At 45.6% G+C, this 137,474-nt stretch overlaps 1 protein-coding gene and 1 long non-coding RNA gene across 2 annotated transcripts; one reads left to right on the top strand and one right to left on the bottom strand.

The window, feature by feature from the left end:
* The first annotated feature begins 44,413 nt into the window (after positions 1 to 44,413).
* On the top strand, positions 44,414 to 137,235 carry LOC139280516 (myosin-16-like). Its single transcript, XM_070899997.1, has 43 exons — positions 44,414 to 44,617; positions 48,519 to 48,662; positions 50,843 to 50,999; positions 55,385 to 55,412; positions 57,492 to 57,588; positions 58,438 to 58,530; positions 60,322 to 60,385; positions 60,532 to 60,630; positions 70,894 to 70,997; positions 74,120 to 74,258; positions 75,361 to 75,479; positions 77,104 to 77,253; positions 79,395 to 79,565; positions 80,170 to 80,346; positions 81,585 to 81,711; positions 83,021 to 83,079; positions 83,373 to 83,460; positions 85,031 to 85,148; positions 86,217 to 86,337; positions 87,548 to 87,684; positions 89,369 to 89,450; positions 96,645 to 96,818; positions 98,435 to 98,662; positions 100,201 to 100,305; positions 101,828 to 101,914; positions 102,792 to 102,937; positions 104,848 to 104,938; positions 105,782 to 105,838; positions 108,434 to 108,520; positions 109,734 to 109,979; positions 111,611 to 111,728; positions 116,389 to 116,516; positions 116,990 to 117,186; positions 120,716 to 120,848; positions 122,130 to 122,346; positions 127,385 to 127,521; positions 129,144 to 129,247; positions 131,400 to 131,592; positions 132,458 to 132,661; positions 133,928 to 134,053; positions 134,516 to 134,686; positions 135,836 to 136,036; positions 137,044 to 137,235. The coding sequence occupies exons 1-43, from the start codon at positions 44,414 to 44,416 to the stop codon at positions 137,233 to 137,235; spliced, it is 5,820 nt and encodes a 1,939-aa protein (XP_070756098.1).
* On the bottom strand, positions 66,141 to 106,165 carry LOC139280518 (uncharacterized). The gene is made up of 3 exons (XR_011596715.1): positions 106,000 to 106,165; positions 74,359 to 74,483; positions 66,141 to 66,256 (listed from the first exon to the last, which is right to left on the bottom strand). It is a non-coding gene; the product is annotated as an uncharacterized lncRNA (long non-coding RNA).
* Positions 137,236 to 137,474: the final 239 nt, after the last annotated feature.

Here is a 137,474-nt window from a genome sequence, read left to right as displayed (position 1 = left end):
TTTGGTCTCCTTATTTAAGGAAGGATATACTTGCATTGGAGGCTGTTCAGAGAAGGTTCACTAATTCCTGAGATGAAGGGGTTGACTTATGAAGAAAGGTTGAGCAGGTTGGGCCTATACTCATTGAAGTTTTGAAGATTGAGAGGTAATATATTGAAACATATAAGATACTGAGGGGGCTTGACAAGGTAGATGCAGAGAGGATGTTTCCCCTTGTGGGGGAATTTAGAACTAGGGGTCATAGTTTCAGAATAAGAGGTCGCCCTTTTAGAACTGAGATGAGGAGGAATTTCTTCTCTGAGTGGGTCGTGAATCTGTGAAATTCTCTGCCCCAGACAGCTGTGGAGGTTGGGTCATTGAATATATTTAAGGTGGAGATAGACAGATGTTTGAGCCATAAGGGAGTGAAGGGTTATGGGCAGTGGGCAGGAAAGTGGAGCTGAGCCCAAGATCAGATCAGCCATGATCTTATTAAATGGCGGAGCAGGCTCGAGGGGCCAAATGGCCTACTCCTGCTCCTATTTCTTATGTTCTTGTGTCCTAGTGAAAGGACAGGTAACTGAGCTGATCTGGGAAAACCACTTTAATTAATTAAAACTAGGGAGCACAGTCTCAGGATAAGAGGTCGGCCTTTTAAGACTGAGCTGAGGAGGAATTTCTTCACTCAGAGTGTTGTGAACCTTTGGAATTCTCTACCCAAGAGGGCTGTGGATGTTGAGTCTTTGAGTATATTCAAGGTTGAGATAGATGGATTTTTGGACTCCAGGGGAATCAAGGGATATGGGGTTCAGGCGGGAAAGTGGAGTTGAGATTGAAGATCAGCCCTGATCTTATTGAATGGCGGAGCAGGCTCAAGGGACCATATGGCCTACTCCTGCTCCTAATTCTGATGTTTTTATGTTCTTATGTTTGTAATTGGTCTATGCAGGAATGGTACCATAGCTTGGATCGCTGTCTTGACACCAGTGGTGTTCAGCACAAAGGGAGCACGGTCTGTGTGAAACTTTATCTTTATTTGCTTCCTTATTCTCAGGTGGGTAGGATATTTGGTTATAGTCTTCTACAGAGCAGCAACCTCATGTGTATAGAATCCTCAGCTAACACCAACACGATCTGGCACCATGCTGACTTATATGAGATCTAATTAAAAATAGTTTCTGGGATAAGAAAGATGGTGAAGATCACATTTATTTTTTTAGGTCTCAATTTTATGAATTTAATTTCTGCCCTCTATTTTCTGTCAGCTGTGGCCCAGCGGGTAGCACCCTTGTGTCTGAGTCAGAAGGTTGTGGGTTCAAGTCCCACTCCAGGGACTTCAGCACAAAAAATCCAGGCTGACACTCCAGTGCAGTGCTGCGGGAACACTGCTCTGTAGGAGGTGCCGTTTTTTGGATGAGACGTTAAAACATCTGCTCCCTCAGGTGGACGTAAAAGATCTCGCGGCACTATTTCGAAGAAGAACAGGGGAGTTATCCCCGGTGTCCTTGGTCAATATTTATCCCTCAATCAACATAACAAAAAACAAATGATCTGGTCTGTCATGTATTCAACCAGCATTGTAACCCATGTATAAACTGACCTAAGTTGTACACCGTGAGAACACTGACCACTAGGTGGGAGACACTCCTAACCTGGACCTTCAGGTATAAAAGGGGAAGCTCCACCCACCTTCATCACTTGAGTGCTAAGGAATAAAGGACAGGTCACAGACTGACCTTCTCTCAAGCATGAGCCTCGTGTGCATTTATACTGTGTAGTATCAATGGCGACAAGAAACTGGGATTTAAACCACGCGAGCATGGCCACTAGCAGAACAGATGAGAGGTAATGTGTTAAGGAATTGTTGGGACAGAGATTCAACATTGTTAAAGCAGCACACAGTTCTCCAGGCAGACAAGGGCAGTCAGGCATGCCCCAACATATAGTCGAACCCAGAGGGGGAGTTCGACAGAGACAATGGCAAGCTGAACAGCAATTCACGCCATTGCAAGGGACAATGCGGCCAGTAATGGGGCCATCAACACCTGTTAATGGTGCACTCAAGGACAATAACAGGGGCAGTCAGGGACGATCAACTGGCAAGGGACCTTTTGTTTCAAACCGCAATTCATGCTGGAGGCGTGGAGGCATACATTTAGCCGGAGTTTGCAGAGATGAGCAAAATACCTGCAGAAATTGCAGAAATGGACACTGGGGGAAATCGTTGGAAGCTAAAAGTTCAGCGAGTTCATGTGGAGCACGTATACAGTTCATACACCAAGACGCCACCGATAATGATGAAAGTGCTCCTCAATGGCATCCCAGTATCAATGGAGTTAGACACGGGTGCCAGCCAGTCCCTGATGGGTATCAAACAGTTCGAAAAGTTGTGGGCATCCAAGGCCAGGAGGCCAAAATTATCGCCGATTGACGCACAGCTACGGACTTACACAAAGCAGATCATTCCGGTGCTAGGCAGCGCCACGGTAGTCGTGACCCACAAAGATTCGGAGAACAGGTTGCCACTCTGGATTGTCCCAGGGGACGGTCCCGCACTACTGGGGAGGAGTTGGCTTGCTGTCATGAACTGGAAATGGAGCGATGTCAATGCAATTTCCTCTGTGGAGCGAGTATCATGCTCACAGATCTTGGACAAATTTGACTCATTATTTCAACCCGGCATTGGCACTTTCATGGGGGCCAAGGTAGTAATTCACATAAACCCGGACGCCAGACCAGTACACCACAAGGCCAGAGTGGTGCCGTACGTGATGCGGGAAAAGATAGAAGGCGAATTGAACCGCCTGTTGAGGGAAGGCATCATCTCGCCAGTCGAATTCAGTGACTGGGCGAGCCCGATTGTGCCGGTGCTCAAGGCGGATGGGTCGGTCAGGATATGTGGCGATTACAAGGCCACTATCAATCGGGTGTCACTCCAAGACCAGTACCCGCTACCGAGAGCGGAGGACCTCTTTGCGACGCTATCCGGTGGCAAACTTTTTTCAAAATTGGACCTGACCTCAGCTTACATGACCCAGGAGCTAGTGAGTGAGTCGAAGAAGCTGACCACCATCACGACACACAAGGGGTTGTTTGAGTACAACAGATGTCCGTTCGGGATTCGCTCGGCCGCCGCGATCTTCCAACGAAATATGGAAAGCCTCCTCAAGTCGATTCCAGGGACGGTGGTTTTTCAGGACGACATCCTCATTACGGGTTACGATACTGAAGAACACCTCCACAACCTGGAGGAGGTGCTACGCAGACTGGACCGGGTAGGGCTGCGACTGAAAAAGGCGAAGTGCGTCTTCCTAGCTCCAGAGGTAGAATTCCTGGGGATGAGGGTAGCAGCAGACGGGATCAGCCCTACTGCATCCAAGACGGAAGCGATCCAGAGAGCACCCAGACCCCGTAACACGATGGAGCTGCGTTCGTTCCTGGGGCTCCTGAACTATTTTGGTAACTTTCTTCCCAAATTGAGCACGCTGCTAGAGCCGCTACACGTGCTCCTACGCAAAGATCGCAAATGGGTCTGGGGGGACAGCCAGGAAAGGGCTTTTAATAGAGCACGCAATTTGTTATGTTCCAACAATCTGTTAACGCTATATGACCCATGTAAGAAACTTGTGTTAATGTGCGATGCGTCGTCCTATGGTGTCGGGTGTGTGTTGCAGCATGTCAATGCCAAGGGTCAGTTACAGCCGGTAGCTTATGCCTCCAGGAGTATGTCCCAGGCAGAAAGGGGCTACGGGATGGTAGAAAAGGAGGCGCTCGCATGTGTATATGCGGTAAAGAAAATGCACCAGTACCTGTTTGGCAGGAAATTTGAGCTGGAGACAGATCACAAACCCCTAACGTCCCTTTTGGCCGACAACAAGGCCATAAATGCAAACGCATCGGCCCACATACAGAAGTGGGCACTCACGTTAGCTGCCTATGACTACACAATTCGGCACAGACCGGGCACCGAAAACTGTGCCGATGCACTCAGCAGGCTCCCACTAGCCACCACTGAGGGGGCTACCGAGCATGGTGCTGAGATGGTCATGGCTGTTGAAGCTTTCGGAAGCGAAGGCTTACCCGTGACAGCCCGTCAGATTAAAGTCTGGACAAATAGAGACCCGCTATTGTCTCTCGTCAAGAAATGTGTCCTGAATGGGGACTGGGCAGCCACGTACAGGGCATGCCCTGAGAAATTTAAACCATTTCACAGGCGCAAGGATGAACTCTCGATTCAGGCCAATTGCCTACTGTGGGGAAACCGCGTAATCATGCCCCAGATGGGCAGAGAGGTGTTCATCAGAGAACTCCAAAATGGGCACCCGGGCATTGTCACGATGAAGGCAATTGCCAGTTCACACGTTTGGGGGCCAGGGATAGACGCAGATCTGGAACTTTGTGTTCGCAGGTGCAACACGTGTGCCCAGCTGGGCCATGCGCCCAGGGAAGCCCCCCTTAGCCCCTGGCCATGGCCCGCCAAGCCTTGGTCACGCATCCATGTGGACTACGCAGGTCCTTTCATGGGGAAAATGTTTTTGGTTGTAGTAGACGCCTACTCCAAATGGATCGAGTGTGACATTTTAAATTCAAGCACATCCTCTGCCACGGTAGAAAGTCTGCGGGCAATGTTCGCTGCCCACGGTCTACCGGACATCTTGGTCAGCGACAATGGCCCGTGCTTCACAAGCACTGAATTCCAGGACTTCATGGCAGGCAATGGAATTAACCATGTTAGAACGGCACCGTTCAAGCCGGCCTCAAACGGCCAGGCAGAACGAGCAGTGCAGATAATCAAACAGGGGATACTCAGATTCCAAGGGGGTTCCCTACAAACCCACTTATCACGCCTCCTGTTAGCCTATAGATCCCGACCACACTCGCTCATAGGGGTTCCACCCGCAGAGCTACTAATGAAAAGGACGCTCAAAACCCGATTATCCCTTATACACCCCACCATGAAAGAAATTGTCGAGAGCAGGCGCCAGTCACAATATCACTACCATGACAGGAATGCGAGGGCGCGATGTATTGATGTAAATGATCCTGTTTTTGTCCTCAACTACGCTGCAGGGCCCAAATGGCTCGCAGGCACTGTGGTTGTCAAAGAGGGAAATAGGATTCTGGTAGTTAAACTTACCAATGGACAAATCTGCCGCAAACATGTGGATCAAACAAAAAGGAGGTTCAGCAATCCCATAGAAGAAGCAGAGGAAGAACACGATATAGAGTTCACTCCACCACAGGTGACCGAACAGCAGACACTCAGGCCAGCGCCCAACAACCGGAGCCCCAACTCAGGCGCTCTACAAGAGAGCGTAAACCACCAGAGAGACTCAACCTGTGATCCCAATAAGACTTTGCGGGGGGAGGTGATGTCATATATTCAACCAGCATTGTAACCCATGTATAAACTGACCTAAGTTGTACACCGTGAGAACACTGACCACTAGGTGGGAGACACTCCTAACCTGGACCTTCAGGTATAAAAGGGGAAGCTCCACCCACCTTCATCACTTGAGTGCTAAGGAATAAAGGACAGGTCACAGACTGACCTTCTCTCAAGCATGGGCCTCTTGTGCATTTATACTGTGTAGTAAGGACGTATCATGGTCATTATCACATTGCTGTTTGTGGGAGCTTGCTTGTGCGCAAATTGGTTGCCGTGTTTCCTACATTACAACAGTGACTACACTTTTTAAAAAAGTACTTAATTGGCTGTAAAGCGCTTTGAGACGTCCGGTGGTCGTGAAATGTGCTGTATAAATCCAAGTCTTTCTTTTACCACTAGGCTATCCTACCATTATTTCCTTCCTGTGAGATTGGGTTACTCACTGCATGGGAAATGGCAGATGCAGCCTTATCTTATCACTGTGTGGCACTGCATTGCAACACTAACATACTGTGGCACTGTGACTCCCTAGTTGCAGTTCTCACTTTACATTGGCAGCAAAGCCTCAGACGCCAACAGAAATATTCAGTTGTTATCTTTTAAGTGGTGCCTATTAAGGGCTGCGAAAGCAACTGCAAATTCTAAAGCTTCAGCATATTATGAATAACGTTAACTTATTTTGCTCTCTGTGTCAGTGTTTCCATTTAAAAGATTGCCACTTTGATGAAGAGTATCCTGGTAAGGGCAAAGGACTAGATTTATTTATACACATTAACATCATTAATTAGAACTGAAAGGATTCAAACACAAGTGGGTGATGTTTCTAAAAATACAGTTGAAATGCACTTTAGGAGCAGACTAATGGCCCTCCGAGGATTTGTCTGTTCCTCAAGAAGCTCTACTAGAGAAGTAAGTGGGAGTACTGCATCTGTTTGTGCACTGCAAGTGCTGAAAGATAGCTATGAACCAGACAGTAGGAAATGAACAATAATGGAGATCAAACCATGTTTCTTTACAATTTTTACAAATGCTATAATATTTTTATGAAGCTAGGGATAAGCTGACAAAACACAACGGCTTAATTGTGTTTGCACCAAGTCACCATCAAGCACTCCTCAGTTACGCACCATTTGTATAGAATGATACACTGGAGCTCAACTTACAGTTGAAATTGTTGCTAACTGCACCCTGTCAGCTGTCAAATTGCTGCCAAGTCATATCCAAAGAATATTTTGTTTCCATGATTGCCCACTGCGATATTATCAAGTTTGCAGAGAAAATTACAGATATTGCAAGTTCTGCACCATGTTCTACAAGACTATTAAGTAAAAGTGCATTTGAACACATGTCGGAATAGTGCCCAATGATAAGGTGATACTATTAGAACGTAAGAACATAAGAAATAGGAGAGGAGTAGGCCATTTGGCCCCTCGAGCCTGCTCCGCCATTTAATACGATCATGGTTGATCCGATCATGGACTTAGGTCCACTTCCCTGCCCGCTCCCCACTTGTAACTTAAGTTGCACTTTAACAAAAATTATAGATGATAAATACTGATAACTGAATATACTTGATCAGATATTTTTGGAATTAAAGGTTATTTATTTACATGGGGCTGAATATGTGTGTACATGGGGCTGAATATGACCTCCAGTTAATGTGTGTGATGGATGTTCAACATCCATCGCACACATTAACTGGAGGTCCACGTGGAGGAGATCCAGAGAAGGAGGGAAGTCCTGTACCCGCAGGGGTGAAGGGGGCCACAGAGGCAACTAATGCGGCCCATGTGGGAGGAGATCACCTGAGAGGTGACAGCCGGGAGCCTCGGCCCCAGGACATGGCTCCAGAAATTTTACGACTTGACACGACTTGTCAAGGTAAGATCTCATCTGACAAACACACCGCTCAATAACTGCACCACCCCCAGCATTACCACCTCAACACACGTCATCCACCATCTAACTATACACTGGCATTCATGCAGCCCACAGTATTGCATCCTTCACAGGCACAACTCACACCACAGACACATCTCACAACTCTTCCACCATATGAGACATCACACGCTCACACACAAACATACTTGTCAATAGATTCATTCAAAATAACTACTCATTCTCTTCCAGGACAAAGGTAGCACAAAACAGGTGGCAGCAGGACCTGATTGAGGGAGGGTAAGCACACCTGCATTAGATCATACCCCTTGAAGAGGCAAGGCTGACCGTGATCGGCAGGGGAGTAGCAGATGCCGTGGCCATAGGCAGAGCATGGGACATGTCATAAGAACATAAGAAATAGGAGCAGGAGTCGGCCATTTGGCCCCTCGAGCCTGCTCCGCCACCCAATAAGATCATGGCCGATTTGATCATGGACTCAGCTCCACTTCCCTGCCCGCTCCCCATAACCCTTTACTCCCTTATCACTCAAATATCTGTCTATCTCCGCCTTAAATATATTCAATGACCCAGCCTCCACATCTCTCTGGGGCAGAGAATTCCATAGATTTACAACCCTCTGAGAGAAGAAATTTCTCCTCATCTAAGTTTTAAATGGGCGGCCCCTTATTCTAAGACTATGGGCGAGAACCTCCACTTTTTTTGCATGCTTAACACCCACTAAACGCCCATGTTACCACTGAAATGACGTATAACGCCCATATATCGCCCATTTAGCCACAAAATGGAAACTGACGGGCATTTTTCAGAAACTTATTGCCGAGCATTACTTTCCCCATGTGCGTAACACCGGGAAAAAATAATACCGCCCGCTCACTTGTTTTGGGCGGAATCATCAGACTGGGTGAAATCAACGCCCATAATATCGCCCAGCGTTAATTTCCACACTGATTTAACGCCAAGATTCAATAATACTGCCCGCCCACCCACTTTTTCTTGTCGTAAAGAGCATATTTACCGAAACTAGCGGCCATGAGATCGCCCAGCATCACTTTCACCACCTCGCACACATATCGGCCACAATATCGCTTGCCCAAAAAACGCCCAGAAAAGTGGAACTAACCGGAACTAATCACAGCGTTATAGACGCCATGTTCTACATCACATGTCGCATCCTTTAAAAGGCTGCTGTGCTTCATTCTCGGGGCAGTTCGGATGTACTCTGGAGGTCATGGAGTTGATGTGAACATCTCAACAAACATCTTGACCATACTGTGACCGATTGGAATTGAATAGGTGTCTTCATCGGGACATTCATTGTTTGTGTCCAATTGGTGGAAAACAGAGAGCTACTGCAATGGGGCCTGTCCTTTCTCACCCTCTTTTGATGACCAATTCCATGCTGCAGACTCGAGATGGCCGAAGGTACGCTCCACAGCATTATGTGCCCAATGTAAGACATGGCAGACTGAAGAGGAGGACCAGACATTATACCTCCCGCAAGTAAAGGGAGAAGCATTCTTACCTCGACTTGCCCGACACCACCTGCCTTCGGAGACTGCACTTTCACAAAGAGGTTATCACTGAGGTATGCCAGCTGATAAGGGGAGCTCTGCAGCCTGCCAGCACCATCAGTACTGCACTCTCCGCCGAGGTCAAAGTAATCGCAGCACTATCGTTCTATGCCTCGAGTTCATTTCAGGCCACAGCTGGCGACATTTGCAGACTTTCTCAGCATGCCACACATTGCTGCATTACACAGGTCACTGAAGCCCTTTACGCATGCAGGAGGGACTTGATCAGCTTCCTTATGACCAGGGTGGCACAGAGTGAGAGGGCTCTAGGATTCTTCAGAATTGCAAACTTCCCTAAGGTGCAGGGAGCAATAGATTGTACGCACATCGCGATGCGGGCACCTTTTCAGGATGCAGAGGTTTTCAGGAACCGCAAGGGATTCCACTTCCTGAATGTCCAATTCATTGTCAACCATCAGCAAATTATACTGGCAGTGAATGCTCAATTTCCGGGCAGCATATATGATGCTCACATCCTGCGTGAGAGCACTGTATCTGACTCGTTAACAATCAGCCACAAGGTCAATGCTAGATGCTTGGGGACAAAGGATATGGCCTCGCCACCTGGCTGATAACCCCCCCCCCCCCGCCCGCGTGACATCCACACCGAAGCCGAGAGACGATACAACAAGAGCCACAATATCGTGGAGAAAACCATTGGAGTGCTTAAGCAGCGCTTCAGATTTTTTATTTTTTTATTTAATTTTTCGTAGCCAATCTTTCCAATTCTTTGTCAGATCACAAATGCCAGAGGTCACCTTGCACACATCAAGGATCACTCTGCGCCAATGCTCTTAGCCAAAAGGCCTAGAGCCACTGCACCGTTCCTGGAAGGTGGAGGGCAGAGAAAACCAAGGCAAAGAACAAAAAGGGCCACTGTACAGCAAAATTCTAAAAGGACAAAGGGTGTTAAAAAAACAAGCCTGAAGGCTTTGTGTCTTAATGCAAGGAGTATCCGCAATAAGGTGGATGAATTAATTGTGCAAATAGATGTTAACAAATATGATGTGATTGGGATTACGGAGACGTGGCTCCAGGATGATCAGGGCTGGGAACTCAACATCCAGGGGTATTCAACATTCAGGAAGGATAGAATAAAAGGAAAAGGAGGTGGGGTAGCATTGCTGGTTAAAGAGGAGATTAATGCAATAGTTAGGAAAGACATTAGCTTGGATGATGTGGAATCTATATGGGTAGAGCTGCAGAACACTAAAGGGCAAAAATCGTTAGTGGGAGTTGTGTACAGACCTCCAAACAGTAGTAGTGATGTTGGGGAGGGCATCAAACAGGAAATTAGGAGTGCATGCAATAAAGGTGCAGCAGTTATAATGGGTGACTTTAATATGCACATAGATTGGGCTAGCCAAACTGGAAGCAATACGGTGGAGGAGGATTTCCTGGAATGCATAAGGGATGGTTTTCTAGACCAATATGTCGAGGAACCAACTAGAGGGGAGGCCATCTTAGACTGGGTGTTGTGTAATGAGAGAGGATTAATTAGCAATCTCATTGTGCGAGGCCCCTTGGGGAAGAGTGACCATAATATGGTGGAATTCTGCATTAGGATGGAGAATGAAACAGTTAATTCAGAGACCATGGTCCAGAACTTAAAGAAGGGTAACTTTGAAGGTATGAGGCATGAATTGGCTAAGATAGATTGGCTAATGATACTTAAGGGGTTGACTGTGGATGGGCAATGGCAGACATTTAGAGAACGCATGGATGAATTACAACAATTGTACATTCCTGTCTGGCGTAAAAATAAAAAAGGGAAGGTGGCTCAACCGTGGCTATCTAGGGAAATCAGGGATAGTATTAAAGCCAAGGAAGTGGCATACAAATTGGCCAGAAATAGCAGCGAACCTGGGGACTGGGAGAAATTTAGAACTCAGCAGAGGAGGACAAAGGGTTTGATTAGGGTAGGGAAAATGGAGTACGAGAAGAAGCTTGCAGGGAACATTAAGGCGGATTGCAAAAGTTTCTATAGGTATGTAAAGAGAAAGAGGTTAGTAAAGACAAACGTAGGTCCCCTGCAGTCAGAATCAGGGGAAGTCATAACGGGGAACAAAGAAATGGCTGACCAATTGAACAAGTACTTTGGTTCAGTATTCACTAAGGAGGACACAAACAACCTTCCGGATATAAAAGTGGTCAGAGGGTCTATAAAGGAGGAGGAACTGAGGGAAATCTTTATTAGTCGGGAAATTGTGTTGGGGAAATTGATGGGATTGAAGGCCGATAAATCCCCAGGGCCTGATGGACTGCATCCCAGAGTACTTAAGGAGGTGGCCTTGGAAATAGCGGATGCATTGACAGTCATTTTCCAACATTCCATTGACTCTGGATCAGTTCCTATCGAGTGGAGGGTAGCCAATGTAACCCCACTTTTTAAAAAAGGAGGGAGAGAGAAAGCAGGGAATTATAGACCGGTCAGCCTGACCTCAGTAGTGGGTAAAATGATGGAATCAATTATTAAGGATGTCATAGCAGCGCATTTGGAAAATGGTGACATGATAGGTCCAAGTCAGCATGGATTTGTAAAAGGGAGATCATGCTTGACAAATCTTCTGGAATTTTTTGAGGATGTTTCCAATAAAGTGGACAAAGGAGTACCAGTTGATGTGGTATATTTGGACTTTCAGAAGGCTTTTGACAAGGTCCCACACAGGAGATTAATGTGCAAAGTTAAAGCACATGGGATTGGGGGTAGTGTGCTGACGTGGATTGAGAACTGGTTGTCAGACAGGAAGCAAAGAGTGGGAGTAAATGGGTACTTTTCGGAATGGCAGGCAGTGACTAGTGGGGTACCGCAGGGTTCTGTGCTGGGGCCCCAGCTGTTTACACTGTACATTAATGATTTAGATGAGGGGATTAAATGTAGTATCTCCAAATTTGCGGATGACACTAAGTTGGGTGGCAGTGTGAGCTGCGAGGAGGATGCTATGAGGCTACAGAGTGACTTGGATAGGTTAGGTGAGTGGGCAAATGCGTGGCAGATGAAGTATAATGTGGATAAATGTGAGGTTATCCACTTTGGTGGTAAAAACAGAGAGACAGACTATTATCTGAATGGTGACAGATTAGGAAAAGGGAAGGTGCAACGAGACCTGGGTGTCATGGTACATCAGTCATTGAAGGTTGGCATGCAGGTACAGCAGGCGGTTAAGAAAGCAAATGGCATGTTGGCCTTCATAGCGAGGGGATTTGAGTACAGGGGCAGGGAGGTGTTACTACAGTTGTACAGGGCCTTGGTGAGGCCACACCTGGAGTATTGTGTACAGTTTTGGTCTCCTAACTTGAGGAAGGACATACTTGCTGTTGAGGGAGTGCAGCGAAGATTCACCAGACTGATTCCCGGGATGGTGGGACTGACCTATCAAGAAAGACTGAATCAACTGGGCTTGTATTCACTGGAGTTCAGAAGAGTGAGAGGGGACCTCATAGAAACGTTTAAAATTCTGACGGGTTTGGACAGGTTGGATGCAGGAAGAATGTTCCCAATGTTGGGGAAGTCCAGAACCAGGGGTCACAGTCTAAGGATAAGGGGTAAGCCATTTAGGACCGAGATAAGGAGAAACTTCTTCACCCAGAGAGTGGTGAACCTGTGGAATTCTCTACCACGGGAAGTAGTTGAGGCCAATTCACTAAATATATTCAAAAGGGAGTTAGATGAAGTCCTTACTACTCGGGGGATCAAGGGGTATGGCGTGAAAGCAGGAAGTGGGTACTGAAGTTTCATGTTCAGCCATGAACTCGTTGAATGGCGGTGCAGGCTAGAAGGGCTGAATGGCCTGCTCCTGCACCTATTTTCTATGTTTCTATTTTCTATGGAAGTACTGCAATACCAGGTTCGTGCCATGGAGGTGGATGGGTCAGGTCCTCCACACACCTCCGTGGAGGTGGATGGGTCAAGCCACCCCACCCACCTCCTATTTCCAAAAAGCATAGGAGAACCACCTTCCTGATCCAGGGAGAACCACTTTGGGGTCATGGTTACTCCCCTGTCAGGTCAGTTACGCATGATCTTAGGCCGCGCTTCAGATGCCTGCACCACTCAGGAGGCGACCAATACCACCCTGAGCAGATAGCTCAATTCGTGGTGGTCTGCTCCATGCTGCACAATTTGGTTATCAGGAGGGGACAAGAATTGCCTGATGAGTCTGACAGTCCACCTCACCAGAGAGAGGAAGAGGAGGACGAGGAGGCGGACGCTGACATCGACCCAGACAATCAGGCTGACGCTGAAGCCATGCCCCCACCCCGCTGTAGACCGCATGAAATGGCCCATGGTGGCATGATAGTTGCAAGAGCCTTACGTCAGGAGCTTGAAAGAAAGTTGGTGGTATTTACAAGGCTGACACACTGCTGGGTATGCAGGTCATACATCAATGGTGACAGTTAAAGTTCAGGTTGATTGAAGTTAAGTGTGATTCTACCCTTTTGATGTGAAGGAATCACCAGCGTGTAATGGTGCAGCTATCTGAGCCAATGCGCAACAAGTTTTTGTTGAATAAAAAACATTTAAACCAAACATTTGTCTGAAATCATCTGTATTTCTGGAAAAACCAAGCCCCCCCCGCCTCTCCCCCCTCCCACCCCCTGCTTCTCCTCCCCACCTCTATCCCTTCCTCTTCCCCTCCTGACTCCAAGCAGCCTGACCGAGGAACTACTCAGGCGATGCTTCATTGTGGGGGGCGGGGGGGAGATGACGGCTAAAACGCTGCTTGGACAGATACGGGAGAGGACAATCCCGAGGTGGGAATGTGTTCCGAGCCAGAAGCAAGATGTTGCTGCTGGCTCTCATGTGTGGTTGGCAATGGGGGTGTGACACCTTGGGGTGCAGTGTCACGCTCCGGGACCAATGGGAGCCCTCTGCCACCAGTGTTCCTGGCTACCAGCTCCAGGGCCTCCACCATCCCTTCCATGTTATATCTTATTTGTTGGACAAAAACTCGGTGCCAACTATGTTCTTGGTGCTTAGTAGGCTTTTTGCTGCTGGTGAATCTCCCTCATGCCTCCCACAGCAGCCAAACAAGCACATACCACAGTCGCACATGCTCTTAGTCCCTCTCAGCTCCCTCTCTCTCTGTCTCCTCTTCTGCGCATGTCATGATGACCCTTGACCTCCTGAATCGCAGGAATCGAGTGTTGCCTTGCCATTGCTAAGGACGGCGACACTTTACGGCAGAAGGTCAGCGAGATTTAATGCTACTGCCCATTTCATATCGCTGGCAGTAACACCCATTTTAAAAAATGGAGACTTGGTGCTTTGAGAATGGCCGAGAAACCGACGATCTGAAAACCCATTTTTACCACCCATGCAGGAAATAACACCCATTTTTGTGCGATAAGCACAAAAGTGGAAAATCTAGCCGCTAGTCCTCTGGTTTTAGTTCCCCCTGTGAGTGGAAATATCCTCTCTGCATCCACGTTTTCGAGCCCCCTCATTATCTTATATTATCTTATATGTTTCAATAAGATCACCTTCCATTTTGCTGAACTCCAATGAGTATAGGCCCAACCTAGTCAAGCTATCTTCATAAGTCAACTCCCTCATCCTGGGAATCAACCTGGTGAACCTTCTGTGAACAACCTCCAATACAAGTATATCCTTTCGTAAATACATCGACCAAAACTGTGCGCAGTACTCCAGATGTGGCCTCACAAATACCCTATACAGTTGTAGCAGGACTTCTCTGCTTTTATACTCTATCCCCCTTGCAATAAAGGCCAACATTCCATTTGCCTTCTATTATTTCTGCAAAAGTGGATAAACTCACATTTTTCCACATTATACTCCATCTGCCAAATTTTTGCTCACTTACTTAGCCTGTCTATATCCCTTTGCGGATTTTTTGTGTCCTCTTCACAATTTGCTCTCACACCCATCCTTGTATCATCAGCAAACTTGACTACATTGCACTCGGTCCCTTCATCCAAGTCATTAATATAGATGTAAATAGTTGAGGACCCAGCACCGATCCCTGCGGCACCCCACTAGTCACTGTTTGCCAACCGGAAAATGACCCATTTATCCCGACTCACTGTTTTCTGTTAGTTAGCCAATTCTCTATCCATGCTGATATATTACCCCCAACCCCGCGAGCTTTTATCTTGTGCAGTAACCTCTTATGTGGCACCTCATCGAATGCCTTCTGGAAATCTAAATACACCACATCCACTGGTTCCCCCTTATCCACCCTGCTCGTTACATCCTCAAAAAACTCCAGAAAATTTGTCAAACATGATTTCCCTTTCATAAAACCATGCTGACTCTGCTTGATTGAATCATGCTTTTCCAAATGTCCTGCTACTGCTTCCTTAATAATGGACTCTGGCATTTTCCCAATGACAGATGTTAGACTAACTGGTCAATAGTTTCCTGCTTTTTGTCTGCCTCCTTTTTTAAATAGGGGCGTTACATTTGCAGTTTTCCAATCCGCTGGGACCGCTTCAGAATCCAGAGAATTTTGGTAGATTACAACCAATACATCCACTATCTGTGCAGCCACTTCTCTTAAGAACCTAGGATGTAAGCCATCAGGTCCAGGGGACGTGTCCGCCTTCAGTCCTATTATTTTACTTCATTAGTGTTATTCATACCGCCTTCATGATTGTATTAAATTCCACCCTCCCTATAGCCCCGATCCACTATTGATTATCCACTATTGGGATGTTTTTAGTATCTTCTACCGTGAAGACCGATACAAAATATTTGTTCAACTTCTCTGCCATTTTCCTGTTCTCCATTATTAATTCCCCAGTCTCATCCTTTTCAGAATGGCAGGCAGTGACTAGTGGGGTACCGCAAGGTTCTGTGCTGGGACTCCAGCTGTTTACACTGTACATTAATGATTTAGACGAGGGGATTAAATGTAGTATCTCCAAATTTGCGGATGACACTAAGTTGGGTGGCAGTGTGAGCTGCGAGGAGGATGCTATGAGGCTGCAGAGCGACTTGGATAGGTTAGGTGAGTGGGCAAATGCATGGCAGATGAAGTATAATGTGGATAAATGTGAGGTTATCCACTTTGGTGATAAAAACAGAGAGACAGACTATTATCTGAATGGTGACAGATTAGGAAAAGGGGAGGTGCAAAGAGACCTGGGTGTCATGGTACATCAGTCATTGAAGGTTGGCATGCAGGTACAGCAGGCGGTTAAGAAAGCAAATGGCAAGTTGGCCTTCATAGCGAGGGGATTTGAGTACAGGGGCAGGGAGGTGTTGCTACAGTTGTACAGGGCCTTGGTGAGGCCACACCTGGAGTATTGTGTACAGTTTTGGTCTCCTACCTGAGGAAGGACATTCTTGCTATTGAGGGAGTGCAGCGAAGGTTCACCAGACTGATTCCCGGGATGGCGGGACTGACCTATCAAGAAAGACTGGATCAACTGGGCTTGTATTCACTGGAGTTCAGAAGAATGAGAGGGGACCTCATAGAAACGTTTAAAATTCTGACGGGGTTAGACAGGTTAGATGCAGGAAGAATGTTCCCAATGTTGGGGAAGTCCAGAACCAGGGGACACAGTCTAAGGATAAGGGATAAGCCATTTAGGACCGAGATGAGGAGGAACTTCTTCACCCAGAGAGTGGTGAACCTGTGGAATTCTCTACCACAGAAAGTTGTTGAGGCCAATTCACTAAATATGTTCAAAAAGGAGTTAGATGAAGTCCTTACTACTAGGGGAATCAAGGGGTATGGTGAGAAAGCAGGAATGGGGTACTGAAGTTGCATGTTCAGCCATGAACTCATTGAATGGCGGTGCAGGCTAGAAGGGCCGAATGGCCTACACCTGCACCTATTTTCTATGTTTCTATGTTTCTATCCTCTAGGGGACCAACATTTATTTTAGCCACTCTTTTCCTTTTAATGTACCTGTAGAAACTCTTACTATCTGTTTTTATATTTCGTGCTAGTTTACTTTCCTCTCTTAATCATTTTTTAATCATTCTATGCTGGCTTTTACAAATTTCGCAATCCTCTGGCCTCCCACTGGTCTTGGCCACATTGTATGCTATTGGTTTCAATTTGATACCCTTCCTTATTTCCTTAGTTAGCCACAGATGGTTATCCCTTCTCTTACAGTCTTTCCTTCTCATTGGGATATATTTTTGTTGTGAGTTGTGAAATATCTCCTTAAGTGTCTGCCACTGCTCATCAACCGTCCCATACTTTAATCGATTTTCCCAGTCCACTTTAGCCAACTCAGCTCTCATACCTTTGTAGTCTCCTTTATTTAAGCTTGGGACCCTGATTTGAGAACCAACTTTCTCACCCTCCAACTCAATTTGAAATTCAACCATATTATGGTCACTCATTCCTAGAGGATCTTTTGCTATGAGATCATTTATTAATCATGCCTCATTACACAGCACTAGATCTAAGATAGCCTGCTCCCTGGTTGGTTCTACAATGTACTGTTCAAGGAAACTATCCCGGATACACTCTATGAACTCTTCCTCAAGGCTACCCTGACCAATTTGCTTTGTCCAATCAATATGAAGCTTAAAACCACCCATGATTATTGCCATTCCTTTATTACAAGCCTCCATTATTTCTTAATTTATACCCCATCCAGCCATGTAGTTACTGTTAGGGGGCCTATAGACTACACCCACCAGTGACTTTTTCTCTTTATTATTCCTTATCTCCACCCAAACTGATTCAACATCTTGATCCTCTGAGCCAATATTGTTTCTCACTAACACACTGATCTCATCCTTTATTAACAGTGCTACCCCACCTTTTTTTCCTTTCTGTCTGTCCTTCCGAATTGTCAAATACCCCTGAATATTTAGTTCCCAGTACTGGTCACCTTACAACCACGTCTCTGTAATGGCTATCAGATCATATCCATTTGTCTCTATTTGTGCCGTCAACTCATCTATTTTGTCACGAATGCTACGTGCATTTCGACAAAGAGCTTTTAAATTTGTGTTTTTATCCTTTTTTCCTGCTTGTTTCCTCTGTCCTTCAAACTCACTTTCTACATTTTTGGTTTCTAATTCCAGCTTTACTCCCCTCCCTACTAAATCTATTCTCAGGTTCCCATCCCCGTGCCAAGCAAAGTTAAACCCTCCCCAACAGCACCAGCAAACCCCCCCCCATGAGGATATTGGTCCCGGCTCTGTTGAGGTGCAACCTGTCTGGCTTGTACAGGTCCCACCTCCCCCAGAAGCGTCTCAAGATATGTGGCCACTCCAACTTCATTACAGATCCACAACTATTACTGATCCCTAATGCCCCCAAACCTATCCTCACTCCCAAGCTCTTTCTGGTCTTATCACACTGTAAGGGGATAAAAAATCGTCACTAAAAGGATACTGAAGATAGTGAATTGATCTGATACATGATCCAGATTGTAAGGCTTATCAGTATTAGGAGGTTCTGAGGAATCAGGAGTTCCTCTGTATTCCGGTAGGGATTGTGATTGACCGATTATATGTAAAACTCGCTTATGTATGTAAAGCTCGCTTATACACTCGCCTACATTGGATTAAGAAGAGGGAAGCAGCAATGCCTGATGGTTAATGAACCATCCATTGGATTAACCTTAGTACAGACTCATGGAAGCGAACATATTCAGCACAGAACAAGGACACAAATGTTTGGGAACATAGATTATAGCAGCATGGGAACAGGATGGTATTGACTGGTAGCTTTGACTAGAGTTCTTGGGAGAGGGATAAGGAGGCACCACCCTGGAAAACAAAGTTAATCAACACGTCATGAGGAATTGAGGCAAAGTTGACACCATGGGGGATGGACAGGTGGGGAAGAACCACTCAAGGCCAGTCTGAGCAGTAGGCCAATTGGTGGTTTTGTAGGAGGGTCGCACACCTTGAAAAACTGTATTATTGTAATTGTAAAACCTCTGATCGAAGAAGTGTTCATCGGAACATTTCCCCTGCATGCTTGAATAAAAACCGAAGTTTTCATCTGAGTGATTCTGTGGTCGCTATACAGAGGGCATATCAGGGTGTCTACCTTGAGGAAGAGAAGTCTTCTTTTTACCCCAACACACACATAACCTACGAAGTGGCCGCACGCGCTTCACCACTGTATGAGGTCATGAAATGACTTCCTGCACTGCGCCCACATCCTCGGGGCTACACTGCTGGCATTCACCACAGCAACTATCTGTTCCCATTAGAATTTGCCTGGGGGAAGAGGGGGCTCCTGGCCCCCTGTGGACACAAGACCTCGCTACTTGTGTTGGCCTCCTGCACCAAGGCCTCCAGTGCATCGGAGAAACTAGGTACACACTTTGTCCCTTGTTGTGACATAATTGTTGTTTTTTCCTCCTATTACTCTCTTCCCCAGCCAATTCAATGAGCTACTGGAGGCAGAATGCACCTCCCCGTTAAGAGGTGCAGACTGCCTTTAAGAAGTGTAGGCTAGCTTTAATTGGTGCTCGCCGAGAATGACCATTCAGCCACTCAGCAGTGCATTTAGCGCTGGACTGAATACCGCAATCATGCTAACCTTCAAGCAGCATGAAGTTTGCGTGCAGTCTGCGTTCCTTTGAATGGGCGCTGGGTGATCGCGCATCATGATCCCCGTGCCCGTTTTCGGGACCACAAAAATGTCATGGCCATATTGTGTAATAGCAGGGCATAGTGTGTAATAGCAAGACATAGTGCGATACCAGTTCCACCATTGTTGCTGAGTGGAGTTCCTGTGTGTGGGCCAAGAACTTTCCGTGCAAAAGTAATGAGGAAGTGGAGGTAAAGTTATCCCAAGGTGATCTTGTGCACCTTTAGGCAGCCAATGATACAGTGACATAGGCAGAGTCTTGGGAGCATATCTCCTGCCTGCAGTCCTGGCTAGGATTAGTGGGTGATACAAGAGGATCACAGGGGAGAGAATAATAAATACAATTGTACTAAAAATGTTTAAATTAAGTTTTTCTGATGGATGAACGAGTTAATCTATTAACTACTTGAGAGATACGGGATATGTCTTAGGCTGGATCCCCAGTCTGTACTGAAGTAGTGGATCTCGGAGCATAGGAGCAAGAGTATACCATTCAAACCCTCGAGCCTGTTCCACCATTAGATGAGATCATGGCTGATCTGTACCTTGACCCCATTTGGCCGTCTTTGCTTCATATACCTTGATCTGAGCCAGGGTAGGAGCGCTGCAATTGACTTCAACACCCTGGGTTAGGGAGGGAAAATGTGGCTGGGGTTCCCACTCCTGATTGCTCCTCTGCTATAAGAGCACGTCTGTTTGGGGATGGAATCGGGCTCCTCTATCCTACACAATCAAATAGCCTGTTGGCACTGTCAAAGTTCACAAGTACATAATGGCCAATCGGGCAAGGTACTGGATCCAACGCCAGCAAAGAGTTGGCCTCTTCAAATGAAGAGAGTAAAGAAAATTGGTGAGGAACACAAATTTAAAAGGCAGGGGAAAAAAAATGAACGTACTTCACTGTCTTAGTACAGTACACACCAGAATGTGTGAGAGTACAAAACTCCTTCGGGACTGCAAGACAGACTAATTATAGAAATCAGCCTGTTCTCTGCGGACATGATGGCAACTACAGCTTTCAAAATCTGCATTTTTCTCCACAAGATTGGTAAAGATTACATCCTCGAATTTTTTAAAGGATCGGCATATTTTAATTTTATGCTGATGGCATAATTAATCACATTGTGCTTCCACCACTAACCATCTGTCTTGTTTAACTAAACAGTATTATGTTTCCATGCAATTTTAAATCCACTACCCTTATGATGAAAAATGTAATGAAAAGAGGACTCTCTCAGGGATTACCATTTTCAGTAATGCAGGGCTGATGGAATTGCTGCTGTATATTTCTGCTTACCTGCAGCCTGACCTCATTTTCTCGGTAGTGCATAGTACGGGATATTCTGTGTGCTAAGCACACCAGCAGCAGTACGGACCCTTGCAATTTTGAAGAAATAAATACAAATCCATGATAGAAATCTGCTTCTACTTCATCACTACTTGAAGTCCGATCGAAACTTATTTAAAGTGCATGTGCGTCATTTTAGATTTTTAAATGTTTTATTTAAGCCTTATATTTAACCTTATGCCGATGAAAGCAGGCCCTATTCCTGCTATTACCAAACGTAAGTGGCTAAAGTGGACTGGGAAAATAGATTAAAGTATGGGACGGTTGATGAGCAGTGGCAGACATTTAAGGAGATATTTCATAACTCGCAACAAAAATATATCCCAATGAGAAGGAAAGACTGTAAGAGAAGGAAATAAGGAAATAAAGGAGGATATCAAATTGAAAACAAGGGCCTACAATGTGGCCTAGACTAGTGGGAGGCCAGCGGATTGGGAAATTTTTAAAAGCCAACAAAGAACGACTAAAAAAATGATAGAGAGTGAAGCTAGATTATGAAAGTAAACGAGCAAAAAATATAAAAACAGATCGTAAAAGTTTCTACAGGTACATAAAAAGGAAAAGAGTGGCTAAAGTAAATGTTGGTCCCCTGGAGGATGAGACTGTGAAATTAATAATGGAGAACAGCGAAATGGCAGAGATGTTGAACAAATATTTTGTATCGGTCTTCACGGCAGAAGGCACTATAAACATCTCAATAGTGGATCGTTTCCCATACCTCGGGAGCCTCTTATCAACAAGGGCAGACATTTGTGAGGAGATTCAACACCGCCTCCAGTAGAGCCTTCGGCTGCCAGAGGAAAAGAGTGTTCGAAGACCAGGCCCTCAAGTCTACCACCAAGCTCATGGTCTACAGGGCTGTAGTAATACCTTCCCTCCTGTATGGCTCAGAGGCATGGACCATGTACAGTAGACACCTCAAGTTGCTGGAGATGTATCACCAACAATGTCTCCACAAGATCCTACAAAACACCTGGGAGGACAAGCGCACCAACATCAGCTTCCAGGCTTCCAGGCTAATATCCCCAGCATTGAAGCACTGACCACACTCGATCAGCTCCGCTGGGCAGGCCGCATAGTTCGCATGCCAGACACGAGACTCCCAAAGCAAGTGCTCTATGCGGAGCTCCTTCACGGCAAACGAGCCAAAGGTGAGCAGCGGAAACGTTACAGGGACACCCTCAAAGCCTCCCTGATAAAGTGCAACATCCCCACTGACACCTGAGAGTCCCTGGCCAAAGACCGCCCTAAGTGGAGAAAGTGCATCCGGGAGGGTGTTGAGCACTTAGAGTCTCAATGTCGAGAGCATGCAGAAATCAAGCGCAGGCAATGGAAAAAGCGTGCGGCAAACCAGTCCCACCCACCCCTTCCCTCAATGACTATCTGTTCCACCTGTGACAGAGTCTATGGCTCTGCTATTGGACTGTACAGCCACCAAAGAACTCACTTCAGGAGTGGAAGCAAGTCTTCCTCGATTCCGAGGGACTGCCTATGATGATGAATCAAGGGGCCATACGGAGGGAGGAACTTAATATAATCACTATCACTAACGAAGTAGGACTAAGTAAAATAATGGGACTAAAGGCGGACAAGTCCCCTGGACCTGATGGCTTACATCCGAGGGTCTTAAAAGAAGTGGCTGCAGAGATAGTGGATGTATTGGTTGTAATCTACCAACATTTCCCGGGTTCTGGGGCAGTCCCAGCGGATAGGAAAACCGCAAATATAACGCCCCTATTTAAAAAAGGAGGCAGACAAAAAGCAGGAAACTATAGACCAGTTAGCCTAACATCTGTCGTTGGGAAAATGCTGGAGTCCATTATTAAGGAAGCAGTCGCGGGACATTCAATCAAGCAGAGTCAGCATGGTTTTATGAAATGGAAATCATGTTTGACAAATTTGCGGCAGTTCTTTGAGGATGTAACGAGCACGGTGGATAAGTGGGAACCAGTGGATGTGGTGTATTTGGATTTCCAGAAGGCATTCGATAAGGTGCCACATAAAAGGTTATTGCACAAGATAAAATTTCACGGGGTTGGGGGTAATATATTGGCATGGATAGAGGATTAGCTAACAGAAAACAGAGAGTCGGAATAAATGGATCATTTTCTGGTTGGCAAACAGTGCCGCAGGGATCGGTGCTGGGTCCTCAACTATTTACAATCTATATTAATGACTTGGATGAAGAGACCGAGTGTAATGTAGCCAAGTTTGCTGATGATACAAAGATGGGTGGGAAAGCAAATTGTGAGGAGGACACAAGAAATCTGCAAAGAGATATAGACAGGCTAAGTGAGTGGGCAAACATTTGGCAGATGGAGTATAATATGGGAAAATGTGAGGTTATCCTCTTTGGCAGAAAAAATAGAAAAGCAAATTACAATTTAAATGGAGAAAAATTGCAAAATGTTGCAATACAGAGGGACCTGGGGGTCCTTGTGCATGAAACACAAAACGTTAGTATGCAGGTACAGCAAGTAATCAGGAAGGCAAATGGAATGTTGGCTTTTATTGCAAGGGGTATAGAATATAAAACCAGATTAGTCCTGCTACAACTGTACAAGCTATTGGTGAGGCCACACCTAGAGTACTACAAACAGTTTTGGTCTCCGTATTTAAGGAAGGATATACTTGCATTGGAGACTTTTCAGAAAAGGTCCACGAGGTTGATTCCGGAGATGAGGGAATTGACTTATGAAGATAGGTTGAGTAGGTCGGGCCTATACACATTGAAGTTCAGAAGAATGAGAGGTGATCTTATTGAAACATATAAGATAATGAGGGGGCTTGACAAGGTGGATGCAGATAGGATAATTCTACTCATAGGGGAAACTAAAACTAGGGGACATAGTCTTAGAATAAGGGGCCGCCCATTTAAAACTCAGATGAGGAGGAATTTCTTCTCTCAGAGGTTTGTAAATCTATGGAATTCTCTGCTCCAGAAAGCTGTGGAGGCTGGGTCTTTGAATATATTTAAGGCAGAGATAGAGAGATTTTTGAGTGATAAGGGAGTAAAGGGTTATGGGGAGCGGGCAGGGAAGTGGAGTTGAGTCCGTGATCAGATCAGCCATGATCTTATTGAATGATGGAGCAGGCTCAAGAGGCCAAATGGCCTACTCCTGCTCCTATTTCTTATGTTCTTATGTTCTAAGAGTTGCATGGACAACTGCTTGACAAACAGCCCAACTCTGTGCCAGCAATACTCATTTTTCAAGCGATTTGGATGATCTGTCAAAGCATACCTTGACAGATCGCAACTTCCTGATTTCGCGCAAACACCTGCGGAAATTCCTCCTCATCTGAGTTTTAAATGGGCGGCCCCTTATTCTAAGACTATGTCCCCTAGTTTTAGTTTCCCCTATGAGTGGAAATATCCTAACTGCATCCACCTTGTCAAGCCCCCTCATTATCTTATATGTTTCGATAAAATCACCTCTCATTCTTCTGAACTCCAATGAATATAGGCCCAACTCGCTCAACCTATCTTCATAAGTCAACCCCCTCATCTTCGGAATTAACCGAGTGGACCTTTTCTGAACAGTCTCCAATGCAAGTATATCCTTCCTTAAATCCTGAAATCTGAGACCTTTGAAAAGGTTAGGGAGGGAAAATGTGGCGGGGGTTCCCACTTCTGTTTGCTCCTCTGCTATAAGAGTATGGGGGAGAAATTTGGCGAAAGGGTTTGCAGCCGCAAGCACCGGCATTAGCGTCGCTTGGCAACTTCAGTGTGCTGGTGTGGAGTATCGCCCGAGAACATAGCGCTGGTGTGTAACGCCCCCCGGTATCGATACGGAAGCAAAATTTGGTTTGCGATGTATGAGCAGCACCCTGTAGTGACCCTGCCAGTGAAAGCTGGCATGCAGAGCTGTCCTGGAGCGCTAAGGGAAGGAATGACTGCATGAGGTCAGTGCGATTGATATATATTTTTTTGCAATATAACTTTATTTGGGCTGAGTAATGTATAGGGAATATTTTTTTGTGTTTTTTGTTCCGATTTTTTTCCCAGAGCATCAGTTTTAAAATCTTTGGCCTCACATCAGGTCCCTCAATAGTTTCACCTCTTATCTGAGTGATCTTCCCTCCTAACTCTAACTTACTGTCACTCCCTCTGCTCCATCATCGTAGGCTGTTGTTCCTGTTAGCACCTCCCTGCGTAAACCACACACTGCATGCTCTAATGCAAAAGCAAAATGCTGCGGATGCTGGAATCTGGAATAAAAATCGGAAATTCTGCAAATCTCAGCAGGTCAGGCAGCATCTGTGGAGAGGAAGCAGAGTTAATGTTTCGGTTCAATGAAAAAGGATGCTAAGCAGTAGGTGAAAGGGATTAACCCCGCCCCAGAGCCTGTTGCTTTCTTTCTTTTTTTTCTCCTTGTCTCTAATCGCAGCTGGTCATTATCCCGCCATTCACACCCTATCTTGACTAATGCTTTTCTAACTCCTGGCATTATCATTTGAATTTGGACCATCATCCCTTTTGTCTCTCTAATCTCTCCTGTCTTTCACCCTATCACAGACCTTCCCTTTTGTTCTTTCTTCCTCCCTCCCTTTCAGTGCTTGTTAAGAATCCGTTCTTTTCAAACGCTCTCCAGTTCTGACAAAGGGTCATCGACCCGAAACGTTAACTCTGCTTCCTCTCCACAGATGCTGCCTGACCCGCTGAGATTTCCAGCATTTTCTGTTTTTATTACTGCATGCTCTCTCTGGCTCTTTCTTCAAAAGCAATGGTTGTGTATTTGATTCCCCGTTAATCCCTTTCACCCGCTTCTTAGCATCCTTTTCCTCCCCTTTGTAAAGGGCTCTGAAATGTTATCCTTTGCAAAAATACAAATTGTTGCTCCTGGCGGACTGCGAAATTGAGGTGTTCAATGAAGGAAGGTAGCATAAATTACCGACAACATTCGTGCGAGATATTGCACAGTGTCTGGCTTGGTTTTCCATGTCCATGTTTGGTTATGGTGTTCGTGGCAAGGTGTCTGGTCTCATTTATCCTGGGAGAGCATACTGATCCTTCCAGCAAGGCTGACAACAGCTGAGTAATATAAGCAGAGCAGCACAAACATTGCACCTACTCGCTGCTGTCTGTACATTATCAAATGATAATGTATCTGTTTTCCTTTCACGGGGTTGTCTCAGTTTCAGCTTACGGAAACGAGCACTTGGAACAGAATTTAGTGGCTGCTGTCTTTTCTTCCATGATCAATTTTTCATTCCTGCCGTGGATACAATTTTCCCCAACACCACTACCGCATGCAATAGCGAACATTTGTTCCAAACCCTGGTAGGTGTTCTCCATACACGTTGAACCTCCTTTATCCAGAACTCCCTTATCCAGAACCACCCCTCGTCTGGAACCATTCCCGGCCACCGGGTGGCGCATGTGCAGAACTCTGACATGAATAAACTGAACAAATTGAAGTCATTCCTTGCTGCCGACTCCCGCAATCGCTGACCTGACCCCGCAGTCCACCGCCCCCGCACCCCCACCCTCCCCCCCATGATCTCTCTGCCGCACTCCCAGCCCCAAGTCAGCCAGCCCCAATATCCCCTTGCTCAGTACCTGTACCATCCAATTTAATGTAACTACCCGTTGTCCAGAAAAATCCCTTATCCAGAACAGGCCAGGCCCTGAGGGTTCTGGATAAGGGAGGTTCAATCTGTATTGTCAAAATTGTATTGATTCTGCGATAAGGGGGCACCATATTTATGAAATTGCGTTTGCCAACTACAAAAATTATGTCAAAATGTATAATTGTACCAGCAAAACATCATTGTGCAACTTGTGCTTAATGGCATCCAGCCTTGGGCTGAGAGGTGGCATTTGCGCCATCGAAATACCAGATAATGACCATCTCAGACAAGAGAAATTCCAATTACCTCCCCTGCAGCACCAGCACTGCTGAATCCCTGAGCGCCAACAACTCATGGGTTGTCATTGACCAGAAACTGAACTGGACCAGTCATACCAGCACTGTGGCTACAAGAGTAGGGCAGTGGCTGTGTCTTCTGTACTGGCTGACTCAGAGACCTCTCCATCTACAAGGCGGAACTCAGGTGTCTGATGAAATGCTCACCACTTGCCTGGGTGGGTGCACACTTGTGAAGGTCTGCACTATCCAGGACGGAGCTGTTTGTTTGATTGGTACCCTTGCCAGTGGACTCAATATTCATCCCCTCCAGCACTGTCGCACTGCTGCTGTATGTACAGGATGCACTACAGCAGACCACCAAGGTTACTTTGACAGTATCTCACTCCCTTGTGACCTCTACACTGAGAGCAATAAGGGCAGTAATGTCATGGGAACTCCAACACCACCAAGTTTGCTTCCATAGCTCACCATCCTGGCTTGGACATATATCACGGTTCCTCCATTGTTACTGGGTCAATGTCCTGGAATTGCTTACCTAACACCATTGTGGATGTTGCATCACCATTGGTACTAAAATGATCCAAGGAGAAAGCTCACTGCTTTCTCAAGGAATCTAGGGATGTGGATAAATATAGCCTTACCAGTGCCACCCACCTACTGAGAACAATTTTTAAAATCCTCTTCGGGAAATTTTGCACCCTGGACCCTGATTCTGTGCCGCTCCTCAACTTCTCATTTAGTCTGAATTTCACATTGTGTAACCTCGGTGCTCTGTACTTCAAACCCCATGGGCCCGAATTTGGTGAAGGCCCCCGCCCACTCCAAGAGCCGCCCAAAGGACCGCCGATGGCCGCCGAGGTACCTGACGGTACTTTGGGCAGGGTTTTCATCAAAAAGGTCCTTCAAAGGGCGGCGGGCGGCAAATGAGGGACTTATGCCACCAATCTGGACAGCAGCCGGCAGGAGCTCCCAATCTCGGCGGCAAAGGCACTTGCCGCCCAAGTGCCGCCGAGGATGGAGTCGGGCCCACGGAGAAAAAGCATTAAAAAAAACATCGGAACACCTTTAGGGGACCCCATGTAAAGAAAAAAAATGGAAAAATGTTTATTCACCTTTTTTTTCAGCTCTTCATACCTACCGTCGGGGACAGAGCAGCCTCCTCGCAGCGGTCCACCCCCGTTCTGGCGCCGACTCCCGCCCGCACCAATCTGGCATCTCGGCGGGCGGGAGTCCACTTACGCCACTCGGCCGTCCACTGACGTCAGCGGGCGGTTCCCGGTGGCTCTCTCCTCCTGCGTGCTCCAGACCAGATCGGAAACTGGCACTGGGCGGAACTCGTGGAGGAATGTCGGCGGCAGTCGACGGCAGTGGGCGGTGAGTCCATCAATTTTGGGCCCCATATCTTATCTGTAATGTATGCACCTGTGAGTATGCTCACAGGTTGGTTGAGCTGTTGCATTGTGAGTGGCTTAGCCAGCCACGTGATGTTCACAAGACTCAATAAAACCCCAGCCAGTTGGGCTCAGGGGATCCACGATGAGGCAGGTGGCTGTGAGCCTGGTGGGTGAACTGGTAATGTGTAGTGTGATTGTTAAACCTTTGCTAATAAACCAACTAATTCTTAATAGCAACATGTAGCTATGAATTCTTAAGCAAAGAATCCATGAAGCAAATACATACCATTATCCATCATCAAGACTTCATATTTTTGCCCTGTAACTTTGCCAACTTCTGTCTTTACTTCATCCCCGCTGCTGCTGAAACCCCAAACCACGCCTTCGTCATCTCCAGGCTCAATGTCTCGGACAGTTTTGTTACTGACCTCCAAAGCTCCACCCCGCATAAACTTCAATTAATGCAAAACTTCGCCGTCTCCATCCTAGTCTGCACTAAGTACCACTTGCCGATCACTCATATCCTTGCCGATCTTTAATGACCCTCCATCCCAAACACAAAGTTGGTAAAATTGATCGTTGCCAGTAATACCACCACGCCTGATATTCTGTTGATTTGATTGGGCATTGTGTAACATGGGCTGCCGATTCGCTATGAGCACATTTTGCGTTCCTGGCAAAGATCAATTTTGCCCCCACTGACTTCAAAATCCTCATTTACAAATCCCTCTATGGGCTCGCGCAACCCTATTTTCACAACCACTTCCAGCTCTATGTCCAAGCTCACACCCTCTGCACTTACTGTGCATTCACCTTCCCTCAATTCCAGAGTCTTCAGTCTGCGCTCTCCCTAAATCTATCTGCCTTGTTGATCACTCCTCACTTCGAGAAGCCTCTTCAAACTCTACTATTCAAACCATGCCTTCATTTACTTTCCCTAGCTCTTCCGCTGCCAATCAGTGTTCAATCCTCTGTAAAGAAAACATATAACAACAACAACAACTTGCATTTATATAGCACCTTTAATGTAGTAAAATGTCCCAAAACCTTTCACAGGAGCTTTACCAAAATAAATTTGACACTAAGCCAGATGAGGAGAGGTTATGGCAGGTGACTGAAACGTCAGTCAAGAGGTAGGTTTTAAGCACCGTCTTAAAGGAGGAGAGAGAGGTAGAGAGGCGGAAAGGGTTAGGGAGAGAATTCCAGAGCTTAGGGCCGAGGCAGCTGAAGGCACGGCCACCAATGGTGGGGTGATGAAAATCGGGGATACGTAACTGGCTAGAATTGGGACATTTTCTACATCAAAAGCACAGTATAAGTGTGAACTTATGTTTGTTATATTGTCTGCTGTCTTTTGTCAACAAGAAATAAATCTTGGTGCCTGAAAAATGTAGCCATGGGAGGTGATGAGGGATGGAAGAAATAGGAAATTATTCAGGCTGGCTACCTTGCTCAGTGATATAAGTAAGCCATTACCGCAGGACTTTTCTCCCCGGAGAAAACCAGAAAAATACGACTGAAAAGTGAAGTATGAGCTTTTCCAATGGCTAAGCTGGTAGCAAACTCCCTATAATGGGCAGTGGGGACAAGATCTGGGGATTATATCAGAGGAATAGAAAAACAGAATATTTTTAAATGGTGAGAAACTTTTAAATGTTGGTGTTCAGAGAGATTTGGGTGTCCTTGTGCAAGAAACACAGAACGCTAGCACACAGGTACAGCAAGCAATAAGGAAGGCAAATGGCATATTGTCCTTTATTGCAAGGGGGTTGGAGTATAAGTGTAAGGAAGTCTTGCTACAATGGTACAGGGTATTGGTGAGACCACACTTGGAGGGCTGTGCACAGTTTTGGTCTCCTTATCGAACGAAGGATATACTTGCCTTAGAGGCAATGCAATAGAGATTCACTAGATTGATTCCTGGGATGAGAGGACTGTCTTATGATGAGAGATTGTGTAGAATGGGCCTATACTCTCTGGAGTTTAGGAATAAGGGGTGATCTCAGTGAAACATACAAGATTCTGAAGGGGATTGACAGGTTGGATGCTGAGAGGTTGTTTCCCCTGGCTGGAATGTCTAGAACTAGGGGGCACAGTCATAGGATAAGGGGTAGGCCATTTAAGACAGGGATGAGGAGGAATTTCTTCACTCAGAGGGTTGTAAATCTTTGGAATTCTCTGCCCCAGAGGACTGTGGATGCTGAGTCTCTGAGTATATTCAAGGCTGAGATAGATAGATTCTTGGAGTCGAGGGGAATCAAGGGATTTGGAGATCAAGCGGGAAAGTGGAGTTGAGGTCAATGATCAGCCATGATCTTACTGAATGGTGGAGCAGACTCGAGGGGCCATATGGCCAACTCCTGCACCTAATTCTTATGTTGTTATGTTGTTATGTTCTTATGAAGTAACATTTATGGATAGTTTCACATGCTTGCCAGAGATTGCAAACCAGTTGCCATAGTAACTAACTGGATTACAGCAAGGCCATATAGATTCATTCAAAAAGGAATCTCTGCCAATTTTTCTTAGAGAAGGAGGTGGGGGGGGAGTGGAAACAGTAGGAGTAACAGACAGAGACAGAGATGCCAATGATAGTGTGAGAGAACCATATAGAGAAAGAGAAAGAGGGAAAGCAAACAGAAAGATCAAGAGATGCAGGGAATAGGAGGCAAGCAGAGAGGTAGTCACTGGATAGAGCTTCTGGGAGATCTCATCTTATGACCTCCAACCACCTCACCCCCACGCTCCTATCACTGGTCTCCCGACATGTCCAATTGGAAAGTGAACAGGCTTTTTGCTAATGGATGATTTTTGACTGTCAATCAAACAGCATTTCCCTCCCTCCCCACCATCTGCAATATTTTTTGTAAAAAAGAAAGACTTGCATTTATATAGCACCTTTCACAACCACCGGACATCTCAAAGCGCTTTACAGCCAATGAAGTACTTTTTGAAGTGTAGTCGCTATTGTAATGTAGGAAACGCAGCAGCCAACTTGCGCAGAGCAAGCTCCCAGAAACTGCAATGTGATAACGTGATAATCTGTTTTTTTGTTTAGCTGATTGAGGGATAAATATTGGCCAGGACACCAGGGATAACTCCACTGCTTTTCTTCGAAATAGTGCCATGGGATCTCGTAGAGCAGACGTGGCCTCGGTTTAACATCACATCTGAAAGATGGCAGCCCCGACAGTGCAGCACTGCACTGGAGTGTCAGCCTAGATTTATGTGCTCGAGTCCCTCGAGTGGGACTTGCACCCACAACCTTCAAACTCAGAGGCGAATGTGCTACCCACTGAGCCACAGCTGACATAGCTGTAAATGATAAACTAAACCGTTTAAAGAAAATGAAAAAAAATACACAATCAATAATGCCCCCATGATTTTTCTCCCGGGTAGCTTGCAGGGATTTACCTGGAGATTAATCTTCAATAACTGGAAACTCCAGATCAATCCTGGAGGGCATGAGATAGGCACACATTAAAAACTTTTAGTCAGCAACAATTACATTAAATTTCATTAAATGGGCATGAGGGTTAACATTGTTGGTTCTGATGAAGTCCAAATTTAATCCACCCAAACTAAATCAATCCAAACAGCCCCTTCTGCCAAATAAATTGTGTTCACTTTCTGATCCCAGCCTACTATAAACAGAAAGAGTGTGGCGAACGAGGCTGTAATGAATATTACGTCGCACAGTTCAGAACATATTTGGAGCAATTGTCACCAGCCTGGGATTAATGCTGGACTTTTTCCTTGCAGCTTCTGACTTTTTACCTTTTTCAATTTTGCATCGTTGTGTCACCCTTTGCTCCCGCTTTTAATTCTTTCTTTGTCCAAAACCGTCTGCTTCTCCTGATTTTTCTGCTTGTCTCCACCGTTTGATTTCCTCAATATTTGTTGATTGCGTTCCAGATTACTAGACATGTTGAAAATCAGCTGAACCGGCTGAGGGGTTTACTGACTAATGTAGGAATGAGGCTCAGAAGACGTCCCTCCTCCCTCTCCCCACTGTACTTCTGTTAGCAAACGGGAGCTTTCTTATTCTCAGTCTACCCTCCTTTCCACAGTAGCAGCCTTCTGAAGGGGCTTGACACAGTAGATGCAGAGAGGATGTTTCCCCTCGTATCTAGAGCTAGGGGGCATAATTTCAAAATAAGGGGTCGCCCATTTAAAACGGAGATGAGGAGGAATTTCTTCTCTCAGAGGGTCGTGAATCTTTGGAATTCTCTACCCCAGAGAGCTGTGAAGGCTGGGTCATTGAATATATTCAAGGTGGAGATAGACAGATTTTTGAATGATAACGGAGTCAAGGTGATGGGGAGCGGGCAGGGAAGTGGAGTTGAGGCCAAGATCAGATCAGCCATGATCTTATTGAATGGCAGAGCAGGCTCGAGGGGCCAAATGGCCCTTCAAGTGTGGGTTTACTGGATTTTGACCTTATTTTCTTCAGTCTGCTGCATAGACAGAGTTTGTAGCATATGGTCCAATACAAATCCGTATAATTTATATTTACTCTGCGGTTTACTTAACAACTTCTTCTCTGCTCTCTCCCTGTGACACGCACAGCTTCCCAGCTATGAATGTGGGCAAGCAAGGTGCTGCCAATGTCTCGGAGGAATACAGGAACTTCATGGTTGAATGTTCCTGCAATATTTTCTTTCCCCTCTCCCAAAATAGGAAATTAATGATTAATAGGATCTTTAGACTGTATATGCCAAAGGATTATAATATGAATTGTAATGTTGGAGTGTGAAGTAACACTCTATTTACTGAAAAGCATTTATCTTTGTTATTGTTCAATACTCATTTATTGTCACTACATGTCACGGGTAACGTTACATGCACCAGTGACATGTAGTGCCAAATATATTAGTACTGAAAACCAGAATTTCCTCAGAGCCGCTCCACCTTGGCCTCCATAACTTTACCAGAAGTGTGACGGAAATGCCATTTACACGTGTAAACCCTCGTAGTTTTGAACACCTCTGTTAAATCTCTCCTTAACCTCTGCTCAAAGGAGAACAATCTCGAGTCTCTGCACAAAACTTGAATTGACCCATCCATTTGAGTAAATCTCCTCTGCACCCTCGGCAAGGCCATAGACATCCTTCCTATAGTGTAATGCTCAGAAATGTTCACAATACTCCAGCTGAGGCCTAACCAGCGATTTATAATGGTTTAGCCTAACTTCCTTGCTTTTGTACTCAGTGCCTCTATTTATAAAGCCAAATATAACATATGCTTTTTTAACTGCTGTAATGTACGCACCTGTGAGTATGCTCACAGGTTTGTCGAGCTGTTGAGTTAGGAGTGGCTTAGCCAGTCATGTGATGTTCACAAGACTCAATAAAACCCCAGTCAGTTGGGTTCGGGGATCCACGATGGGGCAGTGGTTGTGAGCCTGGTAGATGAACTGGTAATGTGTCGTGTGATTGTTAAAGCTTTGCTAATAAACCAACTAGTTCTTACTAGCAATGTGTTGCTCTGAATTCTTAAGCAAAGAACCCATGAAGCAAATATATTACAGCCGTCTTATCAACTTGTCGTCAAACAGGCAGACTCTTAGACTCAATTCACAAACATGTGACACACTATCAAGGCAACTTTGAATAGTTTTGTTGCAAATTTGACATTCATCCACTAACGCAGCAGAAGGTTCCTTTGAGACGCAGTCAGATTATGGAGCCACCACTGTGCTACAAATTGCTAGCATACTCTGGGAAAAAAAAAGCTTTAAACAAATGCAGAAACCTCGACCAAATTGTTCACCGAAGCCTCGCTACCCAACAGAGACTGAAACATGTGCTGCCGTGTGTAATCTCTTTTTATACATTACCTATTCTCATGGGCAAGCATTAACTGTTAAAAAAAGATGTGGTAAACAACTTCAGAAGTCATTAGCTCGATTCTGGGTTGTGTTCAAACCCTGTGGGGGGGTGTCAATTAACAGTGTGCTTCTTGGGAATTCTATGGTCTGGAATATGTCCTTGTAGGGGGTGGCAAACAGACCAATGAGTATGCTTGGCTAATGCTTAATACGATTTTAGTCTTGCAAAGTATCACGTGGGCTTTTTAATTGCAGTATGAAGTGGGTGTGTGTTTTGCAGTTGTTCCTTGAAGCCCTACAGTGTCTGCTTTTGCTGTGCATGTATTTAGCTGGAGGAAGAATCTGTGAAAAGTTTTAAAAATTGTTGCAAGTGAAAAGCCTTTTTTTAATAGTTACAGAAATAAATAGCATATCATGAGGGGTCTGGACAAAGTAGATCGAGAGAAACTGTTCCCATTGGCAGAAGGGTCGAGAACCAGAGGACACAGATTTAAGGTGATTGGCAAAAGAAACCAAAGGCGACATGAGGAAAAACCCTTTTACGCAGCGAGTGGTTAGGATCTGGAATGCACTGCCTGAGAGGGTGGTGGAGGCAGACTCAATCGTGGCTTTCAAAAGGGAGTTAGATTAGTACCTGAAAGAAAAAAAATTGCGGGGCCAAGGGTAAAAGGCGGGGGAGTGGGACTAGCTGAGGTGCTCTGCAGAGAGCGGGTACGGGCTCGACAGGCCGAATGGCCTCCTTCTGTGCTGTAACCGTTCTATGATTCTACGATATCAGTGCATAATGGTAAATTAAAATGTAATTTTTAATATTTACAAGTACTGTAAACTACAAACCCAATATTCTTATTGAAATTCTTTGGTTACATTACATTATTATATGTCACATTACTTCATTTATAGTGTGCAATAAACCAGGATGCCTTGTAGGTGGCAGCAAATGAGACTGATGGCAGTCTGAGGTTGTATTTCTACTCTGACCTATATATTTTTCTAATAATATCCAATTGCAAATTGGAACTTCTGTGTTTTTCAGGTTAATTGTCAGGTCATTCCATGTTGTAGACAATGGTCTATGATGGTTTGTAGACAGTCATTCATAGAAACAAGCAGAGTTATCTGAAAAGGACATGTCACGTATCTCATCGACCTTGGTCTTTGATTGACTTCTTCTTAAATTGAAAAGTTTGCCATCAGCTCAAATATGGCAGCTAAAAATATTGAATAGGGCTGGGACAAGAATACAACCATTTTCACTAATTTGATACAGGAAATAGTTCAGACATTTTTCTATCTGTAGCCACCCCGACCAGTATGCTGCCATGCAATTGATGGGCTTTACTTGGACAACCAGCTCTATCAGAGTCCGTCTCTGCGGACTGTATGATAGGTGATTTTCAAGTCAACAGAGACAATGTATAAATGCATGTTCTGCCCATGGAACTTCCCTTCTTTTTGTTGTGCTACAAATATCTTCTCAATGATGTTGCGACCAGGGTTAATTCCAATTGGGTTTCAAGCAGAATGTTGTGACCAATCACAATGACTGCTCCATTAGCCTTGACCTTTCAAAAGGAGATCAGATTATTAAAAAATAGTTCTGACAGAACACTATAAAGAGTTGACCTTGAATTGTTTCATTGTAAAAGCTTATTACTCTTTCGTACCTCCTTTTATGATCAAATACTGTTTCCTCTATTTCTAATTCATACTCTTGAGGGATGTGGCACAGATTGTAAATTCATAGAAATAAATTTACATTTCATTATATTACATTTTTATTTCATTAGCTTTTCAATCAGAGGCCTCACAATTGCATAGCCTTATCTTTAGATGTGTTGATGCACTATCCATAGGAAATCTCCTGAATTGAGACTCCTTCAAGGCTGATAGTGGTGAATGGGAGCATTGATTAATTCTCATGACCTTAAATGCTTTCACTGCTATAAACTCATATTTACATTTGGGGAAAATAGTTCCTTTTGGACAATATGGATTTGTTTCTTTCATTGCATTGGTTTGGGAGATTAATTATTAGAAAATTCAGCTTGAGTTTTCCAAAACCAGAAGATTATTGGCCAGCTTTAAACCTGATGACTTCAATATTCTCAGCAATGAATTCCTTTAAAAATGTTTTATATTTGGCTAAAGTTGTTCTTTCACTAAGTGATGTACCTCCTCCTCCCTCTGGGACTCCGACAAATCTATACTATGAACCTTTCCTTGGATGACCTCAATGCCACGTTCTGATTGGCTGAAGAGATGACTCGAGTTGCCCAACAACCTTCTCTGAAACGGCATCACATTTGGGCTTGTGCTTTCTCCAACAGTTTTAACATGGCTTAGTAGAACTGAACCAACTGAGGCAAAATGGAATAACACTGTGACACCGTGACACGAGCGACAAAACGTCAAGCATTTCCACTGTGTTTGTGAGCCATCCTTTTCAGGAAAGATTTTCCGATTTTAATATCTGATACTTGTATTGACAGAGTTTTACTTCTAGATCAGGATTGGATAATTATATAAAAAAGAAAAGACTAGCACTTATACAACGCTTTTTGCAACTGCCGGATGTCGCAAAGCTTTGCAGCCAATGAGGCACTTTTTGAAGTGTAGTCACTGTTGGAATGTCGGAAACACAGCAGCTAATTTACACACAGCAAGCTCCCACAAATGTGATAATGACCAGATAATCTGTTTTTGTTGTGTTGATTGAGGGATAAACATTGGCCAGGACACCGGGGATAATTCTTCTTCGAAATAGTGCCATGGGATCTTTCAACGTCCACCTGAGAGAGCAGACGGGGCCTTGGTTTAATGTCTCATCTGAAAGACAGTGCCTCCAACAGTGCAGCACTCCCTCAGCACTGCACTGGAAGGTCAGCCTTGATTTTTGTGCTCAAATCTCTGGAGCAGGACTTGAACCCATAACCTGCTGATTCAGAGATGAGGGTGCTACCCACTCAGCCAGTGGCTGACACTGACTAATTGATAATGCAATGGGTCTAACAGGCTGTAACATCGTGCAGATGCAACAGGTCACAGATTTGCCTTTAAAAGAGTCACACATGCGTAAATTAGGGTGATTGGAATTATCCTATCCTCTATACACAATCTCTACGTTTCAGATCACAACAATGGGGCACTACTGGAGTTATAGTGCTCGCTCTCTCTTGCACACATCAGTACAACCAATAACCTCATGTTTCGGCACTGCAGTAGTACGCTTAAGGAGACCTGGACACCGGGATAACTTGATGCAAGAAAGCAGAGTTGGGTGGTCAAGGCTGACTAATGACAGCAAGCTGCAACTATATTTATTATATTCCTTCCACTCGTTCTAGAAACAAGTCTGGTCTCTCTGTCCTCTCCTCCCCAGAGGTTCTAAACTGGAGTAAACCCCTAAAATTTCATTCTTGAAATATCTTACACTGCGACGCAAAAGGGAACACAGAAATTGTTGAACTAAGTTCCTCACATCCTTAATTCAAGAATCTATTACTTTTGCTGGCACATTATCATTTCCTTTCCTTTTAGCATCAGTGAGAATAAAGGATGTGCGACATACAGAACTCAACCTGGATTCTGGTCAAACTAAACAAAAACAAAAATAACTTGCTGGCCAAACATAACGGCCCAGAAATTGCGGTCGGAGGCTTCCTGCGGGCGGACGGCCTCCGACCAAAATATTTTTACGAAAGTAGCTGGTGGTCCCAGAGGAACGTAGACTTGCGACCCAAAGCCTCCATTCGCAGTCCAGCGTAGGGGCTCACGCAACCCAGGAACATAAGCGCAACCTGAGATCACATGGGCCTGGACCACCAATGAACATGGCGAGTTCTGTTCGTATGGAGCTCCCATTACTATCAATGAGAATACCCCCAGAAACACAGAAACACAACACAATAAATAAAAAAACCTCACATATTTAAAATTAATTGAAATTGAATTTAATTAAATGTTTTAGAGAAAAAATTACTTTTTTGTTTTTTTTACTATGTTTTAATAGGGGTAAAAATAAACTTACCTTAATGGACAGGGTTTTTAATGTAAAAATTAGTGATCAAATGTAATTTTTCTATATTTTAAAACTCTTACGCTGGTAAAAGCAGGCTACATGCTTGCTTTTACCAGGCACAAGAGTGTGAAAGGCATTCGCTCGGCAAGAGTTGGGTAAATAGCCCAAATCTCTGTCCCGCAAATGTCCTCCTCCCGGGGATGCGTGCGATCTGTCAAAAGAAATTTTGATAGTTCACAAATGCCAGGTTTTGTCGCATGTGCATCGCGCACCGAGAACCAGCGTTTGCGAGGCCTCTTCGGCCGTGTGCGCACATTGTACACACCCAGCGAGGCCGCAATTTACGGCCCATAGAAAGAAAGGCTAATGATTTCACAAAAGCTTTTTCTTCTTACAGAAACAGCTCATGAATTAAACTAATGTTTTAATTTTTTTAATAGAAATGTTATTAAGGTTGCCCTTAAGCAATGTTGCAACTCTATCTCCTATATACTGAGTATAATACAGGCTCCAAGTTACAATGTAGCACCTGTTCCCTGTCCCTTATACGGACATGAGTTGGACTCCAGAATTCCCAAGAAACAAGCTATTAACTGCTCCATACACTGGGGATCAGGACTAGCCAATGAGTGCCCAATAAAGGATATCGAATGAACCTTTCCTGTAAATACTTTTTAATGTTTTTTGCTTGCTCAGGAGATTATGTGAAGTATAAAAGGCAAATTCCAGTAAGACTGCACAGCAGCCTCTGCCCCTGTGTCTGGTAAGTGATTGGGTCCTAACACTTTTCTGGTGGTCAGTGAAAGTGTTCACATGCCCATTAAATTTACTGAAAAATCTTAGTGCGGCGTGAAGTTATGATTATTGTGAAGTTATATTTTCCATTCGGATTACTTTACGAGATAGCACGGATTTTTTTTTAAGGAAATTTGTTATAAATACTAAGATTGCAAAAGAGCCAGAGATCAGAGAAGGAGATTGTTTATAACACGGCAAGTTGCTGTGATCTGGAACGCACTGCCTGAGAGGATGGTGGAAGCAGATTCAATAGTAACTTTCAAAAGGGAATTGGATAAATATTTGAAGGGGAGAAAATTGCAGAGTTATGGGGAAAGAGCGGGATTTTGGGACTAATTGGATCGCTCTTACAAAGATTCTTACAGGCACGATGGGCCGAATGGCCTCCTTCTATGCCGTAATATTCTATGATTCTATGATAAAGGACATTTGTTTCCTGATCTTATGCTATTCACTGGCAGATTGCCATATATAATAACCCATTTCATACCAAAAGCAAACACTTCGAGGCTAAATAGAAGTTAAGGCCATTCTTGTTTTAATCTTTTGAGGAATTGTCAAAAATATCTTCGAGTAAATTACTTGATTTGTGCCCTACTCTGTAATTTCAGCATGAAAAGTTTAAAAAAAAATCTTTATATAGTTAATTTTTTCTCTTGTTGAACAGCCAAGATTTTCTAATCACCTGCTGCGTTATTGACTGTAAAGTATTTTTAAATGTCAGTTGATTTTGAATTATGTGTTACATTTATTTTGTGGATGAATTTGGAGCTATTTTGCACAATTGAAAAATTAGCTGCCATTTCTATCGCAGTCTTCACATACAGAAAGATATCCCGGGACACTTGTCAAGGCAGTGAAAAAGCTGAGGGAAAAACTGAAGGAAAAGAGAAAGTTGGAAAGAAAGGGCAAAAATAGCAGGGTGGAAGGAAAGGGTTTTTGGGGTGGTCTGAATGGGGTGGGGAGAATTAGAGAGGAGAGGACAAGGCATAAAGTAGGGGTGCTGATGGTGGAGCAGAGGGAGCAGGGAAAGAACTGTAAAGCACGCGTGTGTGCAGATGAGTTATTGGACGAGATGGCTGCGATACAGTGAGGCAAGGTCATGGCGGGGGTCGGCGGTGACTTGAAATTGAGAACAAAGCTCTTAAAGTCAAGCCACTGGGCCGGGGGAATCATTTAAACTTAATAAAGATGGAAGCAATGGGCATGCAGGGCTTTGTGTGAGTGAGGGCATGGGGAATAGTAAAACATATTTTATTACCACAGGACATAAAATAAATTATTCTATAAAAGTAACTATAAATTAAATTGAGGAGGCAGTTTCCTTTCTCTGTAATTTGCCATGGATGAGATAGTGAGGGAGGAGGGGGCTGAGCGCAGATGGTCGAGAATATCATTTTTGCGCCAACGGAAGGCATCGTGCTCAGTTTGGGAAAAGATGAACAGCGGAGTATCTCAAGATTTGATTTACGGCACCTCTGCTATTTACAATATCTGCAAATAGTGTAGAACAGAGTGTCCACAGTCGTCTTATTAAATTTGCTGTTGACACAAAGTTCTGTCATCAAGTCGAAAAGGGACTGACTATCTTCAGGAAGACTTGCTGCAATTAAGCCTACTGACTGAGATGTATCAGATGGATTTTAATGTAGGTTAGGGTAAGATGATGCATATCGGAACAGGTAAAAGTAAGCATGTATAACTTGAATGGGCCTCCTGTGGGATGCGGAGTCAAAGGAAAAGTAGCGGAATGGATAGCTAGCTGGGTGAAAGACAGAGAGTAGGGGTAAAGGGCAGCTACTCAGAGTGGCAGAAGGTGGAAAGTGGGTCCCACAAGGATCAGTGCAGTGACCACTGTTGTTCACAATTTATATTAACGATTTAGACTTTGGAATCAAAAACACAATTTATAAATTTGCAGACAACATTAATTGGGGGGGTGGGGGATGGTCAACACTGGGGAAGACTGCAACAAATTACAAGAAGACATTAATAAACTTGAAGAATGGGCATATAATTGGCAAATGAATTTCAACACAGATAAGTGTAAGATATTTCATTTAGGTAAGAAAAATAAGGAGGTCACATATTACTTGGAAAATAAGAATCTAAATGGGATAGAGGAGCAAAGAGATCTGGGAGCACAAATACAGAAATCACTAAAAGTTGCGACATAGGTCAATAAGACCATAACAAAAGCAATGGGGTTTATTTCTAGAGGGATAGGATAGAAAAATAGAGAAGTTATGTTCAACCTGTATGGAACCTTGGTTAGACCACACTTGGAGTAACTGTGTGAAGTTCTGGTCGCCATATTATAAAAAGGATGTAGAGGCACTGGAGAGGGTGAATCGTAGAATTATAGAAATTTACAGCACAAAATGAGGCCATTCAGCCCATCGTATCTGTGCCGATCAAAAAAAGAACTATCCAGCCTAATCCCACTTTCCAGCTCTTGGTCCGAAGCCTTATAACTTTGGACACTTCAACTGCGTATCCAAGTATCTTTTAAAAGCAGTAAGGGTTTCAGACAGTGAGTTCCAGATATCCGCCACTCTCCAGGTGAAAAAAAATTCTCCTCAACTTCCCTCTAATCCTTCTATCAATTACTTTAAATCTATGTCCCTGATTATTGACCTCTCTGCTAAGGGATATAGGTCCTTGCTATCTACTCTATCGAGGCACCTCACAATTTTATACACCTCAATGAAGTCTCCTCTCAGCCTCCTATGTTCCAAAACAAACAACCCCAGTCTATCCAATCTTTTCTCATAGCTGTATTTTCCAGTCCTGGCAACATCCTCGTAAATTTCCTCTGTACCCTCTCGAGTGCAATCACATCCTTCCTGTAATGTGGTGACCAGAACTGCATGCAGTACTCTAGCTGTGGCCTAACTAGTGTTTAATACAGTTCTAGCTCCCTGCTCTTGTATTCTATGCTTCGGCTAATAAAGGAAAGTATCCCCATATGCCTTCTTAAAAGCCTTATCTACATGTCCGCAGAAGGGATCTGCAGACATGCACTTCAAAGTTCCCCTTTTCCGCTACACTTCTCAATGTCCTACCATTTATTGTGTATTCCCTTGCCTTGTTAGCCCTCCCCAAATGCATTACCTCACACTTCGCCGATTAAATTCCATTTGCCACTTTTCTGCCCACCTGATCAGTCCATTGATATCCTCCTACAGTCTACAGCTTTCTTTCTCATTATAGAAACATAGAAACATAGAAAATAGGTGCAGGAGTTGGCCATTCGGCCCTTCGAGCCTGCACCACCATTCAATATGATCATGGCTGATCATGCAACTTCAGTACCCCTTTCCTGCTTTCTCTCCATACCCCTTGATCCCTTTAGTCATAAGGGCCACATCTAACTCCCTTTTGAATATATCTAACAAACTAGCCTTAACAACTCTCTGTGGTAGAGAATTCCACAGGTTCACCACTCTCTGAGTGAAGAAATTTCTCCTCATCTCAGTCCTAAATGGCTTACCCCTTATCCTTAGACTGTGACCCCTGGTTCTGGACTTCCCCAACATCGGGAACATTCTTCCTGCATCTAACTTGTCCAATCCCGTCAGAATTTTATCTGTTTCTATGAGATCCCCTCACATTCTTCTAAATTCCAGTGAATATAAGCCTAGTCGATCCAGTCTTTCTTCATATGTCAGTCCTGCCATCAACCACACGGCCAATTTTTGTATTATCTGCAAATTCCTTAATTATGCCCTCCACATTTAAGTCTAAACCATTGATATATACACAAAAAGCAAGGGACCTAGCACTGAGCCCTGCTGAACCCCACTGGAAACAGCCTTCCAGTCACAGAAACACCCGTCAACCATTACCCCTTGCTTTCTGCCTCTGAGCCAATTCTGAATCCAACTTGCCACTTTCCATTGGAACCCATGGGCTTTTACTTTTCTGACCAGTCTACCATGTGGGAGCTTGTCAAAGCCTTGCTAAAATCCATGTCAATTACATCAAACGCACTACCCTCATTGACCCTCCTTGTTGCCGCCTCAAAAAATTCAATCAAGTTAGTCAGTTATGACCTTCCCATAACAAATCCACGTTGACTGTCCTTGATTAACCTACGCCTTTCTAAATGATGATCAATACTGTTCCTCAGAATTTGTTCCGATAATTTGCCCACCACCGAGGTTAGGCTGACTGGCCCGTAATTACTCGGTCTATCCCTTTTTCTCTTTTTAAACAACGGTACACCGTTAGCAGTCCTCCAGCACCACGTCTATAGCCAGAGAGGATTGGAAAATGATGGTCAGAGCCTCCGCTATTACCTCCTTTCCTTCTCTTAACAGCCAGCGCTACATTTCATCTGGGCCTGATGATACAGCTACATGCAAAGATGCTAAACCCCTCAATATTTCCTCTCTCACCATGTATATTCCATCCAATATTTCACACTCTTGCTCCTTAACTACAATATCTGCATTGTTCCTCTGCTTTGTGAAGACAGAGAAGCATGTGAGGGAGGAGGGAAGAGAGAGTTATGCTGATAGAGTTAGAGGAGGAAGAACGGGAGGAGGCTCGAGCAGAGCATAAATAGTGGCATGGACGTGTTGGGCCAAATGGCCTGTTTCTGTGATGTATATTCTATGTAATTCTATATAATTTGGGAGTGGTCATACCCCACATAATCTTCCAGCCTTTATTTAAGGATTCTCAGGGCTCCAACAAGGTGGGCCATTGGGTGCATCATGTTTTCATGTAAATGAGGCAGGAGGGACATTCCCAGCAGCTCACCTCATTTTCCTGATGTTCCACCAACCCATTTGGAGGGATGTCCAGAAAAAGAAAACTGGCCTTGGTCCCTGAACCTCTTGTTGTGAACGCGTAAACAACTGACAACCTGAGCCAGGAGAAAAGTAACTTTACTTAACTGTGCTTTTATACAACCCAAAGTTAAGTCCCCAAACAGGCGTGCACCAGCATGAGTACAGCAACTGTGAATAGCTCCCACAGGGTCCTAATGCCCGTCCTGTGAGTTGTAACAAATAAATAGAGTATGAACACCTCTCGAATCAGAAGATGGGGCAGGGGCAAGCAATGGCCCTACAGATAGGTCTCGTCTCTTGCTTTAGGGTCATCTGGCTAGGAATCGGCAGAAGGTCTTCTGCTTTTTTTTTGAACAATGTTTCAGAGGTCCCAAACCTCCACAGCCATTAGCATCGCTGCAAGCCTCTCACAGCGGCCAATTTTCCTTCCCCCGTTTTCAGGCACTGGGCCCTGCCAGGAAGTGGGCCCACCCCAAATATTGCCACCAGCGTAAGAGAGGCACGGGGGGGGGGGGGGGGCAGGGGTTCCAAGACCAGGGGTTCCTGTATCGCGGGCCTGGCAGAAAAGCAACAGGGCGGCCTGCCAAGTGGGGCCAGAGATACCAGGCCATCCAAATGCAGTGTAGTGGTTACTTGTGTGTCTTTTCTAGGGGCACCCCTCAGGGACTTGGCACCTGATTGTTGTATGTTGCAGCATCTTTGGGGCAGGTAGACACCTGAGCCTCGCCCCCTCGAGGCTGCCTGGGATATTGAACCTAAATGACCTCCCCCCCAGCCCTCTGAATTTGGTCGGGCCAGCAACAGAGGTCATGGATGGGCAAGTCCCAGCAGTTACATTGGGATGACAGGCTGGCAGAATTGAAAAATCATTGAACTAGTTTTCCCGTTTATCGATTATTTTTCTCTTGTTATTGCATCAGAGGGAGTTCTTTATTCTCTTCGAGTTAGTTCTCTGCTATCAATTCAAACTCAAAATGGGAGGCAAAGGAGATTGTGCCGATGATGTCGACCCCATGCCTTTTCTGGCTCCAACTGAAAAGGAGAAAATTGAGTTTTTGAAGAAGCCCTACGACATTAAGAAGTCCTGCTGGGCCATGGATGAAAAAGATGGTTTTGTTGAAGCAGAGATCCAGTCTGAAAAAGATGGTGTAGTCACCTTGAAGACTGTCAAGAACATAGTAAGTATAAATGATCTTACCAGTTGCAGTGAGGGAAATAAAGAACAGTACCTATTTGTATTTTTTTTCACTACCTTAATGCGCCTTTTGTTCAGTGCTCAACTCATTTACTTTGGTAACTGGAGGTTGGAGTAGCCATAATACCAACCTGAACTTGACCTTCAATAACCAGTGTAAATTCCATGAATTCTATACCTGCAATTAGCTTCAACTTGTCAGGATCGGTGGCGGAGTCAGGGTAAATGTTTTTAGCAGAATTTCCATCTCATCTTCTCTGCTCCACATGCTATGTGATCTTCATTCAACCAACCATATCAATAGATTATGCAAGGCAAAAGTGGACTCTTCAACCTTGAAAGGAGGTGAATGAGGGGGGACCATCTAGAGGTATATTAAGCACGAATAGGCATAGTAACGGTTAATCTGGAGCACTGTTTATAGTTAGGTTTTAACTGTAAGGCCAGAGGACATAGGTACAAACTAATAAAGGGGACATCCAGGACAGATGTCAAGAGTCACTTCTTCATTCAGAGTGGTCAATGCCGGGAACGGCCTTCTGGGTAATGGAGGCATAAACTCTGGAATCATCCGAGAGGCAGTTGGATGCTATGGTGGGGTGGGTGGGAGAACCATAGGTTCCCTCTGGAAGGGTGAGCTATGTGGGTCAATCGACCTCTCCCATCTGTTCTTATCCTTGTGATCTTTATGATGAATATCAGGTGATGTGTGCACTCACATACACTACGACAATCTGCTCACCTCACAAAATGAGGTGCAGCCATGAACGGGCACGAATTTTCCAGCGCTGTGCGGAAGGACACGCAGCGCTGTGCGGAAGGACACGCAGCGCTGGCGGAAAGACAGGGCCCCTCCCCTTCCATCAAAGGGGAGGGCCAAGCTGCCGACTCTGCAGGAGGGAGAAGGGGCCATCGCTTGGCCAGCAGGGAGCGGGGTGCCGTGGCAGCAGCTTGGCACCCAAGCGCCGTGAATGGGCTGCAAGGTCGTGGCATGGACCCCGCGATCTGCAGTGCAGAGGGCCACGGCCAGCAAGTTGGCCAATTTTTTATTTTTTTACCGCTGCGCCTCTCCTTTAATCATCACCCCGCGAGCGGCCGACAGCCCGGTACGTGCCCGGTGTAGCTGTCGCGGGCATTGCTTGTGGCAGCTTCACGGGGCGCTAGCTCATTTTCGCTCGGGGCGAAAACGATGGCATCATCACCGTGCGCAACGACCTGTTTTCGCAAAACAGGTCGTTGCGCACGGTGATGATGTCATCGTTTTCGCCTCAGATGGAAAATTCGATAGCGCCGCTACTAAACCCCCGCAGAATTTTGCGGGAGTCGGTAACGGCGCCGCATCCAAGGGAATAGTCGTTTCCGCCACGTTAGCACCCACGGCGCTAACGGAAGGCGCAAACGACCTGAATTTTTCCCCTGTAACTTTTCAAAAAAGTAGGGAACAGACAGCAACTTCCCTGGAAACCACATGATGAAAGACAGAGCTTCGAGCCGAGTGTTGCTAATTTGAATTCTTGTTGTTCCACTGTAACATGGTATATATTTAAAATAAATATCCTGGTGACCATGACAAATAATGCAGTTTACAGTTTTTATGCCATTTTCCCTTTGTCAGTGTAATGTCTTTGCTTCATGGGTTCTTTGCTTAAGAATTCATAGCCACACATTGCTATTAAGAACTAGTTGGCTTATTAACAAAGGTTTAACAATCACACTACACATTACCAGTTCATCCATTAGGCTCACAACGGCATACCTCATCGTGGATGACCAAGACCCAACTGAGTGGGGTTTTATTGAGTCTTGTGAACATCACGTGATTGGCTAAGCCATTCACAATGCAAGAGCCCTACAACTATTTTAAGTAGAACAATAATCAAGTGTTCCCTGATTAAAGCGGGGCACTAAAACCGACAAACTTAAACAAATTAAACTTTAGACAGCAAACTTGAATCAAATCAAAATTTGGTTGCCCGGGGTGATGATGCACTCCAGTCCCTCCGGCGCCCACCTCTCGCGGAATGCCGCGAGCGTACCGGTGGACACCGCACGCTCCATCTCCAGGGATACCCTGGCTCGGATGTAACCGCGGAAGGAGGCAGGCAGTCTGGCTGAACGACCCCCTCGACCGCCCGCTGCCTGGACCGGTTGATGGCCCCCTTGGCTGTGCCCAGGAGCAGTCCTACGAGGAGGCCCTCGGACCTACCCTCTCCCCTCCTCACAGGGTGCCCAAAGATCAGGAGCGTGGGACTGAAATGCAACCGGAATTTGAGGAGCAGCCCCTTCAGATATTGGAATCGGGGCTGCAACCTCGCACATTCCATAAAAACATGGAACACGGACTCTTCCAGACCGCAGAAATTGCAGGCGGCCTGGGAGCCCGTGAACTGACTTAAAAACTTATTGCATGGGACTGCTCTGTGCACCACCCTCCAGGCCAAGTTCCCAATAAATAGAGGGAGGACTCCCGCATAGAGTGCACTCCATCGGGGACCCCCGCCTCCTCTGGACGGCAAGATGGTGTGCCATAGCGTGTCAACAGCTCTACAAACCTGTGAGCATACCGACAGATGCATACATTACACTGCTTCCCCTTTTTTGGAAGCAAGGTATTTATACACTATTTCAAAAGATTACTTATCGTGATTACAATTGTATAAATTCGACTGCTGGGCCTATGTATCTTGTTGTAAGCTTTTAACTTCCTCTTGCTCCGACCTCCATTTCTTTGCAATTAGCTGGCTCTGCCCATTTTCTATATTCTTATTGCAGTAAGAATCAATGGTCATGTTGCCCCTTGGCGACATCACCCAGAAACAAACCGTCAGTTTCCACATGTACGCTGATGAGACCAGCTCTACCTCACGACCACTTCTCTTGGCCCCTCCACGGTCTCTAAACTGTCAGACTGCTTGTCCGACATGCAGATCAGGAGAAATGTTCTCCAATTGAATATTGGAAAGACCGAAACCATTGTTTTCGGTCCCCGCCACTGATTCCATCCCTCTCCCCAACTCCTGCCTGAGGCTGAACCAGACCGTTCGCAACCTTGTTGTCATATTTGACCTTAAAATGAACTTTTGACCACATAGCAGCAGCATAACTAAGACCGACTATTTCCACCTCCGTAACATTGCTCGTCTCCGCCCTTGCCTCAGCTCATCCGCTGCTGAAGCCCTCATATGTGCTTTTGTTACTTCTAGACTTGACTATTCCAATGCACTCCTAGCTGGCCTCCCACATTATACCCTACGTAAACTAGAGGTGAGATAAAACTCGGCAGCCCTTGTCCTAACTCACACCAAGTCCCGCTCACCCATCACCCCTGTGCTCACTGACCTAAATTGGTTTCCAGTTAAGCAACACCTCGATTTCAAAATTCTCATCCATGTTTTCAATTCCCTCCATGGCCTCGCCCCTCCCTATCTCGGTAATCTCATCCAGCCCCACAACCTCCCGAGATGCCTGCGCTCTTCTAATTCTGCCCTCTTGAGCATCCCCGATTATAATCGCTCAACTATTGGTGGTCGTGCCTTCTGTTGCCTGGGCCCCAAGCTCTGGAACTCCTTGCCTAAACCTCTCCGCCTCTCTACCGCTCTCTCCTCCTTCAAGACATTCCTTAAAACATACCTCCTTGACCAAACTTTTGGTCACCTGCGCTAATTTCTCCTTATGTGGATCGGAGTCAATTTTTAATCTCATAATACTCCTGTGAAGTGCCGGGGGACATTTCACTGCGTTAAAGATGCTATATAAATACAAGTTGTTGTTGTAGTTATGAAATCCCCATCATTTAATTGGTGGCCATGTGTTATTCTGTTCTAAAGTAACATAAATTACACATTATATTTAAATTCTGTGCAATCTTTTGTTGCGTTTTTCAGACTATGACTATGAAGAAGGATGACATTCAGCAAATGAACCCGCCGAAATTTTTCCAAGCCACGGACATGGCCAACCTGACCTTTCTAAATGAGGCCAGCGTCCTCGTGAATCTGCGTGACCGCTACACCAACATGCGAATCTACGTATGTCTCACGGGCGAATTAATCTGTACCTCTTTATTTTTGTTAACATTGGAAGGAACCAATGTGAAGGGCCAATGTACTCAGCATCGGCACAAGTAGTTAGAAAAATGAAGAAAGAAAGAAAGAACTTGCATTTATATAGCACCTTTGACATCCTCAAGATGTCTGAAAGTACCTTGCAGCCAACTCCTGTCAATCTGCGCACAGCAAGGTCCGACAAACATCAAATGCCCAGTTAATCTGTTTTGGTGGTCTTAATTAAGGGATGAATGTTGTCCAGGACACTAGCAAAACTCCATGCTCCCTGCACTGTTTGTACATTTCACATGAAAGACGGCACCTCTGGCAAAGCAGCACTCCCTCAGTAGTAGACTGAAGTGTCGGTCTGGATTATGTACTCATGTCCTGGACTTATCCGATGACCGACTGACTCAAATACAAGAGTGCGACCACTGAGCCAAGGCTGACACTTCAGTGCAGGGAAGAGTGATCAGGCGATGCTGAGCTTAAATTTTAAAATCCTGAGTACTGTGTCTGACAAGGGAGATTAAGTTAGGTAAGGAGTTTCACAATTTTCAAGGACTGTGAAAGGATGAGTTGCAGCCAAAGACTGTGTAAAGAGTCTTGATTCCAACACGGTAAGGCTGTAGAGCAGAGGGCTAACATGTCGGAAGGTATAGTTAGAGCTTCGAAGAAAGAAGAGAAATTCTGGGGGGCACTAGCCATAATAGCATCAAGACATGTTGCGATGGAGGGAGAGAGGTCAGAGGTTTACTTATGTCTTATCCAAAAGTGGAAGAGAAAAGCTAAAAGAACTTTACCAGTATTCTAGTCCTGGAATAACTTGAACTTCATTGAGATTTTTAAGAGTTTTAGAGGGAATAATAGTGTTTGAATGTAAAGGAAAATAAAGCTTCTTGGAACGATGGAGGAGCTCTGAAAGTTCATTTGAGGTTGGAGGAGATACTAAAACGAGGAACATTAATTCGGGAAGGACTAGAGTCATCATGAGAAATGGTGGCTGTTGGTTAGATTTTAAGAAACGTGCAGAAATTGTAGCTTTTTAGAATTAAAACATGCAAGGTTACTGCACATAATACCAAGACTATATCAGAGCTGGAAGCAGGGGCTTTAGCACCCTCCGATGTACATTTTCCAGAGCGGATGTCCCAGTTCCACAGAACAGATTAAGTGTAAGCGTACAGCCACAGAGGGCAGATTGGGGGCGCAAGGAACACAAGAAACCACAAACCAGGTGTCAGCCATGTGTCAGCGGTAATACTCTCACCCGTGAGTCAGCAGGTTCAAAGTCCCCACTCCAGGCTGAGCCTCCAGTGCAGTGCTGAGGGAGTGCTGCACTGTCAGTGGTGCCGTCTTTCGGATGAGGCATTAAACCAAGGCCCCGTCTGCCCTCTCAATGGACCTAAAAGATCTCATTGCACTATTTCAAAGAAGAGCAAGCAGCGTTCTCCCCAGTGTACGAGCCAATATTTATCCCTCAACCAACATCACTTGAAAAAAACAACAGATTATCTGGTCATTATCTCATTGCTGTTTGTGTGACCTTGCTGTTTGCGAATTGGCTGCATTACAGCCATGACTACACTTCAAAGGCATTTCATTGGCTGTAAAGTGCTTTGGGAAGTCTTGAGGTCATGAAAGATGCTATATAAATGCAAGTCTTTCCTTCTAGTGGGCAAGTAACTTCAGTTTACTGGTGAATCTTCATCAGACATGTTGCTCAGGCACTTGTGAAATTAACACCATAATTATTTTATCAAAATTGTAAATATTCTCATGCCATTCTGGTTATGTTATGGGTAGATGCAGGGAGGATGTTTCCTCTGGCTGTGGAGTCTAGAACCAGGGGTCACAGTCTCAGAATAAGGGGTCGGCTATTTAGGACTGAGATGAGGAGAAACTTCTTCACTCAGAGGGTGGTGCATCTCTGGAATTCTCTACCCCAGAGGACTGTGGATGCTCAGTCATTGAGTATATTCAAGACAGAGATCATTGATTTTTGAATATTATGGGATTCAAGAGATATGGGGACCATGCAGGAAAGTGGAGTTGAGATAGAAGATCAGCCGTGATCTTATTGAATGGTGGAGCAGGCTCGAGGGGCTGAATGGCCTGTTCCTGCACCTAACTCTTATGTTCTTATGTTTCATTCTTTGCAGACCTATTCTGGGTTGTTCTGTGTAACTGTGAACCCATACAAGTGGCTGCCCATCTATGGTACCAGAGTGGCTAATATGTACAAGGGCAGGAAACGTAATGAGATGCCCCCTCATCTTTTCTCGATCTCAGACAACGCCTACCATGACATGCTCGTAGGTAAGAGAATGGTAGACCAGGCAAAAAGTTTTGGAACAATCTGAAGGTTCCACATTGAGTATTCGTGCCCCTTGATTAATCAATGAATCTTTCCATGTCCAGATTTCCTCATGTCCATTTTAGGATTAAGCAAAGTTTCACACTTGCATTGAAAGGGTGGTGCAGTTTGTGACAGGATGTCTACTTACACCACTGATTCAGCCAATAAGTTGGAGACAGGGCAGATCCTATGGCAGGGCTCGCAACAAACAAAGTCTATTTAGTCAGCAAACAGGGTCTATTTAAACAGCACACGCCAGCAAACAGTCGACAGAATCTATTTAAAAAGAATCTCCACGAATTAGAGGAAACAGAACTCAAGGCTGAAACGTCAGCCTTGATAGAAACAAAGAAACATAGAAAATAGGTGCAGGAGTAGGCCATTCGGCCCTTCGAGCCTGCACCACCATTCAATATGATCATGGCTGATCATGCAACTTCAGTACCCCATTCCTGCTTTCTCTCCATACCCCTTGATCCCTTTAGCTGTAAGGGCCACATCTAACTCCCTTTTGAATATATCTAACGAACTGGCCTCAACAACTTTCTGTAGTAGAGAATTTCACAGATTCACAATTCTCTGAGTGCAGGTTGATTTATCCAGCGAAATGCAGTGAGTAGAAGACAGTTGTATAGAAATTATGTGAGTGAAATCAATCCCAATCACTTACAGAGGTGTAGTCTCCAGGCATGATTGGTGGGGGAATTTCTCAATCATCTCTATTCTCGCCAGGAATAGTAGTGTCACTATCGGTAGTCAGCACTTTTCTCTCCTTGCGTAGTAGGACCTCTTAAAAATAGATTTTGTTTAAAACAGAAGCTGAGCATTCTGAGTAGTGCACCGTGTTGACTGAAGATAGTACAGATTTAGCAAATTAAGGCAAATTGTGCTACAGACATCACGACAAACCTCTGCCTCATATACTTACTCTTTTTCTTTATAAGTCTCTCCTTTCTTTTGTCTTCTTTCTCTTCTCTTCTATATGTCTCCCACTTTCTCTGTATATCTCTCACAGTTTTTCTCTCTCTCTCTCTTTGAGTAGAAGAATAAAGATGTCCCAATGCAATTATATTGGGCCCTGGTGAGATCACACTTGGAGTATTGTGTACAGTTTTGGTCTCTTTACCTAAGGAAGGATATACTTGGCAGAGAGGGAGTGCAATGAAGATTCACCAGACTGATTCCTGGGATGGGTGATTGTCCTATGAGGAGAGATTGAGCAGTCTAAGCCCATATTCGCTCGAGTTTAGAAGAGTGAGAGGTGATCTCATTGAAACATACAAAATTCTCACAGGGCTTGACGGATAGATGCAGGGAGGATATTTCCTCTGGCTGAGGAGTCTAGAAGCAGGGGGCACAGTCTCAAAATAAGGGGGTCAGCCATTTAGGACTGAGAAGAGGAAAAAGTTCTTCACTCAGAGGGTGGTGAATCTTTGGAATTCTCTACCCCAGAGGGCTGTGGAGGCTCAGTCGTTGAGTATATTCAACAACAATAACAACTTTTATTTATATAGCACCTTTAATATTCAAGGCAGAGATGGATAGATATTTGCATATTCAGGGAATCAAGGGATATAGGGATAGTGCAAGAAAGTGGAGTTGAGGTTGAAGATCAGCCGTGATCGTATTGAACGATGGAGAAGGCTTGAGGGCCCTAATGGTCTAATCCTGCTCCTATTTATTATGTTCTTATGTTCTCTTCCCTCTGTATGTCTCTCTTTCTTTTCATCTCTTAAGGACGCCTGTAACCAGATGTTCATTTACTGTAGAAATTATGCCACTCTCCTGCCTACAAAGGAGAGATCAGAAATGCTTAGATCATGCACACTCATACCTATTCACACTAATGCATTCACATGCACACACATGTGTACACAATCACACACAGATTGATCCTTACACAGTCATTTAAAAAAAATTAGTTGTACCTATAATGCATGCACCTGTGAGCATGCTACATAAGAACATAAGAAATAGGAACAGGAGTAACATAGAAACATAGAAACATAGAAAATAGGTGCAGGAGTAGGCCATTCGGCATTTCGAGCCTGCACCACCATTCAATATGATCATGGCTGATCATTCCCTCAGTACCCCTTTCCTGCTTTCTCTCCATACCCCTTGATCCCTTTAGCCGTAAGGGCCATATCTAAATCCCTCTTGAATATATCCAATGAACTGGCATCAACAACTCTCTGCGGCAGGGAATTCTACAGGTTAACAACTCTCTGAGTGAAGAAGTTTCTCCTCATCTCAGTCCTAAATAGCCTACCCCTTATCCTAAGACTGTGTCCCCTGGTTCTGGACCTCCCCAACATCGGGAACAATCTACCCACATCTAACCTGTCCCATCCCGTCAAAATCTTGCATGTTTCTATGAGATCCCCTCTCATCCTTCTAAACTCCAATGTATAAAGGCCCAGTTGATCCAGTATCTCTCTCATATGTCAGTCCGTCCATCCTGGGAATCAGTCTGGTGAACCTTCGCTGCATTCCTTCAATAGCAAGAACGTCCTTCCTCAGATTAGGAGACCAAAATTGAACATAATATTCCAGATGAGGCCTCACCAAGGCTCTGTACAACTGCAGTAAGACCTCCCTGCTCCTATACTCAAATCTCCTAGCTATGAAGGCCAACATACCATTTTCCTTCTTCACCGCATGCTGTACCTGCATGCCAACTTTCAATGACTGATGAACCATGACACCCAGGTCTCATTGCACCTCCCCTTTTCCTAATCTGCCACTATTCAGATAATATTCTGTCTTCGCGTTTTTGCCCCCAAAGTGGATAACCTCACATTTATCCACATTATACTGCATCTGCCATGCATTTGCCCACTCACCTAACCTGCCCAAGTCACCCTGCAGCCTCTTAGCATCCTCCTCACAGCTCACACCGCCACCCAGTTTAGTGACATCTGCAAACTTAGGGATATTACACTCAATTCCTTCATCCAAATCATTGATGTATATTGTAAAGAGCTGGGGTCCCAGCACTGAGCCCTGCGGCACTCCACTAGTCACTGTCTGCCATTCTGAAAAGGACCCATTTATCCTGACTCTCTGCTTCCTGTCTGTCAACCAGTTCTCTATCCACATCAATACATTACCCCCAATACCATGTGCTTTGATTTTGCACACTAATCTCTTGTGTGGGATCTTGTCAAAATCATTTTGAAAGTCCAAATACACCACATCCACTGGTTCTCCCTTGTCTACTCTACTAGTTACATCCTCAAAAAATTCCAGAAGATTTGTCAAGCATGATTTCCCCTTCATAAATCCATAACTTGGACCGATCCTGTCACTGCTTTCCAAATGCGCTGCTATTTCATCCTTAATAATTGATTCCAACATTTTCTCCACCACTAATGTCAGGCTAACCGGTCTATAATTACCTGCTTTCTCTCTCCCTCCCTTTTTAAAAAGTGGTGTTACATTAGCTACCCTCCAGTCCATAGGAACTGATCCCGAGTTGATAGACTGTTGGAAAATGATCACCAATGCATCCACTATTTCTAGGGCCACTTCCTTAAGTACTCTGGGATGCAGACTATCAGGCCCCGGGGATTTATCGGCCTTCAATCCCACCAATTTCCCTAACACAATTTCCCGCCTAAATAGGATATCCTTCAGTTCCTCCTTCTCACTAAACCCTCGGTCCCCTAGTACTTTCGGAAGGTTATTTGTGTCTTCCTTCGTGAAGACAGAACCGAAGTATTTGTTCAATTGGTCTGCCATTTCTTTGTTCCCCATACGACCCCTCGAGCCTGCTCTGCCATTCAATACAATCATGGCTGATCTGATCATTGACTCGGGTCCACTTCCCTTCCTGCTCCCCATAATCTCTTATTCCCTAATCGGTCATGCTCCCAGATTTGTGGAGCTTTTGAACTGTGATTGGCTTACCCAGTCACGTGACATTCTCAAAATGTAATAAAATTGAGTCCAGGTTCTCCACGATGAGGCGTGCAGTTGTGAGCCTGGTGGATGAACTGGTAGGGTTCAGTTTGATTGTTAAACCTTTGCTAATAAACCAGCTCGTCCTTTACAGCAAATGTGTAGCCATTAATTCTTAAGCAAAGAACCCATGAAGCGAATACACTACAGTACTGATAAAAATATTAGTTAGATTTACAAATTTAAAATGCAATTTCATTTAAAGGGGAAGAAAACTCCGCGGGCACATATTATTCACAGTTAATTACTTACCACGGAGAACTTTGCTGGACCTACCGTAGGTTTTAAAATTTAGGTTCTTTCACCTTTGTAAAATAACTCTTACCAGGATTGACCTGGTGCTTTTTACTAATGGATGTCTTTTTACCTAATCTCTTGACAGAGCGTGAAAACCAGTCCATGCTCATCACGTAAGTAACTATTTAAATGAATCTGTTGCAGTTTTTTTTCACACTATAAGTTGTTGAGAATAAATGAAAGCCAATAATCAGTCTGTGAAATGGTGTGGCCGATGACAGACGTATCGAAATACCAGTGAATCTCCATGGGCGTGATCAGGGTTAATTTGAGGAAATGTTTTTTCATTTGTTAATGCCAAGTGGAGTCACTGAAAAGGCAACATTTTTCTTGGAGGGCCTCTTGTCCCACTGTAGTTCTTGTGGTAAAGTGCTATAGGACTTAAATTTCATCTTGGGCCCGGGCACAAATGTCAGAGACGGAGTGGAAAATGAGGTGGAACTTTGTTCCATTGGCATTCGTCCCTATGGAGAGGAGGCTTGGAAAGTCCAGTGGGGAGCAAAGTGTGGATTTTTGGTCTACCCCACCCCTACTCAGCAAGACATGTCTGATGGGTTTTCCAGGTTTTCGCGGAAAATTGTACCCAGTACACCATGCTTGATGAGAGCAGTCGTAAATTCTGTAATGGACCTAGTGATGGAATCAAAATCTTCAGGAAAAAGGCAATGGATCTCACAGGAAGTCTATCCTTTGGGCAAAGAGGAAATAATTCTCACTTACCTGCTTCCTACGATACGGGCCTCTCTGTGTAGGTCACCAGCCTGTGGGTGTAGATGATCCTACCACCCAGAAATGTTGACGTATTCTGCATTCTTGTGTGTGCACGCACTTAAAGCCCCCTCCACCAGGCTTCTGCTAGCACGCTAATTGGAATTTCAGGCTCTATGTTGTTTTGCTATATTTGTTCTGAGTGTCTACTGATACCATTGTGTCTGCCAATAAGTCGCATTGTGTCAGTGAAACAGCACTAACAGCAGGACTCACTGCAAACAGTCTATTTTACAATAAGCAAAAGTCTATTTACTCAGCAAACAGAGTCTACTTAAACAGCACATTGCAGCAAACAGTTTACAGAGTCTACTTAAAAAGTGTCTCTGTGAGCAAGAGAAAGCAGAACTCATGACCAAAACTACAGTAACGACTCCCGATAAAAGCAGGGCGATTTCTCCAACAAACTGCAGTGAGCGGAGGATAGTTACATACAAATTATGTGATTAATATCAATCCCAGTCTCTTAAAGTGGTGACTGACGTGATTGACAGGAGAATTGCCCAATCTTCTCCATTCTGGCCAGGAATAGTGATGTCACTGTGCGCAGCCATATTTGTATGTAATGGACCAAAATGGCAGGCAGGCCTGGGAGGCTAGAGCCACAATGCCACCAGTGGCGGGAGGACTGACTAACAGGTATTACAGCACTACCTATTAAAGCAGGTAGTATTGTTACACTACATTGCTACACTTTAGTATTACCTCTAGCCATTATCAAATGTCTCAAAAATCTTACTAAATATGACAATAGGTAATAGACAATGGCAAACATAACTCTGAAGAATCTTACTACATGAATATATTATAGATTGTGGGAACAAATGTCCATGAGCCATTCCGTCTGGCATAATGCCTGGATGGGGCTGCGGCTCATCCCACTGGAGTTTGTGGGATGAGGGAGAAGGTACAAGATTCGTCCCTGGGCTCATTCCCCCAGATGTCACTTCCTTGTAAGGGGTGGGTACGGGGTGGGCACGGCGTGGGCACAGGGTGGACACAGGGTGGTCACGGCGTGGGCACAGGGTGGGCATGGGGTGGGCAGAGGGTGGACACAGGGTGGTCACGGCGTGGGCACAGGCTCCATGGCAACAAATTGCTGGGACCTGATCTATCTGGGTCCTTGATATCGTCCAGACCCTCTGCCAAAGATGGGACAGGAGTGTACCAAAAGCACTGATAATTTAGCCACACAAATCGATTACTGTGATTATCAAGTGTACAGATCAGGCACATAAAGTGCTTAATAGAGGAAACTCTCTGTGTTGCATTATTGAGTTTCCTCCTGTCGATTATTAAACTGATCGTACACTTCTATGCTCCAAGGGAATTCGGCATTTCAAATCTTGAAAGTGAGAGCACTAGTTTCAGCTCAATTTGAAGATATCAGTGACAAGCTAAAAATATGCCTTTTCCACACACAGCGGAGAATCCGGTGCCGGGAAAACTGAAAACACCAAAAAGGTTATTCAATATTTCGCCAATATGGGTGGCGGAAAACCAATTGGGGGCGAAGGAAAGGTAAGATTGGAATTTGACAGAGAAGTGTGAAGTGATCCATTTTGAAAGAAAGAATGAGGAGAGGCAATATAAATTAAATGGGACAATTTTAAAGCGGGTGCAGGAACAGAGAGACCTGCGGGTGTAGTGCAGAAATCTTTGAAGATGGCAGGTCAAGTTGAGAAGGCTGTTAAATAAAACATACGGGATCCTGGGCTTTATTAATGGAGGCATAGAGTACAAAAGCAAGGAAGTTATACTAAACTTTTAAAGAACACTGGCTTACTACCACCATCTCAGGGCATCTAGGATGGATAATGAATGCCGACCATGCCAAAGTGTAACATTATACAACAGTTACATTAATATAACCGTTACTATTGACAGGTACTTAGATCGGAAAATTGTAAAGCAAATTTGGATCTATTTGTCATCATTCACCAAGAATGATTTTTAACCTGTCTGGACTGGGTTGGGTTTTAATATATTCTTTATGATTTTACTCCTAGAATGAGTTCAATGTTGTAATGTATGCTCACGGGTTTGTAGAGCTGTTGCATTGTGAGTGGCTTAGCCAGTCATGTTATGTTCACAAGACTCAATAAAACCCCAGCCAGTTGGTTCTGGGGCATCCACAATGAGGTACGCAGTTGTGAGCCTAGTGGATGAACTGGTAATGTGTAGTGTGATTGTAAAACCTTTGTTAATAAACTAACTAGTTTTTAATAGCAATGTGTTGCCATGAATTCTTAAGCAAATACATTACAAGTGTAAGAGACTTTTCGGAAATTAAAAAAAATCTTCGTGCAGCAAAAGATGTTGAACTGATGTCTTATGTCTCAGTTTCTCTTTCTCTTTTTCTTTATAAAGGGCTCCCTGGAGGATCAAATCATCCAGGCTAACCCTGTGCTGGAAGCTTTTGGTAATGCCAAAACCACCAGGAACAACAACTCCTCACGCTTTGTAAGTCTTTTTTCCCCCTCCATTTGTGCATGTTGGACTAAATAAGGGATCATGCTCTTAAATAATTAAACTGCTTGCCCCATATTTTGAGTAGGAGCTGCTCTCAAACTTATGAATAGCTTTTGCTAAGTGCTCCCGACCCTTTTTCATCCCCAACATCAGAAAGAAATCAGGCTGGGCACTTTATTACATAGATTTAATAGAGGCGTTCAAAATGATGCGCAGTTTTGATAGAGTGAATAAGGAGAAATTGTTTCCGCTGGCCGGAGTGTCGGTAACTCAATGACAAAGATTTAAGTTCATAGGCAAAAGAACGAGAGGAGAAACGAGGAGATTTTTTGAGTTGTTATGATGTAGTGGTGGAAATTGATTCAATAATAACTTTCAACAGGTAATTGGATAAATACTTGAAAGGAAAAATATGCAGGGCTATGGGAAAGGGCAGGGGAGTGGGACTGATGTGATAGCTCTTTCAAAGAACTATCACAGGCACAACGGGTTGAATGGCCTCATTCTCTGCTGTACGATTTGACGATTCCACCTTTTTTGCCATTTCAAAAAATGATGGGATGGATCACAGGTCAATTTTCAGTGTCAATCGAACAAAAACACTGCAGAACAAGCTGGAAATACTCAGTGGGTCCTGACAAAGGGTCTTCGACCTGAAACTGACTTCTGCTGACTGACTTCTCTTTTTCCACATATAATGCCTGACTTGCTGAGTATTTTCAGCTTTGGTTTTTTTTTTCGTTTTTCTTTTTCAGATTTCCACCATCTGCGGTATTTTGCTCCCTGCAAATTAAGTGACAAGACCAGAGTTACACAACTGATCTGCTTCTTGGTCACACAGTCTTAGCATTTTCTTTTTAATTTACATTCTGACGATCTCGCCGAAGAGATTCCTTGCCACCCAACATTCTCAACCGGCTGTGGGATGGAATGGTGAAACCTGGAACATGATCATCTCAATGATGATCACAGCCAAGAATGTGATCCAATTAGAGGGTCACGGATTTCAGTCTCAATGAAGCCGGTCATTGAAATCCATCTAATTGGAATTAAATGGACAATGTCCATTTAGAACTGAGATAAGGAGGAATTTCTACTCTCAGAGGGTCTTAACTCTGTGGAATTCTCTGCCCTAGAGAGCTGTGGAGGCTGAGTCATTGAATATATTTAAGGTGGAGATAGACAGATTTTTGAGCAATAAGGGATTAAAGGGTTATGGGGAGCGGGCAGGGAAGTGGAGCTGAGTTCATGATCAGATCAGCCATGATCTTATAGAATGGCGGAGCAGGCTCGAGGGGCCGTATGGCCTACTCCTGCTCCTATTTCTTATTTTTTGTTATTCACCCCACTGTAAGATGCTGTTCCCTGTGGTGCTGTCGCTGGTGAACTCGCCGAGAAGTATGATGGATGGATTTCAATGACAGGCAGCACTGGGACTGATATCCTTGTCCTCGAGTTGGAGTGAGTTGCCACCAATTTTCCTGTGTTGTTCACAGAGACAGTTACTTCCACTTTGCACTTGTATAATCAGTGGAAGTAGGCAGGGCTTTCTGAAGCCTTTCCCACCTCCTGGGCCAATGCCAGAGGGTTATGTCCTTCTGCGATATGTCGACTGACAGCCTCAACAGCTGATGGGGTCCCCTCCTCATGGGATGGCGGTGCAACATTTAGCGAAAGCTATAATATCAAATCGTACCTCATTACCTATTTAGGGCTGAAGTTCAACGTTAATGTTAGCAGGTAACTAAATGCAATCTAATTTTATTTTGCAATTCTCTCAAGGGTAAATTCATCCGAATTCACTTTGGTCCAGCTGGCAAACTGGCTGGTGCTGATATTGAGAGCTGTAAGTATATATTTTTTTTTTATTTGATGCTACAGTTGATTTTTAGAGAGTTACTTAGAACTACTGTAGTCGGATAAGGTTTATGTCCAATAATTTGAACACTGAAATGTTTAACTTTCATATTCGTAACGTATCTGTTTATTTAGATTTGCTGGAGAAGTCTCGTGTGATCTCACAACAGGCAGCTGAGAGAGGCTACCACATCTTCTACCAGCTCCTGTCCGGAAAGATCGCATCCATATTAGGTAAGTGTGTTATATCAATAAACATAGTTTACTTACGAACATACGGAAATGATGGGTAGGGATAGCCCAACTGGGCCAGCTAGCCTGCCCTGTACAGTTGTGCTGCCTGAACCATCATGGTTGGACACCCCTTCTGCCCACCATGAGCCATATAACCTACTTCCCAAGCTCACCTCCAATTCACAATCGGCAATTCTTCCCTCCACTCCCTCCATTAATAACCCCAAAATGGTCTGGAAAAATATTTCTGCTCCACGGGGCGGAAATTCGGTCACTCCTCTGTTGCGGCGTTAATCCGGGAGGGGCGGTAAATTTTGCGCTGGGAAATGGCTTGCGTCTGCCGCCACAAAATTCACCAGCTGGGCCCTGAGTGTGGAGCGGAGTGCCAATGGAGCTATTGCATTTATGGTGTTAGGCGGCTGAGCAAGCAAAAACCCCGAGCTAAACAGCCGGCCTCGGAGCACCCTAAGGGAGGCCTCAGGGAAAGAAAAAAATCTGGGAAAAAAAACACCAGAAATATTCCCAATAAATAACACATGCCAGCACAACATACATTGCAACAAAAAAAACCCCAGAAACAATCACACTTACCTAAGGTCGACAGTACTTACCTCACTGCGGTCGCTCCAGCTTGGACCACCTGATTCAACAGGTATTCCCACCAGGGGGCGCTACGGGGCGCTACGGGTTGGGCATGATCCAAATATTGAACCAGTGTCGCTACCAGGGGCCGTTGCACACCGGCTCACCTCTCCCGGGCAGTAATGCTCCGCGCCCCCTCGAAACTGGCACCGAATATCCCGTCGGGGCGCAGGAAGCTGACCGCCTGCCGGAAGTACTTACCGCCATTACTGCCCCTCCAGGGCGCTAACAGGGGTGGCAGATGACCGAAAATACCGCTCCATGAGTTTTAAAGCAAAAATTCAATGTAGCTTCCAAATCTTATTATCCTATATGGACACTCTCTTCTATTGGTCTCTTCTAGCCAAGTGAGTTAGCAGGCAAACCAGCGTAAATCTGTTAACACTTTCAATATTGTATCGTGATCCAACTACTGGAGCCTAGCAAGAGAGGGACTGTCAACTTTCCCTGTTCAAAAGAGCAGTATCCCATCTGACACAACAGGTCACATCGGTGGCTGTTTGATTTATGTCTTTGGCTTTCACGAGATTTAAACCTGCAATCTCTGGGTTAGAACATAAAACATAAGAACATAAGAATTAGGAATAGGAATAGGCCATCTAGCCCCTCGAGCCTGCTCCGCCATTCAAAAAGATCATGGCTGACCTGGTCGTGGACTCAGCTCCACTTACCCGCCCGTTCCCCATAACCCTTAATTCCCTTATTGGTAAAAAATCTATCTATCTGTGATTTGAATACATTCAATGAGCTAGCCTCAACTGCTTCCTTGGGCAGAGAATTCCACAGATTCACAACCCTCTGGGAGAAGAAATTCCTTCTCAACTCAGTTTTAAATTGGCTCCCCCGTATTTTGAGGCTGTGCCCCCTAGTTCTAGTCTCCCCGACCAGTGGAAACAACCTCTCTGCCTCTATCTTGTCTATTCCTTTCATTATTTTAAATGTTTCTATAAGATCATCCCTCATCCTTCTGAACTCCAACGAGTAAAGACCCAGTCTACTCAATCTATCATCATAAGGTAACCCCCTCATCTCCGGAATCAGCCTAGTGAATCGTCTCTGTACCCCCTCCAAGGCTAGTATATTCTTCCTTAAGTAAGATGACCAAAACTGCACGCAGTACTCCAGGTGCGGCCTCACCAATACCCTGTACAGTTGCAACAGGACCTCCCTGCTTTTGTACTCCATCCCTCTCGCAATGAAGGCCAACATTCCATTCGCCTTCCTGATTACCTGCTGCACCTGCAAACTAACTTTTTGGGATTCATGCACAAGGACCCCCAGGTCCCTCTGCACCGCAGCATGTTGTAATTTCTCCCCATTCAAATAATATTCCCTTTTACTGTTTTTATTCCCAAGGTGAATGACCTCACATTTTCCGACATTGTATTCCATCTGCCAAACCTTAGCCCATTCGTTTAATCTATCTAAATCTCTTTACAGCCTCTCTGTGTCCTCTACACAACCCGCTTTCCCACTAATCTTTGTGTCATCTGCAAATTTTGTTACACTACACTCTGTCCCCTCTTCCAGGTCATCTATGTATATTGTAAACAGTTGTGGTCCCAGCACTGATCCCTGTGGCACACCACGAACCACCAATTTCCAACCTGAAAAGGAGCCATTTATCCCGACTCTCTGCTTTCTGTTAGCCAGCCAATTCTCGATCCATGCTAATACATTTCCTCTGACTCCGCGTACCTTTATCTTCTGCAGTAACTTTTTGTGTGGCATCTTATCGAATGCCTTTTGGAAATCTAAATACACCACATCCAGCGGTACACCTCTATCCACCGTGCTCGTTATATCCTCAAAGAATTCCAGTAAATTAGTCACACATGATTTCCCCTTCATGAATCCATGTTGTGTCTGCCTGATTGCACTATTCCTATCTAGATGTCCCGCTATTTCGTCCTTAATGATAGCTTCAAGCACTTTCCCCACTACTACAGATGTTAAACTAGCATTTTCCCCACTACAGATGTTCGGAATCAAATGTTCTTGCTTTCAAGCTGCTGAGACAGCTACAATAAACATTTTTGTACTGTACAATATTTTGTGCTTATAGTCATAAATGAAACAATCAGTCGTGAGGTTAAAAACTAAATACAGTACACACAGCCAATGTGGACAATGGATGCTTTCTTCTCTGCACAATAATAGAGTGACATACTGCAAGATAGATATATGTGGAATGCAATCATTTTATGATGTTTGAATACAGTTGATGCTTGGGTACATAGAGGACTTGTTCGTTGGGCTTCGTTGGTACATTTGAATTGTGAACTTGCGGCATGTGTTCCATTCCTCAATCAAAATACTGTGGATGCTGGAAATCTGAAAGAGAAACAGAAACTGCTGGAAATGTTAAAGGTATGATTGTACAAAGCAAAAGGTAATGGGACAAGTAAAAAAACAAAAGATGGGTTTAGAAGAGGTGTTACTGGGAATGGCAGCTGCCTTCTGAACAAATATGGGGCAGAGATTACGGTCTGAAATTGTTGAACTCAATGTTGAGTCCAGAAGACTGTAAAGTGCATAATCGAAAGATGAGGTGCTGTTTCTCGAGCTTACGTTGAACTTCATTGGAACAGTGTAGGAGGCCGAGGACGGAGAGGTCAGAGTGGGAATGGAGCAGAGAATTAAAGTGACAGGTGACCAGAAGCTCAGGGTCACACTTGCGAACTGAACGGAGGTGTTCCACAAAGCGATCACCCAATCTGTGTTTGGTCTCCTCAACGTAATCGCGATGATCAGCACCTCATCTTTCGATTAGGTACTTCACAGCCTTGTGGACTCACCATCGAGTTCAACAATTTCAGATCATGACCTCTGCCTCTAATTTATCAGAAGGCAGCTGTTGATGATTCTGCCCTTCCCATCTATACCTCTTCTAGACCCATCTTTTGTTTCTTTACTTGTCCTATTACCATCTCTTTTTGCTTTGTACAATCCTATCTTTTGTCATTTAATCTCTCCTTCCATTTATCACAGACCTTTCCTTTTGTTCTTTCCTCCCCTCCCCACCCTTTGCCTTCCCCTGCACTTGCTTAAAATCTGTTATAGCTCGAACTTTTTCCAGTTCTGACGAAGAGTCATCGACCTGAAACGTTAACTCGGTTTCTCTCCCCACAGATGCTGCCTGACCTGCTGAGTATTTCCAGCATTGTCTGTTTTTTTTAATCCCATTCCTAAATGTTCCCCAGTCTGAGGAAAAACCCATGCTGCATGGCTGTTCAACTAACTGCGGGAGTTATAGAACAATGACAACAAAAGATTGCCTTTACAAAATGCCTTTACTGCAGTAAATCAGACCAAGGCATTTCATAGGGGCGTAATCAAACAAGAATTGATACTGAGCCAGAGAAGAAGACATTAGGACAAAGGCCCATTATTTATAATTTGACTTCCTCTGATGTAAATACTTCAGTTCAATGAATCACCTTTACTGGAGTCGCTGTGGTTTATTCCGTTGGGAGGCACACCCGCGGTCACTTGATGTAGCTGACATGAACGTCAACTAGGTTGCTCTGTGCTTTTCCACAGCAATCTGTCTGCCCATAGCACAAAGAACAGCCAGGAGTTTTCTGAATGCCTCCCTCTTGGTGTCAGTAAGTGTTCACCAAGCTAGTGTTCACAACTAGGTCGTTAAGAAGGCATGTGGAACACTTGCCTTTTTTAGCCGAGGCATAGAACATAAGAGCAGGGAGGTTATGCTTGAACTGTGTAAAACACTGGTTAGGCCACAGCTAGAGTACTGTGTGCAGTTCTGGTCACCACATTACAGGAACGATGTGATTGCACGAGAGAGGGTACAGAGGAGATTTACAAGGATCTTGCCAGGACTGGAGAAATTTAGCTATGAGGAAAGATTGGATAGGCTGGGGTTGTTTTCATTGGAACAGAGGAAGCTGAGGGGAGACCTTATTGAGGTGTGTAAAATTATGAGAGGCCTGGATAGGGTGGATAGGAAGGACCTATTTCCCTTAGCAGAGGGGTCAACAAACAGGGGGCATAGATCTAAAGTATTTGGGGGGAGGTTTAGAGGGGATTTGAGGGGAAATTTTTCACCCAGAGGGTAGTAGGAGTCTGGAACTCACTACCTGAAAGGGTGGTAGAGGCAGAAACCCTCACCGCATTTAAAAAGTGACTGGATGTGCACTTGAAGTGCCGCAACCTACAGGGCTACGGCCCAAGAGCTGGAAAGTGGGATTAGGCCGGATGGCTCTTTGTCGGCCGGACCTTCCGTGCTATAAATTTCTATGTTTCTAACTGAAAAATGGCCCTGACTGTCTGGTTCAATATATTGAATGCACCTGCGACTGCTGTGTGTGTGTGGAGTTTACAAAACAAAGTGACTGTTCCATGTGGCTCATGTGTTGGAAATGAGGTTCATTAAGGTCTGTATCCTGACACAAATTAGATGGGGCAGGTCGGATGCTGGATCTGTGTCCGACATCTGTTCACACCTCATTCACCCACCGCCCCCCCCGCCCCCCATTTCTGTTAGTTCCGTATCTTCAATGTCCTGCATTTCACCATGTGCTTCCTCAAGTACTCGGTTGTATATCTGTCACACGGTGTGTGTGTGTGTGTGTGTGTGTGCGTGTGGTGTTTGTGCGAATGTCTGATGATTCATGTTCTGCTGACTGTCCCTCTCTGGCTGCTTGCCCCAGAGCATTTCACTCCCTTTGCTCTATGAAAAGAGCAGACGGGCCAATATGAGTAATAAGCACACATTTAATTATTTAGGGATTGCATTATCATTACATAACTTATTATACACAATCTGAGTGTGTGAATAAAGTGATCTAACATATGATGCCAATATTAGATTCCATGATTAATATAGCACATACCAATGGCATAAGTACGACCCAACCTCATCAGGCTCAACGCCTTTGCAAGCCTCCCTATTAATTCCAAAGTTGTCCTGAGGGAGGAAATGGAGTCCACTCCTTAACCACCCATTATGTGCAAGTTTTGCCTTTAAACAAAAGAGAAATGTGGATTAAGCCAAGATGATTTGGAACACTGCAATTCATTAATTTTCCGGTGTCAGTGCAGCAATTATTTTGGATGCATCTGTAACAGTTACCACTTAAACTTTATTCTATATCTATATTCATCTCTATATGAAGCCAGAGTGATTTGGCTCAGCAATTCATTCGTTTTTCTGAGTACAGCGCTTTTTTTGTACATAGCCATAACAACTATTGTTTAACTCCATCTCTGTATCTGTACGTTATAATAATATTCTTGCCCTTTCTTGGTGTCCTTTTTCAAGTTGAGCACCTTCTTCAGAGCCTCCTTCCACCTGGTCACAGCAGCTAACCCCACGGCGCTGTGCTCTCTCCCGTATAAGCCACACTTTTTACCAGAGTCGCACCAAAAAAGCCAACTCTTTGGTTGCAATCTAGCAGTACTCATGTGACTTTGGGAATGAAATGGATCTTTCGAATTTGACACTAAGCGATTACTAAAAAGCACTCCACAAAATGTTCATGATTTATATACGAGCAAAGAAGCTCATTAACTGCTTGAGGAATGTGAAATAACCATTATTATGGGTGTTTCATGTCAGTCCTTTCCACAAAGCTATGTTGCATGAACTGGCTTCAGCCAGCAGAGCTCTTGTTCATGATTATGATTGGTGAGCTATAAAGAAAGACTTGCATTTATATAGCGCCTTTCATGATCACTGGATGTCTCAAAGCGCTTTACAGCTAATTAAGTACTTTTGGAGTGTAGTCACTGTTGTAATGTGGGAAACACGGCAACCAATTTGCGCACAGCAAGCTCCCACAAACAGCGATGTGATAATGACCAGATAATCTGTTTTTGTTATGTTGATTGAGGGATAAATATTGGCTCAGGACATGAGGGATAACTCCCTCTGCTCTTTTTCAAAATAATGGCCATGGGATCTTTTATGTAAACCTGAGAGAGCAGACTTGGTTTAACGTCTCATCCGAAAGATGGCACCTCTGACAATGCAGCACTCCCTCAGCACTGCACTAAAGCTACAAAAGATTACTCTTTTTATTATCAAGAAAAACACTGAAAATGAATGATGTAATACAAGTAAAAAGCTTTTCTGCACTGGTGCAATATTGTGTGTTGGTGTGTTGGGATAACTATACCCAAGTGGATGCCTTTGCCGTGCAGAATCATATCTGGAACAATAACCCAAAGATTCCCATGCCAGTGTATAAAATTATGAGGAGCCTAGATAGACTGAATAGGAAGGATCTATTTCCCTTTGCGTAGTGGTCATTGATTTCAAGTAATTGATAGCAGGATTAGAGGGCAGTTGAGGAGAATATTTTTCACTCAGAGGGTGATGTGGGCCTGGAACTCACTGCCTGAAAGTGTGGTAGAGGCAGAAACCCTCAATTAAAAAGTACTTGGATATGCACTTGAAGTGCCGTAACCTACATGGCTATGGACATGAGCTGGAAAGTCAGATTAGGCTAGATAGCTCTTTTTTCAGCCGGCACGGACACGATGGACCGAATGGCTTCTTCTGTGCAGTAAATGTCTTGGTTAAAACATTTTATTTGATTTTAGATATTGTACATAACCTAGAATGAGGGATAGTCCTCTGCTTCATGTAACCCATCTGTCCTAAATAATGTTACAGGATAGGCAGAAATATTAACAATCGGTAAAATGTAGTTAGGGAAATATATTCTTAGAATTCCTCATGCAACACCAATAAACGTATGGCCAGATTAAGACAAGATGAATTTGCAAGTTTCTCGAATTAGCAGTTGGCCTCAAAAATGTTCAATTTTGTTCCAAGCCATATTAGAAAGTTTTGACATTTTACCGTGGAATATATAGTTGCCTGTGTTACTGAGATTGAAATATACTATATTGTGAAGCACTACTAACAACTATCAGGCCTGGTGACCAATGTACAAGGGAAGTTCCCCACAAACCAAACGGTTGTGCATTAAGCCAACACTGTCGCTATTGACAACTCTTCACAATGGGTTTTGCCAGCTGGAAACCCAGGGGGAATGTGATCACAGAATCCTACAGCACAGATGCCAGGCAATGGCCATCTCCAAAAAGTGAGAGCCCAACCACCAGCCCATGACATTCAACAGCATTACCATCGCCGAATCCCCCACCATCAACATCCTGGGGGGTCACCATTGACCAGAAACTTAACTGGGCCAGCCACATAAATACTGTGGCTACAAGAGCGAGTCAGAGGCTGGGTATTCTGCGGCGATTGTCTCACTTCCTGACTCCCCAAAGGTTTTCCACCATCTACAAGGCACAAGTCTTCTATGGCGAGAAAGCAGGAATGGTGTACTGAAGTTGCATGTTCAGCCATGAACTCATTGAATGGCGGTGCAGGCTAGAAGGGCCGAATGGCCTACTCCTGCACCTATTTTCTATGTTTCTATGTAAGTCAGGAGTGTGATGGAATACCCTCCACTTGCCTGGATGAGTGCAGCTCCCACAACACTCAAGAATCTCGACACCATCCAGGACAAAACAGCCCACTTGATCCCCATCCACCACCTTAAACATTCAGTCCCTCCACCACCGGTGCACCGTGGCTGCAGTGTGTACCATCTACAAGATGCACTAAGCAACTCGCCAAGGCTTCTTTGGCAGCACCTCCCAAACCCGTGGCCTCGACCACCTAGAAGGACAAGGGCAGCAGGCGCATGGGAACACCACCACCTCCACGTTCCCCTCCAAGCACACACCATCCTGACTTGAAAATGTATTGCCATTCCTTCATCGTCGCTAGGTCAAAATCCTGGAACTCCCTCCCTAACAGCACTGTGGGAGTTCCTTCACCACACGGACTGCAGTGGTTCAAGAAGGCGGCTCACCACCACCTTCTCAAGGGCCAATAGGGATGGGCAATGAACAAATTTTTTTAAAAGATGGAGGCCATTCAGTCCATCGTGCCTGCGCCGGCTCTCTGAATGAGTTATCCAATTATTCCCACTCCCCCGCTCTTCTCCCCATAGCCCTGAAAATGTTTCTATTTTGAGTAGAGATCTCATTCCCTTTTGAAAGTCACAATTGAATCTGCTTCCACCACCATTTCAAGCAATGCATTTCAGATCATCACAACTCACTGCGTAAAAACATTTCTCCTCATCTCCCCGCTTTTGGCTTTTTCCGTGTCCTCTGTTTACCGACCCTCCTGCCTACGGAAACAGTTTCTTCTTATCTACTCGATCAAAATCGCTCGGCGATTTGAACACTTCTAGTAAATCTCCCTTTATCCTTCTCTGCTCGAAGGAGAACAAGCTCAGTTTCTCTAGTCTCTCCACATAATTGAAACCCCTTCTCCCTGGCACCATTCAAGCAAATCTCCTCTGCACCCTCTCCAAGACCTCGATGTCCTTTCTAAAGTGTGGCGCCCAGAATTAGACACAATACTCGAGCTGAGGCCGAACCAGTGATTTATAAAAGTTGAACATAACTAGTTTGAAGGTTAACTGGCATAATTATTGGGCTGCATTACTACGAATGCACTTCCTGTTGCATGGTTGTACAAATCCATTGACAGTGACCACAAATAAGTTTGCAGCATTCACCATCCGACTTCAGGTGTGGCTCGGTGAGTAGCTCGCTCATATCTGACTCAGAAGGTTGCAGATTCAGTTCCCACTCCAGAGACTTGTGCACATAATCTAGGCTGACGCTCCAGTGCAGTACTGAGGGAATGCACTGTCGGAGGTGTCGTCTCTTGGATGTGACATTAAACCAAGATCCCGTCTGCCCTCTCAAGAGGATGTAAAAGATCCCATGATACTATTCGAAGAAGAGCAGGAGAGATCTCCCGGTGTCCTAGCCCCTCAATCAACATCACTAAAACAGATTATCTGGTCATTATCACATTGCTGTTTATGGGTGCTTGCTGTGCGCAAATTGCCTGCTACTTTTCCTATATTACAACAGTGGCTACACTTCAAAAGTACTTCATTGGCTGTAAAGTGCTTTGGGACATACTGAAGTTGTGAAAGACACTATATAAATGCAAGTCATCTTTGCTTTATTTATCAACAGTTAGAGGCCTCACTCACCCATCACCCTGTGCTCGCTGACCTACATTGGCTCCCGGTTAAGCAACGCCTTGATTTCAAAATTCTCATCCTTGTTTACAAAGCCCTCCATGACCTCGCCCCTCCCTATCTCTGTAATCTCCTCCAGCCCCACAACCCCCCGAGATGTCTGCGCTCCTCAAATTCTGCTCCTTTGAGCATCCCTGATTATAACTGCTCAACCATCGGTGGCCGTGCCTTCAGCTGCCTGGGTCCCAAGCTCTGGAACACCCTCCCTAAACCTCTCCGCCTCTCTACCTCTCTTTCCTCCTTTAAGATGCTCCTTAAAACCTACTTCTTTAACCAAGCCTTTGGTCATCTGCCATAATTTCTTCTTATGTGGCTCGGTGTCAAATTTATCTGTTTTGTCTTATAACACTGTCGAGAAGCGCCTTGGGATGTTTTACTACGTTAAAGGAGCTATAGAAATAAAAGTTGTTGTTGTTGTAGTCAGTAAGTATTCACTGTAAAAATGAGAGGAAATGATAACAAAGATGAGAAATTGATGTATCAATCGTTTTTTTTTTGTTTTCCTAATCAGATTCGCTGTTGTTGGTGTCTGATCCTAACCAATACTTCTGGGTGTGTCAGGGTGTCATCAAAGTGGACAACATGGATGATGGCGAGGAGTTGGAGCTGACTGATGTATGTACTTTAACATTAAACTCATATCACACCACAATTGCATGCAATAACAATTTCTCTTTGTGGAAAACAGTCCCTCAGCTTAAATTGTTATTAATTGGAGAAAATACTCATTTCATAAAGAGGCTATTGTTGTCCATCTAAAAATTACAGAGGGCACGCCATGCCAGCTGAATCCAATGACATTTGTTGATGGGGTAACTACACTTGTGAGCAAGGGCTGCCCAGAAAATATATTTGACTTGGATTTTCAAAAGACAATTCAATGAAGTTCGAAGGGGATGAAAATCCTCAGAGCACTATTTATAGAACATAAGAACATAAGAAATAGGAGCAGGAGTCGGCCATTCGGCCCCTCGAGCCTGCTCCGCTGTTCAATAAGATCAAGGCTGATCTGATCTTGGTCTCAACTCCACTTCCCTGCCCGCTCCCCATAACCCTTGGCAACCTAGTTCAGGTGGGTTTTAAAAGTACTCCTGACACTATTAAAAGCAGGATATTCTCCTGGCCAACAGTTTTTTCCTCAACCAACACCACCGATAAAATAAAGTAGTGCTGATGCTGCGTTATATTCTTATAGAAACATAGAAACATAGAAAATAGGTGCAGGAGTAGGCCATTCGGCCCTTTGAGCCTGCACCACCATTCAATATGATCATGGCTGATCATTTTTGCAACTTTAGTACCCCATTCCTGCTTTCTCTCCACACCCCTTGATCCTTTTGCCATAAGGGTCAGATCTAACTCTCTTTTGAATATATCTAACGAACTGGCTTCAACAGTTTCTGTGGTAGAGAATTCCACAGGTTCACAACTCTCTGAGTGAAGAAGTTTCTCCTCATCTCGGTCCTAAATGGCTTACCTCTTATCCTTAGACCGTGACCCCTGGTTCTGGACTTCCCCAACATCGGGAACATTCTTCCTGCATCTAACCTGCCCAACACCATCAGAATTTTATATGTGCACTATTTTACCACAGTTTTAAATGGGCTGCTGTTTATCGCTAACATTACTGCGTGGAGGAAAATATACCCCGCCTGTGTTACTACAACAACTGCAACTTGCATTTACATAGCGGCTTTAACATAGTAAAGCATCCCAAGACTCTTACAATGAAAAGAATATCAGGAACCATGCATTCCATTCAGAGAACTGAACCTCTGCTTTCTGTTGAAGGAAGGAAGATACAGCGAAAACCTGATGTAAACCCGAAAGATGCAGAAAAGCTGGACAGATTATTTAAAAGAAAGAAAGACTTGCATTTATATAGCGCCTTTCATGACCACTGGACGTCTCAAAGCACTTTACAGCCAATGAATTACTTTTGGAGAGTAGTCATTGTTGTAATGTGGGATATGTGGCAGCCAATTTGCGCACAGCAAGCTCCCACAGTAACACGTTAACAGCAATGTGATGATGACAATCATCCACCCTTTCCCTCAGCGACTATCTGCCCCACCTGTGACAGAGACTGTGGTCCTTGTATTGGACTGTACAGCCACCTAAGAACTCATGTTAAGAGTGGAAGCAAGTCTTCCTCGATTCCGAGGGACTGCCTATGATGATGAATGACCAGATAATCTGTTTTTGTCATGTTGATTGAGGGATAAATATTGGGCAGGACACTGGGGAGAACTCCCCTGCTCTTCTTCGAAATAGTGTTCACCTGAGAGAGCAGACGGAGCCTCGGTTTAAGGCCTCATCCGAAAGACGGCACCACCGACAGTGCAGCACTCCCTCAGCACTGCACTGGAGTGTCAGCCTAGATTTATGGCGCTCCAGTCCTTGGAGTGGGACTTGAACCCACAACCTTCTGACTCAGAGGTGATTGTGCTGCCCACTGAGCCACAACTAACATTGAAGTTAACAGCTAACATAGAATTTACAACACGGACCAGGCCATTTGGCTCACACAACCCATGTCAGTGCTTACCCCTCCCCTCGAGCAAATAAACCAAATGACATTTACCCGCTGCTTCTTCATCCCTTCATCCCTTTAACCAATCTTAACCGCCGAACCAACCTAATCTTGAAGGCTGACATAGTTTCTACCGCAACCACCAACCCTGGGAATGCTTCCAAAGCCTGACAACGCTCTGATATTCCGGTGATCCCGAAAAAAAATATTATCACTAATGCCGGAAATATCGCCCATTCTGAGACCACGATGCAAAGTCTAGCCCAAGGTGTCACTCCTGTCCTCTCTTCCAAATCTCTTACCTTTAATTTTGTGCCGCGATGGTCTAAACAGCTTTTAAATATTCCACGTTCACTTATGTTCTTCCCAGGGAAGAATATAATTTGAACACTAGTCAAGATCGACATTTGGGGTAGTTCGATATTCCGCCACACACCCCTCCCCTAAATTGGACAGGGCAGTGGTGGAGAATGAGGGGGAAGTCAGGCAGCGAGGCCTCAAGTGCTCAACCTCAAGTTGCCTCCCCTTTTCCCCCAGCCTGGAAAACCACTGCATTGCCTGCTGCAGGTAAATGCCAGCAGGCCGGTGTGGCCTGGGAAGCTGTCTGATTTCCCCACTTACTGCCGCTGCCTTTGCCAATGGCAGGGACTGGATAGAGGCAGTTCCTGGGTGGTGGCAGAGGCCCATCTAAGTCACTGAGAGGAGTGATGAGGGCCTAGTAGTGGGCTCCTCTGCCTCCACATAAGCTCTGAATACGGACCTGTCGAAGGCCTCGGCCCTTTCTGAGGCCTGCAGTCAAATCGGTACTGTAGTCTTTGGGGCTCACCTTTCCCCTTGAAGGATGTTCCTCCCTTCTCCGATGCTGTCCTGGATGTCTCGCTGCCGGGGTACTGCATTTATGCCACTGTGTGACAGGCTTCCTCTCAGTGGCAGAAAGCCCAAGGGAGTCTGCGCTGCAACTCTAGTGAGGCCTAGAGAGCAAACTGGGCCGGGGTCAGGAGTTAGAGTTAAGGATCCATTGCTAGAGACCATTTTAACTTGGCACAGTATGACTCATTTTAGCTTAGATATTAGCTTAATAAGTCAGAAGAACAGTCTAATGCTCATATTTTTGAGATAAGAATTGCCATTTGTTTTGAGGCTTATTTTCATTCCACACCAATAAAATAGTCAAGTAAAACCCCAATAAATGCTTGATCACCAGGTTGCCTTTGACGTGTTGGGCTTCACTGCCGATGAGAAACTTTCTATCTACAAGCTGACCGGATCCATTATGCATTTCGGTAACATGAAATTCAAGCAAAAGCCAAGAGAGGAGCAGGCAGAAGTCGACACCCCTGAAGGTATATTTCTCAGTTTCAGTTTCAGATTTCTAATCACGCACAGTGTACTGGAGGAAGTATCAAGTGAAGAAACTAGAAAATGAGCTTGTCATGTACGCACCTGTAGTATGCTCATAGGTTTGTGGAGCCGTTGAATTGTGAGTGGCTTAGCCGGTCCCGTGATGTTCACAAGACTCAATAAAACCCCAGCCAGTTGGTCTAGGTCATCCACGACGAGGTATGCAGCTGTAATGAACAGGTAATGTGTAGTGTGACCTTTTTTAATGAACAAACTAGTTCTTAACAGCAATGTGTTGCTATGAATTATTAAGCAAAGAACTGATGAAGCAAATACATTACAGAGTTATTGCAACTAACATTAGTGACATTAACAGAACTATCAGGTCAATTGTCCTCTACTTTGCCAAATGCATGTGCTGTCCAGAGCGCATAATCTATTAGTCTTGTCTCTTCCCAAAAGAAGCAGTCGTTGACAGAAGTCTGTGATACAAGTAGCCTATAGATAAATCTAGGTAAAATATATCTGCACAGTATATTCTCTCAAACATTGAGAGTTATCTTGACTTTGGGCAACAGTGTAAAACAGGCCATCGTGAATCGTCATTTTACATCATTCCCAACTTTTCTTTCCATTGAAGTCACTGGAAATGGAAATGGGGCGAGATCTAAAACAGGGCAGCTGATTCGATATTGCCCGTTTCACACTATTGCCCAAAGTCAAAATAAGCTCAGTGTGTCTAAACAACCTAGTCATTTATGCAGTTGGTTGTTGTCACACACAGCTGACCTGTGATCTATACAGTATCAGTTTGCTCTCTGTCAATAAAAATTCTTGCCGATATTTCTCATTCGATACCTGATTGTTGCTTCAAAGTTTATTCCAGAAGGGATCAAAATGCAGACGTGAAGCCACATGGCAAACAGTAATGTGTGAACATACCTTAGTCGGAACTTATTTCATCAGTCAGAGCACAAAGATGTGACATCAAAGTAGATTAAATATGGAACTATAAACTGTTGATGGTACAAATAAAGCTGTACTGTTTTGATTCCTTAAAACACTCTATCATGGAGTTCTCAATCCCACTTCTCCTCTTTCCAGTGGCTGACAAGGTCTCCCACTTGATGACGATCAATTCGGGCGAATTGCAGAAAGGCATCACCAGACCAAGGGTAAAGGTCGGCAATGAATTTGTGCAGAAGAGCCAGAACATGGACCAAGTAAGCATAGTATCCAATTCTATTTTCATCTCTATATTATTCAATCCCTTTTGCCATTTAGAAAATCTATACAACAAAAATTTGCAGCAGTCAACATGCATTTCGTTTACTTGTTGCCAACTTTTCCCCTTCCTCCTCTCCAAAGGGTTTTAACTCCTGTTGAGGTAGGGTTATGCGGGCACCAAGTGCTCTCCAGTGCCTCACTAAAGTGACCCTTCTTCCTGTGTAAGCCAAGACTGGAAGTGCGGGCAAAGTGTTTGACCGCGGGGCAGGTAGTGGACAAGCCGAGCCTGTCGTCACCCAAAGTCCGCACGTGTCCACTTCCCACCACAGGCCACTGGATGTTAATCAGGACCAGGAACCAGGGCTGATTTTCCCCTTCCTAACCCAAAAGTGGTGAGGCAAATTGTATCACCCCCTTGCAGAAATCAGGTAACTTAGGACAGGCTGGGAATCGAACCTGGGACCCTTTGGTCTACAATGCTCAGTTGCACCAACTGAGCGATTGGAAAACCACACCATCTGTTCAAGAATATTGCTCTGGTCATTCGCCGGCTTAGAAGACGGTAGTTTTACTGGGTGTTAAAATGCTATGGACCCAGAAGATTGCAAAGACGAGAAACCCACTTTTGCTTCTTTTCAACTCACCAGAAGGTAGAGTGACTTATCCGGCCCTCACCTGGTATCTGTACACAGTACAGGAGTGGGCCACTGGACCAGCAACAAGACCAGAAACTCTGAAACTTTATCTTTTCTAAAGCCAGGGACACTGGGACCAATTGTAGGCCCTATTGCTTCACCCAAACTGAGGAATCAATCAGGACACACACACTGGGCTTGATTTTAACCCTCCCTCCCGTCACCCGGGGGGAGGGGGGCAGGGGGTGTGCAGAGAGGGCGGTTATAATGGAGCGTGTGGCCGGGGGGGGGGAAGGGGGGGGCGGGATTAATCCACTCCTTTCCGCACACCGAGCTGTCAGCGTCTTCTTTAAACATGCCGATCGGGCTCAGGTGCCGTAACCGAGGCCTGGTCTGGCATTTTAATCTGAGGCCTGGGCGGTGGCGCCTTCCCCGCCAAGCCAAGCCTGCTGGGAACAGCAGCCGAAAGAGGCCCAGAAAGGTGAGTCTTTGCATTTTCGTTTCCGTGTTGACCAGGAGGAGCTGGAGTGCTCATACAGGCCCCGCATGGAAACCTTGGCCACCTCTTCCCCACCCCCGATGGGGATTCCTCCCCTTCCCCCAGAGCCCTTTGATGGATTTAGCTTGTGCCGAGACCATTCCTGGCAGTGGCCTCCTGCTGCCCGACCTCCCACTCCCGCCCGCCCGCCAGGCAGCAATTCCCGCCAGGTTCGGGCGGCATTCCGCGCTCGCTCATGTATATGACGGCCAGGGAGTTAATATTTCTCCGGGCCTCAGCACGTGAGCTTGTCACTCGCACTGGTCCACCCGTAACACCTCCCACCCCCACCCCACCACACGGGCCGATCCCACCGCAAGATAAAATCGAGGCCACTCCCACAGACGAAGAATGGATCATCTTCAATCCGTGGGAGCCGTCTGCCAGTAACCTTCAGGAAAAGAACGACTATAAAGAATGGGATTTTATTTTTTTGCTCTCTTTCAGTGCTACAATGCGATTGGAGCGTTGGCGAAGGCCGTTTATGACAAGATGTTCAAGTGGATGGTTTTGAGAATCAACAAGATGTTGGACACCAAGTTACAGCGCCAGTACTTCATAGGCGTGCTGGATATTGCTGGCTTTGAGATCTTTGAGGTACAGAAAGAAAGAGAAAGACTTGCATTTATATAGCACCTTTCACGACCACCGAATGTCTCCAAGTGCTTTACAGCCAATGAAGTACTTTTGGAGTGTAGTCACTGTTGTAATGTAGGAAATGAGGCAGCCAATTTGCGCACAGCAAGCTCCCACAAACAGCAATGTGATAATGACCAGATAATCTGTTTATGTTATGTTGATTGAGGGATAGATATTGGCCAGGCCACCGGGGATAACTCCCCTGCTCTTCTTCGAATTAGTGCCATGGGATCTTTTACGACCACCTGGGAGAGCAGATGGGGTCTTGGTTTAACGTTTCATCTGAAAGGTGGCACCTCAGACAGTGCAGCACTCCCTCGGCATTGCACTGGAGTGTCAGCCTAGATTTATGTGCAGAGGCAAGAGAGCTACCCACCGAGCCACAGCTGACACCAGAGGCTTACCGTGCAGCAACTTTAGCACACAAGCCGGCAAAAAAAGAAACAACCATACTTTGTCACCCATAATAGTTAAAGCAGAAATCTACCCGAAGTCAAATTTTGTAAATCAACAAAGTCTTTTACCAAGCGGAAATGGTCCCTTTAATTGTATTTTGGGTGCGCAGCCCCGTTAATGGGCTGCATGACCCATTTAAATTCCCCCAGAGACACGGTTTTTCCTATTTTAAAGCCGGCAAGCGGCCTGCGTGTGAGCTCCAGACAGCTGCACAGATGCGCGTCCCCACAGCTTAAAGGGAACACTTCCTGGCGGATAGTAAATTTTGACTTTGGGCAATAGTGTAAACTGGGCGATATCGGAGTCGCCACTTGTTGGTCAGTGCAGGTTAGGGGAGATGATCCGATATCATCGAATCATAGAATGGTTCCAGCACAGAAGGAGGCCATTCGGCCCATTGAGCCTGTGCCGGCTCTCTGCAAGGGCACTTCAAACTACTCCCATTCCCCCGCCCTTACCCCACAGCCGTGCAAAATACATTTCCTTCAGGTGCTTATCCAACTCCACTTTGAAAACCAGGATTGAGTATGCCGCCACAGGCTCAATGGGCCGAATGGCCTCCTTCTGTGCTGGAACCATTCTATGATTCGATGATATCGGATCATCTCCCCTAACTTGCACTGACCAAGAGGTGACTGCTCCAATAACACCCAGTTTACACTATCGGCCAAAGTCAAAATTTGCTACCTTTTCGGGCGATGCATTCCAGATCCTCATATTGTTCGTTTGACACAATTGCCCTAAGTCAAAATTGAGCCCCAATGTTCTGAAAAGCCTGGTCCTGCCATATTGTGAAGAAATCAGCTCGAGGGACTGAGGAATGGATCAGCGAGACAAAATACAAGTTTTATTCATTGGAGTTAGATTAGGTGTTACTCCCTGCTGGTGGTGAAATGCATTTTAAGACCAGAATTCAGGTGATGTCAGAGCAGAATTTTTCACAGCACAGATAGATAAAAATATTTTGCCCTGTAACAAGTGGAACTTTCAGCCTAGTCATGTATGGATTGGCTTACAAACAGAGCCTCGGGACACACGTAATTATGAAGGGCTTTGAGAGGGTGAACGTAGAGAAGATGTTTCTACTTGTGGAGAGTCCAAATCTAGGGGCTGTAAATATAAAATAGTCACCAATAAATCCAATAAGGAATTCAGGAGAAACTTCTTTACCCAGAGTGCGGTTAGAATGTGGCACTCGCTACCACATGGAGTGGTTGAGGCGAGTAGCATAGATACACTTAAGGGGAAGCTGATAAAGACATGAGGGAGAAAGGAATAGAGGGTTATGCTGATGGGGTGAGATAAAGTAGGCTGGGAGGCTCGCGTGAAGCTTGAACACTGATGTAGACCAGCTGGGCCGAATGGCCTGCTTCTGTGCTGTACATTTTATGTAATGCATTACAGCCTCAGAGGTGCAAAAGTCTGTTTGAAAATTAGAGTTTTGAGGGGGCGAGGGATTGATCGACAAAAGATGAACTTAAAAAATTGGAAGTAAAATTTTAGTTCTAAATATATAAAGCTGTTTCATTCTGGATGTTAAGTTAATAAGAATTGCCAATTAATCGCGCAATCAATTAGAAGTTGGGCGAACACATCGAAAAGGAGGCTCATTCTTACTCTCCGCTAATCTTATCCTTTCGCAGTTCAACAGCTTTGAACAACTCTGCATTAACTTCACCAATGAGAAACTGCAACAGTTTTTCAATCACCACATGTTCGTCCTGGAACAGGAGGAATACAAGAAAGAAGGGATTTTCTGGGAGTTTATTGACTTCGGCATGGACCTTCAAGCCTGCATTGAGCTGCTGGAGAAGGTAATTCAATCACTTTAAAAAAAAAAGTCACATAAGCACATGCAAAAAAGGAAACTAGTGTGGTTGCTGGAAACCTGAGAATAAACGATAAAACGCCGGCGAGAAGAAACCCATTCATGGTCTAAAAATTCCAGCTGCGCGCACGAGTGTGCTCGGGGGCCTGAATACTGAGGCCCGAGGTGACCCCCTGGCGTTTGTTGTGAATTCCGCACTCAATCAAGTCAGGCACTTTATTGCTGTGAAGTAAAACCATTCCAGGTGCCCGGTGCCGACATCACACACTCCAAGTATGGCGCACTTAGACGCAGAGTAAATCTCTGTGCCAACACTGTGACTCAGCCCCAGAAGAATGGCATTCCTGGCATTTTACATCGTGGCATTTTCCATTTTCCAAATCTTGCACCAACCGTCCAGTCACCTCTTTGAGCAAGATTGCCAATTAGTACCAAACTGAAGGCAGTTTTATGCCGTTGTGCCATGCCTTTTAATAATTTGGTTCCGATAGCGCAAACTCACTCTGCATAGCGGCTTTCCCTTCTGGGTCGCTAACAATGGCACAATTTTGATTTATTGCAGTGACAATTATTCTGCTATTTCTTTCCAGCCCATGGGCATCTTCTCCATCCTGGAAGAACAATGTGTGTTCCCCAAGGCCACTGATGCAACATTCAAGGCTGCCCTGTATGACAATCATTTGGGCAAGTCCAACAATTTCCTGAAACCGAAAGGTGGACGAGGCAAGGCGGAAGCCACCTTTGAGCTTGTCCACTACGCCGGCACAGTAAGTATTAGCCTCTTCAGCGAAAGTTCACCACACTGAAATTCCACAGCTGTTACAAAAAGACTTGTGAGGGCGGCCGGTGAAATGGGTGGACACCAGCAATTTCAAACAGGCTGATGGCAAATCCATTCTGAAGTCAATTGGAAAAGAAAATGGGGGGGCGGTGTGAGTCGGCCACGCCGATTGGCCGACAGCCTGTTTCGCGCAATCACCATTGGCCAATTACACTTCCTCAATTACACCCGTGTTTGAATAAATGACTGTTTATATCAGGGGGATTTCAATTCGGCCACTTCTGTGCTTTAGATAAATCCAGCTATTGCCGCTCAAATTGTGGAACCTCGCTAAACTCGGTTAAAGTAAACTGCAAGACAAAAACATGCCTGGCATCTACACTGACACAACAAGCCACTTGTGACGACAATTCCACGTGTGAAAACACATCACTCTTCCAAATCATCATTCATTCCTGTGAATCCCATATAGAAATGGGGCCCTAATTTGCATAAAGTGCACATGCGCCGTGACAGATCCAACGCATGCTCGGGAAAAGGGCCTCTGTGGGCGGATAGTTACGCTATTTGCTCATCTTCTGCCCAGTGAATGCCCATGAAATTCTTACACCTGGTAAAAGCGGGCGTAGGGTTTGCTTTTCCCAGCGGAACAGTTTAAAAAAAAAGATAATTTTTTTCAACCATTTTTACATTGAAAAACCTGTGCAATAAGGTAAGTCTATTTTAGCTCTGTTAAAATATTTACATTTATTTTCAAAAAATTTAATTTTTGTTTAAATATTTAATTAAATGCCACTTTAATTCACTTTAAATACGTAATGGTTTTTGTTTATTTATTTGTAGCGTAGATGTATCTTTTGGGTTATTCTCATTCATACTTGTGGGGTTTCCGTATGTACGGAATCACTATAAGCACAAATGGGGATTCCCGTCTGTCATTGGTTGGGCCGGCCCACATGATCCCAGGGGCACTTGTGAACCGAGTATGAGGCAGGTGGTTGTGAACCTGGTGGATGAACTGGTAATGTGTAGTGTGATTGTTAAACCTTTGTTAATAAACCAACTAGTTCTTAATAGCAATGTGTTGCTCTGAATTCTGAAGCAAAGAACCCATGAAGCGAATACATTACACTGCCCAACAAGGTCCCTGCCTGCAAGACTCCCGCCCCCCACAGTTAAAATCACCGCTGGTGCCGATACTATATTGCTCTTTCTCTTGCTCAGGTTGGCTACAGCACTCAAGGTTGGCTGGAGAAGAACAAAGACCCCTTGAATGAGACAGTGGTGGGTCTTTTCCAGAAATCTAGCCAGGTTCTGCTACCCATTCTCTTCAAAGAAGAGGAAACACCAGGTGAGTTACAGAGAACTCAAGGACATCTGTAGGCTGAACCAGAAAAAGGGATGAGCAAAAGATGACGCCCAATGCCATCAAGTATTAAGAACGGAGTACAGGTAGTAGAGAGGACAAAATGTATTTTCCTCTCCAAGTTCCTTGTCCAACTTGATAAATGTTTCAACGTTGATGAATTTTTGACTGAGCCTCCGTGAAGCGCCTTGGGACGTTTATCTACGTTGTGGGCACTGTACAGACACAGGTTGTTATTGGTGTCAGTGCTACAATAGTTCAGGTGAATGGAGACAGCAAGTGAAGGAGGGAGTGGCGCGAATTGTACAGAAGCACAGCCGGGTGAGCAGAGCAGAGGAGAAGGGAAACGCAGACACACACACACGGTATGGGCAGGACTAAAGCTGAACTTCAGCATTCTAGGTCATGCAGGTACCTGTTAATGCTCAGCCCTGTGCTTGAGTCGTCAGCTCCTGTTATGGCGCGGGGTGATGCACACATCCTTGCAATCCCTGGCTCGGACAATGGCATAGTCGAGCAGGTGCCAGTGTTTGCAGCGAGGGTGTTGCCACGATGCCTTGTACTTGACCACCAAGCTCATGGTCTACAGGGCTGTAGTAATACCCGCCCTCTTGTATGGCTCAGAGACGTGGACTGTGTATAATAGACACTTCAAGTCGCTGGAGAAATACCACCAACGACGTCTCCGCAAGATCTTGCAAATCCCCTGGGAGGACAGACGCACCAACGTTAGCGTCCTCGACCAGGCCAACATCCCCAGCATTGAAGCACTGACCACACTTGATCAGCTCCGCTGGGCAGGCCACATGGTTCGCATGCCAGACATGAGACTCCCAAAGCAAGCGCACTACTTGGAACTCTTTCAAAGGTGGGCAGAGGAAATGTTACAGGGACACCCTCAAAGCCTCCCTGATCAATTGCAACATCCCCACTGACACCAGGGAGTCCCTGGCCATAGACCGCCCTAAGTGGAGGAAGTGTATCCGGGAGGGTGATGAGCACGTTGAGTCTCATCGCCGAGAGAATGCAGAAACCAAGCGCAGGCAGCGAAAAGAGCGTGCGGCAAACCTGTTCCACCCACCCCTTCCCTCAATGACTATCTGTCCCACCTGTGACAGGGACTGTGGTTCTCGTATTCGACTGTACAGCCACCTAAGGACTCATGTTAGGAGTGGAAACAAATCTTCCTCGATTCCGAGGGACTGCCTATGATGATGATGTGCTTGAGTATAAAACGGTGAGGGCTTCCCATTTATTGTGCAATTGTTTATTTTATGAAAACATCTCGTTGCAGCTGGTGGTAAGAAGCAGAAGAAAGGCTCTTCTTTCCAGACGGTTTCTGCTTTCTACAGGGTAAGAGCTTTGCGCAGACTCCCGCCCCGCCCCCGCCAGGAGTAGTCGGCGAGCGTCTCTCTCTTACTCGTTATTTATTATTTTGCCTTTATCCCATTTTCGCACTTTCCTCCTCGCCTCTCCATTACCCTTTTTCTCATCGGTTGCCCTTCACATTTCTGGACACAAGGAAGAGTTCGTCATTTGGTCTTGTGCCCCATTCTTTACCTGCGCCATTCTGTGCTCCCTTTTGTGTCTTGCCCAATTTCACTTTATTGCAGCAATTTTCATTGTGCCATTTCTCGACATTGCAGGAGCAGCTGAACAAGCTGATGACCACGCTGCGGAGCACTGCTCCCCACTTTGTCCGCTGTATTGTGCCCAATGAAAACAAACAGCCAGGTGAGTCCAACTCTCTGTCCAGCCACCACAGTGACTCCAACCAAAAACGATTACATTGCTGCTTTTCGGTGGTTAAATTTGAAAAAGGAATCAGTATGAAAAAAGCATTCACTTTTCAACACGTGCACTTGAAATTAGTGATTGGCTCAACTATATCAGAATATGGACAATCACAAGAAGATACAGCGCAGAAACAGGCCATTCGGCCCATTTGATCCATGCCAGTGTTTATGCTCCACAAGAGCCTCTTCCCACGCCTCTTCATCTGACTGTATCATCATAAGAAAGACTTGTATTTATATAGCGCCTTTCACGACCACCGGACATCTCAAAGCACTTTACAACCAATGAAGTACATTTGGAGTGTAGTCACTGTTGTAATGTTGGAAACACAGCAGCCAACTTGCACACAGCAAGCTCCCACAAACAGCAATGTGATAATGGCCAGATAATCTGTTTTTTGCGATGTTGACTGAGGGATTAATATTGGCCAGGACAGCGGGGAGAATTCCCCTGCTCTTCTTTGAAATAGTGCCAGGGGAACTTTTACGTCCACCTGAGAGAGCAGACGGGGCCTCGGTTTAACGTCTCATCCGAAGCGTGGCACCTCTGACAGTGCTGCACTCTCTCAGCACTGCACTGGAGTGTCCACCTCAATTATATGCTCAAGTCCCTGGAGTGGGACTTGAACTCACAATCTTCTAACTCAGAGGAGAGAGTGCTACCCACTGAGCCACAGCTGACACTGTTATCCTACTCTCCCTCATGTATTTATCTAGCTTCTCCTCAAATGCTATTCGCCTCAACACGACCACCTCCAAGTTCCCCTCCAAGTCGCACACGATCCTGACTTGGAAATATATCAGCCGTTCTTTCGTCATTGCCCCCTCGCTCACAGCACTGTGGGAGCACCTTCACCACACGGACTGCAGCGGGTCAGGAAGGCGGTTCACCTCCACCTTCTCGAGGGCAATTAGGGATGGGCAATAATTGTTGGCCTTGCCAGTGACGCCCACATCCCATGACCAAATTTTTTTTTAAACTACTCCTTGTGGTAGCGAGTTCCACATTCTAACCACTCTCTGGGTAATCGCAAACAATTTTAATAACCAGGCAACAGTTCACAGTTAAATCAAGATTTAGAAACAAAGAAACATAGAAACATAGAAAATAGGTGCAGTAGTAGGCCATTCGGCCCTTCGAGCCTGCACCGCCATTCAATATGATCATGGCTGATCATTCAACCTCAGTACCCCACCCCATCCCAGCTGTTCCACCTGACTCAAGAATTCTGTGGAACAGAAATTAATGGGAAATAAACTACCAGGCTGGAATTCGAAGGTTGAGTGATAATAATTGTGATATATTCGTTACGACAACACAAACACACAACACACAAATTGGCTCCAGTATATCATGTGACTTTTATTATATTTACAGCAGCAGTTGCATTACTTCATGTAGTTCACTAGGTGGAGCTCTATATTGCAATGATGTCCAGTCAATAATGTGGGAGGTTGGTCCAACTCCTGTTGGAGTCCTATTAATCGCAATGTGACTTCTCTTCCAGGACAGTGTGATGCTGGCCTGGTTCTTCACCAGCTGGCCTGTAACGGTGTGCTGGAGGGAATCCGTATCTGCAGGAAAGGCTTCCCCAATAGACTGCAATACCCTGAGTTTAAACAGAGGCAAGTTCTACTCCAGTCGAGTTATCTGCAATCACAGCACAACAAGCACTGTGTGATTTAAGGCTCTAAATTACAATAACATAATCAAACCAGTCCATCGGGATCACTGGAGATAAAACACCATTGGATGTCAGATTATTCTTCAGTTATTTCCAAAAAGAGCAACAAATTGCATTTAGATAGCACCTTTAATGTAGTAAAACGTTCCAAAGCGCTTCACAGGAGCGTTATCAAAAACAACATTTGACACCGAGCCACATAAGAAGGTATTAGGACAGGTGACCAAAAGCTTGTTCAAAGAGGTGGGTTTTAAGGAGCATCTTAAAGGAGGAAAGAGAGGTAGAGAGGCAGAGAGGTTTAGGGGGGGATTTCCAGAGCTTAGGGCCCAGGCAGCTGAATGCACGGCTACCGATGGATGAGCGATTATAATCAAGGATGCTCAAGAGGGCAGAATTGGAGGAGCGCAGAGATCTCGGGGGGACGAGGGCTGGAGGAGGTTACAGAGATAGAGAGGGGCAAGGCTATGGAAGGATTTGAAAACAATGTTGTAAATTTTAATATCGCGGCGCTGTTGAACCAGGAGTCAATGCAGGTCAGCGAGCTCAGGGGTGATGGGTGAATGGGACCTTGTGCGAGTTAGGACACGAGCTGCCGAGTTTTGCATGATCTCAAGTTTATGGAGGGTGCAAGGTGGGCGGCCAGCCAGGAGAGCAATGGGATAGACGAGTCTAGAGGTAATAAAGGCATGGTTGAGGGTTTCAGCAACAGATGGGCTGAGGTATGGGGTGGTGACGGGCGATGTTATGGAGAGGTGGAAGTAGACGGTTTTGGTGATGGGGAGGATGTGGGATCGGAAGCTCAGCTCAAGGTCAAATGGGAAGCCAAGGTTGTGAACTGCTTGGTTCAGCCTCAGACAGCGACCAGGGAGAGGGAGAGGGAACAAATTTGTGAGCTGCAAAACCTGTGTCTGATTCAAAACAGCGAAAAAGAAAAAGCTGTAAACATAATACAATCTTTTGGTCTGCATAAAATTTGGATAATTTAACTCATTTAATTTTCGTTGTTTAGGTACCACATCTTGAACCCCAATGTCATCCCTAAGGGATTTGTTGATAACAAGAAAGCTTCAGAATTGGTCCTTGCTTCCATTGGCTTGGACGACAATGAATACAAAATTGGATACACAAAGGTAGTGTATCATCAGGTTCAATGGAAATGAATTCTGAAGTCACACAGAAGTTAATGTGGACAACTTCTGTGTCAGCCACTTAGGACGGAGATGAGGGGAAATTTCTTCACTCAGAGGGTTGTGAATCTTTGGAATTCTCTACCTCTGAGAGCTGTGGATGCTCAGTCATTGAGTATATTCAAGACTGAGATCAATAGACTTTCGGATATAAAAGGATCAAGGGGTATGGGGACAGTGCAGGAAAATGGAGTCGAGGTAGAAGATCAGCCATGATCTGATTGAATGGCGGAGCAGGCTTGAAGGGCCGAATGGCCTACTCCTATTCCTTAGGTTCTTATACGAGGTGTCAGTAGTTTGATTCATTTGGTATGAACATTGTCACACAGCTTTTTAATTCAATTTTACACTGATATTTGAAAATACACTCAGCCATGGGATCCAATGTCTATCATGAGAAACCTTTAGTTGCTCCACATTCTCAATTTTCATGCTACTTAATTCCTCATCAGTTCAAATTGCTTCTACTATATTTGACAAATTGCATCTCTATGACTACAAGAAGAATTTTCCAATGATAACCTGATAACTGTGCCATTGGACCTCAAACATCGAAAGTTTCAATCCCAGTCGTCAGTGTAAGATGATTAAAGGGATTGACGGGGTAGAGAGAGTGGAACTATTTCCTCTGGTGGGGAGTCCAGATTACAAGGGGGTATAACTTTAAAATGAGAGCTCTGTTGGACAGGGTTGATGGCAGAAAGCTCTCCTTCACACAAAGGGCAGTGGCAATCTGGAACACTCCCCCAGAAAGCTGTTGGGACTGGGGATGTCAATTAGAAATTTTGAAACTGAGATTGATAGGTTTTTGTTCGGTAAGGCCACCATAGGTTACAGAACCAAGGTAGGTGGATGGAGTAACGTTACAGATCAGCCATGATCTAAGTGAATGGCGGAACAGGCGCGAGAGGCTGAATGGCCTCCTCCTGGTCCTTTCACTGTTCATTTCAATCTTGGCTGGTAATCCTGGATTTACTCCAGATTCACATCAGAAATGAGACAGAATAATAAATGAGAATTCATGGAAATTTAAACTGTAATGGTTGCTGTGATCCTGGGCTGCCGAGGGTTTCTCAGTATGGGTCAGACATAGGTCAAAATCTCCCATTACTGCTCGCTATAACGGTTGATGTCTGTTCTATGTATTTGACAGGTGTTTTTCCGTGCTGGTGTCCTGGCTAAGCTAGAGGATTTCCGTGATGAGCGACTGGCAAAGATTATGTCGATGATTCAAGCTCGTGCCCGTGGGATGCTGATGCGCGTTGAGTTCAAAAAGATGCTGGACAGAAGGTAAGGCTTCATATTCAGTTAAATTTGACTTATGAATGTCCTGTAATAATGATATAGTGTGCATAATCTTGAAGGGATATTTTTCATGAAGCCATATGGAGGAACGTAGGGATTGCTAGACAGAAAGAGACCAAGGTCCGTCCACTTTGCTAACTTCTTCTTCGTCTTAGACGGTCCCTCGAATCGAGGAAGACTTGCTTCCATGGACATTGAATAAATTTAAGACAGATAGACAGTTTCTTAACCGATAAGAGAATAAGGGGTTATGGGGAGCAGGCAGGGAAGTGGACCTGAGTCCATGATCAGATCAGCCATGATCTTATTAAATGGTGGAGCAGGCTCGAGGGGCCATATGGCCTACTCCTGCTCCTATTTCTTATGTTCTTATGTAATTAAAAAGGGATGAGTTCAATGAGTTCACCGGTGTTTCAATGAAGGACCCAATATTCCAGGTCCCGAACTGCATATTGAAGGGTGGAAGACGCCTGTGTGTGGATTCTTTTAATGTGGGGTGGCCATTGCACACCAGCCACCGCACGGGCTTGACAGAGCTAGGTCCAGTGGCAAGGATTACACGGAGCTAGCACGCACACATATCGCAACGTGTGCTGGCCCATGCTGCCCCTGGGCCCTCACCTCTTCTGGGCCCCGAACTCATGCCTCTCCTGCGCCCCGGTCATGTCACTACACGATCACGCGCTGTTCCTTCGCCCCGACCTCGCCGCTCCTGCTGTACCTGACCGCGGTCCAATCACTGACCTGGACCTTGATGATGTCCAATCCAGTCGCCCTCTTCACTGTCATCGCCCTCCGAGTTCACCTTCTACCGTCCTGGTAGTTGCATGATATTACGATATTTGCGAATCACACAATCAATCTTTATCAATCAGTCTCCAACAGACACAGACATAAGGCGAGAAAAACTCCAGGGTGAAGAGCTTTGGAAACGATAGGCCCAAAGTCATCTTTTGTCCTCCCAAGTACTTACCGCATGCATACATATCTATATATGCATTTGAGATTTACTTTGTGCAAATCGCACAATCATGTAGTTTATGTGTATGCATGTTATACAAGTGTCTGCGGTATGTACAACCGTGCACAACTTAGCCTGGAAATTCCTGGCCAGCCTCCTGGGGGCCAATCATGGGCAGAGTCTGACTTCTGCCCATGCCTTAAATGCATCCCTGACCCTACCCGAAACCCAGGGGTCAGGACCATTTGCATCATCATCATCATAGGCAGTCCCTCGGAATCGAGGAAGACAGCCCTGTAGACCATGAGCTTGGTGGCAGTTTTGAGGGCCTGGTCTTCAAACACTCTTTCCCTCAGGTGGCCGAAGGCTGCACTGGCGCACTGGAGGTGGTGCTGAATCTCGTCGTCAAAGCCTGCTCTTGTTGATAAGAGGCTCCTGAGGTATGGGAAGTGGTCCACGTTGTCCAGGGCCGCGCTGTGGATCTTGATGACTGGGGGGGCAGTGCTGTGCGACGGGGTCAGGCTGGTGGCTGGTGCACACTTTGGGTGGGTACACGAATGATTGTCATGTAATGACTGAATAAAAAATGATGGGAAGGTGATATTGGAATGAATAAAGAGTAGGTTTGTTGAGACAGTTGGCTTTTTCTTGTTCCTCTAATCTTGTACGCTATTAAGATATATCTTCCTCATACTCTTTTATTTGCAGAATGGCACTAATAGTTATTCAACGCAATATCCGCAAATTCCTGCAACTCCGATTTTGGGGCTGGTGGAAGCTGTACACTAAGGTATTTATTGCAGATGGTTTGCTGTTTCTGATAGCCTTATCATGCTATGTAAAGGATGATTTATAATTGTGTTTCTAATAGCCTGAATTAAAAACGTGATGTTGGAATTAATAAAGAGTAGGTGGCTTTTTCTTGTTCCTCCAAAACTGTACGCTACTAAGATATATCCTGATATGCAAAGGATGTCTTACGATGTCCTTATCCTGAGCCGTATAGACTAGCTTTGATTCCCAGTGGGTGTCGGCCTGGTTGATCTCAGGCAGGGGGGAGGTTAGGGTGCTGCCATTGACCTGCATACCTCTAGTTTAGTGAAGGGAAAACTGACCAGGTTACTGCTTCTGAACGCTCATTCATCACTCTTGCTGGAAGCGCGCGTGTGTGTGTGTGGTTGTGGGATGAGAGCGGGAGCAGGTTGTGAGGTGAAACATCCTGTCAACACTTCCAGTCAAGGCTTACGTGTACATAATGAACAGGAGAATGTGGAACGCTCCACCACAGGGAGTGGTTGAGGCGAATAGCACAGATGCATTTAAGGGGAAGCTGGATAAGTCCATGAAGGAGAAAGGAAATAGAAGGATCTGCTGATAGGGTGAGATGGAGTGGGGTGGGAGGAGGCTCGGGTAGAGTGTAAACTCCAGCACAGACCAGTGGGGCCGAAGGGCCTGTTTCTGTGCTGTTGATTCTGTGTACTTCTGTGTAAAACTATCTTATTGAGAGGCTGTTGCAAATGATTCACTATAATTAGGGTCAATTAATTCAAGACAGGCAAAGTGTTTGATATGCCCTTTGAGAATCATTTGCTGCCGGTGCTTTTAGATTCCCTATGAGTTCTCTTGTAGCGAGCAGCATGGCATTTTGCAATGCATTGGAAATTTTTTTAAATTACATTACTTCACCCCTTTTTGCAAACAGTAAATACTTCTCAGGATATTGTAAAGTCGCACTATCTGGTTAAAAAGTGAAATGGATAAATGAATCTCCATTTAAAAGAAACCTCTCACCTTCTCAGGTTTAAGATTTGGATCACAGGTCACACACAGATGACCCAAAGGGTTTTAGGTGTCATAAGGCATTTTATGAAGGAGCAGTAGTTCAAATATAGTCAAGCACAACACACAAGAAGGATTGACATACGACCATGACAAGTAGCTGGTACTAGTCCCGATCGGACAGGCGGCTGGTGGCATGAACCACTCTTTTCTGCACCGTCTGCCCTGAAAAGCTCTTTAGATATCTCTTTTATTCTCTTTTTAGGGGTGGGCCTGGCGTAAAATAATGGACAGGACCATTTATCTATGATACGTTGAGTTCTTTGTCTCAATTCTTAGATGAAACCCTCCTCGACACATGCCTTTCCTGTTTATACTTTCCGAAGCCCCATTTCCCCTGTCCTTATCCTCCCGAGGTTGGAGTCAGACTGGCCATTCTTGGCCTTCAGATGCCCGTTATCAGTTATTTATGTTCACGCTGTTCAAGTCGCTTTAGCTATTGTACCATGGAGTGAATCATTAAATGTTATAACATCCGCAGGGAATCAAAACCATAAACAAATTCTAAGCGTCCGTCCAATTAATCTAACATCAGCCTGGAGAGACTTTTTTGTCTCAAGTTATATCTTTCAATCCAAGATTTCTTCCAATCTTAAAGCACAACTTCTATATATGGAAAATAGGGTCAATATCAAAAATCTTCACATCATCACGAGGGCACTGAACAGTCATATTTCTTCCACTTTTACAGATACTTGCCCAGTGGCCACTGCCTTCATTATACAACAATTACCTGAGTCTTTCTGACAAACCTTCATGGCAAAACTGTATCTAACACCTGATAGCAAAAAAAAAGACTTGCATTTATATAGCACCTTTCACCACCACAGGACATCCCAAAGCGCTTCACAGCCAATGAAGTACTTTTAAATTGTAATCATTGTTGTAATGTAGAAAACGCTGTGGCCAATTTGGGCACAGCAAGGTCCCACAAACAGCAATGAGTTTATGACCAGATAATCTGTTTTTGGCGAGATTAATTGTGGGATAAATATCACCGAGGACACCAGGGAGAGCTCCCCTGCCCTTCTTCGAAATAGTGTCATGGAATCTTTTCTGTCCACCTGAGGAGGCCTTAGTTTAACGTTTCATCCAAAAGACAGCACCTCTGACAGTGCAGCACTCCCTCAGCACTGCACAGGAGTGTCAGCCTGGATTACATAGAAACATAGAAACATAGAAAATAGGTGCAGGAGTAGGCCATTAGGCCCTTCAAGCCTGCACCGCCATTCAATGAGTTCATGGCTGAACATGTAACTTCAGTACCCGATTCCTGCTTTCTCGCCATACCCCTTGATCCCCCTAGTAGTAAGGACGATATCTAACTCCTTTTTGAATATATTTAGTGAATTGGCCTCAACAACTTTCTGTGGTAGAGAATTCCACAGGTTCACCACTCTCTGGGTGAAGAAGTTTCTCCTCATCTTGGTCCTAAATGGCTTACCCCTTATCCTTAGACTGTGACCCCTGCTACTGGACTTCCCCAACATTGGGAACATTCTTCCTGCATCCAACCTGTCTAAGCCCGTCAGAATTTTAAATGTTTCTATGAGGTCCCCTCTCATTCTTCTGAACTCCAGTGAATACAAGCCCAGATGATCCAGTCTTTCTTGATCTGTCAGTCCCGCCATCCCGGGAATCAGTCTGGAAAGAGACATTCTCATGTCTCTGTCCAGATCCCATATTTTCTTGTAGATAGCTTCCATATAAATGTCACTTCCACTGACCAACTTGTGTAGTTTGGGTATCCAGTACAACTGTTGAAACATAGAAACATAGAAACATCGAAAATAGGTGCAGGAGTAGGCCATTCAGCCCTTCTAGCCTGCACCGCCATTCAATGAGTTCATGGCTGAACATGCAACTTCAGTACCCCATTCCTGCTTTCTCGCCATACCCCTTGATCCCCCTAGTAGTAAGGACTACATCTAACTCCTTTTTGAATATGTTTAGTGAATTGGCCTCAACTACTTTCTGTGGTAGAGAATTCCACAGGTTCACCACTCTTTGGGTGAAGAAGTTTCTCCTCATCTCGGTCCTAAATGGCTTACCCCTTATCCTTAGACTGTGACCCCTGGTTCTGGACTTCCCCAACATTGGGAACATTCTTCCTGCATCTAACCTGTCTAAACTCATCAGAATTTTAAACGTTTCTATGAGGTCCCCTCTCATTCTTCTGAACTCCAGTGAATACAAGCCCAGTTGATCCAGTCTTTCTTGATAGGTCAGTCCCGCCATCCCGGGAATCAGTCTGGTGAACCTTTGCTGCACTCCCTCAATAGCAAGAATGTCCTTCCTCAGGTTAGGAGACCAAAACTGTACACAATACTCCAGGTGTGGCCTCACCAATGCCCTGTACAACTGTAGCAACACCTCCCTGCCCCTGTACTCAAATCCCCTCGCTATGAAGGCCAACGTGCCATTTGCTTTCTTAACCGCCTGCTGTACCTGCATGCCAACCTTCAATGACTGATGTACCATGACACCCAGGTCTCGTTGCACCTCCCCTTTTCCTAATCTGTCACCATTCAGATAATAGTCTGTCTCTCTGTTTTTACCACCAAAGTGGATAACCTCACATTTATCCACATTATACTTCATCTGCCATGCATTTGCCCACTCACCTAACCTATCCAAGTCGCTCTGCAGCCTCATAGCATCCTCCTCACAGCTCACACTGCCACCCAACTTAGTGTCATCCGCAAATTTGGAGATACTACATTTAATCCCCTCGTCCAAATCATTCATATACAATGTAAACAGCTGGGGCCCCAGCACAGAACCTTGCGGTGCCCCACTAGTCACCGCCTGCCATTCTGAAAAGTACCCATTTACTCCTACTCTTTGCTTCCTGTCTGACAACCAGTTCTCAATCCATGTCAGCACACTACACCCAATCCCATGTGCTTTAACTTTGCACATTAATCTCTTGTGTGGGACCTTGTCAAAAGCCTTCTGAAAGTCCAAATATACCACATCAACTGGTTCTGCCTTGTCCACTCTACTGGAAACATCCTCAAAAAATTTCAGAAGATTTGTCAAGCATGATTTCCCTTTCACAAATCCATGCTGACTTGGACCTATCATGTCACCTCTTTCCAAATGCGCTGCTATGACATCCTTAATAATTGATTCCATCATTTTACCCACTACCGATGTCAGGCTGACCGGTCTATAATTCCCTGTTTTCTCTCTCCCTCCTTTTTTAAAAAGTGGGGTTACATTGCCTACCCTCCACTCGATAGGAACTGATCCAGAGTCAATGGAATGTTGGAAAATGACTGTCAATGCATCCACTATTTCCAAGGCCACCTCCTTAAGTACTCTGGGATGCAGTCCATCAGGCCCTGGGGATTTATCGGCCTTCAATCCTATCAATTTCCCCAACACAATTTCCCAACTAATAAGGATTTCCCTCAGTTCCTCCTCCTTACTAGACCCACTGACCCCTTTTATATCCGGAAGGTTGTTAGTGTCCTCCTTAGTGAATACCGAACCAAAGTACTTGTTCAATTGGTCCGCCATTTCTTTGTTCCCCGTTATGACTTCCCCTGATTCTTACTGCAGGGGACCTACATTTGTCTTTACTAACCTTTTTCTCTTTACATATCTATAGAAACTTTTGCAATCCGTCTTAATGTACCCTGCAAGCTTCTTCTCGTACTCCATTTTCCCTGCGCTAATCAAACCCTTTGTCCTCCTCTGCTGAGTTCTAAATTTCTCCCAGTCTCCGGATTCGCTGCTATTTCTGGCCAATTTGTATGCCACTTCCTTGGCTTTAATACTATCCCTGATTTCCCTTGATAGCAACGGTTGAGCCACCTTCCCTTTTTTATTTTTACGCCAGACAGGAATGTACAATTGTTGTAGTTCATCCATGCGGTCTCTAAATTTCTGCCATTGCCCATCCACAGTCAACCCCTTAAGTATCATTCGCGAATCTATCCTAGCCAATTCACGCCTCATACCTTCAAAGTTACCCTTCTTTAAGTTCTGGACCATGGTCTCTGAATTAACTGTTTCATTCTCCATCCTAATGCAGAATTGCACCATATTATGGTCACTCTTCCCCAAGGGGCCTCGCACAACGAGATTGTTAATTAATCCTCTCTCATTACACAACACCCAGTCTAAGATGGCCTCCCCTCTAGTTGGTTCCTCGACATATTGGTCTAGAAAACCATCCCTTATGCACTCCAGGAAATCCTCCTCCACCATATTGCTTCCAGTTTGGTTAGCCCAATCTATGTGCATATTAAAGTCACCCATTATAACTGCTGCACCCCTATTGCATACACCCCTAATTTCCTGTTTGATGACCTCCCCAACATCACTACTACTGTTTGGAGGTCTGTACACAACTCCCACTAACGTTTTTTGCCCTTTGGTGTTCTGTAGCTCTACCCATATAGATTCCACATCATCCAAGCTAATGTCCTTCCGAACTATTGCATTAATCTCCTCTTTAACCAGCAATGCTACCCCACCTCCTTTTCCTTTTATTCTATCCTTCCTGAATGTTGAATACCCCTGGATGTTGAGTTCCCAGCCCTGATCATCCTGGAGCCACGTCTCCGTAATCCCAATCACATCATATTTGTTAACATCTATTTGCACAGTTAATTCATCCACTTTATTACGGATACTCCTTGCATTAAGACACAAAGCCTTCAGGCTTGTTTTTTTAACACCCTTTGTCCTTTTAGAATTTTGCTGTACAGTGGCCCTTTTTGTTCTTTGACTTGTGTTTCTCTGCCCTCCACTTTTCCTCATCTCCTTTCTGTCTTTTGCTTTTGTCTCCTTTTTGTTTCCCTCTGTCTCCCTGCATTGGTTCCCATCCCCCTGCCATTTTAGTTTAACTCCTCCCCAACAGCACTAGCAAACACTCCACCTCGGACATTGGTTCCGGTCCTGCCCAGGTGCAGACCGTCCGGTTTGTACTGGTCCCACCTCCCCCAGAACCGGTTCCAATGCCCCAGGAATTTGAATCCCTCCCTGCTGCACCACTGCTCAAGCCACGTATTCATCTGCGCTATCCTGCGATTCCTACTCTGACTATCACGTGGCACTGGTAGCAATCCCGAGATTACTACTTTTGAGGTCCTACTTTTTAATTTAGCTCCTAGCTCCTTAAATTCATTTCATAGGACCTCATCCCTTTTTTTACCTATGTCATTGGTACCAATGTGCACCACGACAACTGGCTGTTCTCCCTCCCTTTTTAGAATGTCCTGCACCTGCTCCGAGACATCCTTGACCCTTGCACCAGGGAGGCAACATACCATCCTGGAGTCTCGGTTGCGGCCGCAGAAACGCCTATCTATTCCCCTTACAATTGAATCCCCTATCATTATCGCTCTCCCACTCTTTTTCCTGCCCTTCTGTGCAACAGAGCCAGCCACGGTGCCATGAACTTGGCTGCTGCTGCCCTCCCATGATGAGTCATCCCCCTCAACAGTACTCAAAGCAGTGTGTCTGTTTTGCAGGGGGATGACCACAGGGGACCCCTGCACTACCTTCCTTACACTACTCTTCCTGCTGGTCTTCCATTCCCTATCTGGCTGTGGACCCTTCACCTGCGGTACGACCAACTCGCTACACGTGCTACTCACGTCATTCTCAGCATCGTGGATGCTCCAGAGTGAATCCACCCTCAGCTCCAACTCCGCAACGCGGTCCGTCAGGAGCTGGAGGCGGATACACTTCCCGCACACGTAGTCGTCAGGGACACTGGAGGTTACATTGCTACCTATTTTATTTGAATGATGATCATTGCTTTAGCTGCTTCTCTGGGATTCTTGCACTCCTTCAATTCTGGCCTTGTGCGTATCCCCAATTTTCGTTGCTGCCTAGGCCCTAAAGCTCTAGAATTCCCTCGCTAAGCCTCTCCACCTCTTGAACTCTCTTTTCCCCTTTAAGTCATTCCTTAAAGACTACCTCTTTGATCAAGCTCCTATCTTAAGATCCTTTCAGGTGGCTCGGTGTCAAATTTCGTTTGGTAACTCTCCTGTGAGGTGCCTTGGGACGTCTTGCTACGTTAAAGGCGCCAAACAAATGCAAGTTGTTGTTATTGTCTGTTTCTAAAGGGAAGCCATTGCAAGTTATGTTTTCAGGTCCTGAACTGATTCTGTCCTGTTGTTTGCAGGTTAAGCCTTTGTTGAACGTAGCCCGGCAGGAGGATGAGATGAAACAGAAAGAGGAGGAACTCAGGACAGCGATGGCACAGACCAACGATCTCCTGAACCGCATCAAGGAACTGGAGGAGAAGACAGCAACTCTCTCACAGGAAAAGAATGATCTCTTGCTGCAACTCCAGGCTGTAAGTCATCGGCAAGCCTTTACTATTTCTCAATGCACACTTCTACCTGTGCCCCTGACGTGGGTCCAGTATATTAATTTTTAAAAGACATTATGGTCAACGTGATGAGAATCATAGAAATTTACAGCACAGAAGGAGGCTATTCGGCTCATTGTATCCATGCCGGCTGACAAAGAGCTATCCAGCCGAATCCCACTTTCCAGCTCTCGGTCCGTAGCCCTGCAGGTTACGGCACTTTAAGTGCACATCCAAGTACTTTTTAAATGCGGTGAGGGTTTCTAGCTCTACCACCCTTTCAGGCAGCGAGTTCTGAGGGAGCTTGACAGGGTAGATGCAGAGAGGATGTCTCCCGTCGTGGAGGAATCTAGAACGAGGGGACATTGGGCCCGAAATCGGTGGCCTTACCGCCTATTGCCGCCAAGTGTTTTGGGCGGTCTCCTCTCGGTGACGGATTCCTCTCGGTCTGCCGCCGGGCGGGTGGGGGGGGAAGTACTGCTGGGAACTGCCCGCTGACGGGCAAGTCACGTAAGTGACCTCCCGCTCGTCGAACTGTCAGATTCCTCCGAGCGGGAGTCGGCGGCGGCAGGGGGGAAGGACCACTGAGTGAAGGCAGGTCTAACCCCGAAAGTAAGTACGAAGACCCTGCAAAAAAAAGCTTAGTGAACTTCTTCTCATTTTTTTTTCCCAGCGATTTATGTGGATGGGGTCTCCTGAATGTGTTCCAGTGCTTTTTTTTTGAGAAGATTTTTATTTTTAGGTCTTCTCCCGCCCCCGCCCCTCCCTGGGCCCGACTCAATCCTCGGCGGCACATTGGCGAGGGTCGCATTTGCCGCCGGGAGGTACTGCCATCTCTTTTGGTGGAATCTGCCTGGCAAAGTACCGCCCGGTCTCTCGGCGGCCATCGGCGGTCCTTTGGGTGGCACTTGGGCGGGCCTTGGCTTCGACCGAGTTCGGGCACGTAGTTTCAGAGTAAGGGGTCGCCCATTTAAAATGGAGATAAGGAGGAATTTCTTCTCTCAAAGGGTTGTGAATCTTTGGAATTCTCTGCCCCAGAGAGCTGTGGAGGCTGGGTCATTGAATATATTTAAGGCGGAGATAGAGAGATTTTTGAGCGATAAGGGAGTAAAGGGTAATGGGGAGCGGGCAGGGAAGTGGAGCTGAGTCCAGGATCAGACCAGCCATGATCTTATTGAATGGCGGAGCAGGCTCAAGGGGCTAAATGGTCTACTCCTGCTCCTATTTCTGATGTTCTTATGAGTTCCAGACATCCACCACCCTCTGGGTGAAAATATTTCTCCTCAACTCAAAGAGGAGAAATTTTTTTTACGCAGCGAGTTGTTGTGATCTGGAACGCACTGCCTGAAAGGACGGTGGAAGTAGATTCAATAATAACGTTCAAAAGGGAATCAGATAAATACTTGAAAAGGAAACATTTGCAGAGGTGTGGGGAAAGGACAGGGGAGTGGGACTAATTGGGGAACTCTTTCAAAGAGCCAGCACAGGCCGAATGGCCTCCTTCTGTGCTGCATCATTCTCTGGCATTATCACTTTAGTGCGGATGTTTTTAAGCTGTGTCACCAGAAGATCACCGGTATTTCTCTTTTGCCCTTCCACAGGAACAAGAAAACCTATCTGACCTGGAGGAGCGTCTTACACTAATGATGAAGGCAAAGATGGAATATGAAAATCAGATCTCAGATATGAAGGAACGGCTTGAAGAGGAGGAGAATGCGAGCTCAAGCCTCTCGAGCAATAAGAGGAAGCTGGAGTCAGAACTGTCTGACCTGAAACTGGATCTCGAGGGTCTGGAGACCACCCTTGTCAAAACTGAGAAAGAAAAACAGGTATCACCATAGTTTAGCCGCCGGATTATTTCCCTTGTGCAAACAAAGCAAAGCGAATGCGCTTAACATTTGGAGACCTTATAAATGCCCTCCTACCTGCAAGTCCATTCGAGGCCTTGATGCCGCTCCGCGTCCCCCCACCCCGCCTTCCCCCGCCCCGGTCTCACTGGCATCCAGCACATCCCTAGGCCCATAAAGGATGTGGGGCCTTTCCCAACCCGCTTCTGCATCCGTTATTCAATCTCCCAGCTGCTTAGGGTGAGAGCATCAGATAACGCTCTAACCCAGAGATCGAGGAAGGCTTTAAACAAGTGGGAATCCACCAGAACTGATTTCCCCGGGATTCCCGTACCCATACCTTTCCATGACCATCCGCAATTTGGGCAGTAGCAAGAAAAGAAAGACTTGCATTTATATAGCGTCTTTCACGACCTTCGCACATCTCAAAGCGCTTTACAGCCAATGAAGTACTTTTGGAGTGTAGTCACTGTTGCAATGTGGGAAACACGGCAGCCAATTTGCACACAACAAGCTCCCACAAACAGCAATGTGATAATGACAAGATAATCTGTTTTTTTGTTATGTGGACTGAGGGATTAATATTGGCCAGGACACTGGGGATAAACTCCCCTGCTCTTCTTTTGAAATAGTGCCACGGGATCTTTTACATCCACTTGAGAGAGCAGACAGGGCCTCGGTTTAACAACTCATCTGAAAGACGGCACCTCCAACAGTGCAGCACTCCCTCAGCACTGCACTGGAGTGGAGTGTCAGCCTGGATTTTTTGTTGTGCTTAAGTCCCTGGTTGGGACTTGAACCCACAACCTTCCGACTCAGAGATGAGTGTGCTACCCACTGAGCCACAGCTGACACTCTGATGACACAAAATGAAAATTATCCCCCGTTTTATATCATAAAGATAACATGGAAATCTATCCTTCCTACGCTGGACAGCTGGGAACCAGGGCACTCACTCCACCCAACTCTGGTAGGAGACCCCCGAGGTCACCTTTAGGGACCTTTCATGACCTTTGCCTCACCTAGAGGCCTAGGTGTTTGTAAATCCAGAGCGAGAAAGAGAGCTGGGACAAAAGATCAAAGAGTTGAAAACCTGGCACAGAGGCATGGAATGGGGAGCACTGAAAGGAACCAGGCACTGTCCAGTGGGGAAAATAAACCAACCTCTTATCAATGGGCACGGAAATACCCCTCTGGTATATCCGAGATAAAACAGCACGGGGAGGGGGAGAAGTCTCAGAGACTCCTGCAGCAGCAAAGTGGAACTGACAGTGACCTCAGCTCTGACCCCACTGAGGTCAACTGAGAATTTAGAAATTACGATAGCTGTCTACAAGTTACACAACCAAAAGAACACACTAAATCCTGTCGAACCTCCCCCGGCCTGCCCACCGCCAAGACAACCCCTCAGTCTCAGCCAGCAATGCAGCTCACACGCATGCACACACACACACACACATTAGTAGGTATAGTTTAATGTTACCCTCCAATGATTACCTGTTTAATTACATTACCGCCAGGCTCTGGATGGCAAGGTGCGCACCCAGATCATAGACCTCACTCAACGCGATGAAGCAATTGCCAAGCTGCAAAAGGACAAGAGGGCCCTGGATGAACTTCACCAGGTTGGTGTAATGTATGCCCCTGTGAGTGTGCTCACAGGTTTGTAGAGCTGTTGGTACATTCGCGCCAGGGTGTCCCTGGAGATGGAGCACGCGGTACGCCGGTATGCTCGCGGCCTTCCGCGAGAGTGGGCGCCGGAGGGACTGGAGTGCATCATCACCCCTGGCAACCAAATTTTAATCACTGTAAAGTTTTATTTGGAAAGTTGTTTGGGTTCTAGTGCCCTTGCCAAAAGGGGGGCATTGATTTAATGTACTATTAAAATAGTTGTAGAGCTGTTGATTCAATAGGGAACAACAATTTAATTTAATTTGATTTGGCAAGGTTTCCTTTAATGTTTAATTGTTAATTTGTGGGTTTTGGTGCCCTTAAAAAAGCGAGCACTTGATTTTAAAGTTTTACCAAAATAGTTGTAGAGCTGTTGAGTGGGAGTGGCTTAGCCAGTCACGTGATGTTCACAAGACGCAATAAAACCCCAACCAGTTGGGTTCGGGGGATCCACGATGAGGCAGGTGGTTGTGAACCTGGTGGATGAACTGGTAATGTGTAGTGTGATTGTTAAACCTTTTGCTAATAAACCAACTCGTTCTTAATATTATAAAGATAATATTTATATAATATGTATAATATTATTTTAGTTCTTAATAGCAATGTGTTACTGTGAATTCTTAAGCAAAGAATCCATGAAGCAAATACATTGCAGTTGGTAGGGCTCCGCAGAGCCACTGCACCACTGTTTGCTATGGCGATGACCATTGACCCTTTGCAAATTTTCTGTCAATATCAATTTAAATACAGTTGGGCAACTTCACGAAACAATCTCTAGCTGAGCTAACTGACTCCAGCGCATTGACTGCATGGTCTGTGAAAATGTTATTTCCTTACCTTCGGCACCACGATTCAAGTTACTGCTGAACTGATGTAACTAAAGCTATTTCTATATGATGGTGTTCACTGTATTTTGCGGGTACCCTTAATGCTTATCCACATTTTCTTCGATGGATGGTACCACTGAGAAATGATGTTGCAGGAATTCCTTCGTAATTGAATCTACTGAATGTTGACGCTTGGTAAAAATTTGCAAGGCAAAATAAACAGCACTCAAATTTTAAACTGCGTGCCAGAAAAGTGATTAGTAACTCTCTGTAGTGAAGGCAGTTCTAGCACATTGCTCCCTGATACAATGACAATTGTTAGACTGATGTCACAGTTGTCACCACGGGTACATTCCATATCATTTGGCTGTGGCTTCATGATGATAAACTCTGATGACATCACTCGTGTCCAGAAACCATTCTAGGAATATAGTAGCAGGAGTGGGCCATTCAGCCCCTCGAGCCTGTTCCACCATCCAATTAGATACGGCTGATCTGCACCTCAACTTCATTTACCCGCCTTAACTCCATATCTCTTGGCACCGTTAGCTAACTCTACGATACGAGTATTCACAGGCCTTACTAAAGCAAAGGTAACTGGAATCATCCCTCAAGCAAATAATATTTTTATCCTGCTCTACTCTTTCAGAAAACACTGGATGATCTTCAATCTGAGGAAGAGAAAGTCAATCACCTCACCAAGACCAATGGAAAACTCAACTCCCAGATCCAAGAGGTAACTCATTATAGGATACTTGAAAAATATGTTACCTTGGGCCAGGGGTGTCCAAGTGTTAGTCTCCATTGGCCACATAGCTGTATGCCAAGTATCCGTAAAGGTTGTATGTAAAGTTTTAATGCATGTTCCCATTAATGTGGATTATGTATCAAGTTATGGACAGTAACAGATTCTGATTTAAGATTTATCCATCAAGGAGGCAAACTTACAGATCCGTAACATCCAAATAGGACAAATCAGAAATATCACCGCAGATAGAACCGGGTTTCTTGGGCTTGATAAGCTGGATTTCTGCAGGTCAATGATGCAAGGCTAACGGGCAGCACTTTAGACAAACAGCACAGTGACTGTACTTGGTGGGGGAGGAGGGGAAGTGTTGGGGTTGTAGCAACTTTGACATAACTACCTGCTGATGGGAAATTGGAACCAACTCAGCCTTCTGGAGAGCGCTCCATACCTGAAACAGGCAGGTCTGCAGTACTCCAGGGCAATGAAGGTGTTGGACCAGCAATTCCAGCTCATGAATGGGAACCAGAGAGGCAGAACTGCCACTGGGAGATGGAATTCTTTCCACTCAGCACGAGATGACCCTGCAAGTCAATGCCCTGGACTGGTGTCGGGGGGGGGATTTGAACCTGGATGAGTGGAGCATGTCCACACACGTTGAGTTCCCGTTTTCTCAAGGTTGGGCACACACCATCTTTGGGCAAACACCTGTATCCACTTCGCCAAGGTTGGGTTTGGAGACGCTCCTTGATACGAGGATAATGCATCGATCTATCTTTACCTGGAGCATAAACAGCGGTTTAACAGGATGCCTGCGCTGGCAAACTATTGTAGTCAAACACTTGACCACTGTTTGAACACGTGACAGCTGGAAGATAACTGGAGCCAGGAGAAGAAGATCAGGGCTGAGGTGGAGAAAGCTCGGCGAAAGGCAGAGGGAGACCTGAAGATGACCATTGAAAACCTGAATGAGATGGAAAGAGCAAAGATTGACCTGGAGGAGATTCTCAAGAAGTAAGTGGCTTATTTTTCAGCTTTCTATCCATGTAATAGAAGCACTTCCTGTAACTGTAAAGCATTGGCCATTTTGAAGTGACAAATCAGAGACATTTTTTCATCGGCTTCAGTCTGAATGAGGAATTATGACTCTGCCTTTTTATTTTGGTGACAGACATTCCCTTAACCCTTTGTAATGTATTTGCTTCATGGGTTCTTTGCTTAAGAATTCATAGCAACACATTGCTATTAAGAACCAGTTGGTTTATTAGCAAAGGTTTAACAATTAAACTACACATTACCAGTTCGTCCACCAGGCTCACAATCACCTGCCTCGTCATGGATCCCCTGTGCCCAACTGGCTGGGGTTTTATTGAGTCTTGTGAACATCATGTGACTGGCTAAGCCCACTCCCAACTCAACAGCTCTACAACTATTATAAGCAGAACATAAAATCAAATGCCCCCTTTTGGCAAGGGCACTAGAACTCACAAATTTCCAAATAAATTTTATGGAAAACTTAAATCAAATTAAAATTTGGTTGCCGGGAGTGATGATGCTTTCCAGTCCCTTCGGTGCCCACCTCTCGCAGAAGGCCACGAGCGTACCGGTGGACACGGCGTGCTCCATCTCTAGGGACACCCTGGTGCCAACGTAGCCATGGAAGAGAGGCAGGCAGTCGGGCTGAACGACCCCCTCGACCGCCCACTGCCTGGATCGGTTAATGGCCCTCTTGGCCAGGCCCAGTCCTACGAGGAGACCCCCGTGAGCTGCCCGCTCCCCTCCGCACAGGGTGCCCAAAGATCAGGAGTGTGGAACTGAAGTGCAACCAGAAATCGAGGAGCAGCCCTTTCAAATAATGGTATAGGGGCTGCAACCTCACACATTTAGCATACACATGGAACATGTACTCTTCTAGACCGCAGGAATTGCCGGCAGCCTGGGAGTCCGTGAACCAACTTAAAAACTTAATCCACGGGACTGCCCCGTGACAACAACTCTATAAACCTGGGGAAAATGAAGAGTTGTTCACATGTACTACATTTCCATTACCTCAGCTGTGTTCCTTCACAGTTTATGTCACAGTGATCATTTAACCACACAGATTGCATGCAATGTGTCTAGTCTCACTGTAATGTACTTTTCTTTAAATGAGCTGCTATATTTTACGGAGGATTAGATACAACAGGATCATCATCTCCTTCGGCATGGATGGGCTAATAACCAGAATTATAATGCAGTACAGTACAAAATGTGCTTGTCTGAAAATGTTAATGGCAAGAAAAACACATCCTTGCAACACCTGAGAAGTGAGGACCAAAAGGTTGAAAATAATTGGTGACAGACTATTTGCTGAACTTCTGCAAAAGTAGTATTCTTGTCTTTGCTGAATTGGTACAGAGGTGCTGGAGTCCAGCACAATAAACTGTGGCATCGTTGAAAGAGAAAATCATGTTTTATGTTTCTAAGGAACTTTGCTCGTCAACTTACAGTAGCTGTGTGGATACAATCAGGAGACTAGTATCAGCCATGGCCTAATGGGCAACACTCTCACTTCTGAGTCAGAAGGTTGTGGGCTCAAGTCCCACTCCAGGGACGAGAGCAAATTAATCTCGGCTGACACTCCAGTGCAGTGCTGAGGAAGCCACAAAATGAAACCGAGATCCTGTCTGCTCTCTCAGGTAGACGTAAAAGATCCCACGGCACTATTTCGAACAAGAGCAGGGGCGTTCTCCCCGGTGTCCTGGGCCAATATTTATCCCTCAATTAACATAACAAAACAAAAACAGATTATCTGGTCATTATCACATTGCTGTTTGTGGGAGCTTGCTGTGTGTAAATTGGCTGCCGCGTTTCCTACGTTACAACAGTGACTACACTTCACAGACTACTTCATTGCAACCTCACACCTCTTTTGATTTTTGCAGGAGGGAGATGGAGGTGAATTCTCTGAACACCAAGTGGGAGGATGAGCAGTCGCTGAATTCCACGCTGCACAGGAAACTTAAGGAGCATCAGGTATGGAAAAGGAACCTTGATTCATGCCAATATTCATCGGAACGTAACCTTTAGACGATTGAAGTTGAAGCACAGTGAAACTCCTATAAAATTGGCTGATCACTAAAAGCAGGGATGGGTGGCAAGCAGAGTTGGGGACGGGGAGTGGGCGGGGGGTGGGGAGTGGGTGGCGGGCGGGCAGGGGGTACGGGCGGGGAGCGGGTGGGAGGTGGACGGGCGGGAGCTAGTTTCAACCTAATTCGCCAGGATCGGGTGGAACACTGGTTTTATACCTGCCCAGTATCAATTTCCAATGATGTTAGGTTAAAATTGTCCCTCAGATGTCTGCTGAATCCAAATAACAAAAACTAAATACGATACAAACTGAGCCACAATGGTCATTTTCATACCACATTCACAATTGTCTGCAAAGTAACTGGCTGATGCAGGTATAAGTTTGATTTACTTTGAACACCATCTCTCCTGGAGAAATATTCAGCAATAGCTGATCCACAACTGTGTTTGCCTTCCTGTTACTCTGCACCTTGAATACAAAATGTGAATGTGAAGACTGAGTACAACAACGTCACTTTACGTTCTGTACCTTGGTATTTAGTGTGGTCGCCTCGATGGTGGCAAGACCTCGAAATGAAAGGCTCTTCGGATTTCTTCACTTTGTGTCAGCTTACCCTGGTTGAATTAAACTTCTAACCAAAAAGTACAATTGTATATTACCTAAAACAATGCAAATCGGAAATGTATTTAAAGAGTTCTTGTGCAAAACATTAATTGCCAATCGTTGTAATATTTAGCAAACAGGGAGTGAGAGATTTTAGATTGTAACGCAAGTGTTTGTATTTCCAGTCCCGAATTGAAGAACTGGAAGAGGAACTCGAGGGAGAGCGTGCCATGAGAGCCAAGGTGTGTAAAACAATATCAAATAGATCATTTATGCAAGATGGCTGTTGCTGGAGGGAACCAGTCTGTGATATCCATGGGAACATATAGTTAAAGCATTGACAACTTGCCCAAAGTGCAACTCGAAAGTGCAATTACCTTCCTCATTATCTATCCATACTTACTGACTCCTCTAGATTCGAGTTACAGCTAAAACCTTGGCGAACCAATTGGAAACATGATAGGTGAGGTCAAGGGGCAGTGTTGGGGGTCAAGAGGCAGGCAAAGAGATTATCTGGGTGCAAAGGTCTGAGTCCGGGTGCCGAACCCTGAAGAAGTGTGGAGGGAGCCTTTGTCGCCTGGGAGATGCTGCAGGAAGAGGCTGGCTGTAGCCGAGAGCAAAGCGCGGAGCAGCTGGAAGAGGCAGCTGGTGAAGAAGCTGGGCAGTTGCAAGTACAGGAAGGTACACAGCACCCTCTAGAGGCCAGTGCGAAAAGGGCTGGGAAACTCCAGGAGGGACAGCAAAGACGAGAGCCACGAAAGCTTTGTGCAGGAGAGAAGGACAGAGTGACGAGCCATCGTCACAGACAAGAGAAACTTACAGAAAGTAGCGAAGACATCCAACAGCAGAATGCAGGCTGAAAAGATGAAACTCCCCTGCTTAAAGAGAACAAAAGCACTGAGAGACCGGAGGAGCAAAATTGCTCATTTTTTGGCCTCGTTAGCACCTCGGGGGGTGGGGGGGGGGGGGGGGGTGTGCCTTCGGGGGTGGGGGGGGTGCTAACGGGGCACAAGACAGTTTTTGCCCGGGGGAGGGAGGCGCTAATACCTCCCGGGAAATTGCGCAGGAGTTTGCGGAGGCGCTGCCATGAGTCGCCAAGCTGGCCGACATCCGCTCTCGGGTGGTGATTGAAGTGGAGGGCGCTAGCGTCCCGGGCCGCCATCTTTGTTTGTCGACCAATTCCCGGGTCGGCTCGACGATGGCGGCCATCGTGCAGCCCGGCGCTCCGCCTTAGGTGGCAGGCTGTTGGCCCGGTCGCACACTGCCCTGGGGGCCCAGTGGAGGCCGTGCACAGCCCTCCCCAAGTGAAGCTTGATGCCCCGGCCCAGTAGTGCCCTGGTTAACACCCCACCCACCCCCAAAGGAAGTGGAGCGTGGCAGATTGCGTCCGCTTCCTTTCGGGGCGGTAAGGGCAATTTTCCGCGTTGGGGGCGGGACGTCCGGGCCAGGCGCTAAAAGTGGGGGAAGGTTAGCGGCCCCAATCGGGGCCCGGGGCAGTTTCTCCCCCTGAGTTTCAGCTGCAGGGCTCAAGGGAAGAGAGGGACAAGAGGAAAGGACAGAACGTCGACCAAAAAGCAATCGAAAATAAAGAGCGAATGTACAGAGACCAAATGAAATTGATTCAAGCAAGCATATAGCAAAGAACAGGGTGATATCGAGAGGGGGAAATTTCAACCTGTGGCAGAGGAAATGCAGAAAGGTCCTGTGTCTCAAACAACACGGGCTTAACAAAGAAACTGAGTCCATCCAACTGAGGTTACAGAGTAAAGTAAGGAAGACTAACACCATTAATATCAAAATGGAAAGAAACTCACAAAGAGCACTGGCTGATAGAATTACAGAAAAGAAGGAAAAGCAAGTATTGCTTTGAAGCATTGTGTAAAATCAGAGACACAACTTGCACAGCAACCAAGAGAGAGGGGAGGCGAAAACAGCAGGAACCATTGAGCTGGTCCACAATGTAAAAACGTGCTGCTATTTCTGAGTGAAGATATTAAATCTGTCATTAACAATAAACACAGCATGTTCAAGATAATGTCCATGCAAACAGATGTTTCCCCAAGTCACTGCACCGGTTCGCAAACTCCCCCAGTGGATTATACGCCCCTTTAATATTGGTGTCTGCAAATTCATTTTTGCATTGAATCATTAGACGGATCAGAAAGGAAACCATTCACCGTCTCAGTCTAAGCCTCCTCTGTCATTACATTGCGGTGGGAGAAGCTCTAAGATAACCAGTTGGAACAGCCGAAGTATCACATCAAAAGTGGTGGCTGAAATGTGAATGTATTGTAACTGTAATGCTTGCTGTTCACTGTGCCTCTGGGGTCCATAGCCAAGTACCGCTCACCCATCACCCCCGCGCTCGCTGACCTACATTGGCTCGAGACCAGCATCGCCTCGACTTTAAGATTCTCATCCTTGTATTCAAATCCCTCCATCACCTCACCCCTTCTTTATCGCTGTAATCCAGGCCTACAACTCGCCAAGATCTCTGTGCTCCTCCAATTCTGGTCTCTTGTGCATCTCCGATTTTAATCGCTCCACCATTGGCGGCCGTGCCTTCAGCCGTCTAAGCTCTGGAATTCCCTCCTTAAACCTCCTGACTTCTCTCCATCATTTTTCATTGTTTAAGTCGCTTCTTAAAATCTACCTCATTGTCCCAGGTGTCACACATTGTCTGATAATGCGTCGGGACATTTTTACTACATTAAAGGTGCTATATAAATGGGAGAACTGTTGCTGCTGTTGTTGTTGCTGCTGTTGATGTTGTAAGTTTGATAACCTGGTTCCAAACGGCACCTTTACTAATAAAACTACCGGTCCAATCCATGTAGGTTGAGAAGCAGCGGGCTGAATATTCCCGTGACCTGGAGGAGCTCAGTGACAGACTGGAAGAAGCTGGTGGTGCCACAGTCTCTCAGGTATCTTCCACTTCCTACAAGTCCGTAACACGAAACTTCGTCTATACCTTCCCGTGTGGTAAAAGAAGCAGGGGGGGTGGGGGGAGGCTGGGTGGGTGGTGGGGGGGAGATGAGGAGAATTTTTTTTACAGCCAGTTATTATGATCTGGAACGCACTGCCTGGAAGCTGATTCAATCGGGGAAAGGAACCAGTTTGCCGGTCTGTGGGGAAAGAGCAAGGGGAGTGGGACTAACTGGAGAGCTCTTTCAAAGAGCCGGCACAGGCACAATGGGCCGACTGGCTTCCTTCTGTGCTGCAAGATTCTATGTAAGTACATTCTCTATCATTTAATGTCCGTAGTAACTGTAATCCCAGCAGCAAATCTTCGGGGTCGAAGTTCAGTCCCGCCGTTTTTGAAGCGGTGACACCGGCTGAGTGTGGTGGTGGGCGCCGCCTCAAGCGGAAAATGTCAGTTTTGCCGCCCAAAGCCGAGAAAGCGGCACTAAACGTGTCGTCGCACACTCAACTTCGGGCGCCAACGGAGCGGCAGCTCGGGAGGCCGACGGAATTTCCCCCACGGTCGGCTGCCGGCATGCGAGAGGTAAAAAAAAAAAAATGAAAAAAAAAACTTCCCGCCAGTTTCCCTCACTCACACCCACACTTCCCCGCCGGTCCCATTAATGCATAAGTGTAAAATAAAATCAGCAGCATCACTGACCTGGATCCCCTGGACGCTCCCGCTCCGATGTCCCGACACCTTTCCCAGGGCTGTACGGACGCCGGGCGTTAAGGCCACCGTACTCACCTAATTTCGCAGCGGCGGCGGCGGCAGCAAGGGGGCGTTGCACGCTCGATGATGTCACCTCCGCGTCTTGGCGCCGTCCCCACCGCCCAACGACATTTACCGCGAGCCAAGGAACCCGGTCCCCGCCGACGGTAAGCACTTAACTGCCCATTAGCCACCGCTCTCGGGTGGCGTTAGAAACGGAATTTTGATCCCTTCGTCTGTTTAGAATCCAAATTCCGCTGGTACGACACAGATGTCGAAGTACCCAAAGAGATAAATACAGGGCTCCCTGTTCATACTCACCAGATCAGCCCCCCCAAAAAAATCCAATGAAAATAATTCTTCTTCACCGACAAGATGTAACCTTTGCAGACTGTGCTGTCTGCTGCCGTTGGTGTTGGTGCTGCGAAGCTCTAAAGATGTCATTACTCTTTCCGGGCCTGCAGATTGAGATGAACAGGAAGCGCGAGGGAGAGCTTCTGAAGCTGCGGCGAGAGTTGGAAGAATCCGCCCTGCAGGCCGAAGCCACGGCCTCCGCGCTGAGGAAGAAGCACACGGACTCGCTGGCTGAGCTGACGGAGCACGTCGAGAGCCTGCAGAGGGTCAAGTCCAAACTGGAGAAGGACAAGCAGGTCATGAAAGCCGAGATCGACGACCTCGCCAGCAACTCGGAGACCCTGCAGAAATCCAAGGTAAGCGCAGCCAAAGATAGGCTCCTCCTGCCTGACTGCTGGCTGTAAGGGTGGCCCAGGTAGTTGAGGTGGGGTTTGAGTGTCCTCAGTTATATTTCTAGGCCTACAGCACCAAGTTTGCCCCTGATTTGGCACGTGGTTATCAATCAAGCTCAGAGAAGCTCCCGGCAATATTAAAGAAAGATTTGAAAGACTTGCATTTATATAGCGCCTTTCATGACTACCAGGCTTTACAGCCAATGAAGTAATTTTGGAGTGTTGTCACTGTTGTAATAAGGGAAACACGGCAGCCAATTTGTGCACAAGCAAGCTCCCACAAACAGCAATGTGATAATGACCAGATAATCTGTTATTTTTTATGTTGATTGAGGGATAAATATTGGCCCAGGACATCGAGGATAACTCCCCTGCTCTTCTTCCATTGGGTGGAAAATGGAGAAATGTCATACTGGTGCAGTAGGGCTGTTCTTGCTAGTTTGGGTTTGAGACGTATTATTGGGACAGTCTAGAGTGAAGTTTACTCCACACCAAACTTCGTCACCCCTCTCTTGGGAGTCCTTCATGCTGACGCAAGGAGTAGATTTTCCCAGTCTTCACCAGCGGTGAGGGTACCTGTCAACTGTGAACACGTATGGAGTTAGTGGTCATTGTCAGAGCGTTTGATTGGGATGCAGAGATGAAGCAGAGAGTTTCGGAGAGTCTTCAGTTGATTTGCACACGAACAGAGTGGAAAGAATCAGCACGTATATTTGTAACAAAAGCAAGGATACAAATTGGGAGAAAACAATCATAAAACTTGTATATATTCAGAACTAATATTTATAAATTCACTCGGCCGAGAACCAAACACTCCCTGCATCAAGCAACATTAGTGAAACAGTCCTGGGAGAGCTTTTACAGAAAAGAAAGACTTGCATTTATATGGTGTCTTCCACACACTCAGAACGTCCCAAAGCGCTTTACAGCCAATTAAATCATTTTTAAGTGTAGTCACTGTTGTAATGTAAGAATGTTGTAAGATACCTCTGAGAGAGAATTGTAAATTGCCTCTCAATGCAGAAGGCATCATTATAAATATCCAGTAGTCAATACTGAAAGAAAGACTTGCATTTCTATAGCACCTTTCATGACCACCGGACGTCTCAAAGCTCTTGACAGCCAATGAAGTACTTTTGGAATGTAGGAAATGCAGCTAATTTGCACACCAGCAAGCTCCCACAAACAGCAATGTGATAATGACCAGATAATCTGTTTTTGTTATATTGATTGAGGGATAGATGTTGGCCAGGACACTGGGGATAACTCCCCTGCTCTTCTTCGAAATAGTGCCATGGGATCTTTTACGTCCACTTGAGAGAGCAGATGGGGCCAAAAGATGACACCTCCGACAGTGCAGTGCTCCCTCATGGAATGTCAGCCTAGATTTTGTGGGACTTGAACCCACAACCTTCTGACTTAGAAGTGAGTGGTCTGCCCACTGAGCCACAGCTGACACTATGTAGAATATTTAGCAGCAGATTAGATTGCATTGTCAAAAGGAACAATATAGGGGTAGATCTGAGTCATGGAAGGAAAATCTGGCCTGTACATGTTTTCAGTGGTATCTAATCGTTCCTTTTCTCTGTGTGCAGATAAATGCTGACATGCACGTTCGTAAGCTGGAAGACAACTTAGCAGAGTCCAATGCCAAGTATGCCGAAATAGAAAGAAACTTGACTGAAGTCAATACTGTGAAGACCAGGTTGTCAGGTAGGAAATAGTTTGGTCATTGTCACTCCACTTTGGGTTCTAAACACCTACAGTCATATAAACTTTCAAAACATAAGATCATTTCTCTTAATTTGTGTGTTTGTTTTTTTTGCCTGTTATAAGGCAAAATTAGTATTTATTTATATGTCACAAGTCAAGATTCTCTAATTGTTGTCAACACCTGCAGCAACCCATTGATTTGAAATCAGTTTTGCCGACCTTTGGAAAATGTAGACAGAGGCCCGAATTTGGTGAAGGCCCCGCCCGCCCAAGTGCGGCCGAGGTCCCTGACGGTACTTTCGGCGGGACTTTCATCGCCGAGGTCCCTCGAAGGTCGGCGGGCGGCAAATGAGCGACTTACGCCGCCAATCTGGGCGGCAGCCGGCGGGAGCTCTCATCCTCGGCGGCAGAGGCGCTTGCCGCCCAAGTGCCGCTGGGGATGGAGTCGGGCCCACGGAGGGTCGAAGAGCTGAAAAGCAAAACAGAAACAATGTTTTTTTTTTTAAAACCATCTGAAGACCTTCAGGGGACCCCATTCAGGTAAGTCCCCACAAAGAAAAAAATTGCAAAAGGCGTACTAACCCGTTTTTTCACCATCTTCCGACCTACTGTCGGGGATAGACCAGCCTCCAGCCAGTGGTCCACTCCCGTTCTGCCGTCGGCTGCCGCCCGCATCAATAGCGCAGCTCGGCGGGCGGGAGATCAGTTGCGCCCCTCGGCCCTTCGCTGACGTCTCCCGCCCGCTCCAGGCCACCTCGAAAGTGGCACTGCGCGGTTCGACCAGGGGAATGTCGGCGGCAGTCGGTGGTAAGTTCTTCAATTTCGGGCCCAGTGTCTTTAAAAACTACAAATCATTCAGCTTTCTGAATGTCATGTATTTCGGATTTTATTTTCTACAACTTAGTTTCCTATTTCTTTTACCTCTCTGTTTTGTCCTGGGCTGATGCACAGTCTGGTGAATGGATTGTGTCGCTACGCTGTGTCTCTTTGTCCTGCGATCTTCATGCAGCGAGAGTGCTCCTTTTTGCGGGGTGCTAAGCAATACTGACATGGCAAGACGCGCAGGATTCTGCAACTTGTTTGCCAAATTTTCCCAGCCAAGAAGAAGACAGACGAGAAATTACTGTACGGCAGCAATTCACACGTCGGTGCAATCTGCCTTTGTTCCCAATGTTGATGGGAGCGTTAACTTGTTTAAATAGTGGATCGAGGAACCCCCTGTGCATTCCCCAGGTGATATTGCCAACAGTAACACTTCTAGCCTTACAGAAAAGCAGAAGGCCTCGGTGAAGATAAGATTTTTTTTATTTGTTCGCGGGATGTGGGCGTCGCTGGCAAGGCCGGCATTTATTGCCCATCCCGAATTGCCCTCGAGAAGGTGGCGGTGAGCCGCCTTCTTGAACCTTTGCACTCTGTCTCCTTTGAACCGGTTTGGTACAACTGAGTGGCTTCCCGTTTCAGAGGGCAGTTAAGAGTCAACCACATGGGTCTGGAGTCACATATAGGCCAGACCGGGTAAGGACGGCAGATTTCCTTCCCTAAAGGACATGAGTGAACCAGATGGGTTTTTACAACAATCCGGTTGTTTCATGGTCACCATTACTGATACTAACTTTTTATTCCAGATTTATTGAATCTCTGACCTCTTCCCCCTATCGCTCTCCACCTGCATCCCCCTTCCCCTCCCACCCCCCTCCCCCGCCCCAACAACCCTACCTCCTTCTGTGTCCACCCCTGGAAAAAACTCTCTCTCCCGACTCCCTTACAACTGCACTTATGAACTCCCAACTGCCCAGCCTTTGGCTCTCCTTTCACCACGATATTTCTGCAACTCACCATCATAGGCAGTCCCTCGAAATCGAAGAAGACCTGCTTCCACTCCAAAAGCAAGTTCTCAGGTGGCTGTACAGTCCAATACGGGAATTACAGTCTCTGTCACAGGTGGGACAGATAGTGGTTGAAGGAAAGGGTGGGTGGGACTGGTTTGCCGCACGCTCCTTCCGCTGCCTGCACTTGATTTCTGCATGCTCTCGGCGACGAGACTCGAGGTGCTCAGCGCCTTCCCGGATGCTCTTCCTCCACTTAGGGCAGTCTTTGGCCAGAGACTCCCAGGTGTCGGTGGGGATGTTGCACTTTATCCAGGGGGCTTTGAGGGTGTCCTTGAAACGTTTCCTCTGCCCACCTGGGGCTCGCTTGCCATGTAGGAGTTCAGAGTAGAGCGCTCGCTTTGGGAGTCTTGTGTCCGGCATGCGGACAATGTGGCCTGCCCAACGGAGCTGATCGAGTGTGGTCAGTGCTTCGATGCTGCGGGGGGATACCGATCTGCTCAATCACACCCTCACCACCATCTTTGATGCCCGAGTCCCTGTTAAAACAATTACTCTCTCTCACCCTGGCTGTTCCCCCTGGTACAGTCCTGATCTTCGCTTCCTTAAGTCCAAGGGACACAGACTTGAACAGATATGGATGACAACTGATTTCGCCATTCAACACCAGATCTGGCTGAACCACATAAAGCACTATCGAGTCCTGCTCTCGTCTGCCAAAATTGTTCACTATTCCAGAGTCATTCTGGAATGTGGATAAACCCCAGTTTCTATTCTCCACTGCTACCCATTTTTTTAAACCCCAGTCTCCATCCTCACCTCTAACAATAAGTGTGAGGAGCTCATGGACTTCTTTGTCTCTAAGATTGCGACCATCCGTTCGGCCGCCTCTGCCTCTTCCTTTCCTTCCCCTAACCCACCGGGCCAAATTTTCTCCAAGCATCCCCCCTGCCCGAGCCTTGACCTCACCTCTTTGTCCAGTTTATCTCCAATTCTCCCTTCATGACGTTTCCGAGCTCATCCTGTCCATGAGACCCACTTCCTGCTCCCTTGACCCTATTCCCATCAAACTGCTGATCACCCAACTTCCTTTTCTGGTTCCCATGTTAGCAGATATTGTTAACGGTTCTCTCTCCTCAGGTACTGACCCCCTCTTCCTCAAATCTGCCGTCATCACCCCTCTCCTCAAAAAACCAATCCACAAACCTCTGTCCTTGCAAACTATCACCCCATCATCAACCTCCCTTTCCTCGCCAAAGTCCTTGAACGTGTTGTCGCCTCCCAAATCCGTGCCCATCTTTCCCGAAATTCCATGTTTGAATCCCTCCAAATCCGGTTTCCGCCCCTGCCACAGCTGCCTGAAATGGCTCTCATCAAAGTCACAAATGACATCCTTTGTGACTGTGACAAAGGCAAACTATCCCTCCTCGTCCTTCTTGACTTGTCTGCAGCCTTTGACACGGTTGACCACTCTCTCCTTCTCCAACGCCTCTCCAATGTCGTCCAGCTGGGTGGGACTGTACTCGCCTGGTTCCATTCTTAACTATCTAATTGTAGCCAGAGAATCAGCTTCTCTTCCCACGCCTGCAGCGTTACCTCTGGTGTCCCCCAAGGATCTATCCTTGGCCCCCTCCTATTTCTCATCTACAGGTTTCCCATTGGCGACATCATTCAAAAACACAATGTTGGTTTCCACATTACGCTGATGACACCCAGCTCTACCTCACTACCATTTCTCTCGACCCCTCCACAGTCGCTAAATTGTTACACTACTTGTCTGACATCCAGTTCTGGAGAGCAGAAATTTTCTCCAATTGAATATTGAGAAGACCTAAGCCATTGTTTTCGGTCCCGCCACAAACTCCGTTCCCTAGCCACTGACTCCAACCCTCTCCCCAACTTCTGTTTGCGGCTGAACTACACTGTTCGCAACCTTGGTGTCATATTTGACCCTGAAATTAGCTCTCGACCACATATCCGCAGCATAACTAAGACTGCCTATTTCCACCTCCGTAATGTTGTCTCCGTCCCTTGCCTCAGCTCATGCACTGCTGAAGCCCTCATCCATGCATTTGTTACCTCTAGACTTGACTATTCCTGGCTGGCCTCCCACATTCTACCCTATGTAAACTAGAGGTGATCCAAAACTCAGCAGCCCACGTCCAAACTCGCACCAAATCCCGCTCACCCATCACCCCTGTGCTCGCTGACCTACATTGGCTTCCAATTATTCAATGCCTCGATTTCAAAATTCTTGTCCTTATTTTCAAATCCTTCCATGGCCTCGCCCCTCCCTATCTCTGTAATCTCCTCCAGCCCCATAACCCCTGAGATGTCTGCGCTCCTCTAATTCTGCCATCTTAAGCATCCCTGATTATAATCGCTCAGCCATTGGTGGTCGTGCCTTCTGTTGCCTAAGCCCCAAGCTCTGGAACTCCCTGCCTAAACCTCTCTGCCTCTCTACCTCTCTGGCCTCCTTCAAGACGCTCCTTAAAACCTACCTCTTTGACCAAGCTTTTGGTCACCTGCACTAATTTCTACTTATGTGGCTCGGTGTCAAATTTTTAATCTCATAATACGCCTGTGAAGCGCCTTAGGATGTTTCACTATGTTAAAGGCGCTTATATAAATACAAGTTGTTGTATTTAAATTAATTTAAATTCTCCAGCTGTCATGTTGGGACATGAACTCATGTCTCTGGATCATTAGTTCAGGTCTCTGGATCATTAGTCCAGTAACACAACCACTATGTTACCATAACCCCTAAGGCAACAAGCTTGAGAAAAGCTCCAGTTACACGACTGACTATTATTCTCTCACTTTCTCTTGACTAGCTGAGAACAGTGAGCTGAGCCGTGCCTATGATGAGGCCCAGAGTCGACTGAACCAGCTGATCAGGACCAAAACTACCATGTCTTCTCAAACTGAAGATCTCAAGAGGCAACTGGAAGAGGAGACAAGGGTGAGACATGATCTTATATAACGCCCACCATAGGAACAGATCTGAATTAAAAATACCTAAGTTAATTTTACATGCAATTACTTTCTGGGGTAGATTTTGACTTTTGTGTAAAATGGGTGCTAGCGAGTTGGCGGTCCGTTTTACACCTCTCAGGTTTTTATTTCCAATGACTCGTTAAAATCCTCCCATCGCGTCCAATTTTGAAAACATAGAGGAGCAAAAAGTTAACACAGTGTCCCTCTCCATCCCCATCAAATTAAACATCTTTATCCTTCAGTATTGGTGGATTTAAAAGCAGATTTAACCAGTGAAAGAACAGCCTTGTAAAAAATTGCACCAGCTCATTACCCGTTGTTTTAATTGTTTGGACATAAAAGTTTGAACCGTGCATTTGGCTTGCAAGCCTTTGTATGTTTTGTTGGCTTTTGGCAGTAGGGTAAATAATAACATCAATACAATATGTCACACTTCAGGCTAGAAATGGAGCAGTGGTGGGTCTAGCCAATGCTAAACATGACATGGATCTAACAAAAGAACAACTGGAGGAAGAGCAGGAGAGCAAAGCTGAACTGCAGCGACTTGTGTCGAAACTGAACAGTGAAGTGACGACATGGAGGACCAAGTACGAAACCGATGCCATTCAGAAAACAGAGGAGCTCGAAGAGACAAAGTGAGTGGTCAGGCAGCTCATTGAGCACGTCCACAGTTACATAAGGACATTAGAAATAGGAGCGGGAGTAGGCCATATGACCCCCTCGAGCCTGCTCTGCCATTCAATAAGATCATGGCTGAACTTCTATATTAACTCCACTTTCCTCCCCATATCCCTTAGTACTCAAGAATCTATCGCTCTCAGTCTTGAATATACTCAAAGACTCAACATCCACAGCCCTCTGGGGTAGAAAATTGCGAAAGGTTCACAACCCTCTGAGTAAAGCAATTCCTTCTCATCCCAGTCCTAAATGGCCAGCCCCTTATCCTGAGACTATAGCCTCTAGTTCGAGACGCCCCAGCCAGGGGAAACAGCAGAGTTATCTGTTTTAAGTTTGGTGAGTATATTCTGTGCTCCCGATCTAAATTGGGGTTAAGGGGCAGACTTCCCTGTATTTGCGCTGAAGCAGCTTGGATTGCCTGGGTGCAGTGCGTAGAGGGATACTGGGTGAGGAGGATGGCCCATAATCCTACCCAATTTCCAGTTCATTGATAGATGTAAATTCTGTCAGGCACTATTACAGGCGGCGATCCGCTTTGCCTGATATTCCTCGATGCACAATGCCCGGGGTGGCCCATTATGGTTCAGCGCAATTAGAGGAAATTTGTCGTATTGTATCTCTGTAGTGTCAGCAGTGGCTCAGTGGGCAGCACACTTGACTCTGTGTCAGAAGGTTGTAAGTTCAAGCCCCACTCCAGAGACTTGAGCACATAAATCTAGGCTGGTACTCCAGTGCAGTGCTGAGGGAGTGCTGCACTGTCGGAGGTGCCGTCTTTCAGGTGAGATGTTAAACCGAGGTCTCTCTCAAGTGGATGTAAAAGATGCAATGGCACGATTTCGAAGTTATCCCCGATGTCCTGGCCAATATTTATCCCTCAATCAACATAACAAAAACAGATTATCTGATTGGCTGCTGTGTTCCCTACATTGCAACAGTGACTATACTCCAAAAGCACTTCATTGGCTGTAAGGCGCTATATAAATGGAAGTCTTTCTTTTCTCTGAGCTAAGTAAAGATGCTGGTGCTGAGTGTTGCAGATGCAATGTGAGCCCTCCTGCACCAGAGAAAAGGCAGAGCATGTGTGACGGCAATCGCCACAACCTGCACCGAAATGACACATCAAAGCTCCAAAATACTACATTTCTACACCTGGATTAACTGACGCAGCCTTCAGAAACGCCTCACTGGTTCTTCGGGTGTTTTATGTAAAGCTAAGCAGCTGTTAAAAGCTACTTCAAGAAGCGCAAATCCATTATCAGAGGCACCAGACAGATTTTATTGGGACCAGCCACGTTTCCAGTGTTAACCCGACTGCCAAAATGGTCAATTATTGCTGCTGGAGTAAAAGAGTTGGGATTTCAAAAAGAAGAACGCTGTAAATCTGGAATAAAAAACAGGGATAGCAACACCCTGAGAACTGAAAGTAGAAAATATAGGTAACAATAATGCCTTGTTTGCCTTGGGTTTACCCTGCCATGGGGTGCTGAAGCTAGTTCAAGCATTTTACAACGGATTCCAAGGGGAAGGATCAGTCATCAACATCGAAGTGAATTGCAGCCCAACTTCAACATGGCGTGAGGTCCTGAATCTGTGTGTAACACATTATAAAACACAATGTCTGAAGACGGTACGGGTTGAGTTACAAAAGCAAAATACTGCAACTGCTGGAAATCTGAAATCTAAACAGAAAGTGTTGGAAATACTCAGCGGGTCAGGCAGCACCTGCGGAGAGAAAAACAGAGTTAGCGTTTCGGGTTGGTGACCCTTCGTCAGAACTGGCAAAAGTTAGAGATGTAACAGGGTTTTAAGCAAGTGCAGGGGCAGGGAAAGGGAGGGAGCGGAGGCAAGAACAAAAGGGAAGGCCTGTGATAGCATGGAAGGTAGGAGAGATTAAATGACAAAAAGGGACGATGGTGCAAGGCAAAAGGAGATGGTAATGGGACAAGTTAAGAAGCAGAAGATGAGTCTGGATAGGGTGTAAATGGGAATGGCAGAGTCATCCACAGCTGTCATTTGATAAATTAGAGGCAGAGGTTATGGTCTGAAATTGTTGAACTCAATGTTGTGTCCAGAAGGCTGTAAAGTGCCTAATCGAAAGATGAGGTGATGTTCCCCGAGCTTACGTTGAGCTTCGTTGGAACAGTGCAAGAGGCCGAGGATGTTAGAGTGGGAGTGGAGCGGAGAATTAAAGTGACAGGCGAACGGAAGCTTGGGGTCACACTTGTAGACCGAACAGGCGTGTTCAGTAAAGTGTTCACCCAATCATGCGTTTGGTTTCCCCGATGTAGAGGACACCGCATCGTGGGCAGCGAATGCAGTATATTAAATTGCAAAAAGTACAAGTAAATCGCTGTTTCACCTGGAAGGAGTGTTTGGGGTTCTGGATGGTGGGAAGGGAGGAGGTGAAAGGGATAGGTGAAAGGACTGCTTGAGTTGTTTCATTGCAGCTGTGGCAACACTGTCTTGTGAGACTTTTTTGAGCAAACAGGTCTGGGAACGTTGAAGGCAACAAATCAGTTCTCGCATAGCTCAGTTCACTTCAAAAGCAGTTTGAGCCGGTCTCTCCCTCATGGATCCATCTTCACCTGGGAGAGTCGGCAAGCAGGACAAAGTGCTCTTCGCTTTGGTGTCAGAAGAGCAAAGCCAGATATCTTATGGAGAGCGAGTGGGGAAGTGGAGTTGAGGCCAAGATCAGATCAGCCGTGATTTTATTAAATGGCGGAGCAGGCTCGAGGGGGCAAATGGCCCTCTCCTGCTCCTATTTCCTATGTTCTTATCAATACCAGCCCCCTCCCATCCTATTCTCCCTGGTGAGCTGCTTTGTTATCATTAACACGGGGTGTCAGTAGTACCTCAGTGGGTAGCACTCTCGCCTCAGAGTCAGAAGGTTGTGGGTTCAAATCCCAGTCCAGAGACTTGAGCACGTAATCCAAGCTGACATAGTATAGCACTGAGGGCGCTCTGCACTGTTGGAGATGTCGCCTTTTGGATGATATATTAAGTGGAGGCCCCATTTATTCTCTCAAGTGGGCGCAAAAGATCCCACAGCACTATTTCGAAGAAGAGCAGGGGACTTCTCTCTGGTGTCCTGGTTAATATTTATCCCTCGACCAACACCTAAAATCAGATTATCTGGTCATTATCGCAGGGCTATTTGTGGGAGCTTGCTGTGTGCAAATTGGCTGCTGCATTTCCTACATTACAACAGTGACTACACTTCAAAAAAATCACAACACTCGCTGCAAAATGCTTTGGGGCATCCTGAGGTTGAGAAAGCCGCTGAATAAATGCAAGTCTTTCTTTCTATTAAGATGTTCCCCTTCCTGTCCGCTTCATAACTTGTGAAGTTTGAGGGTTGGTTGACCTGGGTGTTCTCAGGCCATGGACCTCCCATGTAGTGATCCAGGGCAAGAGCCTTCACCTCCATATGACTTGGCTCCCCCTTTGAATGATACGTCTTTTGCTTTGATACTTTCTATTGAACAGGAGGAAGCTGGCTGCCAGACTACAGGAGGCAGAAGAGGCTGCTGAGGCTGCTCAGGCTCGAGCAGCTAGTCTGGAGAAATCCAAACAGAGACTTACAGGGGAGGTGGAAGACTTGTCGATTGAGCTGGAAAAGGTACTGATAAAGAGGGTGTTACTCAAGAAAGACTTCAAGTTAAAAAATACAATTGATCTCTTCTCTCCAACAGTATCAACACAGACTAGGTAGGTGTTGCCAACCCCTCCTGGATTCACCTGGAGTCTCCAGGAATGAAAGATTAATCCTGGGATGTGGGCGTCGCTGGCATTTATTGCCCATCCCTAATTGCTCTTGAGGAGATGGTAGTGAGCCATCTTCTTGAACTGCTGCAGTCCGTGTGGTGAAGGTACTCCCACAGTGCTGTTGGGGAGCGAGTTCCAGGATTTTGACCCAGGGACAGCAATATATTTCCAAGTCAGGATGGTGTGTGACTTGGAGGGGAAGGTGGAGGTGGTGGTGTTCCCATGCACCTGCTGCCCTGGTCCTTCTAGGTGGTAGAGGTCGCGGGTTTGGGAGGTGCTGCCGAAGAAGCCTTGGCGAGTTGCTGCAGTGCATCTTGTAGATGGTACACACTGCAGCCACGGTGCGCCGGTGGTGGAGGGAGTGAATGTTGAATGTGGTGAATGGGGTGCCGATCAAACGGGCTGCTTTGTCCAGCTTCTTGAGTGTTTTTGGAGCTGCACTCATCCAGGCAAGTGGAGGGTATTCTATCACACTCCTGACTTGTGCCTTGTAGATGGTGGAAAGGCTTTGGGGAGTCAGGAGGTGAGACACTCGCCGCAGAATACCCAGCCTCTGACCCGCTCTAGTTGCCACAGTGTTTATGTGGCTGGTCCAGTTAAGTTTCTGGTCAATGGTGACTCCCAGGATGTGAAAGGTGGGGGATTCGGCGATGGTTATGCCGTTGAATGCTTAGACTCTCGCTTGTTGGAGGTAGTTATTGCCTGGCACTTGTGTGGCGCGAATGTTACTTGTCACTTATCAGCCCAAACCTGAATGTTGCTGTGAGCAAACCCGGAGAGAAAAATCACTGGCCATAAAAAAAAAATTGCCTGTGTTTTTCAGTTTTGCTTATTAGTTATAACAATATTGGGGAAGGATAAACAAAACGGATGTGTGGCTGGGCGGGGCGGTCGGAGATCACGTGATGAAATCTCCAGGAATGTGTCCAAGCAGAGTTGGCAACAGTAAGAGCAGAGTCACATTCAGTGCCGGGTCTGTGGACTCGAATCGCACTGACGAGTTTGAATTTCCCTCAGGTTTCAGCCGTGACTCTCACAGCCGCCCCAGGAAGATTCGAACCTAGTCGCATAAAATAGCGGCCCCGTCTCTGCGGCTATTTGTGTGTGGAATGTAACGGGTGCCTTCTGTTCTCAGGCTAATGCCGCGGCAGCGCTTCTGGACAAAAAGCAACGTTCCTTCGACAAAATGCTGTCAGAATGGCAGCAGAAATACGAAGAACTGCAGGTTGAACTTGACAGCTCACAGAAGGAGTGCAGGATCAACGTAACACAAGTCTTCAAACTGAAAACCATCTACGAAGAGGTTATTGAGCAGCTGGAGGTTGTGAAGAAGGATAATAAGAATCTGCAAGGTGGGAATCAGGCATTTATCATCAAACTTTTTCATAACAGAGGAGGACCAGAGAATATTTCGATCCCCTTTAACAATCAGAATCTTTCTACTCAACTCAAATCAAAGGGGACCACATTGCTGTTACAGCTTACCTCTGTCCAGGCATGATATAGGCACACACACACACACTCACCAATACACTCAGACACACGATTTACTGCAACACACACACACACACTCACCAATACACCCAGACACACGATTTACTGCAACACACACACACACACTCACCAATACACTCAGACACACGATTTACTGCAACACACACACACGCACTCACCAATACACTCAGACACACGATTTACTGCAACACACACACACACACACACTATTATACCCAGACACACGATTTACTGCAACACACACACACCAATACACCCAGACATACGATTTACTGCAACACACACACACACACTCACCAATACACCCAGACACACGATTTACTGCAACACACACACACACACTCACCAATACACCCAGACACACGATTTACTGCAACACACACACACCAATACACCCAGACACACGATTTACTGCAACACACACTCACCAATACACTCAGACACACGATTTACTGCAACACACACACACACACACTATTACACCCAGACACACGATTTACTGCAACACACACACACACACTCACCAATACACCCAGACACACGATTTACTGCAACACACACACACCAATACACCCAGACACACGATTTACTGCAACACACACTCACCAATACACTCAGACACACGATTTACTGCAACACACACACACCAATACACCCAGACACACGATTTACTGCAACACACACACACCAATACACCCAGACACACGATTTACTGCAACACACACTCACCAATACACTCAGACACACGATTTACTGCAACACACACACACACACACTCACCAATACACTCAGACACACGATTTACTGCAACACACACACACACACACACTATTACACCCAGACACACGATTTACTGCAACACACACACACACACACTCACCAATATACTCAGACACACGATTTACTGCAACACACACACACACTCACCAATACACTCAGACACACGATTTACTGCAACACACACACACACTCACTATTACACCCAGACACGATTTACTGCAACACACACACACACACACTCACCAATACACTCAGACACACGATTTACTGCAACACACACACACACTCACCAATACACTCAGACACACGATTTAATGCAACACACACACACACACACTATTACACCCAGACACACGATTTACTGCAACACACACACACCAATACACCCAGACACACGATTTACTGCAACACACACACACCAATACACTAACCAATACACCCAGACACACGATTTACTGCAACACACACACACCAATACACTAACCAATACACCCAGACACACGATTTACTGCAACACACACACACACATTCACCAATACACCCAGACACACGATTTACTGCAACACACACACACCAATACACTCACCAATACACCCAGACACACGATTTACTGCAACACACACACACACACACTCACCAATACACTCAGACACACGATTTACTGCAACACACACACACACACACTCACCAATACACTCAGACACACGATTTACTGCAACACACACACACACACACACTATTACACCCAGACACACGATTTACTGCAACACACACACACACACACTCACCAATACACTCAGACACACGATTTACTGCAACACACACACACCAATACACCTAGACACACGATTTACTGCAACACACACACACCAATACACTTACCAATACACCCAGACACACGATTTACTGCAACACACACACACACACATTCACCAATACACCCAGACACACGATTTACTGCAACACACACACACCAATACACTCACCAATACACCCAGACACACGATTTACTGCAACACACACACACACATTCACCAATACACCCAGACACACGATTTACTGCAACACACACACACACTCACCAATACACCCAGACACACGATTTACTGCAACACACACACACACTCACCAATACACCCAGACACACGATTTACTGCAACACACACACACACTCACACACTCACCAATACACTCAGACACACGATTTACTGCAACACACACACACACACACTCACCAATACACCCAGACACACGATTTACTGCAACACACACACACACTCACACACTCACCAATACACTCGGACACACGATTTACTGCAACACACACACACACTCACCAATACACTCAGACACACGATTTACTGCAACACACACACACCAATACACTCAGGCACACGATTTACTGCAACACACACTCACACACACTCACCAATACACTCAGACACACGATTTACTGCAACACACACACACACACACTCACCAATACACCCAGACACACGATTTACTGCAACACACACACACACACACTCACCAATACACTCAGACACACGATTTACTGCAACACACACTCACACACACTCACCAATACACCCAGACACACGATTTACTGCAACACACACTCACACACACTATTACACCCAGACACACGATTTACTGCAACACACACACACACAATTACACTCAGACACACGATTTACTGCAACATACACTCACACACACTATTACACCCAGACACACGATTTACTGCAACATACACTCACACACACTATTACACCCAGACACACGATTTACTGCAACACACACACACACACAATTACACTCAGACACACGATTTACTGCAACACACACTCACACACACCTATTACACTTAGGCACACGATTATACTGCAACACACACACACACACACACAATTACACTCAGGCACACGATTATACTGCAACACACACACACACACACACTATTACACCCAGACACACGATTTACTGCAACATACACACACACACAATTACACTCAGACACACGATTTACTGCAACACACACTCAAACACACTATTACACTCAGACACACAATTTACTGCAACACACACTCACACACACTATTACACCCAGACACACGATTTACTGCAACACACACACACACACAATTACACTCAGACACACGATTTACTGCAACACACACTCACACACACTATTACACTTAGGCACATGATTATACGGCAACACACACACACACACAATTACACTCAGACACACGATTTACTGCAACACACACTCAGATGCACACAAAATTACACTCAGATACACACTATTACACTCAGACACACACACTCAGACACACACACTCAGACACACACGATTACACTCAGACACACACGATTACACTAAGACACATGATTACACTCAGACACACACGCACACTCAGACACACACACTCAGACACACACACTCAGACACACTCACACACACACACACACTCAGACACACACACTCAGACACACACACACACAGTTACACTGAGAAACACAAGTACAATCATGCTCACTGCATCAGTCTGCTTTGTTTACCAGGGTTATCGTGCTGTAGATGAAGATGTGGAACCAGACTAAACATTTCCCATATACATTACAGATAAACAACATGTTTGACATTTGTCCATTTTATTTGAGAATTATAAAGCTTCAGTTCATTGTTAAAAAGCAGCTAAAGCCGCTGTGGACACGATAGGCCAAATTAGCCTCCTTCTGTGCTGTAACTTTCTATGATTCTGAAGCCCTTGATTCCTCAATCCAATTTTACCACCAACTTTCACACTTCTGATGCAATCCTATCATGGACTGACTATCTAAAGCAGTGGGACCTGATACATATATCCGATATTACAACTGACTGAAATGTAACCACTTCAATTCTTAGCTTCCTTTGTGATACTAATTTACAGATTTTGATTTGTACTAGATTTTCATTCTGTCACCATGCTGCAATGCAGTAAGTTACAGAACTTGATTTTGGCAGCTGCCATGTTAATGAGAGAACCACAAACAATATTGTCCTAAAGGTCACGGTGTATTAGAAAGTGTTACAGCAAGGGACCAGGGCACTTTGAATCATTTATTTCATACGGTACTTCATTACAGCAGCCCCAAATCTACCACACTTCACATTGTGAGGGAGAACTGTGTGAAGAGATCCCATGACTGTGCTGAAAGTTCACAGTGCTGCAACTTAAGCTACACCACCTCACAATAGAATTGTTATGTTTTCAGTACAATCTCACAAACACAAAGATTTTAAGATGGCTGAATCATCCACCAACAGAAATTTCAGTTAGGTTATCCGATTATCCCATCCTCGTCGCCAATGTTATGTTTTCTGTATGACCTCACAAACACACAGGCTGTAAGATGGCTGACAACTTCAGGAAACCTGTCAGGTGACCTGACCTGTTTATTCTTGTAAAACAGCAATGGCTGCAATGCCACAGTAGTCCACTGGGTGGCGCTATATATATATATTACAGGAACCATAGAGAGTCTTGGGGTAATTTGGATTGTATGCAATAGCGTAAAATGTGTGCTAACAATTCTTTATTTCCATTGATTTCACTGGAAATAACAATGTGGGGCGGTGTAACACGGGCAGCTGACTCACTGTCGCCCGCTTTACACGACCGCATCAAAGTCTACCCCATAACATTTCACAGCACAGGAGGAGGCTATTCGGCACACTGCACCGATGCTGGCTCTCTGAAAGAACATAAGAACATAAGAATTAGGAACAGGAGTAGGCCATCTAGCCCCTCGAGCCTGCTCCGACATTCAACAAGATCATGGCTGATCTGGCCGTGGACTCAGCTCCATTTACCCGCCCGCTCCCCGTAACCCTTAATTCCCGGTCCACTTAAGGTGCATTCTTCTGTCCCTTTTCAAATACCCCTTTAAGGCAGATAATAAGGGAAGTGGCATGCCTTGCCTCCTAAACAATGGATTCATTCTTTTCCGAAAGCACGGCTTCTCCCTCAATTACCTGTTCGCAGTTTTGATACGAATGATCACTCGTCTCCGATTTCACTGTGCAATTTTCATGTGATCCGTCAGATGAGATTAAAGAGCTGGTGGATCAGCTTACTGAGGGTGGAAAGAGCGTGCACGAGCTGCAGAAACTGAAGAAAAAGCTGGAAATTCAGAAGGATGAACTGCAGTTGGCTCTGGAAGAGGCGGAAAGTTTACTGGAGGTAATGAAATCGCGCACAGTGATTGTCACTCAAACAATAAAAATGCGAATGGTATTTGCATGGCAGCATTAGCGCAGCAATATAAGCTTGGGAACTGTGCAAAACATTCATTTGCCCACAGCATGCGCTAGAAAAAACTAATGCCTCATGTGGTCATTGTGGCACACTTAGAGCCAAGAGCGTGCATGGTTCAACAAGAACTATGGGTGCCTTTGCACAACTATAGTGTTTACGCCAAGTGGTTTTGCTTTGCATTGACACCAGTTATAGTGTAGATGCAGAATGAATCCAGAGTCAGACCTTGACCTGACAACAGAACAAAGTGAAGTGAGAACCCCTGGTGGAGGGAGTCTTACTCCACTTTGCTTAGGAGTCACTTCAGGTCCTCACACACAGCTTTACATTGATGCTACGCTTGTAATGTAACTGCAGCTACATGGTCAGTTTCATCATCATCATTATAGGCAGTCCCTCGGAGTCGAGGATGACTTGCTTCCACTCTAAAAGTGAGTTCTCAGGTGACTGAACAGTCCAATACAGGAATTACAGTCTCTGCCACAGGTGGGGCAGACAGTGGTTGAAGGAAGGGGTGGGTGGGGAGTCTGGTTTGCCGCACGCTCCTTCCATTACAAAGCTATAAATGTAAAATGTCATGCACACAATAAAATCCCAACATCTTGCGAATTCAGGAAGGCCGTAACCCAGTCAGCTTTTAGGCCAGATTTGGGAGATGGTGGCCTCCTGCCTCACCAGGAATGAGCAAGGCCATGCAATCACTTCCAGCCCTACCTCACACTCCATTCCTCTGATTCGAGCCTTGTGTTCATCCCAAACTCCTTCACTCCACCACTGGCGAAAGAGCCTTAGACTGCCTCAGCCCTTCTCTCTGGCAGTCTCCACCTTCCTCAAAACCCATCTTTTCGACCAAGTTGTTGATCACACCTCTGATCCTCTCCCTCCCTTGGCTCAAAAAGAACATAAGAAGCTAAGAAATAGGAACAGGAGTAGGCCATTTGGTCCACAAGCCTGCTCCGCCATTCAATAAGATTATGGCTGATCTGATCATGGACTCAGCTCCACTTCCCTGCCCGTTCCCCATAACCTTTGATTCCCTTATCGCTCAAAAATCTGTCTATCTCCACCTTAAATATATTCAATGACCCAGCCTCCACAGCTCTCTGGGGCAAAGAATTCCATAGATTTACAACCCTCAGAGAAGAAATTTCTCCTCATCTCAGTTTTAAATGGGCGGCCCCTTATTCTAAGACGATGTCCCCTAGTTTTAGTTTCCGCTATGAGTGGAAATATCCTCTCTGCATCCACCTTGTCGAGCCTCCTCACTATCTTATGGTTCGATAAGATTACCTCTCATTCTTCTGAACTCCAATGTGTATAGGCCCAACCTACTCAACTTATCTTCATAAGTCAGCCCCCTCATCTCCGGAATCAACCTAGTGAACCTTCTCTGAACAGTATCCTGACTTAACTCTAGTTGTGAGGCACCATGAGACATTTTTTTAATGTTAGAGGTCCTAAATCAAAGCAAGTTGTGACTGTTTTATACTTCATCCGGTGAACTTGCTTTTCAGTATTGACTGGATTTGGTTGGTCTTTGTCTATAGACAGAGGAGGCCAAGGTGATCCGCGTTCAACTGGAATTGGCACAGGTGAAGGCAGACATCGAGAGGAGAATCCACGAGAAAGAAGAGGAATTTGAAGCCACAAGGTATGCAGTGTGATAAAACTACTGTCATTCTACACTTTTTAAAGGTACATCTGATTTTGGTTTAAGTTCGGTTATTGCAACAATTTAAGAATTATTTCCTGCATTTATCATTTTAATTGAATATTCAATGGTTAAAATGATAAATGCAGGGAACATATTTATTTTATTTTCTTTTCCAAAGTATTTGGACCCAGCAATGTGTCTGTAATGTAGCTCCCCCTAGTGGATTGCTGCTCCTCCTAGTGGACTACTGTGTTGATGCAACTTCTGAGGGAGATACAATAAAAGGGTCATGTGACATATATTAGAGCCATCTTGTTGGTGATGTGGTAAAGTATAAGGTGCGGGTAATGGCGGCGGCCACACTGATTTCTCCCATGACCCTTCGAGAAGACTAAAATGGAGCAGGACCCCAGCGTCTCTCATCCCCTCCAATGTGCAAGTTCAAAAAGACATTCAGTACACTAATGGGTTAATCTAAGCCGTTTCATTTCAGTGATGTGTGCCAGTGGCAAAATACTTTCCTGAAGGCGCTGCTCAGTGCTGAGCTTACGGCTCATACTCCACCGTGGACAATTAGGCCCATACAGGAGAGCCTGGTCTCCAGTCGTCTTGGACCCCCTTGCCACTCGACCAAGATCTTGCTCAGCTAAGCCCGTGTGGCTGCTGGTGTGCAACGACCACCCCACGTTAAAAGAACTCACGCACAGGCATCTTCCACCCTTCAAAAATTAATTCCCGTATCAGACTGTACAGTTACCTGAGAACTTATTTTTGGAGTAGAAGCAAGGCTTCCTCGATTTCGAGGGACTGCCTATGATGATGAAAGAATATATCACAGTGTCCTGGGGGAGGGGATTCCCAACAGTCCGGTGTAGACCACTGCAACCTTACAACTACAAATGTTCAAAGTAAACCGGTACTAACAGCAGTGAACTGCAATTAAAAAAAACAAACAAGTATTTTGCCACTGGCACATATCACTGAACTGAAATGGCGCAGATTAACCCATTAGTGTACTGAATGTCTTTTTGAACTTGCACATTTGTTAACTGTCAAAAGTAATTTTTCTACATACCGCTGCAACCTTCCACTATTGATCTAATAGCAGCCATTCAATACTTTGTTCCTGCACACCCACAGTTGGCCTTTATTGCAAGGGGGATCGAGTATAAAAGCAGAGAAGTCCTGCTATAAACTGTACAGGGCGTTGGTGAGACCACACCTGGAGTACTGCGTACAGTTTTGGTCTCTGTATTTGAGGAAGGATATACTTGCATTGGAGGCAGTTCAGAGAAGTTTCACTAGGTTGATTGATGGGATGAAGGGGTGGTCTTGTGAGGAAAGGTTGAGCAGGTTGGGCCTTTACTCATTGGACTTTAGAAGAATGAGAGGTGATCTTATTGAAACATATAAGATTCTGAGGGAGCTTGACAGGGTAGATGCTGAGAGGATGTTTCCCCTCGTGGGGGAATCCACAACTAGGGGGCATAGTTTCAGAATAAGGGGTCTCCTTTAAGACGGAGATGAGGAGGAATTTCTTCACTCAGAGAGTCGTGAATCTTTGGAATTCTCTACCCCAGAGAGCTGTGGAGGCTGGGTCATTGAATATATTCAAGGCTGCGATAGACAGATTTTTGATCTATAAGGGAGTCAAGGTGTTGAGTCCTTAGATGCTCTAACAATGACTCCATGAGGCAGTGTGTTGTACTTGAACTGTAGTGACCTTAGTCCTTTATTAGTTAACTCCAGAGTGAGGATCACACCTGGTGCACTGCCTTTTATACTAGGTCAGGTACACCTGTACAGGTAACCTACGAGTCTCCCACTGCTGTGTCCTCTGGTGGCACACCTTGAGATAGTACAAACAGTAGCCATGTGGATACATGACACAAGGGTTACGGGGAGCGGGCGGGGAAGTGGAGTTGAGGCCAAGATCAGATCAGCCATGATCTTATTGAATGGCGGAGCTGGCTCTAGGGGCCCTATGGCCTACTCCTGCTCCTATTTTTTTGTGTTCTTATGTTCTTATCTTTCTCTTTCAACAAGGAAGGTTGCATGGTGTTGGGTGTAGACATCTCCACGATAATTCCACCACTGTTGCTCACTGCTGATCAGGTTTCAAATGCTGCCTTTTCCCATGAATTTACAGAAAGAACCACCAGCGTGCCCTTGAATCGCTGCAGGCCAGCTTGGAGGTTGAGTCCAAGGGCCGTGCTGAGGCGCTCAGGCTGAAGAAGAAAATGGAGGCCGATGTGAATGAGATGGAGATCCAACTGGAACATGCAAATAAAAACAATGCAGAGTTGGTCAAGACCCTCAAGAAACTCCAGCAGCAGCTCAAGGTGGAGATGAGTTGATGCCTTTTGCTTCATTACAATATCATTATAGTCTTGTCTTGTCAGAAAAGTTAGTGGTTTCATGTTAAGGAGGTCAGGAGCAAGATTGCGATAACTGGAATAAGATAACAACAACAACAACTTGTATTTGTATAGCGCCTTTAACGTAGTAAAATATGCCAAGGCGCTTCACAGGAGTAGTACGAGATAAAAATTTGACGCAGAGCCATGTAAGTAGAAATTAGCGCAGCTGATCAAAAGCTTGGTCAAAGAGGTAGGTTTTAAGTAGCGTCTTGAAGGAGGAAAAAGAGGTAGAGATGTGGAGAGGTTTAGGCAGTGAGTTCCAGAGCTTGGGGATATGTGGTCAATATGACACCAAATACACACATAAAGGCTTATTAACTATGGTAGGATTAAAATGCCTTTACAACAACAACTTGCATTTATATAGCCCCTTTAATGTACTAAAATATCCCAAGGTACTTCACAGGAGCGTTATCCAACAAAATTTGACATCGAGCCACATAAGGAGATATTAGGGCAGGCGAGGAGTGTCTTAAAGGAGGCAGAGATGTTTAGGGAGGGAATTCCAGAGTTTAGGGCCCAGGCAGTTGAAGGCACAGCCAATGGTGGAGTGATGTGCAAGAGACCAGAATGGTAGAAGCACAGAGATCTCGGTGGGTGGTCGGGATGGAGGAGGTTACAGAGATAGAGAGCGAGATAGGGCCATGGAAAGATTTGAAAACAAGGGTAGTAATTTTTAAATCACGGCGTTGCCTGACCTGGAGTCAACGTGGGTCAACGAGCACAAATTGGCGTGTTCAACAATCTCACTGCCGACAGAATAAAATGAATCCTCCTGCCCCCTCAGGAAACACAAGCACAAATGGATGAGGATACGCGCCGACACGAAGAGTTGCGCGAACAGTTCAACCTATCGGAACGGCGCATTAGCCTTCTGCAGACAGAACTGGAGGAACACCGCAACACTCTGGAATCCAGTGAGCGGTCCCGCAAGCTCACAGAACAGGAGTTGGTGGAAATTAGTGAACGGTACAATGAACTCAACGTACAGGTAACCACTGGAGACAAGCACTCATGAACTATTGAAGATAGCGAATCAAACAGGATAGGGTGGAAATTCGGTCCCGCCTCTGTTGCGCCGTTAATCCAGGCGGTGTGGTACTTTTAGCGCCTTGAAAAAGTTAGCGCCTCCCATCCAGAAATTCGTCAGAATCGGTCGAAGTGCTGACCGGGGCGATAAATCAGCCATTGCACACCAGAGCATAACGAAAAGTTGGTCAGTAAATTTGGCGGACCCATTGCGCATGCGTGGAACTCCGAATCAGATCCCCGGGAAAAGCTGAATCTTAAAGGCGCAGCATACTAATGCACCCATTAAAGTTTTCCAAATCACTTGTTTTCAACCTGCGCCGTTATGTCTGTCTGCCGCTGCAAACTCGGAGGCTCACGCACCGTGCCCTGTGTAAACGTTGCACTGACTGTGTCCTCCGAGGGAAACACTTCCTCATCCCTTTAAGTCGTCACCAGCAAGCCTTTACCGACTGCTTTTTTCAGCTGTTGTCGTTGGCGGGCGCTCAATGAGGTGCGCGCACTGAATTTACCGACCGGGGCGCAAGCGTGCGCGTTGCACCAGGACTGACGTCAGGATCGGAGCGATCGCCAGCAGCCAGGTGCTACGGGTTTGCGCCCCGGTGAGACTCTAATGAATTTTCGGTCGGCGCTCTAAAAACTGCGCTCCCGGTCAGTAACCTCTTACACTCCCATTAATGCCCCCTCTGGCCGCTAATTGAGACGTTGGACAACCGAAAATTCAGCCCCAGCGTGTCAGCATTTTGGCGAAGCAATGGAATCACACAAAGCAAAGCAAAGACATTTGAAAGATGTCACAATAACGTCACAGAGGACTTGGTTTTCAATTCAGACCACAATGACGGTTTCAAACTCTGCCTGCGTGGGTCCTAACTGAACTGAACTGAGTTTGAACAGTCTCAACATAAGAGCACAAACCTGCGGGACAAGGTTGTCTACAAGTGACGACTAAACTCTCAAGTTCACTGTAGAAATTGCAGGCACGGTTCTGATGTGGGATGGTGGCACCGTCTGAGACTGCGGTGAAGACTCAGTGGTGATGAAATTGCGTTGTGCCGTGCTGTAATATATCGGATCGGGGCCTGGCGCGCAATGGGCGAGTAAAGCAGGTGGAAGAGCACTGGCTGGAGCGGAAAATCTTGTTTTTTTTTAATAGAGCGGTCACTTGATCAAACTGGACGGAATAAATGAAGTGTCTGTTCAAACTTTCTGTTTTCTTACCCATTAGAACAGCACTTTGTTGGTGTACAAACGTAAGCTGGAAGGCGATCTTCAGTTAATAACCAATGAGCACGAAGAATTGATCCACGAGTTCCGATCTGCCGATGAGAAGGCCAAGAAGGCCATGAGTGATGTAAGTTTGCAATCTTGGACCACTGCGCAACTGAGATATTCTTGTTAACTGTTAGAAAATATGCATACTGTTTATATGACGTCATTGCGCACAGGCTCTTGGTTTTAAGTAAACCAAAATGAAACTTTAACTTCCATTGCACCGAGAATCTTCAGTCTTTTGATTGTCAACTTAAAAAGGAAATAATTTCCCATTGCATTATCATTGTTATTTTATAATTGTGATGTTGAGTAGAATTGAGTTTGACACACCGTTGATTTTAAAGATGACACTATTGACCAGTTTCTTGTTCCCGATACCAGGAAGCGTAGAGTTTGTTTAGAATGATTGCTGTTGGAATCAGTGTAAATTGCAGTCGACCCCTTGGGTGATGATATGGTTTGGCTCGCACGGGATATGCTTAAAATGTAGGTCGTTCACAAGTAGTTACCTCCGTTGATTCTTCTTTTGTTGTATGACCAGGCTGCCCGCATGGCAGAGGAGCTGCACCAGGAACAGGAGCATTGCATGCACCTGGAGAAGATAAAGAAGAATTTTGAGATTCAGATCAAGGATTTGCAGGTTAAGCTGGAGGAATCTGAACAACTTGCCCTAAAGGGTGGCCGACGTATCATCCAGAAACTGGAGACAAAGGTGAGGAAAGCAATTGGACAGGGATTGGCGTGCCCAGTTGCCACAGACAATGGTTCAGTTTCAGACCCTATTAATGTCTGTTAGCGAAGGAAATCTGCCATCTGTAATGTATTTGCTTCATGGTTTCTTTGCTTAAGCACTCATAGCAACACATTGCTATTAAGAACTGGTTGGTTTATGAACAAAAGTTGAACAATCAAACTATACATTACCAGTTCATTCACTAGGCTCACAACTGCATACCTCATCGTGGATGACCTAGACCCAACTGACTGGGGTTTTATTGAGTCTTGTGAACATCATGTGACTGGTTAAGCCACTCACAATGCAACAGCTCTACAAACCTGTGAGCATCCTCACCGGTGCATACATTACACCGTCCTTACCCGGTCTGGCCAATATGTGACTCCAGACCCACAGCAATATGGTTGACTCTAACTGCTCTCTGAAATGGCCTAGCAAGTCACCCCATTGAACCAAACCGCTACGACAAAGTCAGCACTGTGGGAGTACCCTCACCACATGGGCTGCAGCGGTTCAAGACGGCAGCTCACCACCACCTTCTCAAGGGCAATTAGGGATGGGCAATAAATGCCCACATCCAGTGAATTAATAAATAATAATTTTTTAAAAAATATTTCATTCTACTACAACAACTGAGAAGTTAAAGGGAAGAAAAAGCTCCAAATTAACGCATGGTCCATTAACATATTAATTGGAATACAGAGGCTTTATATTTACCGTGCATTTTTATGTGTTAATATCTGCTTTTAGCACCCAATTGAGCTGAATACACTTCTGGGATAAACATAAATTATTATTTCATTAGAATATATGTATTCATAAAAGAAGATTCTGATTGGATTGAGAGCATCCCAGAATATTTAGTGCAGGCTAAAATTGACCTGCTAGTTGGAACCTTTGATCCTATTGGCCCTTAGAAATGGCTGCCACTTGTCTGGCTGTAATGTTTCCTGCATTGCTGTAAAGAGATTTGGGATGTCCTGAGGTCGTGAAGGGTGCTATATAAATGCAAGTCTTCCATTCTTTCTTCCTCTTCTTTCTGATCAAGTGGTCCTCAATGCTCAAGAAAGCCAGAGTTGTTCCTGTTGAGTGATATTTATTTAGTATTTCCTTGTTGTGCTTCAGATTAAGGAGCTGGAGTCCGAGTTGGACGTTGAGCAGAAACGGCACGTTGAAACGGTGAAGAATCTGCGGAAGAATGAACGGCGGCTGAAGGAGCTGATCTTCCAGACTGACGAAGATCACAAGACTAACCAGCGCATGCAGGAGCTGGTGGAGAAACTGCAAAACAAGCTGAAGAGCTACAAGAGGCAGATTGAGGAGTCTGTAAGTGATCTGTTCAACAATGTCCTTGCAACAGTATAAAAAAAAAAGATCAACTAAAGCAATTATTCTAGATGGATTCATTTGGGACATTCCTCCCTATGCCCCTCTGCCTCTCCAATTCCCTCTTTTCCTTTAATGCTGCCCTTAAAACCCACCTCTTTGCCCAAGTTTTTGATTCCACTTCCTAACATCTCCTTTCTTGGATCGGCCTGCATTTTTTTCCCATTATGTCTCTGTGAAGCAGCGTGGGATGTTGTTCTACATTGAAGGTATTGGAACGATGCAAGCTGTGATGGTTGGCAATATGTGTGCATGTATTTCTGGCAGTCCAATTCTACTTTTTAACAGACGAATCGAATAATACAGAGCACACCGGGGTGCGAATGTAGCCATGGAAAAGAGGCAGGCAGTCGGGCTGAACGACCCCCTCGACCGCCCGCTGCCTGGACCTGTTAACGGCCACCTTGGCCAGGCCCAGCAGCAGTCATAGGAGGAAGCCTTCCGACCTGCCCGCTCCCCTCTGCACAGGGTGCCCAAAGATCAGGAGCGAGGGACTGAAGTGCAACAAAATCTAAGGAGCAGCCCCTTTAAATAATTGAGGAGGGGCTGCAACCTCATGCACTAACATGCACGTGGAACACGGACTCCTCCAGGCCGCAGAAATTACAGATGGCCTGAGAGTCCGTGAACCTCCTTAGAAACTGATTGCACGGGACTGCCCCATGCACCACTCTCCAGGCCAAGACCCCAATGAATAAAGGGAGGATTCCTGCATAGAGAGCACTCCATTGGGGACCCCCGCCTCCTCTGGACAGCAAGATAGTGCGCCATGACGTGTCCAGACGGCAGACGAGGATGGCAAAGTGGAGAGGCTACAGCTCTGCAAACCTGTGAGCTTCCTCATGGGTGCATACATTACAATGGCCATAACATTTCTTACATTTGAGGACCAACTTTCGAAATAATGAGGCAAAGCTGACAGTTTTTCTCTGTTTGCTCTTCCGCAGGAGGAACAAGCTAACCAGAGCCTGTCGAAATATAGGAAGACCGTGCATGAGTTGGACGACGCAGAGGAGAGAGCCGGGATGGCAGAATGTGCTCTGAACAAACTCCGCACCAGGAACCGGGTTTCTGCCAGCAAAAGCTACAGCTCTGTCGAGGTCATCCAGGTGTCCTCCAAATCGACCGCGGAGGAGTAGACGGATGCTTTCACTATCTCAGCCGGTAACTTCAACTTTTTCAGTGTGTCGAACCAAAGTTAAAAGACGCATTCAAAAAATGACCCTTTATGACTTTTTAATTAGTTATCCGTTTCAGTATTCTTCCCTGGCTAGTAGTATGTCAGTGAGGCGAGTTCCTTTGCAGCTTTGATGCTTGGTCCAGCAGACCCAACTTATACGTCTGTTTCGCCTTGTCATTTCTTTCTTTAACTGCTGGC

The sequence above is a fragment of the Pristiophorus japonicus genome, chromosome 15 (genome assembly GCF_044704955.1).
Source record: "Pristiophorus japonicus isolate sPriJap1 chromosome 15, sPriJap1.hap1, whole genome shotgun sequence".
Lineage (NCBI taxonomy): Eukaryota > Metazoa > Chordata > Chondrichthyes > Pristiophoridae > Pristiophorus > Pristiophorus japonicus.
Note: the sequence above shows the minus strand (reverse complement) of the source record. Positions and strands in the feature narration are given on the sequence as shown.

Bases quoted from the DNA above. Each gene is read 5' to 3' on its own strand.
- LOC139280516 (XM_070899997.1), top strand. From the start codon at position 44,414: ATGGGAGGCAAAGGAGATTGTGCCGATGATGTCGACCCCATGCCTTTT. The intron at 105,839-108,433 runs GTGTGTAAAACA...CAATCCATGTAG, and splicing joins AGCGTGCCATGAGAGCCAAG to GTTGAGAAGCAGCGGGCTGA. The intron at 120,849-122,129 runs GTACTGATAAAG...TTCTGTTCTCAG, and splicing joins TGTCGATTGAGCTGGAAAAG to GCTAATGCCGCGGCAGCGCT.